Source organism: Peromyscus maniculatus, chromosome 2 (assembly GCF_049852395.1).
Source record: "Peromyscus maniculatus bairdii isolate BWxNUB_F1_BW_parent chromosome 2, HU_Pman_BW_mat_3.1, whole genome shotgun sequence".
Classification (NCBI taxonomy): Eukaryota; Metazoa; Chordata; class Mammalia; order Rodentia; family Cricetidae; genus Peromyscus; species Peromyscus maniculatus.
In genome coordinates, this window is record NC_134853.1 from 9,822,407 (window position 1) to 9,966,585 (window position 144,179).

At 41.5% G+C, this 144,179-nt stretch overlaps 2 protein-coding genes and 1 pseudogene across 10 annotated transcripts in view; 1 reads left to right on the forward strand and 2 right to left on the reverse strand.

Annotated features, from left to right (window-relative positions):
* Positions 1-40,236: 40,236 nt before the first annotated feature.
* On the reverse strand, positions 40,237-106,572 carry Ube2w (ubiquitin conjugating enzyme E2 W). 6 transcript variants are annotated; one of them, XM_076563768.1, is made up of 7 exons: positions 106,316-106,407; positions 88,738-88,798; positions 87,573-87,664; positions 83,540-83,642; positions 71,336-71,491; positions 68,532-68,607; positions 57,608-58,744 (listed from the first exon to the last, which is right to left on the reverse strand). In XM_076563768.1, the coding sequence occupies exons 2-7, from the start codon at positions 88,738-88,740 to the stop codon at positions 58,731-58,733; spliced, it is 444 nt and encodes a 147-aa protein (XP_076419883.1). In that variant the 5' UTR covers positions 88,741-88,798; positions 106,316-106,407; the 3' UTR covers positions 57,608-58,730. The 6 variants fall into 6 exon arrangements, with proteins under 6 accessions (XP_076419882.1, XP_076419883.1, XP_076419881.1 ...); XM_076563764.1 differs by lacking the exon at positions 57,608-58,744 and adding an exon at positions 67,083-67,467 and having other exon boundaries at positions 106,316-106,330; XM_076563765.1 differs by lacking the exons at positions 57,608-58,744; positions 106,316-106,407 and adding exons at positions 67,083-67,467; positions 105,546-105,608.
* A 22,208-nt stretch (positions 106,573-128,780) lies between these two features.
* On the forward strand, positions 128,781-129,340 carry LOC102917400 (guanine nucleotide-binding protein G(I)/G(S)/G(O) subunit gamma-10 pseudogene; annotated as a pseudogene).
* A 7,230-nt stretch (positions 129,341-136,570) lies between these two features.
* Eloc (elongin C) overlaps positions 136,571-144,179 on the reverse strand; it is a 15,198-nt gene continuing 7,589 nt past the window's right edge. For all 4 annotated transcript variants that reach the window (XM_006974718.4, XM_076563770.1, XM_006974717.4 and 1 more), the window contains exons 2-4: positions 142,129-142,181; positions 139,759-139,902; positions 136,571-136,984 (exon numbers count right to left, since the gene is read on the reverse strand). In XM_006974718.4, the coding sequence (XP_006974780.1) occupies positions 136,794-136,984; positions 139,759-139,902; positions 142,129-142,132 (339 nt within the window). In that variant the 5' untranslated portion in view covers positions 142,133-142,181 and the 3' untranslated portion in view covers positions 136,571-136,793. The remainder of the gene's footprint in view (positions 136,985-139,758; positions 139,903-142,128; positions 142,182-144,179) is intronic.

Here is a 144,179-nt window from a genome sequence, read left to right on the forward strand (position 1 = left end):
CAGTGACGAGGCAGTCATGTGTTTGGGTTTACAACCAATGTGAAGGCAGAGCAACATACTATAAAAAAAAAAAAAACGAACAGACAGGAAGTAGGTCTCTTTTCGCGAAGCTGGGACAGCAGGAGGAAGGGTGAGATTTTAGCTCTGAGCTCTGACCTCTCGGCTTTCTCTTTTACATTGTTTCTATGTTTCTTATTTAATAAGAAGGTTGGTTACATCGACAATGCTGGCCTCAAATTCACTGAGACCCGCCTACCTTTGCCTCCCAAGTGCGGGGATTAAAAGTGTATACTCACAACCAGCAAGTTACAGCTTTTGAGTCAGGACTCAGAAAGGTAGGCAAACCCACCAGAACCTCACAGTGGCCTCTAAGGACCGTGCTACAGGGCTGGGGTCCTGGGAAGGAAAAGCACATCCTAACATCATATTAAAGAGCTACTATCCTCCCTCTTTAGCACAGTGTAAAGTGGGCCCACCTTCCCGGGGAGTAGTCTCTTGGCCAAGTGATCGACCCATCCAACTGTGATTAACTCTTAAGGAAGGAGACAATGGCATGTCTCCACACAGACGTAGATCCCATTTTGGGCTAGAAGGTAAGAGTTTTCCCTTAAAGGGCCTTCAATACTACTCTAACATTAGGATCCCCAAAGACCAGAGCAGAAACAGAACTGATCCAGAACATGATGGAGTATATTTCCTAGATTACAATGGATATTTATCAGATCTTATCATGGTAAAAGATCCTTTGACAAAACACATCTGAGCTATGAATCAGACACAATTAAAGGGACTTCTTTTTCTGCAGACCTCCTCTGAGTCTTCCTCTGCCAATGTAAACAAATCTCCAAGAAATGCACAGGCATGCTGCTTCTCAAACTCAGATGGCCATAGGGAGCAGATCGGTGGAGTCCATGCTGGGGAACAGCAGAGTGTAACCATAGCCCAAGCAGAAGGCGCTGGCTGCAGGTGGTGCTGGCAGCTTCTTATTTTCATATAGGAATTAGGACATTTCTGGTTAGAAGAAGAAGGATGAGGAGGAGGAAAAACAATGAGAGAGAAAGAGGGAGGGAGGGAGGGAGGGAGAGGAGGAGGGAGGGAGGGAGAGAAGGAAGGAAGGAAGGAAGGAAGGAAGGAAGGAAGGAAGGAAGGAAGGAAGGAAGGAAGGAAGGAAGGAAGGAAGGAAGGAAGACAGTGTCAGTTCTCAACTTCAGGGCAAACGGCTAACTGAGGTGCCTGTTAACATAATAAAGTGGTCACTGGCTGCCAGTCTCCCCCAGCACCGCCAGTACCTGTTCCAGAGTCGTCCTGGCTGGCACACTCTGCCCCCAGCTTTCAACCTCTCCAACCCCTGGCTTCACTCCCCTTCTCCCGACTTCTCTTCCCTATCCAACCCAGCTATATGAGGTCTCCTGCTCTCTTGCCCTCTTGGTGTCCTGACTCACTCCTGGCCTGCCTCCTGGTTCCTCTCTCACCCTCCCAACCCCCACCTCCTCTCTTCCCATGGCCATGTTCAGTCCAGACCCTTCCAGATGCCTCTGGCTGTGCCCCCTCACATCTATGTAAATCTCCTCAACCAGGCCTTGAAGTGGTCATGTCCTTGTTTTTTTTAAGTTCATTCATTCAGAAAGAGGGGGAGGGTAGGGAGAAGAAAAACCTTTACATAGTCACTCTATCTTTATCTCTCTCCTGCCTCTCACCTCCCTCACCCTCACCCCAGAGATGAAGCCCAGGACTTTGACCATGACATGCAAGTGCTGTACCGAACAGGCACTTAAAAACCGGTTTGGCTAAAAAGCCTTGACTCCTCGTTGGGCCTACAAGGTAGGTAGACAGACACAGGATAAAAAGCTGGCATCTCTGCCTTCGTTTTGTTCCCGCTCTCTCTGTTTTACTTCTTAGTTACACACATGGCGTATTAATCACCCGTGGAGGGGCTATCTAACCTAGTTCAGCCCCTCCAAGGCTGAGGGTACAAAGACAGGCCATTGTCCTAAATGCACAGTCACCTCAATTCTAGGTGGTGCTCACAGGACGGAATTTTACTGCCCCCACTCCATGAAGACAAGAAGTTATGATGGTAAGGGTGCAAGCTGGAGCAGTAGTTATCTCCTGAGAACTGGACTGATGTCCTCAAATGACGACAGTGTGATATGAGCTTTCGGTGGGAGACATGGATGAACACATTCCGCAGACAGGGTCCCAATGGCAGTCCAAAGCACTAAATTCCTTCAAGTCCCACGGCAAACCAGGGGTTTATTCCTCGTATATACACAGCACAGGTCAAAGAAGGCACAAAAGACTCAGGCACAGCTGTGTCGCCCCAAATCCACGGTGGCACAGGGGGCAGCTCCCAAGAACTCATCCTGCCAGGTAAACAATCGCTTTCCCCCAACCACTGGCATTGCTTTGTAATCTCAGGGAGAGGTCTCGGGAATCTTGTCTGCTTCAGGAACTCCCTGAGACTTCTGAGTCAGTCTGCTTGTCTGTTTTCATTTATTGCATCTTAATGAGATATTCAACTAGAAGACATCACTGTACAACACAGTTGTAAGGACTTCTTCAGACCACCAAGCCGAACCAGAACAAAGTCAATGATTAACCAGACCACATCTTGACTAGGACCGCTTAGTTACGCATGCCTCGTACCACCTACCACAATCCATTCCTCTATTTAAGCTTAAAGCATGCGTCACTATTGCAAAGACAGAGTTTGGAGTCAATGAATCCTTTTATTTGTTCTTCTTCCCAATGGGACCACATTAAATAAATATTTTTTGTCTATTTTCATCATTGCTTGTCTATTTAATTGCCATTTTGGGGACAGACAGATGACTGAACCAGTTTGCTGAGGATTTCAGAATGTAAGTAAGCGTTTCTCCTAAAAAGCCACTCACTGTTAGTGATAATGATAGTGATAGCACCATTGAGCTGGACTCCTAGCCCTACAGTGCAAATCTCATCACTAGTTTTCCCCTCCATCTTCAGTCATCAACCAATCAAAATTTCACAAGTCTTTCTCTCCATTGGCCAGCAGGTCTACTTCCTTTGTTCTCAACGCCGGGATGTTACCATGAAAGTATCATTCATGGCTCATTCATGCTCTGGCGGTAGGTATCCACAGCCTTTCATTAGAAATCACATAGAGCTGGATAGATGCCTCAGTGTGCAAAAGCTCTTCCAGAGAACCCAAGTCTGCTTGGCAGCCCCCAGCCAGGCAGTACAAAATAACAGCTCCAGGACATCCCATCCTTCTTCTGGTGTCCATGGGAATGCAAAAACACACAGTACACACAAACACACACACACACACACACAAAACCAAATAAAAATAAAAATAAAAAAAATAAATCTTTTTTTTTAAAGGAAAGAAGGAAAGAAAAGAAGAAAACACAGTATTTATTTAAAACATAATTTTGTATTGATTCTTTGGAAATTCCATATCACGCACCCCAATCCCACTAGTTTCCCAGTCCCTCTGTATCTGCCCTTCACCCTTGAGGCATCCCCCACAAGGAAAACTATGGTGATATTTTATTTGTGCTGAAATGTGATTTTATTTGTATGTTAATAGAAAAAAGTTGCCTGGAGATCAGAGGTCATAGCCATTAAGCAGAAGTCTGACAGTGGTAGCACATGCCCTTAATCTGATCACATGGCAGACACAGTCTCTGTGTGTTCAAGGACATAGCCAGCTTGGGGACGCACGCCTTTAATCCCAGTACCAACCATAGAGACCTGGAGGTCTGTATAGAAAGGCAGTGACGAGGAAGTCATGTGGTTGGGTTTACAACCAATGAGAAGGCAGAACAGAAAGGCAATAAAAAGACAGGACACAGGAAGAAGGTCTCTCTCTCAGGGGAAGGATGGCAGCGAGTGGTAAGTCTTAGCTTTTGGCTACTGCTCCATCTCTGGGCTTTTAACTCTTTATTTGGCTCTGTGTTTTTCATTTAATAAGACCGTTTCATCTACAAAAAACTTTAAAAGAAATAATAAAAATAAAATTAAAAAATAGAAAATAAAAGATACAAATAAGAATATTAATTTGAAAACAAACAAAAACAGGCTGGAGAGATGGCTCAACAGTTAATAGTACTGACTGTTCTTCCAGAGGACCTGGGTTCAATTCCCAGCACCCACATGGCAGCTCACAATTGTCTGTAACTCCAAGATCTGACAATACCCTCACACAGACATACATGCAGGCAAAACACCAATGTACACAAAATAAGAATAAATAAATTATTAAAAAAACAAAAATAACAAAAAGCAAAACAAACACTTCGCTCCTCCATCTTTCCATTGCCTCTTCATTTGTCTTAGTGGCATTGGGAGCTGTGGTATATTATGCAGTATACACTTTTCTCCAGACAGCTTTACTTGCAAATGTTCATTGTGTAATGAGTTGTTGGTCAGGTTCAAGGTCTCTGGTTTCTGGTACACCATCAATACTGGACTCTCACCAAAACTCCTCTCAGATTTCCTGCTGTTGTCCTGAGTCATGGAGATCCTGGGGGTCTGGTTCTGCAGGGTCAGTCCCTTCACATACTCCAGCAGGTCATACATGGGATAGATGTTAGGGTGGACCGACTCAAAGCACTGGATGTCTGCCTGGGTGGTGGCTGAGTTGGTCAGTCTGGGCTGCTTGGACCACCCACCTCAGGTGAGGGTGGAGCCAGCTTCCCCAAATGTGGGGGCCAGCTCTCCTCTGAGGGACAGGGCCAGCAGGAGACAGGGACAGCTCTCTGGTGAGGGGGCAGCTCTCCTCTGGCCAGTGAGTGGTGAGGTCAGCTCAGCATGGCCCTTGTACTTCAACGCGATTCAACACATGATTTGCATGGGCCCCTATGGCAACATGGGCAATAGACCTCACCACAGAGCCCAGCTGCAGCAGGACCATAGATCCAGACAAGGCCATTAGCAGCAGCTTTGGTCCAGTTGTCACCATAGGCCTGGGTGGCAATACAGATCTCTCAGATAGGAATGGACCCAGCAGTAGTATGGTCCCAGGGCTCCAACATGGCCTCAGGTGGCAGCCCAACACTGGGCAGTCACATGACCTTTGACGGTAACAGGAACCATGGACATCAACACAGACCCTGGCTGCTGCAGGGCCGCAGACCCAGACATGGCCCATGCCCACAGCTTGGGTATTGATGTCACCATAGTCCTGGATGACAGTACATGGCACCCTGATCTATATGGGCCATAGAACAACCAGGTAGGCTAAAGGTAATAAGATTTCTCAAGAAATCAGCTTCTTGGTGAGGGCCAGTGTTATGATTTGCAAAGACGGTCTGTATTTAATGATGACACCTTGATGTATTCTGGAGCTTTGAATGCTTGGGACAGGGTTGAAGAATCAGGAAACAGGACTGAGTCATTTACTAAAATTATATAAGACTCAAAAGAAGCCTTCACTGATTTTTTTTTTTTTACAAAGATTGATTTCAGCTGTAAATACAATGATATCAGACTGAAGTTAGGCAAATATTAAATGAATCTTTGGCTTTTGAAAATGCTAATTCAAAGTACAAAAGGGTGATTAGGCCTTTAAAGGCAAGATCAGCACCCATAGATGAATGAATCTAAAATAAAGCTGATATTGGATCTTATATTTATAATACTTGGATAGGAGAGGTAATTTCTAAAAATTTTAAGGAACATCAAAAGGTCAGACATTTTAATTGTGGTAAACAAGGTCATCTGAAAAGGGATTGTAGGCAAGATGTTCCTAGAAACAATGTTTTTCTAGAGATAATCCAAACAGAAGACAAAAAGTGTGGCAAAGGCCCGCACTGGACTAATGAATGCAGATCAACAAGGGACAAGGTAACCCTTTGCCATCGGGAAATGCTTCACGGGGCCTCTTGCAAGCCCTAGTGTCAAATTTGGTTCAATCATTCCCTGTCAGCATTGGGGAAACCCATCCACAGAGCAATTAAAAGACTTAATGTCTGTTGTTAAAACTATACTGCTCTGGATGACAGAACAACATCAATAGATAAAAGAAAATTTTCAAGAGAGGCCATAAAACAAGTATTTTGGCAAACTTCTATAAATGGTCATAGACCAAAGCTAAAAATACAAATTAATGGCATTGAAATTGAATGTTTGGTAGACACGGGTACAGATATACCAATAATTTCACCACAATTTTCGCATTCAGATTGGCCTCTTCAGGAGGTAAATGTTCAGCTTCTAGGGATTAGCACTTTATCTCAGGTAAAACAAAGTGCAAGGTGGGCCGAGTGTATAGGGCCAGAAGGACAGATAGGAAGATTAAAGCCACATAGCAATGAATTTGTGGGGACAGGATGTGTGGCAGCAATGGAAAACACAGATTATCATTCCTCCAATCTCAGAAACAAACTGTAAACTACCATATGCTTCTGAGAAAAAATGTAAAAGGTATTGTCAAGAACACTCACCAAGTTATACATAAGCAGGGCATAACAGCTGCAGATCTTTCAAAGGTACCAACAGCTCTGCCTTTAAAATGGTTAACTGACAAACCTGTCTGGGTGGAACAATGGCCTTTGATATCAGAAAAATTACAGGCATTAGAACAGCTGGTACAGGAGCAACTAAATGCTCAACATGTTGAAGAATCAACCAGTCCTTAGAATTCTCTTATATTTGTTATTAAAACTAAATCTGGAAAAATGGAGAAGGTTAACAGATTTAAGAGCCATAAATAAGGTGATTTAGCCAATGGGCACTTTACAACTTGGGATTCCCTTGCCTTCTTTATTACTAAATGATAGTCTATTATAGTGATTGATTTAAAAGACTGCTTTTTTTTTTACTATACTTTTATAAGAACAGGATAGAGAAAAATTTGCCTTCACAGTGCCTACTTATAATAATTTCCAGCATATTAAAAGATGCCACTGGAAGATTCTTTCACAAGTGTGGGAGCCCGTTCTGGGGTTCCTCATGGCTTTACCCAGCAGGTCCGAATAGAGGATGATCAGGACCACGGGCCCGAGTGCAGGTGTCTGAGATGGTCTGCACTTGGCTGTGCTGGGGGAGGAGGTCTTTTGCTCCACCCCCTTGGCGTCTCTATAAAAACCCTGGACCAGAGACAGTCCGGGCCCGTTGGAATAGGTTCCAGGCCCTCTCGAGGCTATCCTTTATTTTCTATCTGTTTATCTCCACGAGATTCTCGGCTATAAATCCTTCTATCTAATATTTCCTGCTGCTCGCACTCAAGAAAACTCTGGGAAGCTGTGGGGGTGGTGGGTAAACGCCCCACAGAATGGCGCCATGAACAGGGACTAAAGAAAAAAAGGGACTAAAGAAAGGGGAAAAAAGGGACTAAAGAAAGGGGAAAAAAGGGACTAAAGAAAAAAAGGGACAAAAAAAGGGGGGACTAAAGACAAATGAACAGGGACTTAAGACAAAGTAATAGGGACTAAAGATAAAGGAAAATAATAGTTTTATTACAGAGTTTTTGGTGAAAGTGCTGAGTTAGCCCTGCCAGTGGAAAGGCATGCCGGTGTTATGGAATATATATATATTTTTATATATATTTTTTGGGAAGGCAGGCGTTTTATCCTCGAGAGAAAAGGAAAGCGGACTGGAAGGATGTCCGATGCTGCAGCGAAATTCTCTTCTGTCAAAATTTTCTATCTTCTATCCCTTTCTCAATTTCTATCTGTGATAAGTATAAGATATAGGGTAGTAATATAGTTTAGGAAAAACTTAGAAGTATAAGATTGTGTAGGAAAAAATAAGTAAGGCAACTAGACAGAAAAACTCAATTTTCTAACTTTGGGGGCTTTGAAAGCAAACTGGGGAAAAAAATCTTTCTTTGGGCTTTTCGGGTAGTAAAAAAGCTCTTCTTTGAGCTTACAGGGAAGAAAAAGTTTCCTTTGGAAGCTTTTGACCTGGGGACAGCTGAAATGCCAAATCCAAGCGGCAGGAGAAAGTAATTTCTCCCTGAGGCAAAAATGGGGGTGTAAGAAATCAAAGTTTAAAGTTGGAAAGTTTTGGGAAAAGTTGGTCTTTCTCCTGGAAAAAAAATCTTTCTCTTAAACTATAAAGCTTTTCTTGGAAAATTCGGGGGAAAAAATCTCTCTAAAAAGCCTTAATCTTTCTCTCTTAAGAAAAACTAAAGCCTCTAACCTCTCTCAGAAAGAGGAGAGTAGAATCACCTGAAGATATTAGTATGGGGACCACCTGTGATTAGCTCTCAGGGAAAACAACAAACTCAAGACAGCAAAACCTCTAAGTTCTGTTTCAAGCTTTAAAAATCCTCCCCGCAATGCAGGAGGCAAGGACAAGTTCCTAAAAACCTCTTCTAAGCTCTGTCTCTTCAAGCTAGTAAAAGAGTGGGTCAGAGTACCCTGAGGGAAACGCTTGGGGAGAGCAAGGGTGAACAGCTACAGAGAGCCCAAAAGGGCAGGAAACTTTGCCTGAGAAAAGCAAAAAAGCCAAGCTTCACAGTTACAGCGGAGCTGAGGCAGCAAAGGTTCTGAGTGAGCGTTTCAGAATGAAAAGGTGCTCCTAATCGTCCAATGCAAAGATTCCCTGAAACTGTTAGCATTGTATCCTCGCTTCTGAGCAAAAACCCAGAGGCGACTGGCCAGCGTCTCTGAGTTTGGAGTGCATTTCGGGGATACTAGGGTTCCTGCAGTTGTAAACTTCCTGGAGCACAGAGATGAGGCAGGAAGGTGCAGGACCAGGGGGAAGATTGCTAGTGAACAAACAAAGCTAAAGCTGATGGGAATGGCACAGTTATCTGCTTGCCTACAAGTCCTGGGGTTGATAGGTCCACAAATGCAAAAAGGAATCTGAGAAAAGCTTCCCTATCAGAGAAAGGACCTTTCTGGGAAAACAGTAAAGCTGAACTGTGTCTGAAGCAGTTGTGCTGCTGAGTCAGAACGCTGTCGGGGAAAGAGCCCAGCCAGGGCAGAACAGAACTATCCAGGAGTAAAGCTTTCTTTTCTGTCAGAGAAAGCATCTCTTTGAGAAAAGCTTTGTTTCAACTGACTCCCTGAGATGAGGGAGTGTAGCCTTGAGGGGTGATTGCCTCTGGCAAAAGCTCTGTCCTTGAGCACCCAGACAAACAAACACAACCCACTGGGGGACTGGGCCAGGTGAAGGCCTGATGAGGCAAAACACCTGTCCTATTGGGAGTTTAGAGATGGCGAAAACCTCCCTTGTTGGATTTTCAGTCTGTACGCAAACCGCACAGACCCCGAAAACAAACGGACAAAAAGCTCCTACCTTCAGTAGCAGGGAAAGCCGCCACTGTAGTGTCGGAAACTGTTTCTGGGGTAGAGGAGATAAATTGAGACCAAACTGGGAGCTGTCTGGGAGAAAGACTCTGAAGAAACAGAGAAGGGACATAATCCTCCCCAGAAAATATGTGACCTGAAAAAGCTGCTAGATTTTGAGGCAGATTCGGGGGGAGAAAAAAAGCCCCTACCTCCAAAGGCAGCTAACAGAGGTACAGAGCTGCAGACAGATAGCTGAAGCTCTGCATCTGGAGGGGAAGAAACAAGCGAAATGAGAATAAGATCAGTGGGAGAAAATCTCTCTGAAGGAGCTATGGAAAAGCTCTGTTGCAATGATCTTGTTTTTCACTGGCTAAGGCAAGCACAAGCCCTGAGGAAAGTTGCTATCAGAAATGCCAGCCTCAATGCGTGCTAACGAGGCAGGTGCGGTTCTGATTTGGGGGCCAGTGTCTGATGAAGTTGAAACACCTGTTAAAGCCAGCTGAGGAGAATTGAAACCTCCCAATGTGCCATAGCTGAAAATGTAAAATGCTTGTTCAAATCGCCCATTGCAAAAGCAAAAACCTTTGTTCAAACCTCCCGGGCAAGAATTTGTAAGCAAGTCTGGTAAAAGAGAACCAGTTGACTCTCGAACACGATAAGAAATATGGGAAATGATATAAGGGACTGATATAAGGGACTGATATAAGGGACTGATATAAGGGACTGATATAAGGGACTGATATTATTGACTGATATAAGGGAAATGCATTCTGGGAAAGGTAGTTTTTCTGCTAAAGATGGCGACATTGCCCTGAAACACTTTTGTCAGCTCTAAAATACATTCATTGTAAAATTAGAATACAGCTTTTAAAAGAAAAAGTGGGAAAGTCGTCTAAGTTTAAGTATCAGTTCCGATGAAAAATTGAAAGGATACGGAACTAGGTGCTTCGTGGTTTGGGGCGCCGTTGGTAAAATGCCTTATTTACCCTAATAGCTGTGAAAAGTTTTTACTGTAGTTGGATGACAAAAAAGCTACCTTTAAGAGCAAACAAGTCACTTTAAAATCCTTAAAACAAGGGAAAACAGTTTATACACTGAACGTTGTCTTAGATATGAAGAAACTTATGTTGAAATTAAAAAAGTTTTTGCCTTTTGAACAAACTACCTACAATGAGTAATTCCTTTACAAATCTAATAAGGAGACAAGGAAACAGGCATTCAAAAAAGAAATGACTGCTTTATAGATGGGAAACAAACTTCAGAAAATCTAGCTGTCTTACAAAAGAGTTGCTTCACCTGAAAGTTCCTTATAAGAAATCAATGCTAAATATCACCGCTGCTAATAACATCAGGAGTTAAAGCTAATGAAGTGAAAACACTAAATCCCAGTGCTTTATAACAAAACTGACTATGAACTCTAAACTTTAGAAATGATGTACGTACTTCCTGTCTAGTTAAGAGAATCTTTCTGATAGAGATGGTGATAATAATTAAGAGTAAGAAGTAGAAAGACGAAAATAAGATATGTGAGTTTGTAAAAATTCTGTCTTGTTAGATCTGTGTTAAGAAATCTTTAGGTGTTTGCTAAGTTAGATATATGCTAATGGTAGCCTATATAAGTTTGTAAAATAGATCTATAGAGTTCCTTTAAGAATATAAGCTTGTAAGAAGTATCTAAGGTAGTCTTAAGACAGGTAGTAATAAGCTTGTAAGATACTAGTTGTAAATGTAAGTTTAAATAAGAAATAAGTATATAAGAATTAATAAGAAATATATTTGCTAAAGTAGTTCTATAGTTTCCTTAAAGTATAAATAAGTAGATGTTAATATGTTATATGTGAGTTTGTAAAAATGTGTAATGTTGAGTGAGTTTATGCTTAAGCACATGTTATGTGGGTTTGTGAAAAAGTGTAAATGTTAAGTGTGAGTCTATTCTTAATGTATATGGTGAAAACACCTGAGACACAGGAGATAGTGTCCTAGTAGACTGCAAAGTAGGCAGTCTGAATGGTTTCAAAAGCTCCAGAAGCTGCTAAGAAGCTAAGAATGGCGGATGCCAGAACCAGCACAAGGCATCCACAGCTGAGATCCGTGGAATATCAATGCAGCACAGAAAAACCTGAGCTAACAGCAAAAACGGTGCGGTTTAAAATATTACTATAACTAAAAAGGTCTGTGAGAACAAAAGTTGGAGAGACGCTTGTTTGAACAAAGATTGTTAACGGCAAAAAGTTTTGGTTGTAAAACGTCTCTTCATATTTGGAAGTGAAAGCCTGATACCAGAATTTATTTCTTGTTTGAACTTTTTGAACTTAAAATGAGATAAAATTACAAAAACACTTTGGTTATGGATTTCTTCAAATTTGGAAGGCTAGTACCAATATTTATCATTTGAATTTTGGTATTTAAATGAAATGAACAATAGAGATTTCATTGCAATGGGACAATTTTGAGCTTACTTATAGTAATGACCTAGGAACGGTTTTCTGGAATTGAGTTAAAAATGGAACTGTTTAAATAAAGAAATGTATTTCTACTTAGAATCAAGACGCAATTTTGTGTATGCATATATGCTTTATTAACTGGAGATTTATGAATTGTTTTGTGAAACTGTTTATGTAAAAATGGAATTACTTATGGAACTGGTTTTGTTACAAATGGAACTGTTTAAACAGAAAAGTTTGGGTTTTCTAACTAGGCTTGAGATTTTGCTTAAAAATTATAAAGAAAAGGGAGGAGCTATGAGATTGAATTATGTTCGCAGAAACCTATTGATATTAATGCACCCTGGCTTTGTGGAATTGAGGAAATGTTTAAGTTTGTGAATACATCGAAGTTTTTCCTATGTTCTGTTAACAAGAAAATTCAAATGACTGAGTTAAAGTTGTAAGACAGAGAAAATTGTTAACTATATATAGCACCATATATGCTAATTCTAATGGTTTGTTTTGAGTTGTAAGATTGAGAGAATTGTGACTATGTATAGCAATATTTATGTTAACCTGTTAATGGTAATGATGAAGCTAAGGGATTCTTTAAGTTTGTAGTCGCCTTAAGAGTTTTGGTTTAGAAAGGGCTTGAGGCAGCTAAGACTGCTGCGGTCACCTTGGGCCTAATTCAAAAGAGAAATGCCATTTATATCATCCTCTACTCCCATACTGGGAGGTGTAACAGCTATGGAGATTGCTGTAAGCCATTAATAGTTATTTTTTTATATATTAAGAAGGGGGGACCTGTGGGAGCCCGTTCTGGGGTTCCTCATGGCTTTACCCAGCAGGTCCGAATAGAGGATGATCAGGACCACGGGCCCGAGTGCAGGTGTCTGAGATGGTCTGCACTTGGCTGTGCTGGGGGAGGAGGTCTTTTGCTCCACCCCCTTGGCGTCTCTATAAAAACCCTGGACCAGAGACAGTCCGGGCCCGTTGGAATAGGTTCCAGGCCCTCTCGAGGCTATCCTTTATTTTCTATCTGTTTATCTCCATGAGATTCTCGGCTATAAATCCTTCTATCTAATATTTCCTGCTGCTCGCACTCAAGAAAACTCTGGGAAGCTGTGGGGGTGGTGGGTAAACGCCCCACACACAAGGAATGTTAAACAGCCTCACTTATGTCAATATTTTGTACAGCAGCCATTAGAACTAATTCATAAGCAGTTCCAAACTAATTCATAAACAATTTCCTCAATCTATAATTTTCCATTGTATGGATGATATTTTATTGCCTGATTTAGATACAGATCCTTTAGAAAAAAAATGTTTGATGAGGTAAAGAGAATTTTGCCTTGTTGGGGATTACAAATTGCTCCTGAAAAAAACACAAAGAGGGGGTTGGGGATTTAGCTCAGTGGTAGAGCGCTTGCCTAGCAAGCACAAGGCCCTGGGTTCGGTCCTCAGGTCTGGGGGGAAAAAAAACCGCAAAGAGGAGATTCTATTAATTATTCAGGATATAAGACAGGCTTACAGAAAATTTAACCACAGAAAGTACAAATCAGGAGAGATCAATTACAAACTCTTAATGATTTTCAAAATTTGCTAGGATATATTAACTGGCTATAGCCCATAATTGGATTAATAACTCTAGAACTAAGTAATTTAATTTAAATTACTTTAAACCTTGTGAGTTGATAAGGACTTACATAGTCCAAGGAAACTATCAGCTCAGACTGAGAGAGAATTGGCTCTGGTAGAAAAGAAATTACAGGATGCACATATGGATTGTTTGGATCCAGAGCTTGACTGTATCCTGGTTATTTGACCTTCTACACATTCTCCTATAAAGATTCTTATGCAGAGAGAAGATAATATCTTAAGAATGGATGTTTTCACCACACAAACAGCAGAAAAAATTAAAGACTTATATAGAAGAAGTTTCTGAATTGATTGTGAAAGGAAAAGTGAGACTTCATTAATTAACAGGAATAGAGCCAGCAGAATTTGTGGTATCTTTTAGTAATGCTGAAATTGACTCATTATGGGCAGAAAATGAACATTGGCAAAGAGCTTGCGGTAATTTCTTGGGAGAGATTAGCAACAAATATCCCCAAAAGCAAGAAACTTCAGTTTATAAAAAGAACTAATTGGATACTCCTTCATAAAATAAAGGGAACACAAATTTCTGGAGCCTTTATAGTCTATACTGGTGTAAATAAATCAGGAAAGGCAGGTTATATGTCAGCAAAATTAAGTAAAGTGGCTCAAAGCCCTTATGATTCAGTTCAGAAATCAGAATTATATGCTATTTTCATGGTATTATTAGATTTTCCAGAACTTCTTAATATAGTTACTGACTCTCAACATGTAGAAAGGGTTGTTTTGCATATTTAAACTGCTGAATTTATTCCAGATGATTCAGAATTAACTTTGTTATTTATTCAATTACAACAAGTAATCAGAAAAATAAAAATCATCCTTTGTATATGACACATACCAGATCCCATACAGGTCTACTAGACCCTCTAGCACATGATGTAATTGATCAACTATTGGTAGGAAATATGCTAGAAGCCTTTGAATTTCATAAGAAACACCATGTTAACAGCAAAGGTTTGAAGAAAGATTTTTCTATCACTTGGCAATAAGCCAAAGAAAATATAAGGAAGTGTCCTATTGGTTCTTTGTATAATTAAACTCTGTTACTTGCAGAAAGTAACCCAAAAGATACTCAAAGAAATGAAATTTAGCAAATGGATATGTTTCATTTTGCAGAGTTTGGAAAATGATAACATGTGCACCATACCATAGATACATATTCAGGATTTCAATGGGCAACTGCTTTGAGTTATGAAAAGGCCGATTCTATAATTACATATTTATTAGAAGTCATGGCCGTTATGGGGATACCTGTAAAAATTAAGACTGACAATGCTCCAGCATATGTCTCTAGTAAAAAGAAAGATTTTTTTGCATATTATAACATAAAGTATATTACAGGTATACCACACAATCCTACAGGGCAAGCAGTTAGTTATAGAAAGATCTGATCCCACTTTAATAGATATGCTAAATAAACAGAAAGGGGTGATAAAGACTCCCAGAAATAGATTACATAATGCTTTATTGACTTTAAATTTTTTAAATGTTAATGAACAAGGAATAGTGGCTGTGGAGAGACATTGGATAATAGAAAAAAAACTGCTGAATTAAATCAGCCTATATATTTTAAAGATATGTTAACCTCAGAATGGAAACCAGGATATGTGTTATGTTGGGGAAGAGGTTTTGCTTTTTTTTTCCCCACAGGAGAAGAAATGCTATGGATACCTTCAAAACTGATAAAGATTAGATTCAAACAGGACAGATCTCTTGATTAGGAGAGGTGATAGTTCATCAAACAGCATGGCCATTCAATCCAAACTAACTTATAAGACTAACAAATCCCTTTCATTTGATCAAATATGGAAAATAATAATAATAGCAACAACAATATTAATTTTTATTATTAAAAGAGAATACTTTTTCTGTTGCCAAAAAACATTTTGTCTTAATAAAGGTATAACCTGACAAAAAAGGAACTCCCCAAAGTTAGGGTAGAGGAAGAGTTTTATTTTCATCTTTCCAGGAGAAAAAAGCATCCAACTAAGGAATCTGAAGACCACCGGACATATGAGCCATTGAAAGACTTATGAATCATCCAGAGAAGAATGTCCCAAGAAAGAGTAAAATTGACCTAAGGGTATACAACATTTCTAACAGGATAAAATTTCATAAATCTTCCCAAATATTTGTTTCTGCTGCTCTCTACAAACATAAAAGGCAAATGGTCTTCTTGTGTTCCCAATTCAATAAAAAAAATCAAAGCTAGCTTTGGATTTGGAATGTGGCTCTCTTCTCCTCTAAACTCAAGCATTCTTGCTAAAGGAAAATCCAAAATTCTGTTTCATGTCAGAAGAGACAGAAGAAAACTAAAATTAAGAGATTATTCTATTGTCACTAAGGTATAAATATTATCTCTAAATTTATAAGATTACTATATATATAAACTTTCTGTCATGATATTAATGGTTATATAAAGTAATAACTAATTCTAAAAATAGGCTTCATCTAGCTTCCTTATATGATTTTGGGCTTGAATCTTAAGGAGGTAACTTGAAATTAAGTTTGTGTACCCCAGATATACTTAATAGATTGTGGTCCTTTAATCTCTCTGAGATCTGCTGCATATGACATTTAAAATGTATAAGTTTTCTGCAGTGAACTGTGACCATCCTAGCAGCAACCTTTGAAGTCTCCAAAAGGATGACGGGACCCTACAATGACAATACCACCTGGATTGTGGTAATACCACAAAGCTGACAAACATCAAAAATCAGCTTTGAACTACAAACTGCTCAGGACAATTTCAAGGCTGTTAGCTGAGATGATCCAGCCTCACAGACTATCCAGCCAAGATGTCAGATAAGCCCTATACTTTCCCATCACACAGAGACTAAACAAAATAATAATAATAATTAATAATAATAATAATAATAATACAGCCAGCTCCCCCAGGAGTTGACCATTATCCCAATATTCTCAGGGTCCCCCAAAGATTCCATCACACCCAGACAACAGGAAGTAATTTTAAGAATATGACACTCACATTCCCAAGAGATGGGGTGGGTGGTTTTTGGTCATTCGGTGAGTTATGAATGTTTGTCATCATTTAGGGGGGTTGGTTGCAAATTGTCACTGGTCATGGTAAGGGAGGAAACTATGCAAGGGAGGTTGGATTCAAGGATCTCTTTCTGAAAAGAAAAGGGAAGGATATGGAAAGGATAGGACAAAAGGGTAGATTATTGAATCTACTTCAAACTAAAAAACAACTATCAATCTCAAATATTTTACATTGGTATGGATTTTGTATATTGATACAAATTTAAGGTTATTTTTGTTAGAACATACTCTATATATGTTTCTACACTTGTTTAAGATATTTTTGTATATTGATACAAATTTAAGGTTATTTTTGTTATACTTATATGTTTCTACTCTTGTTTAAGGTATTGTACCTATGCAGCTCATTTAAAATGTAATGTATAATTAAGAAATACAGGTTAGTAGTTAGTCATCAATAAAAATTAAACTTGTAGTTACATATTTTAGATAGATAGCTGGTCTTCAAACATTTCAGAGACCTATAGAATATGGCATTTAAGATGTTTCAATAACCTAAGGATTTTCATGACAGTGAGACATGTCTGCTCCTGGCAGCACCAATTTACTTCAAAAAAAGATGATGGGCATCAAAGAACCTCCACACTGAGTTTGCTTTTATTATAGAAAATTTAGCCACTGAGCAAGAAACTGCCCTTGACTCAACTGCTGACAGTGTGATGTCCAAATTGAATGAGCAGGACACCAAAGAAGGTGACTGTCGAACTTATTCAAGACAAGGTAGGACAGTCCTTCAAAATCCCTGCTTCACAGAAAGGTCTGTCAGATATTTTATGCCTGTAGGCTAAAGATGGATGCCCCGACATTGCAGAAGGAATTTGGGTGACTGTCCAGGTAGCCAGCTGCTTCTGTCATTTCAAAAGTTTTGGAAGTTGTTTGCTCTGCACTTCCCATTTACTCAAGTAGTGTTATATCCTTCTCGGGTCTCTGATGGAGTTGAAGATGAGATAGTTATAGTTACAGTTTTCCTTGTTACCAAATTCAGAAAAGAAACTCACAAAAGAAGTGTACAGTCTATAAGGTTGAGAGACATAAAAGCTTAAATTGTTTATCTAGGAAAATGTTTTGAGGTCTAAAAACATAGTTTTGGGTTGGTAATACATTAGGATAGAAAGTGAATTATGTACCAAACTTTGAACTCACCAAGATAGGATAAATAATAATTTCTCTGAATTTGCCAAATACCAATGGACTGAATATTGTGAATGTAATCCTCACTTGATAAATGTTCTTATTACATATAGTTGTACTGTGTCAGAGCTAAAGACCTTACTTTTGTATTTAGACAAAGGGGGGGAAATGTGAGGGGATATTTAATCACACTGTGAACCCTGAGTTTATATTTGCATTAATTAAATAAAATTAACCTTGGGTCAGGTGGCCGAGGTAGCAACTAGTTGACATAAAGTAACCATAGAGCGTCAGAGGGCACCTGGAAGAGGGGGAGACGCACTGGAAGTAGGGAGGGGTTTGGAATGGCGCAGCCTTTCCTGGTTTGGTGGAGCAGAAGCCCGGGTCTTTCTGAGAGAGCACGGAGAGCAGGTCAGCTAGTTGTGACAGCCTCCCTGAGCTAGCAAGTTTTCACCCCAGCTTTTGAATCCTGAGTCTTATTTATAAATAGAATGATAGAGATTTAGTTAAAGCTACCTTTAGAGGCAGCCACAGTTGCCTGTGGGAACAGATTTTCTGGCAGGCTGCAGCCTGTGTGGCCAGGCCGCTGCTAGAGAAGCAGGCTGGTGATTGTGGAGTTGCAATTGCTGGCGGAAACAGCAGTAGATTAAGGTGCAGCCGCTGTGGCGAAATTCAAACAACATGGATCCAATCCCCGCACTGGCCTCCACAGGCACTGCATACACATAGTGCACATACATGCATGCAGGCAAAACACTCATGCACATAAAATAAAAATCAATAAATCATTTATATAAAAAAGAATTGACTTAAAATCTGTACAAAGCTCCATTAACTACCCCCAGAGAAGGTAGTTCAGTAACTCTTTTCCTGTGTTCCTCTCCTCCTTGGGAAATTGACCCAGAGAGGCCAAAGGTTCTGAAATACCAATTGTAGTGTTGACGGTTAACTTGCCTGATGCATGCCCCAACCCCTTCCTGCTATTCCTACTACTCATCCGCCCAAAAATACCTGCCTTCTCCCATCAGGACTGAGTCATCACACGTGGAATTGCATCCAGGCAAATCACGAGTAAGTGCGACATTCTGCTGAGATTCTGACCAGAGAAACAAAAGCAGACACATTCACGAAACTAAATTGCTCTTTTCCTACCCCCTTCCCCTTTTTTTGATTTTTGTTTTTGTTTTTGTTTTTCAAGACAGGGTTTCTCTGTGTAGCCTGGATGTCTTAGAACTTACTTGGTAGCCTAGACTTGCCTCAGATTCACAGATCTGCCTGCCTCTGCTTCTGGAGTGCTGGTACTAAAGGAGTGCACCACCAAGCCTGCCTCCCCCTGCCCCCCCAGCCTTTCTGAGATAGTGCATGGGCTAGCCTGATTTTACCATGTGGCAGAGAATGCCACTGTGTGCATTTTTGTGCATGTTTTTAAATGGGGTCTACTATCCCAGGCTGTCCTCAAGCTCAGAGATTTTCCTGCCCATACCTCCCCAGTGATGGAATTAAGGGCGTGCATAACCATGAGTGGCTGCTGTGGTGTTTTGTTTGGGGTATTGTTCAGTTGGCTGCCTGGTTGGCTGTTCTTTTGAGACATAGTTTCTCTCTCTATAGCACAGTCTGAAACTCCTCCTTAGCACAAGCTGGGCTCAGAGTCATGAAATCCCCTTCTCTCAAGCTTCCCCACACTGGAAGTACTGGTGTGTGCCACCATACCCAGCTGAACCATGCTTCTTCACCCTTGACATGGTTCAAAATCACAGAAGACCTATGAAAATGCTAAGCCCTATCCCCGCATTCCCATTCAGTAAATCAGAGACAGGCCTGAATAATGGCATTATAACAATATTCTAGGTCAGTGGTTCTCAACCTTCCTAATGCTGCAATCTTTTAATACAGTTCCTCATGTACAGTTGCTTGTGGTGACCCCCAGCTGTAAAATTCTTCCTTTGCCACTTCATAACTGTAATTTTGCCACTGTGATAAATCATAATGTAAATGTATAATATGCAGGATATCTGATCTGTGACCCCTCAATGGGGTCACAGCCCACAGGTTGAGAACTACTGCTCTAGGTGATGCTTTGAGTATGCTGGTGTGGAAACCATTGCCCTCTGAGCCATTATTCCTGAGTATACCTAGGCTGAAGGAAAACATCATCCTGAATGACTGCTCAGAAACAATCAATCCATTTATCCATCCTGACAGTTACGCAAGAGAATGTCTTTGTTTTTCAAGCCATTGCCATTGTGAATCTCTTCAGCAGTATAGCTTTGTATCCTAATTAATAGTCATGCCCAGCTTCTTGAAATGTGGCAGACACTCGAACATCAGGCAGACACTGGAGGTTTCTTTAGAGAATCCAGCTGACTACACTGATGTTAGGAGTTACCCAGTGACAAAAGCCATGACAATTAGGCCATTGTCTCCTGCTGCGACAGTAACGCGTCCCTGTGAATCAGGGCCCATGTCAGGATGGATGCCTTTGTGTCAGCTTAGCACGGTCCATACACAGGGAAAATAAAAACAGCAACAACAAAAGTCCACAATTAACATGAATGATAAATAAGGAAAAGGGAAAGAGAAAGGGGGAGGGGCTAGTCTATTCAACCTGAAATAATGAAAATACCATGAGCTGGGTGATTTTTCTTTCTTCTTTTAAAGATTTATTTATTCACACAGTTTGTGTATATGGATGCTTTGTCTGTATGTACATTTGCACATCAGAAGAGGGCATCAGAACCCATGCGACTACAGCCATAGATGGTTGTGAGCCACCATGTGGGTGCTGGGAGTTGAACTCAGGGCCTCTGGCGGAGCAGCCAGTGCTCGGAACCACTGAACTATCCCCCCAGCCTCAAGCTGGGTGATTTCTAAGCAACATACACATGCTGCTCACAGTTCTGGAGGATACCAAGTCCAAGAACAACACAGTGGCATATTTGGGGTCTAAAAAGGGTTTGTGTCATGATAGTGCTTTATTGCTCCTTGCTCATATGTCAGGGGGGCTGACCCAAGAACCCTTCTACTTTGTCTGAGGATTTCTATGAAATCCTGTGAAGAGACACTATGACCACAGCAATTCTTATAAAGGAAAAACATTTAATTGGGCCTGGCTTACATTGTCAGAGGTTTAGTCCATTATCATCGTGGTGTGACATGGTGGCATGCAGGCAGACATGGTGCTGGAGAAGGAGCTGAGATTCCTACATCTTGACCCACAAGCAACAAGAAGTGGTCAGTGTCACTGGGCATGGCTTGAGCATAGGAGACCTCAAAGCCCACCTCCACAGTGACACACCTCCTCCAACAAGGCCACACCTACTCCAACAAAGTCACACCTCCTAATAGTGCCACTTCCTTTGGGCGCCATTTTCTTTCAAACCACCACAGGCTTCTTTGATGAAAACATTAATCCCACTAATGAAGCAGAGCCCTCATAATCTAATCACTTCATAAGATGCTTCCTCTTAATATTATTGCTTTGGGACTAAGTTTTCAACATATAGATTTGGAAGCAACATTAACAATCAAACCTGACAAAGGCTAAGAACAAAAAGATACAATGCAAATAATAAACGTTTATTAAATCATTAATGAGGGCTGACATGGGAGGATCGTGAATTTGGGACAGTCTGGGATGCATTGCGATGATGATGATGATGATGATGATGATGATGATGATGTGTCAAAATTCACCTCTCATGCCTGCTTCCTCATTGTGCTAGGAGAATGAAGACAATTGAAAGAGTAAACAGAGAGAAAGACTCAACAAACAGATCCAAGCTCTGTGATTCAGAGGGCTTTGCCTGAATGAAGGCAAGGAAAGCCCTACCACAAGAGCTATGTGGCTGACCCAGAGAGCCAATGTCCACAGAAAGGGAGGGAGGGATGAGGCTGGGGGGTTCCAGGAGAAATGGATGTGACAAGCTGGTTGTGGTAGACTGAATTATTTGTCTGCCAACCTCGAAGCTCCCCATTTTAGCACCCCTCCCTGCCCTGGTGATGTCAAGCTTAATGCTAGTTTGGTTCCTAAGGCTCTGATAAAACACCATGAGCAAAAGCAACTAAGGGAAGAGGGCATTTATATGGTTTACACATCCAGATCACCGTGCAGGGTTGAGGGAAGCCAGGGCAACTTGGAGGCAGGAGGAGCTGAAGCAGAGGACATGGAGGGGTGCTGCTTGCTGACTAGCTTCCCACGGTTTGCCCAGCCTGCTTTCTTATAGAACCCAGCACCATCTGCCCAGGGAGACAAAGACCACAATCAAAGAGGCATATTTTTTTTTCTTTTTTGGTTTTTTTGAGCAGGGTTTCTTTGTGTAGCCCTGGATGTCCTCTCTTTGTAGAACAGACTTGCCTTGAGCTCAGACAACTGCTTATCTCTGCCTCCCAAGTCCTGGGAGTAAAGTGTGTACCGCCCTGCCCAGCTTAGGTATAAATCTTTGTCAACCACTTCATAAGTTTGACCTCCAAAATTGAAGAAACAAAAGAGAAAAAAAAAAACAGGTAAATTTGACTTGATTTTTAAAAATTTCTTTTTTAATTTGTGCATTGAAGGATACTGTCAAAAAAGGATACTGTGCAGAAAGATGGTCCAGAGGTTAAGAGCGATTGTTGCTCTTACAAAAGACTGGGGTTTGGTTCCCAGCATCCACACAATGACTTACACCATCTCTATGTAACTCCAATTCCAGGGGATCGGATATCCTTTTCTGGCCTCTGCAGGCACGGCACATGTTATACACATACAGGTAAGCAAGTAAACATTCATACACATGAACACTTTTTTAAGTGAAGACAACCTGCAAAAAGGGAGAAAATATGTGCAAATCTTGTATCTAATGGAGCTCTAGGAGCTGGAATGCGTAAAGAGCTCAGGACTCAGCAGCAAAGCAACCACCAAGTGATTCCATTGTGGAGTGATGCAGAGGCTGCCCGTGGGTGTGAGGGAATTATGGAAGAGAAGAAAATGCTCCGGAATAGGTAGGGATGGTTGTACAACACACAAAATCCACTTTAAAGGGTGGGACATATGGTCCACGAACTATGTCAGTATCTCAATCTGGACATTTTTTAAATTACATTTATTTTGTGTGTTTGTATGCACACAAGAGTGCCCCAGCATGCACACGAAGGTCCAAGAACAGCTTTCAGGAACTGGTTGTCTTTCTTCACCATGTGGGTCCTGGAGTAGAACTCAGGTCACCAGGCTTGGAAGATGCACCCATTGACCCACCTTGACAGCTCAACACCCTCAACTTCAAAAAATGATTGATTGATCGATCACATGTGCAATTGGTCTGTCTGTGTGTATGTCTATGCACCACATGTGTGCAGTACCAGTGGAGGCCAGAAGAGGGCATCACATCCTCTGGAACTGGAGTTAGAGGCAGTTGTTAACCACCATGTGGGTGGTGGGAACTGAACCTGTGCCCTCTGCAAAAGCAACAGGTACTCATCACCATTGAGTCATCTGTCCAGGCCAGCAATTAAAAAAAAAAAAAAAAAAAAAAACTTGGAAAAAGAGACAGGCAGTGGTGGTGCACGCCTTTAATCCCAGCACTCAGGAGGCAGAGACAGGTGGATCTCTTAAGTTTGAGGCCAGCCTGGTCTACAGAGTGAGTTCCAGGGCAGCCAAGGCTACACAGAGAAATCCTGTCTCAAAACAAAACATATACAAAACAAAACAAAAAAACAAACAAGCCAGCAAAAACAAAAACACCAAACTTGGAAATAGCAATCAGTAGATACAGCTAAAAGGTGTGAGGCATGCCCTCTGCAAAGCTGAGGTGGATTGTGTTAGGGAATGGTAGCATTCAGACCCACCCCTTGGGGACCCACCCAGCATCCTGACCACATCATCTTACATAAAGTCCCCTTTAAGAAAAAAAAAAAAAAAAAAAAAAAACTCCCTCTTCCCTCTCTCTTCCTTTCTTCTTCCTCTCCTCCTCCTCCTGTCTCTGTCTCTCTGTCTCTTCCCCCACCAAGAGGTAATGCACATCTCGTCTCTTCCTTCCTTCCCTTTTCTCTTCTCTTCTTCCCTCGCTTCCCTTCTACCTTCCCCCCAATAAAACTTTGCACATGGGTGCTGTGTGTGTGTGGTGTGAGTGACTTTCCACTGTGCCCGCTTGGCCACTGCCCGCTGTATCTACACCGCACGTCTCCCTCACCTCCATGCCGCACCTTGGCTCCACGCGCGCCAAGGCCGCCGCCTCGCCATTTTTAAGATACAACAGGTTGTGGAAGGAAGAGTTAAGTTCAGCCTTTTCTATGGTCGCCATGTTCTGTGATACACACACATTGCTTTGGTAAAATAACACTTGCCTTTAAATATTTCTGTGAGTCGTCTATCCAAGCCTTGGTGGGGTTTAGGACTGGCAGTAAGGGTGTTCGTGAGTGCTGCAAGGCCTCTACAGATGACTCTTTACATTTGAATAGGAACGGGATCTGTTTTCTTGCCCACACTGCGTGTTAACGTTTTCCTTAGACCTAGGAGGGCCTTGGGAAGAAGTAGCACAAAATCTGAGGTGTCACTGGCTAAGTCAAAGCCAAAAAATCCAAACCTAGGAAAATAATTATGAGAGTCAAGAGCTTCCTTACTTAAACAGTGGTTTAAGCGATATACTGAAAACAAAGTTGAGAAAAGGAAGCTACTAAATGGTAAAATGTTCCCACTTCTCAAATGAAGACAGGGATGTTCCAACTAAATATGCAACCAGAAATAAACCAGGTATTTACTGAGCACCCCAGTGTTATTTTAACCTTGGCACAGTGGCTGCACAGTTAGCGACATGCTTCTCTAGAGCCTGGCCACTCAGGCTGCACCTGGCAGGAAATCTGTTCCCATAGACACCGGTCCTGCCCCTGCCAGTAAAGGTAGCTTTAACTAAATCTCTAGCATTCTATTTATGAATAAGACTCGAGATTCAAAGGCTGGGGTGAAAACCTGCGAGCTCAGAGAGGTTGAGTAGCAACCAGCTAACACTCTCTCTTTGCGGGCATCCATGGAAAACCCATGCTTCTGCCACTCCAAACCCACCCTACGACTTCCTGTGTCTCTCTATCTCTCCTTGGAGGCTCTATGATTACTTTCTGTCAACTAGTTACTAACACAATCTCCTGACCCAAAGTTAATTTTATTTCATTAACGCAAATGCAAATTTGGAGTTCACAGTGTGATGGAATATCCCCCAACACACCAGACTGCCTCAAACTGTGCTGAAGGTTTTTATGTTAAATATCATGGATGGAGCCAGGCGGTGGTGGCGCACACCTTTAATCCCAGCACTCAGGAGGCTCTGTGAGTTTGAGGCCAGCCTGGGCTACCAAGTGAGTTCCAGGAAAGGCGCAAAGCTACACAGAGAAACCCTGTCTCGAAAAACCAAAAAAAAAAAAATATATATATATATCTATATATATATATGTATCATGGATGGATCCTTATATAAAGTACAATGAAGATGACTTAGCAGAAGAATGACTTTGCAAACAATATGTTCTATAAGCCGGAAGTGTCATCATCAGATGAAATAGATACAATATTGTGCTCTCAAGTTTTGTGAAGGTTTCTAAATATGTATTTTCAGTTTCTATACTCTTCTCTTCATTGACTAGATAATCAATAAAAATAGCTCATATGAACCAGCCTGGACAAGCACAGATCTAGAAATTGTGTGGAAACTAGTCCCTGAAGAGTTCATTAAACGCTAAAATTATTTCAAAGGCAAGAAGCTAATTTGCAGTTTCAAAATAGCAATCATCCCTCAAAGTAAGATTATCTGTTAGGGCTGTTTAATTTGTTGTTTTGTTTTTATTATTTTATTAAGTTATTAAAATATATTTTATGTATGATGTTTTTCCTGTGTGGGCGCCATGGGCCCTGGCCCCCGACTGTGAGTGGCTGCGGCCTTGCTTGCTGACCTTGATCAGATGTCCTCCCTATTCAGATTCCCTGCTGGTATCCACCCTTCTGAATGCTTAAGGGAAGTTCCTTGTTTGTGTATCCTACATTTTGGGCGTTAACAACTTAGATACAAGAATGTAGAACATTGAGTCTGGAATGTAGACCATTGGTAGCGAACTTCTACCCTCCGGGGGTTCCTCCATTTGTACTGTAAGCCTGTATTTAAGGTTTCTTCCCTCTTTCAATAAACGGCATTTGGCATTCAGCCATGGCGAATGACTCGCTGTCTCTTGTCTCTGTTTTTAATCCGCAGCCCTTCGCTCAGACATGGTGAACAGGTATCGGTAATGCGGGCGTTACCGCTACATTCCTGCATAAATTTCTATGCACCATGTGACTACAACACACAGATCCCCTGGATTTGGAGTTACAGATGTTTGTGAGCTGCCATATGGAGGCTGGGACCTGAACCTGGGTCCTCTGCAAGAGCAGCCAACGTTATTCACTAATGAGACATCTTCTGTCCAGCCTCCATGTATATAATTTTAAATCTAGGTTTTGCATATAGGAGAAAGCATATGGTATTTGTTTTGTTTTGTTTTGTTTTTCTGAGTCTTGCTTATTTTACTAAATATAATGACCAGTTTCATCCATTTCCTGCAAGTAATTATCGTTTCATCTTTCTTTACAGCTACATTAAATTCCATTGAACATCACATTTTCTTCATCTATTCATCTCTCTTTTTTGTTTTGGTTTTTTGAGACAGGGTTTCTCTGTGTAACAGCCCTGGTTGTCCTAGACTCACTTTGTAGACCAGGCTGTCATCAAACTCAAAGAGATCCACCTGCCTCTGTCTCTCAAGTGCTGGGATTAAAGGTGTGCGCCACCACACCCTGTACCAGGCTTTTGCTTTGAGGGCCACCAATCAGCTCTCAAATCATGACAAGGAGACTTCTTATTAGTTATGAATGCTCAGCCTAGCTTAGACACATTTCTTGCTAGCTCTTAGAACTTAACCTGTTTCTCTTTATCTACATTTCACCTCAGGGCTTTTTAGCTTTTCTATATGTCCTATTCCATCTAGCTGGCTGGTTGGACAGTCACCTAAGGTTCCTCTGCAACACTGGAGAATCTAGTCTTTGGCCTACTGGCATAGAAGATCTGGCAGACTTTTCTGTGAAGCAGGAATTTTGAAGGACTGTCCTGCCTTGGCAGAGTTCGACAGTCTTTTTCCTTTGTGTCCTGCTTGTCCAGTTTGCTCAGCATACTGTCAGCAGTCGAGGAAAGAGCAGTTTCTTGCCCAGATGGCCAGCTTTGTTACAGTGAAAGCAAACTCCATATGGAGGTTCTTCAACTCCCATCATCCTTTTATGAAGTAGATTGGTGCTTCCGGGAACAGACGTGTCTCACTGTCATGAAAAGCCTTAGGTTATTAAACGTCTTAAATGCCATATTCTGTAGGTCTTTGAAGTGTTTGATGTGGTGATATTTTATTTGTACTGAAATGTGATTTTAATTTTATGTTAATAAATAAAGTTGCCCTGGGGTCAGAGCTATTAGAGCCATAGTAAGAGCGTGGTGGTTAGAAGAGCTAGGTAGATTTCTGTGTGTTCAGGGATACAGCCAGTATTGGAGACATACGCCTTTAATACCTGGAGGGCGGTACTTACAGGCAGTGATGAGGCAGTCATGTGGTTGGGTTTACAACCAATGAGAAGGCAGAACAGAAAGATTATTTAAACAGGGACACAGGAAGTACCTCCCTCTCTCAGGGAAGCTAGGAGCACTGCAGGAGGTAAGATTTTATCTCTGAGCTCTGACCTCTCGGCTTTTCTCTTTTACCTTGGCTCTGTGTTTCTTATTTTAATAATACGATTGGTTACATCTACAGTTTGAAGATCATCTATCTACATAAAATATATCTGCTTAACCTTGAAAGCATACCCAATATGACTATGAATTTGATTATTATAGATGACCAACTACTAACCTGCATTTCTTAATTATACATTACATTTGTAAATGAACCACATAAGCACAATACCCCAAACAAGAGTAGAAACATACATACAGTATAACAAAAATAACTTTAAATTTGTACTAATATACCAAAGTCCATACAAATGTAAAATATTTGAGGTTAATAGTTATCTTTTTATCCTCTATTGCTACAGCCCCCTTAAATGATGGCAAACATCCATAACCCACTGAATGAACAAAATCACCTGCCCCACCTCTTAGAAATGTGGACATTGTGTTCTCGAGACTGCTTCCTGTTGTCTGAGGATGACAGTATTTCTAGGGAACCTGAGAAAATTGAGATAATGGTCAAGCCCTGTGAAAACTAGTTATAACATTTGTTGTCCAGTCTCTGTACAGTGAGAAAGCACAAGGCTTATCTGAAGTCCTGGCTAGGATAGTCTGTGAGGCTGGACCATCTCAGCCAGTAGTCTTGAAGCAGTTCTGGATGCAGAACTCTGAGGAAACTCCAACAAAGGCACTCTGAGAGGCTGGATCACCTGGACCTTTGGTGTCTGATCTCTGGTCTCCTTGCTTTGAAAACATACAAACTTTCATACAAACGTAGCATACATATCTGCATTAACACAAATATGGACTATGTGTTGTTCATAAGACAGCCAAAGATGATTTTTTGTTTTATGTTTGAGCAGGTAAAATATACATCACCTGTCTTGTAGTTTTCTGGGTCTATTTCTTTATATCTGTAGCCAGGATTTTCAGGAGGTCTTCCTCGATCAAACCTGATCTCTGTTGACCTTGAAGGAATTGACAGCCTTTCTTTTCCTAAGGAAATAAAAGCTTAACCTCTTCCCCAAAGCAATACATTTTCTGAGTTCCATTTTAAAGCTAAGGCATCCCTAAAGTATCTAGGCTGGTTAATTCAGCAGTCCCTGTTACAATCCCACGTCTCTCAGCAGCTGTCATTTGCTCATCAGCATTCAACAGCTTCAAAATAAACATAACACCATACAGGATTCAAACTCCCTATATATTTTTCATTTTCACGTGACTTATTCTTTTTTTATATTACTTTACTCTTTCTTTAAAGACTTTACTTTATTACTTATAAACTACTTTTTTCTATGACTGTCTATATCCATTTTCTTTTCTTTCCTAAGCCCCCACACATTTTTAAACACACTAGCAGCTGGCTCCATTCCCTCCTCAGGTCTATAAGAGCCTGAGGGACTGAGGCATCGTTGACCAGAACCTGTATTCAACCACCCCAGCTCTAAGAAGTTGATGCCTGCCCTGCTGCCCTTTTGCGTTCTTAGTCTCTTCTCCTTCTCTCCTCCTGTTTACTCTCTCTGCCCGCCAGCCCTGCCTATCCCTCTCCTGCCTAACTATTGACCATACAGCTTTTTAGTAAACCAATCAGGTGCCTCAGACAGGCAAGGGGAACAGATGCAACACATCTTTACATCATTAAATGAATGGAGGATAAATAAAAGTAACACACTTTTACACGGGTAAAGTAATATTCTGCCACATAAACAAATGTGACACATCTTTGCCTAGTTAAAATAATAGTCCGCATCAACACCCAGCTCCGATCATCTCTTGATAGATGTCCCAGACGGCTCTATTTACTGCCTACTGTGAACAGTGCAGCTACAAGCAAGGATGTACAGTGTCTGCAGTATGCTCACTTACAGTTTTGGGGGTGTATATCCAGGAGTAAGACAGCTGGGTCATATGGGAGTTCTAGTTTAAGTTTTTTTGAGCAATCTCCATAGTGATTTCCACAGTCACTGCACAAGTTTACATCTTCACCAGTAGTTCAAAGGGGCTCCTCTTTCCTACATCCTCACCAGCATCTGTATCATTTGTGTGTCATTCTGATCAGGGTTTGATAGTGTCTCAAATCAGTTTTAGTTTGTATTTCCCTCATAGCTAAGCACATTCAGTACTTTAAAAAATATTTATTGGCTATTTGTACTTTTATTTTAAGAAATGTCCATTTGGTTCCTTAGACCATTTATTGACTGAATAATTTTGTGGTTTTGATGTTTAATCCTCATAGTCCTTTCTACATCCTAAATACTAACCCTGTCTGTCACAAAATTGGCAAGGATTCCCCTCATTCTGTAAGCTATCATTTCATCCCATTGATTGTTTTTTTTTTTCATTGAAAAAGTTTTTTTGTTGTTGTTTTTTAAATTTCATATATTCCACTTGTCAATTCTTGAGATTATTTCTTGAGCTTTTGGATTGCTTTTCAGAAAGTGCTTGCCCAGGCCTGCATCCTAAAATATTTAATCTGCTTTCCTCTGGTAATTTCAAACTTTTAGGTCTTACATCAAGATCCTTGATCCATTTTGAATTGACTTATGTGCATAAGAGATATGGATCTAGTTTCATTCTTCTACAAGTTGAAATCCAGTTTCCCCAACACTGTTTGTTTAAAAAGACTGCTGTGTTAATTTTTTTTTCTCTAGTTGTAGCTGCATGAGTTTATTTCTGGGTCTGCTCTTGCAGGAGAATTGTTGTACAGCCATTCCACTGTGCCAATAAAGCAACCTCGAATGTAGGATGGAGCCAGCGATTGGCTGACTAGGACTAGCTACAAACTTCTTAGAGGACTTTGCAGGGTGGCTAGAGAGGAGTTCAGGGGGATTTTCCGGTGCTGGAAGTTCCAGAAATAATTGGAGAGAGGATCAGCCAATCACTCAACTTTCCTGAGCTTTTTCAGATCTTTATCTCAATTCCTGACTCCTGAGTTTTTATTGTACTAGAACAAATTAGGTAATCATTTCATCTGGCAACTACAGACAGTATTCCATCCCATGTCTGGTCTTTGTGCCAGTGTCATGCTGCTTTGGTGACTATGGCTCTGTAATATTATTTGAGACCAGGTACTACAATACCTGTAGCATCATTCTTTCTGAGGCCATTTGTGGTAATTTGTGCATCCATATTAAAATCTGGATTGTTTTCTCTAGTTCTGTGAAAAATGTCATTGGGAACTAAACTGATTCTGTACATCTATTTTGGTACCATAGCCATGTTCATATTATAATTCTGCCTATCCATGAGCATGAATGACCAGTCCATTGATTGAAAAGATCAATTTCTTTTGCCTTTTAAAGTTTTCTATTGTAGAGGTCTTTTTGCCTCCTTGGTTAGGTTTGCGCCTAGATACTTTGTCTATATTTGTTTATTTTGAAGCTATTGTAAATGTGATGCCCCCTCCCCATGAAACAATTCTGGACAAGGTCATTACTGGTATGCATAGAAAAATTACATTTGTAAGTTAATTTTGTATCCTGCTATTTTGTTGAAAGTGTTTATCAGGTCTAAGAATTTTCTGATAGAAATGGATCATTTATGAATAGGGATGGTTTTATTGAATCAATAACGTCTCTCTTTTTTTGTCTCTAGATGTATTGAGTTAGGTATTTTGTTCCTTTTGACTAGGAATCTTAAACTTGTTCAGTTTTTCAAAGATTGATTCTATGTATATTTTGAGTCTTGGTTTTATTAATTACTTCCCTGATCTTTAACATTTCTTATCATCTACTGTACTTATGTTTGGATTAAACCTCCCCAGGATTCTGAGGTGCATCATTAGGTTATTTGTCATTCCCTGAATTTTTTAAAATGCCCACAATCATAGCTGAAAAATTCCCTCTTAGAAGTCCCTTGACTATATTCCAAAGGTTCTGGCAAGTTGTTATTTTATTTTCATTTGACTTAAGGAGTTTTTAAATTTCTTCTTGATTTCTTTAGTGACCCACTGGTTATTCAAGAGTAGTTTTCAGTCTTTGTGTGTTGTATAATTTTTCTTGTTACTGACTTTTAGGGATTTTTCCCTGTGTAATCTCATGAGATACAAGAAATTATTCATTTGTCATTTTATAATTGGTAGGAATGAATTTACTACCTAGAATTGGGGTTTGGGCTGCTAAGAGGAATGGATATTCTAGCTAGGTGTGATGGTGCACACCTTCACTCCCAGGACTTGGAAGGCAGAAGCAGGTTCTCTATAAGTTCCATGCTATCCAAGGCTACATATTGAGACCCTGTCTCAAAATAAAAACAAAATAAAGAATGGTATATAAGTGCTGAATGGAATATTCTGTACTTATGTGTTAAGTTCACTTGATCTATAATGTATTTTCACCCTGGGAGTTTTTGTGGTTGTTGATTTTTATTTTTGATGACATGACTAGAGACAAGAGCTAGAGTATTGGAATCATTATCCACCATTCATTGCAACAGGACTTTTCTGGCCTTTGATATTCATGTGTTCATTCTGTGAAATTGAGAGCTCCAAATCTTGGTGAATATAAATTCTCAACTGCTATCTTCTTTTAAAATATTTAATTATCTGTGTGTGTGTGTGTGTGGTTTGAACAAAAATGGCCCCGTAGGCTCATAGGAAGTGGCGCTATTAGGAGGTGTGGCCTTGTTGGAGTAGGTGTGGGGTTATTGGAAAAAGTATGTTACTGGGGGTGGGATTTGAGGTCTCAGAAGCTCAAGCCAGGCCTAGAATGTTTCAGTCTCTTCCTGCCGAATGATGCAGATGTAGAACTCTCAGCTCCTTCTCAGGCACCATGTCTGCCTGTGTCTCCAGCACCATGTCTGCCTGTGTCTCCAGCACCATGTCTGCCTGTGTCTCCAGCACCATGTCTGCCTGTGTCTCCAGCACCATGCCTCCTGCCATGATGACAATGGACTAAACCTCTGAACTGTAAGCCAGTCCCAAATAAATTTTTTTATTTATAAGAGTTGCTGTGGTCATGGTGTCACTTCACAGCAAGAGAAACCCTAACTAAAACAAGTTGGTACCAGGAACGGGGGTATTGCTGTGACAGGCCTGGCCATGTTTTTGTTTGGAGGAATGTGGACCTTGAGACTTTGGGTTAGAAAAGCAGTTGAACACTTTAAATGGAGCTTAATGGGCCATACTAGTAGGAACATGGATTACGGTGGTGCTGAGTGTGATTTGAACTGTGGCACAAGAGGTTTCAGAGGAGAAGAATATTAGTTTGTGGCCTAGAGACCATTCCTATATTTTGACAAAGAATGTGGCTGCTTTCTGCCCTAGCCCAAAGAGTCTGCTTGAGGCTAAATTGAAGGGTTTTGGAGTAATTGTATTAACAGAGGAGATTTCAAAATCAACCTAGTATTGACTCTGTCATGTGCTTATTGTTAGCATTCAGACCTGCCTCTTGGGGACCCAGCCAATAAGCGGGCAATACCTTGGCCTGCCCAGTGCCTGGACAGTGTCATCCTATGTAAAGTCCCCCTGAAAAGGAAACCCCTCCCCCCATCTTCCCATAAGGTTGAGTTTGCACCTCGGCTCTCCTCTCTCTTTTTCTCTCCTTCCTCTCCTTTCCTCTCTTCCCGTTCCCCCTTCTCTTTTCTCTTCTCCTTCTCTCCTCAGCCCCCACCCACTTTCTCTCTCCCCCCCCCTTCCCCTTCCCTTAACAAAACTCTCCATGTGAGTGCAGCCTGCATGGTGTGTCTTTCTCAGTGGCTCCCACCGCAGTGTCTGCCCCCCACTGGGTCTGCATGGCTGTCGCTTTCTCACCTGCTGCGGGGGGCCCCTCAGCTCCAACCCACCAAAGCCTCTCTCCTGCCATTTTACAGATGTTATCACTGTAGTTACTCTTGTGAAGATCTATAATGAAAAGGGGTAAGCTAAGTAAGGAAAAATACAAAATACACAGTTCAAGGAGAAAGGGGCCCTGAGAAAATGGAATGGAACTAAATCCTCTGCTCAAGGAGATAAGCAGATTAAAGAAAAGCCTGACATTAAGTGGAATGAAGGCAGTGGTGACCCCAGGGCAAGACACCACCTATTCAAGCTTCCAATTTTCGAAAATAAAATTTTTAAAAAGCTTAGCGTAGGGTGTGGTGGTGCTTGCCTTTAATCCCAGAACTCTCATAGCAGAGGCAGGTGCATCTCTAAATTTGAGGCCAGCCTAGTCTGCTGATCAAGTTCCCGGACAGCCAAGCTTAGGTAGTGAAGGAAATAATCAAAAACAGAAACCTGGTGAAGATGTCATTGAATGGGGTGGCCATGTTCCAGCCCAGCAAGCAGCAGAATTTGGCAGCTTTGGCCATGTGGTTCTGGCTTTAGAGTCAAGGGTAGAAGAAAGAGGTTATGGAATCTCCCTTCATGACTAAGGAAAGTCACCAAGGCCAGGAATGTGTCAGGGGTGTCCCTGCATGGAAGCCTCGAGAAGCCACTGTGTGAAGCTGTGAAGGTGAAGCCTGAATTGCCTTGGAGACTCCAAGTTGTTGGAGATGCCAAAGCTGTTGGGCATACTTGCCAAGGAGAGCTGCTAACAGGGAGTGGAACCAGCCTAAGAAGTGTGTTGCAGTCAACAAAGCTGAGAGGAGTTGGAGATCTGAAGAGAATTTTGACATCAGACATGGGGATGAGATACAGTTTGGAGTTTGCCCAGCTGGTTTTTAGTCTTGCTTTGGTCCAGTGTTTCCTCACTATGCTCCCTTTCCTCCACTTTGGAATGGTGATGTATATCCTGTGCCATTATATATTGGAAGTATGTAGTCTGCTTTTCTATTTTGATTTTATAGGGGATTACAGTTAAGAGATTATCATAGTCTTTGAAGAGATTTTGAACTTTTAACAATGTTGAGACTATTATAGACTATGGGGACTTCTGAAGTTGGACTAAATGCACTTTGCATTATTATATAGCTATAACCCTCTGGGAACCAGAGAGTGGAATGTGGTGATTTGTATGAAAATGGCCCCATAGGCTCATAGGGATGGACACTATTGGGAGGTGTAGCCCTGTTAGAGTAGATGTGTTGTTGGAAGAAGCATATCACTAGGGGGTGGGCTTTGAGGTTTCAGAAGTTCAAGCCAGGACTTGTGTGTCTCAGTCTCCTGCTGCCTGCAGATCCAGGTGTAAGAACTCTCAGCTCCTTCTCCAGCATCATGTCTGTCTGCAACCACACTTCCTGCTGAAAGGGAAAAATCAGTAGCCATCTTGAGAGATGCTCTCCCCTGCCTCCTCTAAAGGCATTTGCTGACCAGCAGTTTTAGAAATGACCAGAAGTTGAACTCATGAGAAGATAATGCTGGAACAATAAATCTATATATCCTGGACTTGGTAAAAACAGGATATGGGAGTAATAGACTCAACTGACCAGAAATTGAACTCATGGGAAAATAGGACTGGAACAATAAATCTGAATGTGTATATCCTGGGCTCAGCAAAAGCAGGACATAGGGAGTAAAAAAATGTATGTCTCTGTAGATACCCTGAATCCTATTAGCCATCAGTAACCTCATGCTTACAGTTCAGCCAGTAACTTTAAAGAACTACCTCACCCCAGCCCCCTCGTCCAATCCCAAGCTGCATGTAAACCTTTCCTATATAAACCCCTTAAAGTGAGTGCTCGGGCCGTCCTCCTCCATCCGTTGTGTCGGATGTTGGACATGCGGACCAAGCTTGCTTGTTTTGCTATCAAAAAACCTCTGTGTGCTTGCATCGGATATTGGCTCTGTGGTAGTCCTTGGAGGTCTTGAAACCTGGGCACAACAGTGCCATGATGATAATGGACTAACTCTCTGAACTGTAGGCAAGCTACCACAATGAAATGTTTTCCTTTACAGGAGTTGCTGCAGTCATGGTGTCTCTTTACAGCAATAGAACCCTAACTAAGACACACACTATCTTAGTTAGGGTTTCTATTACTACAATGAAACCCTACAACCAAAAAGCAAGTTGAGTTGAAAGGGTTTATTAGGCTTACACTTCCTTGTTGCTGTTCATCATTGAAGGAAGCCAGGACAGGAACTCAAACAGGGCAGAAACCTGGAGGCAGGAACTGATGCAGAGGCCATGGAGGGGAGCTGCTTACTGGCTTGCTCCTCATAGGTTGCTCAGCTTGTTTTGTTATAGAACCCAGGATCGCCAACCCAGGGATGGCACCACCCACAATAGGCTGGGCCCTCCCCCATCAATCACCAATTAAGAAAATGCCTTACATCTGATGGCAGCATTTTCTCTATTTAGGTCCCCTCCTTTGAGAAAACTAGTTTGTGTGTCAAGTTGACATGACTAGCCAGTATAATGTGTGTGTGTGTGTGTGTGTGTGTGTGTGTGTGTGTGTGTGTACGATCATGGGTTCATGCTGCTGCCCACAGAGACCAGCGGTGTCATATCTCTGAAGAGCTGGACATGCAATAGTGAGCCACCTGACATGGATGCTGGGAATTCAATTCTGGTCCTCTGCAAAGGCAGTAGTATGTTTCTTAACTACCTCTCTGGCCCCCCACGCCCCACCCCCATTATAACTTTCTGATAAATCCATCCCTGCATATTAAAATATGTAGTGGCCTTGTTTATCTCTTTTCGTTTTTATTTGAGCCTACTTTATTCGATACCAGAATAATTACACAAGCTTGTTTCTAGCTTCCATTCACATGACGTTTCTTGGAGATAATACCTAGTTGGATCTAGTTTCTTGGATCTATTCAGCTATTGTGCATCTCTTCATATATGAGTCAAGGCCATTTATGTTCAGTCATTACTGGGAGACATTACTAATTCTTGTGATTTCAGTTGCTTTTTTTTTCTCATTGGTTAGATTATTGTTAGCCCCTTCTTTTTCTCATATTGATATGAGCAGTTTTCTAGTTTACTGTATTAAGCATGATCGAGTCTATCCTAACTGTTCCATCTATTCCTCTTAAGAAATTATTTTTTTCCTGTGATCTCATGATTTCAATTATCTTCTTCCTTTGTGTGGTGTTCTTCTGTAGTGCTGGCTGGGAGGTCAGGAACTGCCTTAGTTTGTGCATCTTGAAGTTTATTTCTATGCCTAGTTTAAGAGATAGCTTGCTCAACCTTGAGGAGGAGTTTGATATACATGTCCTCTTTGTGGCTGAGCGCTCCTCAGTCTCTGATTCTGTACCATTTGACCAGCTGTGAGTTTCTACATTAACTAGAATTAACTAGTTAATGAAGTCTGGGGGCTCCACTAAATCTATGGGTACAGAGATAGGAATTTAGACAGAACTTTGATACTGTGTCCATTTAGCAAAATAACAGAAATAGTTCGTTCCTGTGAACTCCCCAAACATGAATTCTTGGTGAGACTTGCATGCCACTCTTGTAAAGGGCGGGAAAATCAAACCGGTAAGTGCCTGGTTACTCCAGAATATTTGTGCCAATACTGCACCCTTGGGCATTATTTTACTACAAAAGCCATTATGGCAGTTCATAGAATGTGGTTTTGTTGTTTATTTAATTTTGTTTTTCATTCAGAGAGATCACTCAGTATCACTCAGCATCAACTTGTTCTTCCAGAGTACTTGGGTTCAATTCCCAGCATCCTCACGGTGGCCCATAACTGTCAGTAACTCCAGTTCCAGGGGATCCAACAGCTTCCTCTGGCCTCTGCAGGCACCTACATGCAAAACACCTACACACATAAAATAAAAATAATTTTTGTTTGTTTGTTTTTTGTTTTTGAGACAGGGTTTCTCTGTGTAACCACCCTAGCTGTCCTGGAACTCACTCTGCAGATCAGGCTGGCCTCAAACTCACAGAGATCCACCTGCCTCTGCCTTTCAAGTGCTGATATTAAAGGTGTGCACCACCACCACCCGGTTTTAAAAATAAATAAGTTTTGTATGCCAGTGCCACATGTGTATACAGGCCCTGAAAAGGGTCAGAAGAGGGTAACTTGGGAATGAAGTATGGACAGTTGTGAGGCACCACGTGGGAACCAGGGTATGGTGATATTTTGTTTGTGATCTACTAAAGCTTGCCTGAGGATCAGCGGGCAGAGCCAGCCACTAGTTAGCCACAGAGGCTGTGCAGTGGTGGCACCCACCTTTAATCCCAGCACTTGGATCTCATGCCTTTGCTCTCAGTACTTGGGAGGCACACATGCACTGGGGAAGTGGACACAGGAAGTAATATGGCTGGGCAGAAAAAGGACTATAAGGCGGGAGGAGACAGGAGCTCAGGTTCTTTCAGGCTGAGGATTTCATAGAGGTAAGACCTAGTGGTTGGCTGCTCTGCTTCTCTGATCCTTTGGCATTTACCCCATACCTAGTTCCTGGTTTTTATTGAGATCAGTTAGGATTCGTGCTACACCAGGGTCCTTTGGGAGAGCAGCAAGTGTTCCCCATAGCTGAGCCATCTCTTGAGTCCCAGACTCTGTTTTTCCTTATTCTGACCTTTTTTCACTGGCTCACAGGGAGGAAGTGTCGAGTCTACTATCCATCCTGGAAGTAATCCCCGCCCCCTTAGCTTCTTTATACACTCAAGAGCTTTAGAGTTAATGGAATCTTTTTTATTGCCTTAATAAGTTCTAATTTTAAGGGTAATTTTAGGTTTACAAAAATTGACAGGAAGTAGAGTTCTTACACACGTTATCCTTTCCCCTACCAGACTAAACTCCTGTATCAATGTGGTATATAGATTTCAATTAGTTATCTTCTATTAATATCTTAGCATTATTTAAAACCCATAGTTACTTGGGGTGTTAGTGTTGCATGCCTTTTTTTTTCTGTTTTGTTTTATTATTTTTTATTTGTTTTGTCGTTTTGTTTTGAGGCAGAGTTTTGTCATGTAGCCCTGGATGGCCTTGAACTCACTATGTAGACCAGGCTGGCCTTAAACTTAGAGAGATCTCCTGCCTTTGCCTCCTATGTTCTGGAGTTTAAGGCATGTGTTACCATGCCTAGCTTATTGTTTTGTTTCTTTCTTTCTTTCTTTTTTAAATTTAATGCCAAATGCTGTTTATTGAAGGAGGGAAAAGGTCTTAAATACAGGCTTACAGCACAATGGGAGAACCCTGGAGAGCAGAAGTTTACTACCGATGTTTTACAATCTTGTGGCACACGCCTTTAATCCCAGCATTTAGGAGGCAGAGGCAGGTGAATCTGAGTTCGAGGCCAGCCTGGTCTACAGAACAAGTTCCAGGACATCCAGGGTTATACAGAGAAAATGTATCTTGAAAAACAAAAAATAAATAAATAAAATAAAACCCATAGTTTATGCTATGATTCATTGTTTTAAATTTAACTGATACATAAGAACATAAAAGTTCTATGCAGTAACTAGGCACAGTGGCTTGTAGTCTCATCTAGTCTGGAGGCAGGAGGGAATTTCTTCATCCCAGGAGTTTGAATACAGCCTGGGTGAAGGAGCAAGGGCAGGGGGAGGGGAGGCTGTACACATTCAACTAGACCATGTAGTGTTTTATACATGTTACGCATTGTGTGATACTTAGCTAAATGTATCTGCCTTCTCAAACATTTATTATTCCTACCTAGTCTTTTGTAGTTGATTTATACAAAAAAAATACAGTTCCGTTTTCATTGTGAACTATGCTTTTGTTGTTGTTGTTGTTTGAGACAGGGTTTCTCTGTGTAACAGCACTGGCTATTCTGGATCTCGCTCTGCAGACCAGGCTGGCCTCGAACTCACAGCGATCCACCTGCTCTGCCTCCCAAGTGCTGGGATTAAAGGCGTGCGCCGCCGCCACCGCCTGGCCTACTGCTTTGGTCTTTTGATCTTATTTGCCCAACCTTTTATCACTTATATCAGAAATGTTCAAGATTATTTCTTCTAGCTTTTCTTTCTTTTAAAAAATATTTTTTTAAAAAAAATTTTAGGGTGCCCCTGGAGACAAGAAGAGGGTGATGGACTCCCTTGAGCTAGAGTTAAAGGAGGTTGTAAGGCACTCAGTGTGCTGGGAACTAAACTCTGGTCGTCTGGAAGAGCAGCAAACACTCTTAACCAGCCCTCTTCTAGCTTTTCAACACACAAGAGTATTTTATCATTACCCAGAGTTCACTCTTGGTGGAATACATCGTACGGGTTGGTGTGGTGGTATTGTGTTCCCCAAAATATTGTGTACTCTAAAAATTTATCTGGGGTCAGAGAACAGAGAGCCACTAGATACAAAGGCTAGAAAATGGTGGCACTCACACCTTTAATCCTAGCATTCCAGAGATAGAAATCCCTCTGGATCTCTGTGAGTTCAAGGCCACATTGGAAATAGCCAAGCATGGTGACACACGCCTTTAATCCCAGAAAGCCAGCCTTTAATCCCAGAGAGTGGTGGTAGAAAGCAGAAAGATATATAAGGCGTGAGGACCAGAAACTAGGGGCATTTGGCTGGTTAAGCATGTGGCTGGTTAAGCTTCAGGCTTTCCAGCAGCAGTTCAGCTGAGAGCCATTGGGATGAGGACACAGAAGCTTCCAGTCAGAGGAAACAAGACCAGCTGAGGATCCGGCGAGGTGAGATAGCTGTGGCTTGTTCTGTCTCTCTGATCTACCAGCGTGGACCCCAATAACTCGCCTCGGGTTTGATTTTATTAATAAGAACTTTTAAGAATCCTGCTACAGGTTGGGACACGTGTATAGTGGTCCTCAGCTCTGGAAAAAAAAAAAAAAGAATAAACCCTGAACCAAACATGTCCTTCTTTAATTTTTGTGAGGTATTTTGTCATAGCAATGGGGAGGAAAGTAACTAAAACAGCTTAATAGCTTGTTTCTTTTAGTGCTCAGTAATATTCCTTTGTATTGATATACCACAGCTTATTTTTATTTTAAAAATTCATTTGTGTGTGTGTGTGTGTGAGTGTGTGTGAGTGTGTGTACGTGCATGTGCCATGGAGTAAGTGTGGGAGTCAGAGGACATACTTGCCAGTTCTCTTCTCCCACCATGTGCATCCTGGGATCAAACTCAGGTCATCAGGTTTGGTGGCAGATGCCTTTAGCTGCAGGGCCATCCATCATACCAGCCCATCACTGCTTTATTTATCTATTCGGTTACTAACATTAGCTACCTCTACAGTTTGGCAATTATGACTGAAGCCATTTATTTGGGTGAGGTTACTGCATGGACATAGAAGTTAACTCATTTGAACAAATTAACCAACAAAGGGAACGGTTAAGTCACATTGCAGGAATTTGCTTTAGTTTTATAAGAAACTGCCAGACTGACTTCCATAGTGGCTCCTAAGTTTTGTTCCACTCGTAATTAACAAAGAGTTTCTGCTGAACTCGGACCCTTCATCAGCACTCGGGTGTCACTGGTGCTTGAGACTTTAATTTTAGGAAATGTGGGTGTGGGATCCCATTGCTGCTTCAATCTAATCTCTAACGGCATACTAAAGCATGCATACCGCTTTATCTTTAACGTCAATCCAATATTGAGATCATTTGTTTAATCAAACATAAATGTCTCGGTAAGGTTACACCTGACAAGTAGAATTCTATAATGAGCCTTTGGTGGTGGTGAGGTGATACAAGCCTTTAATCCCAGCACTCAAGAGGCAGAGCCAGGTGGAGCTCTATGAGTTCAAGGCCAGCCTGGTCTACAACATGAGTTCTAGGACAGCCAGGGCTACACAGAGAAATCCTGTCTCAAAAAACCAAAAAAAAGGAGTAAAGAAAAAAAGAATTCTGTAATGGCTTTTACTGTTTTTACGCATTTTATGTTCCTGTAAATACAGCAGTTTACAAGGTGATTTATTATTTTTCTATACTCGGTAACTGGTTTATCCTTTCTTATACAATTAATACTTTATGTAGTCACTGTGTGTGACACATGGTTAAATATCCCAGTCTGAGGATTCTGAGCAGTCTGAGGCAGGAGAACAGTCAGTTTGAGTTTGCCTGGACTACATGTGAGACTATTTCAAACCAAAGAGAGAGAGGGGTGGCCATCACAGTAACACTAGCCTGGCTGACTTCTTAGATCATTTATCTTATGTTTTTAATTAATTACATATATCTTGATTTAAAATATTGATGCCAAGATAAAAGGTTTATAATGTCCAGTCATCCTTTTTTTTTTTTTTTTTTAAATAAAAAGCCAAGCACGTCTCAAGGTTGAATATTTGAGTCTTCTGGTTCTTGCCCCAAGTTCATGCCAATGAACTAACATTTTTGCACCTTTCTAAACGTGTACTGAAACACCTTACTGTAACACTATAAACAAACATGCGAATAGGAGTAATGATTCCTAGTGTAAGTAATCTCAATTGTGGGGGTTTGAATAGAAATGGTCCCAGAGACTCATGTGTTTGAATGTTTGGCCCATAGGGAGTGGCACTGTTAGGAGGTGAGGCCTTGTTGAAAGAAGTCAGCCACTGTGGAGGCAAGCTTTGAGGTCTCATATGCTCAAGCCAGGCCTAGGACAGCAGTCTCCTTCTGTTGCCTGATGGTCAAGATGCAGGACTCTCAGCTCCTTCTCCAGCACCATGTCTGCCTGCATGCTGCCATGCTTCTTGCCATGACGATATGAACTCAACCTATAAAAAAGCCCCAATTAAACATTTTCCTTTATAAGAGTTGCCATGGTCCTTGTATCTCTTCACAGCAAAAAATCCTAAGACACCAATTACCACAGAAAATACTTCAGTTTTTTTGTTAAAGATTTATGTTTGTTTTATGTGTATTAGTGCTTTGCCTTCGTGTATGTCTGTGCATCACAAGTGCACCACAGTACCCATGGAGGCCAGAAGAGGGCGCTGGATCACCTGAAACTGGAATTACAGAGTGTTACTAGCTGTCACAAAAGTGAAGGTGCTGGACATTAAACCTGGGTCCTCTGGAAGAACACACATTGCTCTTAACTGCTGAGCCATCTCTCCAGCACCTACAAGAAGTATTTAGAAAGTTGGGTCTAGTTACAAATTTTAGCACAAATCCTATCAGTTACTCAGTTTCTTATAAAACATTGGCTGATACAAATCATAGGCTTGTCATCCAGTTAATGCAAAAATCTACTACACAAATGGGCTGGAGACATGGCTCAGCATAAGGGCTGCCTGTGCTCTATTACGAGGATTGGAGTCTGGATTAGATCTTAGTATGTGTACTGGGCAGATCACAAACACCTGGAACCCTGCTCCAAGGGATTCGACACCTTCTTATGGCCACTGTGGACATCATACTCATGTACATAGACTCTCACAGACACATGTACCCATAAATACAAGTGAAAATATTTTTAAGAGTTTACTGTACAAAGTATAACTGCAGTTTCTTAAAGTTCTAGTGCTGTGTGCATTAATCATTTATAGGATTCAGTTGGTATCCCATGTTTCATGTTTTTTCAAGATTTATCATAGACTAGGAATGACTTGATAATGTGCTCAGTTATATTTGACCTCATCTTTGCAGGTTTTATTGAAGGGTTGAAATATCACCTCACATGCAGCCTCTGTCTTCCAGTTGTTAGACCCTGGGGATTGGGAACTTAGCTCAGTAGAGTGTGTGCCTATTATGAGCAAGGCCCTGGGTTAGGGAAACAAAAAACAGAAACACAATTCGAATATGCAATGTTTGACTACTGAGAGACTTCCCACTGGCCTGGGCAAGCGGTGCCACCAGACTGCATACTGGTGCACCTACCTGGTGATTTCAGCACTAAGAAGGCGAAGGCAGAAGGGCTGACAGGAAGAAGACAGCCAGAGCTCACAGGAAACACTGTCTCAGAACAAAACAAGTCACACAACAGTCAACACAAATTTCCATATTTATTATAAATAGGATATTTTCTCTTGTCCATTTAAAAACTTCTTATTTTTCTGCAAAACATAAAAACTCACTCTATCAAAGGAAGTAATAATGTATTCTTAAGGAGACAGACATAAAGCAACGGCTCTTCATCTTTGGCCTCTGAGGGGCACATTTGAGCTCATGAAAGCCTCTTTTCTTTTTTTTTTTTTTTTTTTTTTTTTGGGTTTTCGAGACAGGGTTTCTCTGTGTAGCTTTGCGCCTTTCCTGGAACTCACTTTGGAGACCAGGCTGGCCTCGAACTCACAGAGATCCGCCTGCCTCTGCCTCCCGAGTGCTGGGATTAAAGGCGTGCGCCACCACCACCCGGCGAAAGCCTCTTTTCAACCAACACTTTGTTCATGTAAAAATTTAACTACAGGTGCGATGTCAGAAACATCAGAAGGGGAGCAGGTGGGAAACTCTATGGTTGAACTTAAGGGTTAGACCTCTTGCTTGTTTAATCATTCACTTAACAAACACGTTGAACTCATTTGTAGCAGTCAATCGTGTAAGCAAATGGGATTTTTAAAAAGACATTATTTATGATCAATTCAAGTAAGTAAACTGCCAGGACTGAAGTCAAATTCCCGAAGATGTTCACTTGTTCCTGTTCAGTTGTATGTAAACTCTTACTACTAGAAGGTACGTTCTGGTCTCATCCCTACCTGGTGGTGCAGGCTTGGGATCCCTGCTACTCAGCAGCAGGAGGATGACAAGGGCCTGCATCGGCTGCACAGTAAGTTCAAGGCCATGATGGACAACTTGGTGAGACTATCATAATAAAAACATGTTTTGTTTGTGTTAATGTAAGGGTTGGAATGGGGGCTGGCTGCAGCTTGGGAGGAGGGGCATACCTGGCCTGCATGAGTCCTTAGGTTCAATGACGTTACTGAAAAAGAAATTTATTTTCTGATCTAGAAACTGCATTCACAATGGGGAACTATCATTTAAGAACCCTTGTTACTTTTTGAGGAACACATATGCTCATGCAAAATTACAGGCATTCCTCCAGAAATCACTTCAGCGTCCTCATTGACATTCCCAGGCTGGAAAATGGCCAAGTATCCCCATGATGTGGCCTTCTTGCAAGTGCCTTTGAATAAAAGCTGTCTATAAAGTGCAAAGATAACATTTCTAAAGGCCTTGTGGGGCCCGTATAACGCCCATACAAGCTGTTAGACTGTGCCAAGATCCATGCATTCTTCCGGGTATAGACAATGTCTCTGAGAGAGGTCAAGCACATATTTCAAGCACATACACAGCATTCCGGAAGATGCACTCATCTTCCCAAAGACAGCTACCAGTGAACTTAATGATTCCAGTGGCCATCTCACTGACATCTTATTGATGGCCTTCCTGCTTGTGGTAGGTAAGAAATGCCCCCATCACCTCAGGTATGTGAATACTTGATCCCCAGTAGATGGCACTGTTTGAGGAGGTTTAGGTGGTAGGTGTGGCCTTGATGCAGGAAGTACACCACTAGGGGCAGGCTTTGAGATGAAAAGACCAGGGCCACTTTTAATTACTCTGCTTCTTTGCTTGCAATTCAAGGTGTGCAGCTTTCTGCTTCTAGTGCTATGCCTAGTGCATGCTGCCATGTTGTCCTAGCCATTGTGGACTCTGACCCTTTAGGACTGTAATCCTAGCAATCTTTCTTCTACAAGATGCAGTAGTCATGGTGAATTTATCAGAGCAACAGAAATTGATTCAATGTGCCATCTTACAGAACAAAATACTTTGATTCTCTGACTTCTTATACTTTCACTCCAGCAAGCTCTTAAAATCCTTTTTTCTAATCCCCCCCCCCCCCCCCCCCCGGAGCTGAGGACAGAACCTGGGGCCTTGCGCATGCTAGGCAAGAGCTCTACCCCTGAGCTAAACCCCAACTCCTTTCTAATACCTTCTATGACAACTCAGGTATTGAAGTTGGCTTGGTGTGGGCACATTTTTCTTCTGACTTCTAGGATCTGCTTCAGGGAGTTGGTGCCAGCCCTGAGCACTTGCATGTGATAACCTCTCCTGGGCCATTCTTACATCCTAGACACTGTTCAAGCATCTACAAAACCCAGCTCCACAGATAAGCCCTTAGGTCCTAGGAACATCATCTCAGTGTGTCCTGGATGCATTATGATGTGACTTAAACCTATGTATAGACCTGGCCAGTAGAAAAGGAGGGGCACTAATAGATCTCAGAGGGAAAGACAGGGATGTACTTTCAGTAGGGAGGCATGAGGCACCTCCACAAGCTGTAGAACTTCAGAGGAGTCAAGAAAACCAAAATCTTTGGAGCCATGCATCCAAACAACACAGTCCTATATGCCAGGGTCTCAAGTTTGTAAACAGAAGGTTCTCTCCCACCCACTAGTTCCCAAATAACCACCCAGAGACTTAACATTACTTAGAAATGCTTGGGCAGTAGCTCAGACTTATTATTAACTAGGTCTTATACTTAAATTAATCCATAATTCTTATATTTGTTAGCCACATGGCTTGGTACCTTTTTCTCAGTACACCATTCTCATTTTGCTTCCTCTGTCTGGCTGGTGACTCCTGACTCCACCCTTCCTCTTCCCAGAATTCTTAGTTTGGTCACCTCGCCTATACATCCTCCCTGGATACTGGCCAATCAGTGTTATATTAAACCAATTCGAGTGACAAATCTTTAAAGTGTATAAGAGGATTATTCCACAGCACAAGTTTTCCCAACTCAGGCCTTGACCTTTACATAACAGATTTGCTTCATCTGGCAGCATCCAAGCATTGATGAAGCTGGGTATCTTTTTTTGTTGTTGTTGTTGTTTTGTTTTGTTTTTTCAAGACAGGGTTTCTCTGCATAGCTTTGCGCCTTTCCTGGAGCTCACTTGGTAGCCCAGGCTGGCCTTGAACTCACAGAGATCCTCCTGGCTCTGCCTCCCGAGTGCTGGGATTAAAGGCGTGCGCCACCACCGCCCGGCATTTTAAATTTTTTTTGTTTTGTTTTGTTTTTTGAAGCTGGGTATCTTGAACCCTGAGACTTCAGCCTTTTGCTTTGCTGGTAGGGACTGAACCCAGGGCCTTCTACATGCTGAGCATACTCTGTTGAGCTATCTGTCAGCTCTAGGACTTTGGTTTTTCTTATGCTTCTGTGAAAGGTGACTTTGGCAGCTACCCAGAAAACCTTGTTGTTCACACTTGATAGTTTAACTGCTCTCAACTTTTCATTATCCCTCCATAGGGGATGCTATAGATTAAATTCCATCTCTCTCACCATTATTATGTTGAAGTCCAAATTTCCAATGTGGTCTCTATCTTCTATCAACACAGAGGTCATATGGGCATACAGCAAGATAGTGGTCACCTAGAGTCCTTGTATTCATTGTCAGCCATGCTTTTCAAACTTTATACTGTTAAAATTAGTCCCTGCCTCTTAACCCTCCCCCCACTATAAGTTTTCTTCCAAGTTACCACTGATAAGTTACTTATTCTTGTGACAGCATCTCACTATGTAGCTAGCCCAGATGGGCCTTGAATTTGTGATCTTCCTGTCTCTGCCTCCTGAGTATACAGATTATAGGTATTAACCACCATACTTGGCTGTCATTTGTGAAAGTTTTAACAAGTCACAAGATACCAGTAGCAGGGACTTTTCAAACTCCGTATGTAATATGTGATGGAGTCCTCGTTAAGCATATAATGAGTGTGTCTCCAAGCCCCAGCTTACTTTTTCCTTGCACCCACCCAGTGCCAACTGTAGTGGTCTGGCACCTCCAGGAAGCAGACACTGCAGTTAGGAGGGCGAGAGGACTGTTAGCAGGTTAGTTTGTGAATGATCCAGAAGTCTGAGCTGGAGAAACCAAGCCACAATGTGGATTTAAGCATGAAGGGAAGTACAGGAAAGCCAATGTGGGTCGTGTATTAGCTACGTTTTTGTTGCTGGGATAAAACACTATGACTCAGAGAAAGCTTTGAAGAATTTCTTCTGGCTTATAGTTTTAGAAGGCTAGAGTCCATAAGGTTTCCCCGAGAAGCTTGCTCACTGCCCATGGGCAACTTATTCTAGAACAAAGGTGGATCCTGAAGGATATGAGCTCTTGTCCTGCTCAGGGGCCGGGGGCCAGGGCCAGCCGAGAAACATGTGTCCTAATAATGCAGCCACTGTTCCCACTTCACATCCCTCTGTGACACCTAACTCTTCTACTGGAGTGTCTTTCAACATATAAAAATGAAATGTGGAATTCAATCATTCAAACAGAACTGAAATAATCATTGAGACCTATAAACCGTTGCGCTGGAAAAATCAACATCTTTTTTTTTTTTTTTTTTTTTTTTTGGTTTTTCGAGACAGGGTTTCTCTATGTAGCTTTGCGCCTTTCCTGGGACTCACTTGGTAGCCCAGGCTGGCCTCGAACTCACAGAGATCCACCTGGCTCTGCCTCCCGAGTGCTGGGATTAAAGGCGTGCGCCACCACCGCCCGGCTCTTTTTTTTTTTTTAAAGATTTATTTATTATGTATACAGAAGAGGGTGCCAGATCTCATTACAGATGGTTGTGAGCCACCATGTGGGTGCTGGGAATTGAATTCAGGACCTCTGGAAGAACAGTCAGTGCTCTTCACCTCTGAGCCATCTCTCAAGCCCCAAATTAACATCTCTTTAAAACAATTTTTAAAAACTTATTTATGTATATGAGTGTTTTGTCTGCATATATTTATGTGTACCACATGCATGCCTGGTGCCCAAAGAGGTCATAAAAAGACATCAGATCCACTGGAACTCAAGTTATAGATGGTTGTGAGCCATCATGTGAGGGCTAGGAATTGAATCCAGGTCTTCTGCAAAAGCAAACAAGTGCTCTTAACCCCTGGGCCATCACTCCAGCCCCCAAATATATTTTTTTTTTTTAAATAAAGCAGCTAGTATTGGGAGATGGCTTGAGTGATATTACCTTGTTTTTTTGACAGATACTAGTATAATAGTATATATATATAAAATCATGCTAAGCTGCAAATTGTAAAGGCATGCTGTAAACACGGGCTTAGCTAAAATGCTGTAAAACAATGATTTTGGGCATGTTCTTGCTAGGATGAAGAGCTAATAATTGGTGGCCTAGGAAACAAAGAAGCCACACAATGGATGGAAGCATGCTTTAACAACACACACACACACACACACACACACACACACACACACACACACACACACACAAAACCAATTACACAAATTATGACATGCAACAAAAATCATGTGCGCTGATGTTTCCAAGCTTGTTTAAAATGGCAAAACCTCTCTAAAACCGACATATGTGGAATGTCAACATGAAATGTCGTTAAGTGTGCCTTTGAGGTACCTGCAAGGAAGTGCTGAACCCAAGCAACAACCTGAAAACCCTCACACCCACAGAGAAGTTCTGTCTCCTTCACACATTATTTCAACTAGTAACATCAATTCTTGTTACTGCAGGAAGCATCTCTGAAAATCTTCAAACTATAAACTATGATCGAAGTATCTGAACATGACTGTAGGAATCTGGGGAGGCAGCCTCGCCAGTTGGGTCCCAGGGACTCAAGGCCAGTCTGGTAACTGGGGGACACCCTGCCTCAAAACAGCGACACTAAACAAGCACCCAATCAAAGCTAGGGATGCTCTCCTCTCTCTGCCATAAAACGTTTTTGAAACATCGGAGTATGAGTGTAGAACAGAGGACAACCTTGGTAGCATCTTTAGATGACACCACCTCTTTTGAGACAGGGTCTCTCAACTGGCCCGAAACTCACTAAGCTAGGTTCCCTGGCTAGGCATGAGCCCCAAAGGCTCTCCTGTCTCTGCTTTCCCAATGCTGAGATTACAAGTGTGTCACAACACCCAGAATTTTTACATGGGTTTCAGGGTTGAACACAGGTCCTCACTCTTGCACCTAGTTTTGGACCAGTATATGAGTGCTTGTCCGATCAGGCCTTGAACTTGTGGAGCTGGCAGCAGGCTGGGTGAGTGGAGCCCTCTTTCCGTGAGAGTGTTTTTCACTCCATTACCATTTCCAAAGACCGAAGTCTGAGTGTACTGTTTCTTCAATTAGCTGGCAAGGCAGGCAAGTGGCCTCTGTGGGCACCAGGCAGGCTCACATGGTTCACAAGACAGACAGACACACAGAGCCAGAAGCCAGTAGAAAGTGGCTGGGGACAAGGCAGAGTTGGGGGATGGGGATTTGAGGGAGTATCTAGCTCAAAAGATAGTAAAAGTCAATAACCAACTAGGAACATTTAAAAAGTACCCCCACTCCAACATGACGTCAGGTAAATTGCATCTTCAACCACCTCTCCCCTTGAGCAGAGCCAGAGCTTAACTTCCACCTAGCTGTTGGAGGGCACAAGTCAGTCTGTGGCAGATGCTAGTCAGGTTTCAGTTTGGAAGAACCGACTTTGTGGTGATCAGATTGACTGTTGTTTCCAGAACACACTGCAGTCAGTGCCCATGTTCTAGTCTAATTTCAGACATGAGTTTCCTTGAATCCCGCTGGTACAAGGAGTCTGACTCGGTGCTGGCAGACTCAGTGATGGAGCCCTACTGTAGTGGATCTTAACCTGTTGGCTACGACCACAGGGGTCACCTAACACCACTGGAAAAGTTATTTACATCACAATTCATAACAGTACCAAAACTGGTTATGAAGTAGCAATGCAAATAATTTTACGGTTGGGGTCACCACAACATGAGAAACTATATTAAAGGGTCACAGCACTAGGCAGGTTGAGAACCACTGCTCTACAGAATCAACACTTTTCAAATGTTTCTATTTGGGTGGCATGTCGTGCCAGTGGCCTGAAGTCACTTGGGACATATTCTGGGCTTTACTTTCTGTCACTGCTTTACGGTGGCTCTACTTCAGAGAGATCTCCTCCCAAACTGAAAAATGTCCTGAGCACACAAGCAGCTTGAGTTGGCCTCAACTCAGCCAGTGCAAATAAAGACTACGTCTCCACTACAGACCTGAATTGATCACCTAAGCCTGCTTCCATCCCCTATTTCTCCACTCCCCTGCAGTAACCTGCCACACCACTGCACTTACCTTCTTCACCTTGCTGCTGTCCACCAGCCTCTGTACTTCTGACCTTGGCCACTGCCTGGAACTCACCTACAACACTTAGAGTTTGCAAACAATTCATTCCCGTGCGTCTCAGATGCTGGCGTTTACCTACAGCTTGTGTGTGTATGTGGGGGGGGGGGGGATCAGACTTTTCCACAATGTAGTTTACTTACTTCCCTTATGACGTAAGCCTTGTCAAGATCTGTGTCCTCTCCTACATACTACCCTACCTGGCCAATGAGATCATCAGCTGAGCAAGAATCGGTTTAATGTGGATCAGTTTTATGATTTACTGTTCCCTGAATGTGTTCAATTTAAAACACCTATATATGAATAACTCAAGGCAAGCAACTTGCCTCTGGGATAAGGTAATGATATGATAAACACTTATTCAAACAGGCAAAAATCAATAAATTAATGATTAAAGAGCAAATGTCTCAAGCTCTCTGGGACGAGAAGGGAACGGTTTGGCTGCCTTGACTTTACATGGTGGTCTGGGTATTTATTTAAAACAGGTAGCACCTGAATATTTCTCTCAAAAAGACGAGACTAAAGCTACAAGTATAGGGCAAGAGATGGCTCAGTGCTTAGGAGCATTGGCTGTTCTTCCAGAGGTCTTGAGTTCAACTCCCAGCATGCATATGGAGTACAACTGTCTACAAGTGTAGTCCCATGGGTTCAGACATCCTCTTCTGGTGTACAAGCATGCAGACAAAAATACCCATGTACATAACCCAATAAATCTTTTTTAAAAAGACACAAGTATAATCAATTCAATACACATTAAAAACCAATATGCTAAGTACTGTCTCTTACGGGCTGGGATCACCAATCCAACTGCAGTGGTCTACCTATGACCAGAGGACACAGGATACATGATGGGTAGGAGGGAGGGAAGACAGGACAGGACGACTCAGCTTTACTAGTTGAACGTTAAGTACCACAACCTCCAGGTAGAAAAGCAGATGCTGGGGCTGGAGATGGCTCGGGTGTTAAGAGCCCGTGCTGCTCTTCCAAAGGACTTAGCTTCAGTTCCTAGTACCCATATAGCAGCTCACAATGATTCAGAAATTCAGAACGCTCATCTGCAGGTGCTACCCAAACATGATGCACATACGTATATAAACATGTATGAGGGCGGGTGCGGTGCTGGCGCGCGCGCGCGCGCGCGCGCACACACACACACACACAAAACTCTCATACATAGTAAAAATAAACCTTTTTTTTTTTTTTTTTTTTTTTAAGAAAAGCAGACGCTGGGCCTTGAGCCAGGAACATTAGCACTATCTATATAGTAAGTCTTACGTTACTACGACTTTGGCATGAAGCTTGGTGGTAACCAAGAACAGCCTGGGAACTCTAGGCAGGTGCTGAACACCCATAACGGCCAGGGAGCTGGAGAGAGGGCAATGTTTTAAGGCTAGATCCACTATGATTTGATAAGAAACGTGAGAAAGGATTGGGTGAAATGTCAGATTTGTTCAGTATTCAGAACAGAAAACGCTGCCATTAAGTTACAACAGGAAAGATAGAAACTTGCTTTTATTGGAGTAAGAGTAGAGATTCAAAGTTTTTTCATGTCGAGTTAAATATATGCAGGACATAGGTATCCATACTCAGGTTTCCTGCCCAATGATACATGGTCACCTACAGTGTCCTCAAAGGTGAGGTAGACATGAAAAAATACTTTCTATCCTGGATTTTTCCTCTCCTTTTCCTAAGGAGAATTACTGGTGTCCCTTCCTGAATAGAACACAGATTGTACCATGTATGTGCCTTGCACTAATCCAACCATACTTTTTAAAATAATATAACCAGTCAAAAGACTCTTCTAGGGATTTGCACCAGGGCAGAAACAGAATACTGCAGGCAGAAGTAGAAAACTATGGTTCTGGCCTTCGCTAGTGAAGCGCACAACACTATCACCTGACCTTTCAATTCAGTTGTTTTAATTGGACTGCACGCTGCCTCTGTCTGAATCACTAAGCGTTGGGGAGGGACTCCAACAGACGCACACAGATTCACAGCAGTCTAAACTAGTGGAGGAAGTCAGACCTCCTATGAGAAACAGAATCTACTTTAAGGGTTGTGGAGAACGGCAAAGGAAGAGCAAGCTGCTGCATCTCTCCAACCACCTGCTTATCTGGTAAGGGCTGCAACAGCAGCATGCTGATAGAAGACGACTAAGGTGTTCTGCAGACAAGCAGGTCCCTTGAGGAAAAGAACAGTTAAAGCACACTCGCTGCCTAGAGTCAGATGCAGCAACAAACCTGCTCAATTCCTTCTCTCTTCTTGTAGCTTCAAGAATCATCTTAGTTAGCTGACCAGTTGGTACACTCAGAAAAGCATCCAGAATTCTTTATGCTGTGCCCTTGACCATAACACTTCTAAGTTAAGCAACGTCAGAGTCACAGTAACTCAAAGTGTCCAGGTCTCAGTTTCTAATCCGGCCCCCCTCCCCAAGACAGAGTCTCACCATGTAGCCCTGGCTGTCCTGGAACTACGTAGACCAGGCTAACCTCAAACTCACAGAGATCCACCTGCCTCTGCTTATAAGTGCTGGAATTAAAGGCGTGCAACACCACACCTAGTTTGCCTGCCACTCTTTAGTAAGATTTATGTTTTGTTCAGATTCAGGATTAGGGACTGAGGCTAGGCAGCAGACGGTGCTGAGCTACATCTCCAGTCCTGTTAAATGTTGGGGAGGTCTTATTAAATTCAGGCTGTCCTGAATTATAGATGACAATCTTGAAGTGTTTGCAGAGTAGCCGAGGTCACAGGCACGGGCATTATACCTGGCCAAGATTTGCTTCACTGAAACATAAAGTACCCCCTACTGAATATTGACCATCTATGGACAAGCAACTTTAGTGATACCCTTCATGCTGTGCACTCATTTTGGAAATAGATGCTATTTGTTTCCATCATATTTTAAATAGTAGGCTTTTATATACAAGAACCACTATACAAATTAAATTGTACATTATTATAAACTATAGAACTCTTAGTACTTATCCAATTTAGTATTCAAGTATACAGGGATGGGGAGAGCAAATGACAGCTGCTTTATTATTAAAAGTTACTCAGTTCCATAAAGCACACAAAGTAACCTATGTTCAACTAACAAAAAGTTTGTACATGTATTGAAAAATAGATAACAAATTTGTCTGTCTTAACATTTACATTCTATTTAAAAAGTAGTTACTTTACATACTTTTGCAATTTGTATTTATAAAATATATATACCCACCCTATTCAAATCCTCAAGCATGAGCTTCCATTTCTAATCAAATGCACAATATATATTGTGAACCAAATGAATTACGGCAGCAATAAAATGAAAAAATTCAATGTGACCTGAACACGTACTTAATTCTTGACTACTACATAATTAATTCCACTCAAATAAATCTTTACTATGTGCCTGACTATTTGCATTTATGTGAACGTGCTGTTATTGTGAAAACATTTGCACCTTCGTGGCATCTTGATAAAAATCTCAGTCCTCTTTCAGGCTTTAAGACAGTGGAGTTTTCAGTCTTTCCATAGACCAGAGACTATGACAAGTTATGTGTCACACAAAGTCCAGAAAAAGTTTTCAGTGTGGTTTGTCTTTGAGAAAACAACTTACATGATTGCATCACCTAGTCTTGAAAACCCAGGCTGTGTGCCCAAAGGGCGCCAGAGCTGACTCTCCTTCCCCGACAGCTCCTCACACGTGCAGTGGAGATCCGAGGGCTGGAGAGACTCTCGCCACTCGGGCCTTCCGTTCACAAATCAAAGCATCGAAACACAACTTTATTGACAGAAGTTTTTAAGACAATCCTATCATCACTCAGAGAGGAACAGCCAAATGTAAGTATCAATAAGAAGTCTGAGAACTGAAATTACAACTATTACCTCACTTAGCAGATCACAGCACTAGCAGAGAGCCAAGTCTGACAGACAGACTTGATGGCTACGCCTCTAAAGAGAAGGACGCCTAAACCCTGTCTTGAGTTAATCAACAATTTATGTTGAGAAAATCACCCACAAATGATTTCAGTAAAATAACACCATATTTAAATGTAAAGACAACTTAGCTAACGTGAGAAATAGACTCTGGAAGCGTCTCTATCTACAAGGAAACAAGTAGAAACCCTCCATGCCACTACTGAGAAATTCAACCACAGCTCACCGCTTCTTTCTGTCAATTACTCAACACATTTAGCAACCTGCTGATGAAATCAAGTTAGGTACAAAAAACGGCGCGTGTTTTATTTATAGAAAGTATTTCTTAATTTCTTAAAATTTTTCAGTGTAATTTTAACTATCTTCCTTCTCTAGTTCCCTAACTTTAAAAAAAAAAAAAAAAAAACAAAAACAAAAAAAAAAACAAAAAACAACAACCTAACTTCTGAGTCAGTAAAGGAAACTGTGGAAGACATGGAGTATCTGTGAGAAGAAGGGTGAGGAGCTGACAGACAGGGAGGCTAAGACGGAAGGTCAACAACAAGGTCGGGAGAGCTGCTGCAACAGACACCTTCCAAGATGCCAACTATGCCAAAGCATTAGAGGTCCTGGCACAATACCAAGCTGGGAGGTGGCTGACTGTTGGGCCCTGTGGCTGGCTGACTGTTGGGCCCTGTGGCTGGCTGACTGGTGGGCTCTGTGGCTGGCTGACTGGTGGGCTCTGTGGCTGACTGGTGGGCTCTGTGGCTGACTGACTGGTGGGCTTTGTGGCTGACTGGTGGGTTCTGTGACTGGCTGACTGGTGGGCCCTGTGGCTGACTGACTGGTGGGCTCTGTGGCTGACTGGTGGGCTCTGTGGCTGACTGCTGGGCTCTGTGGCTGGCTGACTGCTGGGCTCTGTGGCTGACTGACTGGTGGGTTCTGTGGCTGGCTGACTGCTGGGCTCTGTGGCTGACTGACTGGTGGGTTCTGTGGCTGGCTGACTGGTGGGCTCTGTGGCTGACTGACTGGTGGGCTCTGTGGCTGACTGACTGCTGGGCTCTGTGGCTGGCTGCTGGGCTCTGTGGCTGACTGCTGGGCCCTGTGGCTGACTGGTGGACCCTGTGGCTGGCCGACTGCTGGGCCCTGTGGTGGTGCAAATGAGGCTCGGGGCCTCTCCAGGGCGGCTGCCACTGAGTGACCCCCTTAGACCTGCAGATTGGTAATGAATCTGCAGAAAGGTACTTTTTGAAAATCAATTTACAGGCATATACAATTAAACATAATTATAAACTTTTAGGTTTTCAACAAAGATATATTAAAAAAAAAAACTAATAAAAATGAGAAATATAAGCAGCAGTAACCATGAAAGCTGAGACCTAGTGACACTGAATTTTTTTATTAAAAAAAAAAAAACAACCAAAAAACCTTTGAAAACACAGTACCTCCTCTTCTCCTCTACTTCTAAGAAGTTTTAACAAGTTTTAAATATCGCAATTTTCAAAAACAATAGGTTTTTTAAAAAAGGATTTCATTACTAGAAATAACATATTTACACACTATTTTCATATCACTAATCATTTTCATTACTGTCAATTTATCTTTGCTTGAACAAACCAGTCACTAGATATGTTTTAGAAACTCAAGAAGTTATTAACCATTGTAGGTAATTAATGATATATATGTGTGTATTTGCATATATTTAAAATCAGAAAGAGAAAATAGTAAACCACCCTAGTTACTTCCTAACAAATACCTATATATCAACTCAAAGCAACATAATTACCGTGTTTCTCCAGTTGGACTGTGGACTACATATAAGCTATCATCCCTTTCTCCTAGGGCTTAAAAATGCTTTATTTCCCTGCTGGCTAAAGAGATAATTACACATTATATGTTCTATAGATAGAAGTAAATATTAACTCCTGAAGAGAACAGCCACAAAATCTGTCTTTACAAAAATTTCCCACAAAACTGAAAATAACCTTTCTCCATAACCTATAGCATTTGTCTATACTCATACGGGTGCCAAGTTCTTAACTGCAAAAAGAAGGGACTGCAAGTATCACATCTTTAAAACAAACTGGCAACGCAGGAGAATGGCCTGAAATAAATGTGTGAAAGAGAGAGAGACAGATACACATAGCTTCTAAGTATAAAATATAATGTTGCAAGCTAGTACTCAGTGTCGGGGATGCAGGAGGAGGGAATGAACTCAGCAAATTTCACATAAATTTCTTGTAATTCCGGTTCTCTTTCAATAATATGTTACAGCAAAATATTTGTTTTACTGACAGCCACAACCTGCCTTCAACTGAACAATGAACCACATACACATCTTACGTCTTTCAATACTGTAAAATAGTTATATGCAAGTGTAAAAGAATTTTCAGTGACTCCTAAATTCAAGGGAGTAAAGTTAATCTGATTATGAATTATTAATAGTTCTTATTTTCTTCACTTGGAATAAAAAATGAACTAAAATTGTTTGGTTCCCCCCCCATTTCATTTCAATCTAGTTTATAGTATCTGTATATACAGAGGTATATTAAAACAGTTATAAAAACGCAACTGAAGCTATTACTCTACACTATAGCACTGAATGCTTGACCTGGTGTATTAATTCCTTTGGTGAATAAACGTCACAGGTCACTTCTTATGAAAGGATTTTAGTTAGGACTATGAACACAGAGAAGAATTCCCCTGTACTGCCCCACCCCACCCTGAAAAAGATCACATTAATTAGCATTTTAGAGCAGTAACAGAAAACATGGGAACACCTCATTTACAGCTGTAATTTTCATATTAAAAGCAGTGAAAACTAAGAAGTTATAGATTTTTTTGTGTTAAATAGGCCAACTAATAAAACTAATAATGATCACTGTGAGAACTTATGTATACCCAGTCAAGAGAGAAGAAAAATGTTTATCATCTTTAAAAAATGACCACTGCTACCTAGCAGTATAAACAGCTCCACAATTTGGTGGCTGGCCATGGTTTTAATTGTTTTTTCAAGTTATTTCTACAGCAGACATATTTTTGAAGTCTACCCACCCCTGAGTTCAGCAGTTATACTTTTAGAGTGTAAAATTATATGCCCTTAATTAACAACATGTACAAAGCTACAAAATGTCATCTACACAGAGATTAAAAACAAGTTTTAAAATATTCTTTACCAATTATCAATTGGATGATTTTATGGGGGTACACATGTCAGACCTTTCAGCCAATTGGCTTTCATTTTTAAGCCCAAATCAATTAATATAGTCACGGAAGGATATTCAAAAAGAGTGCAACAGTAAGGCATTAGTAAAAATAACATTGTCATAGAAACAGATCTTGCATATGTGAAAAGGTAATTTATAAAATACATTAATTGCTTCTTAAAAAGACCTAGTTGTAGCATCATTAACTTACATGGTACATGGTACTTAGAATGGAACCTTTCCAACAACTGTATTATAGATTAGATAGAGATAGATAGACAGACAGACAGACAGACAGGTACAGAGAGACAGATAGAAAAACTTCATCTAGCTGTAAGCAAAATCTTTTCAACAAACAAACAAATTCTTCCAAGAAAACCTGTATGGTTGTGTGAAACAAATAAGCAAACCTATCATTTTATAGTGTTCTTTTGCCAAAATCTTAAAATAAAAATGTCCACACTCTTTTGTTAAAACATTAAGCCTCTGTCAAAAATGTATTTCTCATTTTAGGGTACAGGATTGAAGGACAAGATGATACAAGTAAAGAAAATTTACAAGAAAAAAACTTGACAAAAGTCTTTCAATTAAAGTACTATAACATTCAAACAACTTAAAATGTAACAAAAGAAACAAGATTACAAACAAAAATGTTCATGGATTCCAAACATAAATAAAGAAATAGTGTTTAGGCATAGGGCTCATGCTGATGGCTAGCAGGAAGTAACAGAGTGTAACATACTGGGGAAAAATAACAGGCCCAAATAATGGATGGCGGTAACTGCCATTTTTTTTTTTACTTCCAAAATAAAGCCTTGGTTAAACCATTCACACCCTATATTATTCACACCTTTACTTCAGAGATTGAGGACTATGTACAACAAATGAGTTTATTTTCACCATAGGGATAACATATTGTACCTCTCTGCCAATGTTCCTTGAAAACTTTCCATGTCAAAACAATTTGACAGCAGATATAAACGATTAAATAAATACGCAATGATCTTTCTTACGGTCCTTTAAAGATGCATGTTATTTCATGCTGTTAGCCTTAGGATCACAGTGCATAGAATCCAAATATAAACGGTTGGGGTGACTTTCAATGTAATGTTGGATCCCTCACTTTCCTTATAATCCCACGATAACCGATAAATTCATTTCATAGGCCCTATCATGCATTAATCACCAAGTGGCAGGAGTTAAGAAAACTCTTCCTGTATCAACGTCCATTGCCGGCAATGAACGTCCCCAAACCACCGAGGAAGTCACTGTTATTGCACAATACATGAGGACCTGGAACTTTTCCAAAAGCTTAAAAAAATAAAAATAAAAAATGGAATTATATTTGACATTTCCTGACACCTGCATTAATACTGTATGACTAATATAAAAGCATGTCAGTTGCCTGGACTGAGCCAGCGATCAACATGCGCCCAGAATGCACACGAGTAAAAATGCAGTAAAAGGAAGTAGTCTTCATTGCCTATAGGTCACTTCCAGTCAAAGGTTAAAGTTCAAAGACTGAATGATCAAAGTGCTCATTTTCTCAGTAGGACTATCTTCTGCTACGAGGATGATAACAGTGGCATCAACAAGTATCATCTTTAAGAAAAGGAGAAAAAAGAGAATTAAAAAGTTAAGCATGTGTAAGTCATCTACAAGTTAATCTCATGTAGAAATAACATCAAGTAGCAAGAACATGGCTGATCTGACTTGCCTCTCTCAATCGTTACAGATAAAAATTTGTGTTCGATTATATAGTGACAATCAAACCAACCTTTATTCTTTCAAGGAAGTAAGTTTACAAAAAACTTTAAAATATATGGTTAGTATATTAGTTCAATATAAAACAAGAAATTGATATGATAAGGTAGCACATATTTAGGATACATCTTAAGAGAGTTTATCCAAAAGCAGTACTTAGACAGTCATGCTACTTTACACAAAATAATACATCACATGATTTTAGTCTACGCAACAACTCTCCAACAATGAGATACAACTTTCAAGTCAATCAACAGACACTTAATGCTGCTAATGTTCCTTCAGAAAACGAATTTTCAGAAAGTATATATACATGTGCAAGGTCATTTAAAACCCAAAGAATTATTCTGTAATCCCTTCTGGTCCCTCAGCATATTATATTTAGATAGTATATAACTATAGGGTCCATGACTTATTTTACAAAACTGATTTCACAAAAATGTATCCGAGGAATTTGAGGACTAGTTACTTTCAAAAAGAAGCTTCAGACTAGTGACAACTCCTAAGAGCTGTGAAAGTTTGTAAAGAAAAAACTCAGAAAACACTGGCCAAATGTTCCATAAATAATTCACGTTAAGGCTGATGTAGTGCTAATTAAATTTCCACCAATAAAGACCAAATGAAGCCCATTATGCGAGGAGAATTCATAGATTAATAAACTAGATTTTAAAAATAAATCATGGGTTGGTGATATAGGTAAAAGGCACAGTATTTTCCTAATCCTGGGCATGGTTTAATAATTTAAAGGAAGGGGAGGGGGAAGCATGTATACAGGCCTAGGCTCAATTCCCAGCAACAATAGGCAAAGAGCCTGGCAGATTTTGAGTATGCAGCCAGCCTGGGCTACATGGCAAGACCCTCTTATCAAAACAAGACCTTTTTCAGGGGCTGAAAAATGGCTCAGAGATGAAGTGTTCTTGCAGAAGATCATAGTTCTAGCCACCGCACCCATGTTGGGTAGTTCACAACTTATGTAATTCGAGCTCCAGGGGACCAGGTGCCCTTTTCTGACCCCTGAGAGCATAAACAACACACACACACACACACACACACACACACACACACACACACACCAAACTATGACAATTTTTGGAGACAGGGTTCATGCAGCCCAACCTGGTCTCAACCTTGCTGAGTAGCTGGCTTTGAAATCATCTTCCTGCCTCCAGATCCTAAGTGCTAAGATTAAAGACATATGCTAGCTGGCATGACTATACCCTTCAATGAAAAAGAACTTATTGAAGACAAAAGCAAATGAAAAATTTGTAACTTTTATGTTTCATATCAAAGTACCTATTTCTGTAGATTTAGAAGGAGATATATTTGCTGTGAATGTAAACAAAATAGAAATAGGAAAAAGTTTCTCAAATAATGTTTTAGTTTTGTGTGTGTATTTCAATTTTGGGTTGTTTTGTTTTTTCTTAGTGTGTGTAGGGGGATGGGGGTATGGTTTTTTTGTGTATGTGTGCATGTTTGGGATGTGTGTGTGTGTGTGTGTGTGTGTGTGTGTGTGTGTGTGTGTGTTTCAGACGGGTTCTTACTGAACTGTCTAGATTAGCCTTAAGTTTATAATCTGCCCATACTGGCCTCTGAAGTAGATGGGATTATAGGAATGCCAGCTCAATAAATTATTTTATTGAGAAAAACACCACAACTCATCAGACTTAAATCTGTACACTACAGTGCGGCACTCACTGCCTTCTACCTAATGTGTCCAGTACTGAGACAAACTTTAGAATGAGGCAGACAACGATACATACAGTAAGGAGAGACTTCAAGCATGCTATTTAGTGAAGTACAAACAAGCTGTATCTCTACAGACATACCGTATGTTTTAGATGGCAGCACAAATTTACCTTTGTTAATGGTTGTTTGTTCTGGAAGGTTCTCAGCATAGTAGGCTTCTGTAGAATGTGCTACTAAAATGATTATAAAATCTCTAAAGCTATTCTCTATATCCCAATCTCCATCTTGGATCAAATGTTAAAATAATTTAGGTCTGATATAGTTCCACCTGCCTCGAACATCTTAGCTTTGTGGAAACAAATTAAGTTCTTAAGTTGGAATTGAATGATCTCTACTAGCAGGACTCCCAGGGACTTAAAAGGTTATAATTCCTCAATAAATACGCGCAACCAAGTTTGCAAATAAACTGGTATGAACATGGATATGAGTCAAAACTGTAACCCTGCTTAAGAGGCAAACAAAACAACAAAACAAAAAACCTTCAAGGGATATAGTCTTCTAATTGTGTGCAAAGATTATGTATCAGGACGGACACACACACAGCAACAATATAGTAAAGCTCATTTTGGGTCAAGACAAATATATGGCTACAGAAGGTTATGAAAGACCAGTAACAGTCTTTAATCTCTCTGCTAAAATACCTGTGGCAAGAGATTACCTTGAAAAAAAATCTCATAATGACGATTTCATTATTCTCTGGAACTACCAAAGCCTCTACTAAAATCACCTTCTCCAGTGTAACATACAAACTGCTGGTTCCAGAGCTCACACCCACTATAGCTAACTTCACCTGGCTTGTGGAAACGTGAGAACTAGAGAAGGGTCATTACATCCCCCCAAGTATAAGAGTCACATTACACTGGAAACCATCTCCCCGAATATCACTAAGGACACAGGCCAATGATACTAAGTGGGAGAGTAACAGCAAAACAAACTATTTACACTTAAGTTTTATCTCTTAAGAGTTTAGGGAATTAGTTTTCCTTTGACAAATGGATTCAAGAAAGATTTTAGAGCAGGTAACGGAAGTGTCACCCGTGAGGAGGAAAGGGGGATTGCTAAACCATTCAAGTTCTAGATTTAGGATTTAGTTATTTTGTAGCCTTAAAAGGAGTCCAATGGAGCAGTCATGAACATAAAGCAGTTGTGGCTGTCTGCACAGATCTGCACAGAATCAAGCCGGTTACCATTCTGCTCAAAGCTCCCAACCCTGACTGAGGAACTACTGACAACTGATAGCTTCTATGGGATATAATCTGTTTAACTAATAGTGTGGCCCTGGTAGGTCTACCATGCTCCAGCAGCTAGCCTCATCCATCCCAAACTGGACTCAGTAGGGTCTGTTAAAAAGGGGGAGGAGACTGAGAGGAGGTCGACAGAGAGGGGGAGATGAGTCTGGGAGGAGTTAGGGGAAGAGGGCGATGTGTGATCAAAATACACTGTATGAAATTCCAAAGACAAATTTTATTATAAAAAAAGAAGAAACAAAAAACTTTGGGTTCTAAATGATTTATTCATCTGTGCAAAGAAATGAATCTATATAAGGAAGACTCCAGGTCTGAATCACGGCAAATTCCCAAACACATTTGTATGTCTATTTCACAAACCTATTTTGATTAGGCTTTCAGCTTCTAACCCTAATTGTCTCAGCTCAATTTATTTTCCAGAGCAGATGAACTCCTGTGTTAACTGGCAACATGGTATGCTTATATCCAATGCAGATATGACCTAATTAGAAACTAAAGAGCTCTGGAAAATGGTCCTAATTTCAAGTAACAATAAGGAATGTATATTCATATACCAATATAACTTCTTATATTCCAAAACTCTACCTAATTACCTTTTATATTTGAATAAACCATTGTGTACTAAAGAACTGTGAAAGCAATCAATAGGAGGTATGAGGTATACAAATGGAATAGCGGTAAGCTATGAAGGACTGGCCTAATTTTTAAGATATTCTAAATATTAATGTAAACAAGCAAAGACCTAACTCTGTTGTCTGGTAGCTCAACTTTGTCCTGCCTGCTGAGCCCCCCTTTTATAAAACCTGGAGACTGAATGATTTCAGACTTGTAATTTTCCACTATTAGTGTCTCCATCCTGCCTATAAGAAGCCCCTCTTAGAGCACACATCATTATCTCAACTAAACCTCTCCGGGCTCTCTGCTTACATCACATCTATACTATACACTCTGACACACGCATGCTGCTGGTGCCACACAGGATGACTGTGGATCTGGACATCTGAAACATAATTCCATTCAGTCTCTCAAAATTATGCTAAGTGCTATGTAGTGTGTGTGTGTGTGTGTGTGTGTGTGTGTGTGTGTGTGTGTGTGTGTAGAGGGTATCTATAGATTAGACAGATTAAAAAAAATAATACAGGCCAGGCGGTGGTGGCGGTGGTGGTGCACACCTTTAATCCCAGCACTCAGGAGGCAGAGCCAGGCAGATCTCTGTGAGTTTGAGGCCAGCCTGCTCTACAGAGTGAGATCCAGGAAAGGCACCAAAACTATACAGAGAAACCCTGTCTCCAAAACAAAACAAATAACACCAAAAAAAAAAAAAAAAAAAAAAAAGAGAGAGAGAGAGAGAGAGAGAGAGAGAGAGAGAGAGAGAGAGAGAATGAATGGGGGGAGAAAGAGCTTATCCAATTCCTGATTGTGAGTGTGCACACATGTGCACAAGCATGCATGCATGTATGTGTTGAACCCAGCCCTCACACATATTAAACAAATAGCTGATCACTGAAGTACATCCCACTCTTGGTCCTCAATCTTTTGGACATGTCACATATAAAAAATGGTCTGTCCTTGCAATCCTTTGAGAATTAGAAACACTAATGTCCTGACTATTTTGTCAGCTTGACACAGCTAGTTATCTGAGAAAAGGGAACCTCAATTGGGAAAGTGCATCCTTAAGATTGACTTGTGGAGATTTCCTTGATTAATGACTGATGAAGGAGGGCTCAGTCCACTGTGGGCTGTGTCACCATGGAGCAGGTGATCCTGGATGTGTTAAAAAAAAAAAAAAAAAAAAGCAGGCTAAGTAAGCCATGAGGAGCAAGCCAGTAAGCAGCATTCCTCCGTGGCTTCTGCTTCAGTTCCTACCTTGAGGTCCTAGCCTGACTTCCCTTTCCTCCCCAAACTGTCTTTAGTCATGGTATTTTATCACAGCAATAGAAACCTAGGCAGCTAAGAAATAACACGAGTCTGTAGGGCATGACAGTACACCCCTACAGTTGCAGCTAAGGCGAGGAGGGGCGATTTCTTGAGCACAGGAGTGCAAGATTAGCCTGGGAAACACAGGAAGTCTTCATCTCAAAGATAAGGAGAAAAATCAAAGCCATCAGCAGAAATATGTATTTCTTGAACCTGATGTGGTTGCACAAACCTGTAATCCTAGCATCAGGGACAAGAGGACTACCACAAGTTCACGGACACCCTGGCCTTCACAATGAAGTCCAGGCCAGCTAGGACCATAGTGAGAAGAAAGAGAGAGTGGGAGGGAGGAAAGAGCAGAACACTGATGGCACACTTCCTGAGAGGATGCTCAGTGACGACCCCCTGGAACTGAACCTACTAAGTAGGCAAAAGATAAACTGAAAAGTTCTAAGTTAGCTAATGGGGTATGCTCTTTGGGAATGAATGATTATCTCTCTGGTAAGACAATGCAAATTCAATTATGAGCAAATTCAAATTTATACTGCCTGTCACTGCACAAAGGAAAAGACAATATTGTGGTCCAACTGTAGAAAGGTTTTAGCTTCTTATAAATGATGAAAAATTCAAACGAGATGCTCGCAGCTTCCTAGCTGGACGACAACACCTGGTCTACTATCTTAATGGACAGCAAACACTGACCCTCTCTTGAGTACATATAAAACGTATATGCGATAAATTCATCTCAAAGGGGAATGGTACATGAACATGATCCAGGCATTCAGGGTTCATTTAGGGAAAGGAAAAGCATTAAAAAAATAAAAAGAGCCACTGTAAATCAACAAATCAAGGCTACTCTAAACAGAACTACATGTAAGTGAAAACAACAGACCAGTGGGGAAAGTGCTTGTTGTGCAAACCTGACCTCCACATACAAGCCACGACATGCACACACAATAGTCATAAAGTGCTGCTGTGTTGCACACATGAACTCATAGTATGTGTGACTGTATGAGACCTGTACAAGTTCAAGACAGCCAAAACCCACCCCTACCTGATGAGGAAGCATCAGTTTTTTAAGAGATGTGGCCCCTGGAAGCTACCTATGCTCTATTACAGCGATTCTCGACCTGTGGTCAGCAACCCCTTTGACGGTCAGGAGACCCTTTCACAGGGGTTACCTAAGACCATCAGGAAGCACAGATACTTACATTATGATTCCTAACAGGAACACAATCACAGTTATGAAGTAGCAACAAAATAATTGTATGGTTGGGGGTCACCACAACAGAAGGAACTGTGTCAAAGGGTCACAGCGTCAGCAAGGTGGAGAAGCACTGCTCTAGTAGGTGGCCCTACCCTCTGCACATCCTGCAGCACTATGTGGACACACTGGATTAAAAGAACAAAGCGAGCACATGAGGTTGGGAAGAGAAAGTGGGGAGCAGGGGAATAGATGGAGGGAGGGGTGGGAGTGGATATGGACAAAGCACATTATGTGCATGGATGACAAAGACAGAAAACTGTAATAACGTGCCGTGTGTCGTCAGCAGTATGGACAGCTGTCCTCTCTTTACTGTCTGGCACTCATCATCTGGCACTCATTCCTGTTGTAACTTGTTAGTTCAGAATTAAGAGTCCCGAAAACCTTCAATTTGTAATACTGTGCTGTGCATCTTTACCTGTGCTATATTTGTCATTTAGTCTTCTGAGGCAGAGTTGGGGCTCAGAATCAAACTCAGGATACACATAGCCAGCTAGGCACTCTACCACTGAACTACACTCCCGTCTGTAACTTATTCTGAAGTAATTTCATAAATTGCCTTTGCTTTTAACGTTTTGAATTTTCACATAGATAGGTGTTTCATTTCTTTCTAATTTTTTCTTCTTTTCTATTTTGAGACAGAATCTCATTCTACAGCCCAGGATTGCCTCAAACTCAGCACATCCTCCTGCCTTAGCCTTGTGAATGTGGGGATTACAGGCATGTGCCACACCTGGCTCTACTATGCCTTCTAAATTAAGAAACTCCTCCTTCCTTACTTAACAGTCAGTGGTTTTGAAAAGTATTTTAAAATACTTAATCCACAGGAAATATTTTATCAAATAAAAGTGTAAATTTATTTTCTAAAATATTTACCAGTTTTCTAAGGTGACCAGTTAATAATCTTTCACCTCCTGATGTATGATGATATATTTCTAAAATCTTATGTACGAGGGCCTAAATAATTACAATCATACTTTAATGATCTATTCTTATATTAACATCAGATTATTTTCCTCTACTACCCTTTATAGTTCTAAATTCATTTTTGCTCTTCTTAACTCTAAGTTGTGTATGCTTCTGAGACAGGATCTGAGCACTCAGCATAAGCTAGCCTGGCATTCCCTACCTTCTGCCTCAGCCTCCTGAGTGTGGGAACTGCAGTCATGTACCACACCTGCCTCACCAACAATGTAAACAAAGATTATGTATCTACCCCATTCCTCTACTAGACTTTTACTGAATTACATAAACCCATAATTTACTGTCTGTCTTTTACAGGGGATTTTTTGCACAGGGTCTCATGTAGCTCAAGCTGCTTCACATCTGTTATGTAGCCAAGGATGATCTTGACCTCCTGATTACAAGTATGAACCACAAGACATTAATATGCCTGTCATTTGTAATAAATAAAATCCCCCTAGAATGAAACCTGCTTTCTCCTGAAGGACTGTCCACACCCCTCCCCCCTTGTCAGGGCCCCTCCTCTACTGTGAACTGTTTCCCTCCCTCTTACACTGAGCGCTCCACTTCTATGGCCCCCAGGGATGGCCTCCTTTCACTGGGAGGAAAGATGTGCCATTAAGTCTACTCTGGTCATCTTAGCTGAGCTCTTGGAAATTTTAAGTTTTAAATTTACAGTTTAGGTGAAAACACAGAAGACTTCACACTGAATAAAAAGGAGAAAGGCCATATTCTCATTAAGTTTTGCCAAACTTGATTTCTTTAGGTTCATAAAATAAAAAAATTTAACAAGCCAAACCAGGAAAATACTTTTATGGCTGTAACTATCCCGGGGAGTGCCCGGTATTCACCTGCTTCAAGACATACAGAAGGGGCTGTGGCTCAGTGGTAGAGCTCTCTGGGAGGAGTGCGACCAGTGGATCCATTCCCAGCCAAAGGAAAAAGTCCACAGGGAACATAAGAATTTGCTTTTCATTTAAACTACAGCCTTAGGAGAGCAGTAAGACTGGTTTAGAAATGATGCCAGCAAGTCAGGCAGTGGTGGTGCACACCTTTAATCTCAGCACTTAGGAGGCAGAGGCAGGTGGATCAGGTGAGTTTGAGGCCAGCCTGGGCTACAGAGCAAGTTCCAGGGCAACCAAGAGAGTTACACAGAGAAACTATGTCTCAAAAAAAAAGAAAGAGAGAGAGAGAGAGAGAGAGAGAGAGAGAGAGAGAGAGAGAGAGAGAAAGAAAGAAAGAAAGAAAGAAAGAAAGAAAGAAAGAAAGAAAGAAAGAATGAATACCAGCAATTCTGCATTTTAAAACTATGTATTGCAGGTGGTGGTGCCGTATTCCTTGAGTCCCAGCACTCCAGAGGTAGAGGCTTGATCTCAGTGAGTTCAGTTTGAGTTCCAGGACAGACAGGGCTACACAGAGAAATCCTATTTTGAAAAAACAAAAGAAAAAGAAAAAACAAACAAACAAAACCCCTACACATTACCCCCTGAACAAGAAAAACAGAAATTTAACATTATCAAGAATATTTTCTTCATAACTCTAAAATGGACAGAATTTCAAATATTTAAATAGCAGCTGTGTGGTGGTTTGAATGAGAACGGCCCCCATAGGCTCACAGATTTGGTCATGAGGGAGTGGTGCTATTTGAAAGTACTAGGAGGTGTGGCCTTGTTGGGGGAAGTGTGTCACTGGGGCTGGTCTTTGGCTCTGAGGGTTGAAAAGCCAAGCCAAACCCAGAGTCTTTCTCTCTCTGATCAGCCTGCCTGCCGCCCTGCTATGCTGCAGCTCCTGCTTCCCTTCCACCGTGATGACAATGGACTAAACCTCTGAAGCCGTACGCGAGCTTTCTTTACAGAATTGCCATGGTCACTGTGTCTCTTCACAGCAACAGAATCCTAAGACAGGCTGCTGGGACCAGAGAAGTTGTCTCTAATGGGGCACTAACCTTACTGTGATTGCCTCCAATTATGAAAAGTAGCAGAACTGAGTGTCCAAGGCATCAGAACATCTACTTCATAGAAAGGGTGCCCCACAGCTAGCTCTATTTTAAGATAAAGATTATTCTGGACTCTAGTCCTTCACAGCTGCATACACCTTGATCCCAGCACTTGGGAGGCAGTGGCAAGGAGGACAGCTGCAAGTTCAAGGTCAGCCTGGTCTACATAGCTAGTTTCAGGACTTAGAGAAGCAAAATCATCTCAACCCTCAAAAGTGCAACAAAACAAAAACCACAAGACACTACAGTTTTGTTCCAAAATGGTATTGCTGGAATTATTAAAGTAATGTTAATTTTATTTCTTATATGATGAATATGATTATGTTTTAAAATTTTAGTCTAAAATCCACATTTTCCCAGATGTTCTAAAATGTAATGTTGTTACAAAAAGTTATCTCAATTACATCCTCCACTATTTATCCCAAGGCTTATAAACATTATTTTCCAAATAAAAATACCAAAAATTTGTCATTACAAATAAAAACTACTCACCATGATACCACCATTTTGTTTTCTTTGGATTCTTGTTACATGTTCGCACATAAAAGGAATTATCTGGCGGTCGTCTCTGAAACAAATAGAGTTTAAATATTAAATAGGTAATTTCTGAAAGAAAATGACAGAGAGAAGTGAGTTTAGCAAAATTATTATAGAACACATAAAAAACAATAGAAATACTAAAAGCCTGACTCAAGAAGGGATGCCTCGATTGTTTAGGAAGGGGTGTGGGAAAGGTTAGTTCCACTAAACGATGTCCAAACCCTTCATACTTATCTCTCCCATCAAGTCATTAATGACTACTTACATGAACTAACTGAACAAAAAGCTACCTACCTAAGGGTATCTGAAGAACGACAGCAACTTTCAAGAACCTGCACAGGCTTGCTGTTTTATTGTAATGCATTAAGGACAGAGAGATGGCATCTAAGAGGAAAGATGTCTTAGTCTTGTGTGGACCAGAGGCCTTCCTCATCTGCCCTGACAGGATGGAGAGTCTTGCAGGACACCTTGGCCAAGAGTGATGCTAACCACACAGAAGGAAGACTGGAGAGACCCTGAATGAAAACTACTGCGTATCAGGTGTGACTTCTCGTCAAGAGTTCAAATGTCAAGTTTATACTAATGCTCTATTGATAGGCGGCTATATTCTAATATAGCATTAGTATAAACTTGACGTTGGGATTATAATTAAGTTCCTTATTTCCTTTTCTCGTTACATAGCACTTAATAGGGTAAAACCAGCAAGTATCTAATAAATGTTAAATTTTATCAAACTCACAGAAATTCTGACTCTTAAATTATCATCATAGTTAGACCTATCAAACAATTCTACTAAGAACAGTTTATCAAAAATTTAAATGAAAGGATTAGTATGCAAAAAAATCCTAGCAGCAAACCATCAGGTGAGTAGAACGATGGTGGTTAGGAAAAGGGTGAGAGACATACCGAGCAAGAGTCAGTCTCTGGCCCTGGTGTAAAACATTCTATGGAGATGCACACAGAAGCTAGCGATCAATCATCAGGCCATGCAGAGCAATGGGCAGAGAATCACCAGTGACCAACTCAATGGCGGTGCACATCCAACCCTATGGTTATCACCTCACTGTGAAGCATCAGAGGAACACAGGAGAACAACCTGCTCTGTCCCACGGATGAAAAGCTTGGAGTGTGTGCACTCGTGCCTGTGTGCATGCACACATGCTAGGGCTGAGTAAGGAAAAGTATTGAAGCAATACATGAGCCTCATTTCTAGACTCCTATTGGTTAAATAAAGCTTCATTACAACCTGAAAATACAGAAGAAACTAGAGTTAAAGTGATACTAAGGGGGCTGGAGAGCCGGCTCAGCAGTCAAGAGCACTGGCTGCTCTTCCAGAGGACCTGGGTTCAATTCTCAGCACCCACATGGTGCCTCACAATCACCTGTACGTCCAGGTAAAACACATATAAAAAATAATAATTTCTAAAAATGTTCTTAAAACACATGTATCATATTTCATCTAAAATAGCTGTTTTGCACATTTTAGTATTTCAGAATGGGGCTATATCTTTTAATAACATCATAATTTAATGACAGGATTTTTTCTTATATTGTACATAAAAACTGGATAAAGGGATCTTCATCTTACAATTGAAAGAAAAAAAAATGAACACAATTTAGCCTATTATTCCCTGTACTTATTTAAACAACAACAAAAATAAACCCAAAGCCAAAACAAAACCCCCCAAAAATCTCATTTTTGAAAAAGACCACCAGGAAAATTCTTTTTAAAATAGTTTACTGATGTGTTTGTAGGCACATGTGTGTGCCACACTATAAGTGGTGATCACAGCAGAACTTCTCTGTTCCCAAGTTCCAGTGTAGGCTCCAGGGATCAACTGTCAGGCTTACACAGTCAGCACACTGAGCCGCTGAACCATCTCAAAGCACACACACCCCAAAAACAAAACTCTTTTGAATTAACATTTCAAGGAACTTACTTGGTGAAACCGTGACTCTAGGTACTTCCGATTCTAAACCACCCACTGTTAAAAACTGAGATATTATTAAGGAGTCTCTGAATTCTTATTAATTAAAATAGCAGTGGATTTAATCTGGAGAACAGAGAAGCAATCTGCTAAAGATACCCATACACCCTCAGAGCTCCCTATTTTAAAGCTATCTGAAATTTAACTCCTATCATTTTTTGTCTGGTCTTTTCCCCGACTTCCATTAGAGACAGAATCTGTGTGTAAATAACGGAGAATAAAAAGGAAGGCTCCAATTCTCCTGGTGAATGGCATCCTTCTCTAACCACTGAGACAGGAAAGCTCCAGATTCTGGGAGACTCTGAAAAAGGCTTCCTTGGATGGGGAGCAGCAAAGGGAGCGAAGGAGCTGGGGGCGGGGGATGTTCATTTCTAACTTCCCCACTGTGGAATCTAAAAACAGGAATGTACACTTTTACTCTGTGACTGCTCATGGAAATAAAATTCAGATTAATAAACATGTGCACAAATGTTCTGTTTGAAAATGGTCAAATGACAGCTATGGTCTAGTTACTGTCCACACTGCTAGCATGTTACATACTCCATAAACCATACTTTAGAAATATGTATAAAACATGAGTTTGACTTCTAGTCTATTTAGAATGAAAGAACAAAATAACTTTCCAACTTATTACTAAAAATGTCATTCACTGTAATTGAAAAACAAAAACCTTGAGTCCTCCTCCTTCAAATACAAAAGTGATATCCTGACCCTGTTAACCTACCTATGCTGAAAGAGAGACGTTACTGGAGTAAGTGCAAGTCCTACCTTTTCTTTGCAGCTGGAAAGCATGCTAATAATGCTAAGACACACTGACTGGACTGAGAGCGCTGGGGACCAGTCTTCTGTTAGAATGGATAAACAGATATGACCATTGCTATACACATGAGGATGGACAGGAATATTTTCACCAGTAAACATGACCTGAGAAGAAATAAAATGTTATTATCGCTCAATATTCTCTATTAAAAACTAAAGTATTGTCCACATTTAAGTATTAATTTTTAAGACATGAAATAAAAACAAATAGATTTCAGTAGCAAATGCTCACTCATCACCAACAATAACCTCACTGTATAAATAACCATGTAGTAGTAGGAAACCCTAGATTGTTTTCCTAAATTCACTGTAATTTTCTAAATTTGTATTCTTTGTTCAAACCAGTGAATGGTAAAGTACATCCATTAGAATGTTTTTGTTTTTTCAAATTCTACTCATTCCTCACTGAATACTCATTATTCACACCTTTAATCCCAGCACTTGGGAGGCAGAGCCAGGTGGATCTCGGTGAATGTGAGGCCAGTTTGGACTTCGACAAAGTAAGTTCCAGGCTAGCCAGGGCTACATACTGAAAACAAAAAACAAAATACAACAAAACAAAAAACCCAATGCACTAAAATTCCAAAAGTATGTAATTTTGAAACTATAACAAAAATCAAACAAAAACAAAAGCCTGTTTATGTGAAAAAGAAAAGAAAACGGATCTGAGTCTTACCTGGCTGTTCTCTCCACTTTGCCTTTTACTCACTGAAGGTGTTCCTTTAATTAGCTCAGCACAATTGGAAATGGTCCTCCCCTGCCCTAACCCTAAGTAAACCATGGAAGCATCCAAACAGAGCAGAGACCAAAGCCACGCGTCCTGAAATAACCATTATGAATATCCCAACCCAATTCCAAGGCAGCAGAGAGACTTAAGATCAGTCATGCATGTGTTCCTCCAGTTTGCAATGCTGGGCAAAGAACTCGGGTCCTTGAATGTGCTACACAAGTGCTCGACTCTGAGCTACAGCTCTAAGGGAAATTATTCGGTTTTATATAAAATTCAAATTAAATTAACTCTCCAACCTTAAAGTAAATTTTACAACATACCATGTTAATTCTGTAGTCTAGCAGCCATTCCTAATTAGTGGTCTCACCACAAAGAGAAAAACACTAGTATCACTTGAATAAAGATTTCATTTAAAATTCACAATCAAGGGGCTGGAGAGATAGCTCAATGGTAAAGAGCACTGACTGCCCTTCCAGAAGACCTGAGTTCAGTTCCCAGCGCCCACATGACACCTCACAACTGTCTCTAACTCCAGGATCCAACCCCCTCACACAGACATATGTGCAGGGAAAACACCAATGCACACAAAATAAAAATAAATTAAAAAAAAAAATTCACAATCAGGCCGGGTGTACGGTGCACACTGCAGGAGCAACGTCTGGAAAGCTGACATTAAGGATTTGACTTGAGCCTAAAGGTCCCAAGGCAGCCTTGGGAAAAAGGCAGCAACAACCACAATATAATCTCAAAGATGCCAATCCAGACCCATGAGTCCCCACATACATCCAACAGTTCTCGGCCCAGGCTTACAGAATCTCTCAATCCTTGCAAAAATACCAGCTATGGCAAAATACCAAGAAGGAAACACCAATGAAGAAGACGGTCAATGAAACCAGTTTGGCTAGAGTGTGGTATGCCCATATTTAATATAGAATAGATAATGAGAAATTAAAAATCAGCTAAGGTTTTTATAGATATTTTAAATACCTAGCAACAAATCTGACTTTATTAAGATTCTTACAAATATTCACATTAATAAACCAATCGTCCTAAACAAGCAGGACTCCGTCTATTAGTTGAAGTTAACAAAACAGCATTTTCCAACTTTCAAAGTGTGCTTTCCTTAGGCTTTAGGATCTGGCCGCCCACCTCTAGTCTCCCCACGGAAGAAGACTGGAAGCATAAAAGCCAAGTCTGATACTGCAAGAGGTCAATGCTTGTCCTCCCACTGCAGAAGGCTCATCCTTGACTGAGAGGCTCAGGAAGAAATGATACTTATTCAGCCCATGTCACTGCTCGTGCCCTAAAAACACCCTGCTGTGAGCAGTCTTAACTTTCACACTTTCTGAGTCTACTCACAACTGCTTTCTAGTGGAATTTTAGAACATATTTATTTGTAGACTGTGTTACACATGTCTAGAACAGGAATTTACAAATGTCACAGAATACAGATCTGTTCTGATTATCCATTTATCCTAAAAAGCCATTTGACCAGCAGAGTGTTTTCATTGAGAACACAGGCAGTACCTTGAGAATTTACTCCCTGGTCACAATTGTTTTTAAAGTATCCCCCTTGCCCTTTAAGGTCCCTTAATTAAGTCTATGAGAATACTGACAGTGGACCCCCGCCCCCCCCCCCCAAAGCCAAGTTTTTAACATGACTATTAGAAAAGACATAGGCAGCCAGAAACAAAGGTCATCATGACACGCTGACTAGTCATCCACAGAGCAAAGAAGAAAGCAGTGTTCTCCTTGGAGAGAAATTGTTACCATTGTCTGTGAGTCAGGAACTGTGCATGTACCAAAAGGAAATCCAGACATCCAGACATAAGGCAAAGTGGTGAGTGGCAAGGGATGGCCCCTAAGGCAAAAGCAGTGGACTGTCTACAAGCAGAGCAAAGGGCATTTTCACAGAGTTTCAGTATAATCTCTGTCCCTCTGGTTCTCTGCCCATTATGAAGGGAAGCGTAACCAAGGCTAACAACTTTAAGCACATATTGTTTTGTATCTTGTTTAAACCCTGTATAAGTCAAAGGAGAAAAATGGGCATTTCTGCTGTTTTAATGCCCGTGATCAAGTACTGAAAACTCAAAATGATGTTATTTCTGGATTTAAAAAAAAAAAAAATGGGGCAGTTCCACACAGCTTATAAAACTATCTAGGACTGATATAATCAGACCACTGAGTACAAGTGATTTGAAACTATAACTCAATTTACTTGGCCTTGGGTGAAAATTAGTTATACAATCACACTGTTAAAAGTTAACTGAAAACTATCCACGTTTCTTGCTGCAGAAACCCAACCAAAGAAAATGGGATTTCAGAGGAAAGTAAAGGATTTACTTTACTCTAGGATTTAGAATTAGAACTTAGAATCCCAAGGCTGCCTAAGAAGCCATCTTCAAATATCCCTACATTTTAAACGCCTCCTTTTATTACTGTAGCTCATTTTCAAAAGTAGGTAAGAAGGGCTGGAGAGTTGACTGCTGTTCCAGAGCCTGAACCCACATGGCAGCTCACAACTGTCTGCAATTAGAGTTCCAGGGGACCCTCACACAGACACACATGCAGACAAAACACCAATGCACATAAAATAAAAATAATAAATAAGTAAACAAACCAACAAACTAAATAAATAAAAAAAAGAGTAACTAAGGGCTGTGCATCTTGAATAAGCCATGGTTTAGAGTTGTGACTTTCCCTTTAGGGATCTCATTAAAGAATTTTAAAAAAAAGTAGATAAGAGTTAAAATGTAATTATATGCAGAATAATTTTGGAAGACCACATCCAGTCTAAAAATTTAATCATACCAATCTTAGAATAACTTGAGTACCATGAATGTATTATCTATTAAAATCCAACCCAAAAAGCACCAAGAGTGATGAACACCTACCTAGACGATGAACAACCACAACTCAAGTTCGGGGAGAGAAGAACCATGGAGTCTCCCTGTTGCCTAGGCTGGTCCACCCCCCTCCCAGCCCCCACGCCCCCAGGCTTAAGCATTTCTCCTATAGCGGCTTTAAAAGTACCTGGGACAACAGGCATGAGTAGTGAGTCATGCTTGATATATTCTAACAATAGTTCAATCTGATAGCTGCCAATGTCTACAATCATCTAATACAAAGCAGTAAGTACTCTACACATTTAACTACATATTTCAGGATGTTTACACAGTTTACTAAACTCCTGCCATTATTCCTAAGAAGAAAATAAGGAATGGAGTTCAGGTAACTTACACATACAAAATTGAAGATTTTCTCAACATCAAGTCCAATAATGAAAGACCTTATAATACCTATTCACAAAGAAGATACAGTACATGTTTCAGGAGCAGTCTGGAGACAGTTACCTAGTATGTGTCAAGCTAGGTCCAAACAGTATACACACAGTGAACTAAACAAAACAGGATCTATACAGGGAGGGAGTGCACAGTGGTAGTTCACCTGTGATGCATGAATCCCAGGCTATCAATCTATTTCTAGCATTGGGAGAGGGAAGCCAGAAAGACAACCAAACACCAGGCTGTAATTATAAAACCAAGTCCATCTGTCATATCATACAGATACCAAGGCTTCCTGTCACAGACAGCAGGAGACAAGGTTTTCTCTTGTTACTAGTCAGGCTGGTGGCCCACACCTGTAATTAGCAGTTGGGATGTGAAAACAGGAAGACCAGATGTTCCAGATCATCCTTGGCTACAGAGCAAGTTTAAGGCCCGCTCAGGATACATGACAGCATGTCTCAAGCAACAAAATAAGTAAATAAAATTTAGAAGTGTAATAAAAGCTATAGATAAGTTAGGATTAATAATAACGGACAAAAATGGCTAGGGAGATCATATACAGACAGGTAAAATTGTACAGGCAGATTAGGTTGTATTCAGGAATGAAAGAGAAAGAGTGTGGGGGGGAGGGATAGAGGGAGGGGGAGAGAGGGGGAGGGGGAGAGAGAGAGAGAGAGAGAGAGACAGAGAGAGAGAGAGAGAGAGAGAGAGAGAGAGAGAGAGAGAGAGAAGGAGAGAGAGAGAGAGAGAAGAAAAAGAGGCAAAGAATTTGAGAGAGAAAACGGAGGGTGGGGGCTGGAGAGATGGCTTCGGGGTTAAGAGCACTGCCTGCTCTTCCAGAGGTCCTGAGTTCAATTCCCAGCACCCACATGGTGGCTCACAACCACCTATAATGGTGCCCTCTTCTGGCCTGCAGGGACACATGCAGGCAGAACACTGTATACATATAAATAAGTAAGAAAAATTAAAAAAAAAAAAAAAAAAAGGAAGGGGTACACGGGAAGGGGTGAAGAGAGGAAATGGAAGGGGACATGTGATGTAATTATAATTTCAAAAAACTTATAGAAATGACTAGAGATTGAATTTTTATGAATTTTCAAAGTAGATTTCTCCTTTTAGTACACAAACACACATCATTAACATCTATAGTAATAGTTTTCTTTTCCATGATTATCATCACCATGTTGCTTTAAGAGTACTTCAAAGACCAAGTTTTTTTAAATTTCGTCTTTATTTTGTATAGCTTCAGAACTGAAGAGACAGTGACCCTTCCATGAAAATAATCATTGCCCCCTACTATTTCTAAAAGAAATCATGTTTTTTTTTTTAAGATTTATTTATTTATTATGTATACAGAAGAGGGTGCAGATCTCATTACAGATGGTTGTGAGCCACCATGTGGGTGCTGGGAATTGAACTCAGGACCTCTGGAAGAGCATTCAGTGCTCTTAACCTCTGAGCCATCTCTCCAGCCCAAGAAATCATATGTTAAAACAACCTTTCAGCAAAAATTAAATTGGAAAAGCTTAAAGCCCATATACAGAGACATCTACAAAGTCCTGTAAGCATCTCAGATGTTTCCTTACAATAGAATGTTTTGACGAAGGGGTGTACAGGGAGTGGGTATTAGAAGAACAGAGAGATCTGCCATCAGAGAGGAGGCAGGAGTAAAAGCACCCAGAGCTAAGGCACCAAGCTTGGGGAACTCTAGTTTCTACAGTCTGACACATCTCCGAGAGCCTGTGAAATAGTCAATTCCTCCATACTGGGGATCCTTCTTTGATCAGACCCCAAACACTCCCACACACACATCTACAGCCCTTCAGTGTATCTGAACACAGACATATGAGCACATACGCTGCCAGATCTAAGAGGCCGAGTCTTTTCATGCCCTGTCCTGTACTTTTCATAGAAACCCTTCATGTCCTACCAGTTCAAGTAGGCTCTTCTCTGCCTCCCTGGTCTACTCTAAATTAGCTACTGCTTTCCATTTTGTTTCAAAGCAACTCACTGTCCTTCATGGAGCTTTGACTCCTTTATTCAAACACCTATCAATCTACCAGTCCCTCCAGTGTTGATCTAACCTCTACAGCAGGTGTGAACCGTGTTCACCTCCAATTACCTCCACCAGAGCCTGGGGCTGCAAGTCACCCCCTCCCCGGCCTGATGCACTGAACAGCCACTGGTCTCCCCACTTGCTACCTGCTACACTGTTCCTTTTAATTTTAGATGGGATTCTATAACTCTGCTCCAAACCTTCCATTTCATCAGAGCAAAAGTCTGAAGCCTTACACTGGGCTGCAAACACACCTCTACAGGGTCTCTCCTGTCCACGTCCTCAAAGCACTTATTATCTGTTTTCTTGGTGAATGACAACTGACTTGGGCTGAGACAGAATATCAATGTAGTTTTGATTTGTATTGTTTGAGTCCTTTCTATATCTCCATTATATTCTGTCAAGGGTGCAGTGTACAGGCATTTTCTCCCAGCCTGGTAAGCTATTTCTTCATGAACTCTTTGCTTTGCTGTAAAGAAACTTTAGTTTCCCAAGGTCCCCTCTGCCAATTGTTAGCCTTACTTCTTAAGCAACTGGAGTTCTAGTGAGCATACCCTCACCCCTCTCTTCTCCTGACTATTTTATTTATTGTTTATGTGTCTTTTCGCAAATGAATGCAAACTCTACCTGAAATTCTTGTGTTAAATTTAAAAAATTGTGTATGTATTCACATGTTTATATATGTGTGTAGACATGTGGAGAACATCAGGTGTTTTCATCATTCTCCACTTGTATTTCTTTATTCATTTTGAGAAATCTCACTGAACTTGGCACTTCCTGATTCAGCTAACCTGTGTGGTCAGCAGTCCCAGGGACCGTCCTGCCTCTGCCTCCCCAGTGCTAGGATCGGAGGTAGGCACCGACACTCCCGGCTTTCACCTGGCGCTGGGACTAAAACCAGGTCCTCATGTCTGCACAGCAACACTCTACTTCTAAAACCATTCTCCCAGCTTTTTGTCTCGTTTTTTTGGTTTTGTTTTTTCTTGATACAGGGTCTTGTTTTGTTGCCCAGGTGAGTCTAGATCTCTTTGCTCGAGTAATATTCAACCTCCTGAGAGCTGGTGCTACAGGTATACACCACCCCATGGAAACTGCGATCTGTGCCAAACAGGTCTGGTTTCATGTTACATATTCAGTCCCTAACAGGTAAGTAAATGCTGACCTACCCAAATAATGAACAGACTGAAGGCCTTTAAAGGCTACCAATTTCGCCTTTAATCCCAGCACTCGGGAGGCAGAGCCAAGTGGATCTCTGTGAGTTCAAGGCCAGCCTGGGCTACCAAGTGAGTTCCAGGAAAGGCACAAAGCTACACAGAGAAACCCTGTCTCGGAAAACCAAAAAAAAAAAAAAAAAAAAAAAGGCTACCAATTGACTTCTTAGTCTCTATATTCTCTTCTATTATATTTATATCTCAATGTAAAGACAAGTGTTGGAATAGCATAAATGCCAAGACAGCGGGCGGCGGCGGCGGTGGTGGTGGCGCACGCCTTTAATCCCAGCACTTGAGAGGCAGAGGCAGGCGAATCTCTGTGAGTTCGAGGCCAGCCTGGGCTGCAGAGTGAGTTCCAGGACAGGCGCAAAGCTACACAGAGAAACCCTGTCTCGAAAAACAAAACAAAACAAAAAGATGTAAAGATATTCTCGGGGTGTTGGGGATTTAGCTCAGTGGTAGAGCGCTTGCCTAGAAAGCGCAAGGCCCTGGGTTCGGTCCTCAGCTTCGGGGGAAAAAAAAAAGATATTCTGCCGGGCGCTGGTGGCGCACACCTTTAATCCCAGCACTCGGGAGGCAGAGCCAGGCGCATCTCTGTGAGTTCGAGGCCAGCCTGGGATACCAAGTGAGTTCCAGGAAAGGCACAAAGCTACGCAGAGAAACGCTGTCTCGAAAAACCAAAAAAAAAAAAAAAAAGCTCAAGACAGACTGAATTAAGCAGCCATTTACCTGGAACTTAGCAGAGACAAATACAGTGTAAACACAGAAAGGCATCTCCTGTGTGGCTGACATTAACTGCACATTAGTAGAAAACGATGATGAAATGGTACCTCATCTCTGCTCCTATATTAACTGAAAAATACTGCTTCTTTAAAACAAATGATCAAGTCAAACGTCACTATTTAGGCAAATAGCCTTTTCTCAGTTAAATGGCAATGTAATTGAGAAACTAATCATGAATAAGAGGAGGAACACACAGCAAACTGCACAGGTATGGAATGAGCTGTATGTATCACAGATTCAATAGTGCTCATTTCAAAATGAGATTGGTCTACGCCAGGGACACTCATGAAATTCCGTTTTTCTTAGAAGTCAGACATTCATATTGCTTATTCTGTAGGAAGATTAAGTTGTTTCTAACAACTGTCAATGTTGCTGTTTCCTCAAATTACCTGGTAATTGAAGAGCTGAATTCAAAGAAATGTTTCTACCACTTTCCCAGAGCAATGGGATATCTAGAAAGGTTCAGTTATTGAAAAAATCCTGTAATTTATATGTACACAAACATTGGACCCATTACATTTACTTCAGAACCATTAAGATAATATGATTAATAAAATTATTTTAATAGTTAAGGAAATCCCAGCCCTTGGAGTAGTTGTCATTTTCTTAACCAATATAAATTAGAATATACAACTTCTACAACATGGATGCTTTATAAAACAAGTTGTCAAAAAGGAACACTAGCATTCCAATGGGAATAACTGTCCTAGGGCTTTTCAGATGCTACATATACTCTTCACTTTCCTAGGTTGTTGTAAGGAGAAGCAGACACTTTTCCCATAGTAAGGTATCTACTTGGCAGCATGGCAGACGGGAGAGAAATGACTTGGTTTTCACTCCTGACTGTTCTAACCAGTAATCAAACCATTAATAAGATCTTTCTAAAAGCTTTGATTTCTTCATTTAAAAACAATGAAACTGAATCTATATCTCATAGGAACAAAATCAGAGTGAAAGTTAAATTATGAAATATGATACACAAACATTACTGTCAGTAGAACGCAGGGAGGTGACCTGCAAAAATGGTTAAGTTTGAACATGTCCATAAAGGGACTTACTTGACAGCCAAGGTAAGCTTGATTCCATAGGAAATATTCATTCAGATTTTACTACGGAAGGCAAAAATAGGGTAGGGGTACAGGAGGGGGTGGTGCGTGCGTGCGTGTGTGTACATGTCTGTGTGTATACAGATATATGTATATGTGTGTATATATATGTATATATATGTGTGTGTGTGTGTGTGTGTGTGTGTGTGTGTGTGTGTGTATATGGAGTGGGGGATAGGAATGTGGCAAGTGCAAGATTTGATCCCTAGCACTGCAGAAGAGAATTTTTAAAGATGCAGTGAGATCATGACTATGCTACAGAAAACTCTAATAGTGTTGGGAAAAAGTATTCAGTACAAGAAGTAGAAACAAATAAGCCACTGAAAGAACCCAGCTGGAAGCTGACACCTTGTTCTACAGCAGAGAGTAAGATAAGAAAGGAATGTGCTGACTCAAAGACTGCGAAAGGATGTGAAAACTATACAGGAATTAGTGAAAGGGCAGAATATAAAACAAGAAGAAGGTGAATAGAAACCCATCATAAAGAAAAGAATATTTTTCTATTTCATTACTGGAAAGGGTTAAGTTTAGACATATTAAATCTGAAATGTCAGCCAGGTGTGGTGGCACAAGCCTTTAATCCTAGTACTCAGAAGGCTATCTCTGTGAGTTTGAGGCCAGCCTGTTCTACATAGCGAGTTCCAGAACATTCAGGGTTACATAGAGAAACCCTGTCTCAAAGAAGAAAATGGTGTCCAAAAGACTTAGGAAATTTTAGAAAGGTGTGTACCCACAGTAGTTATCTGAGTTGGCTGTTTGATGTGTCTTAACATCAAAGACTAAGACAGCACTGAGTAATGAATCAGAAGTTATTAAAATCAGAGGAACAGGAAGAAGAGGAATAAGGGAATAAAAGAAATCTGAAGATGACAATTTATTATCAATATTGAGCCATGCATGCCTTTAATTCAACATTTGGGAGGCAGAGGCAGGCGGATCTATGTGAGTTCAAGGCCAGCCTGATCTAATAAGTGAATTCAAAGACAGCCAGGACTACACAGAGAAACGCTGTCTACAAACAAACAAACAAACAAACGAATGAATGGATGGAAATATTTAAATACGGTTTTCCTATTATTAAAATGTATTTTAATCATATTATATATAATGTATATGTTATATATATATATATCAAAAACAAAATCAACTTTGGGGGAGGGAGTTATGTGTATTAGTGTTTTGCCTGTATGTGTGTCTGATGCCCTCGAAGGTCAGAAGAGGGTGTTGGATCCCTAGAACTGGAGTTAGAGGTGGTTGTGAGCAGCCATGTGGGGGCTAGGATGTGTATGTGTGTGTGTGTGTATATATATATATATATATATATATATATATATATAGAGAGAGAGAGAGAGAGAGAGAGAGAGAGAGAGAGAGAGCGAGAGAGAGAGCCTTTTAGAGTCTCCCCAAAGTTAAATGCATCTGAGTGACAGATTATACATTTGCTGAAGTAAGGCACAAACAGCTAAAGGCACCAAGGCAAAGAATACCAAAAGTTAAAAATAGAAAGTGAAGACAAATCCTTGTTGAGAAGGGAGATGTCTGTGCTGTGGATTAGTCAACGATGCTTGTTATAATGCCTAGAGGTCACAACAGCAGAATCCCTTCACATTCAAGTTCTATGAAAATGGTAAAAGGAGCCTGAAGTCTTAACTCCCTGCTCACATGCCAGCTTTATAATTCAAGGAGTCAATATCTGGGTAACCCTACTTCTTTAAACAACTCTCTTTATAGCACAATGTGATAACTAATTCTCTATTGTCTCTTATGGCCAGGAAAGAATGTAAGCTATATTCAGAATATTATGCTGAAAGTGACAATAAAATATGACTTCTCTCAAAATAGCGCATTTTTAATCACATACTGGTTGAATTTTAGGTACTGGGTTCCTTTTCCAGAAGACCTCATTAGCACTAACACAGAGGGCTGTAGTGCTACATTTTAGCAAAACATCTCATAAACTTCAAGCTTCAAAAGTGAAATGCTTTGTTTTAATTTTGTGAAGAATAAGTAATTCAAGTAACTCATCATCTTACAAGTCAGAACCCTGGATATCATCCCAGAATTTCTTCGCTCTAACCTCCAACTAATTATTTACTAGTTAAATACCTCTTAAAAACAGTCCATGGGGTTGGAGAGAGCTGAGCTGTTAGTACTTGCCCTTGCAGAGGAACCAAGTTTAATTCCTAGTCCCCACATGGCTGCTCACAAGCACCTATAACTCCAGTTCTAGGGATCCAACACCCTCTTCTGACCTTCGAGGGCATCAGACACACATACAGGCAAAACACTAATACACATAACTCCCTCCCCCAAAGTTGATTTTGTTTTTGATTTTTTTAGATACCATTACCACCATTATTCCTTGTCTAAGTATTTTTCTCTGTGTAATCCTGGCTGTTCTGGAACTCTCACTGTAGACCAGGCTGGCCTCAAACACAGAGATCTGCCTGCCTCTACCTCCCAATGCTAGGATTAAAGAAGTGCACAACAGCCCAGCCCTTGTCTAAATATTAAGTTATTAACTAAACTGTGTTTGCCTCCAACTATAAGATCAGCTTTCAGGTTGACTTCACACATTTAACATCTGTAAATGCACTTGTTTCTGAAGGCTGCAAAGAGAACACATTAATGGAAAACCAAAGACACAGTCCTTCTAAAATAGCCTTTGCATCTTTACCAATGTGATCGCCTGATCGAGCAAGAGTATTTGCAGTTATTAAAAATGCTAACTTGTCCCCACTGCTCTTGAAACCCAGGGATGACAAATGACCTGACATTCCCAAAAGCATGACAGCAGCAAAGCCTGCCCCAATAAATGTCACAAAGTCTTGACTTCAAAGAAAGCAATGTGAAAACAAATCTGTCTACATATTTACACTGGATTTCTCATATAGGTTTTAAGGAGGCAAAAATAAACAATTTAGCGTTTTGCTATAATATAAAAATACAGTAAAATGTTACATGCAAGGCAGTTAGTTACCTGAGGAGAGTCAAAAGGATATCGACTACTAAACTTAAACAGAAGTTGAAATTTTTCCCCTTCATATAAGGTACCTGGTGCACCTTCCATGTCTACGATCCACCTAGGACAGGAAAAAGAAAAACAAAAAGGGAACAAATTTAAAACGTAAGATAAAAGGGACTGGGGTAAAGGAAAAAAAGAGGTCATTGAGCTGCCAGGCACTGGGCCAGAGTAACCCATGTGTACTGGTGCACTTCACCCAGCAACTCTCACACTGAGTTTCTACCCGATTAGTGCTATGTACACTACTGATTATTGGAGTAAACGGATTATTACTACAGGGGGACACGCACAGCCACAGCACACACGTGGAAGGCAGAGGACAACTTTGGGCAACTGGTCCTTTCCTCCCGTCTCTCCGCAGGTGGCCTCCAGGGATGGAACTGGGCAGTAACTAATTACTACCTGTGCTTTACTTTCTAGGCTATCTTTCTGGGCCTCAGAGCAGGGTAGTCTGTCTGTCTGCTGTGTGCTAGTGCCCATGGAGGCCAGGGCAACAGATGCCTTTGTGAGTCACCAGTGACATGGATGCTAGGACCTAAACTAGGGTACTCTGGAAGAGCAACAAGCCCTCCTAACTGCTGAGCTCTTCCTCCAATGCCAACAGAGGTTTTTAACACTCTTCCCTATCCTTCTGTGAGTGACACCTGGGATTAAAGAAATCAGGTCAAGGCCAGAGTCAGGCTTGTAACCCAGGTCTGAAACAAACTGCAAACAAATAAAACTCCCACTGACATATGCTAATACCAGAGTCTATATGGTACTCGTCCTTTTAGATCACGCCATCTTACTTCTTTTCAAAAGACTATTTCCTATAATAACTAAAATCATTTTAGAAAACATCAAGCCCATTAACTGCCTTCCTGATCAGTATCAGAAGCAATGGGAGAAATTGCTGTCAGCAAATACTACAGAGAATTGTAGCTGACAACCGACTTCCTGATCAGTAGTCAACAGAAGGCTAAGCGGAAGCTGAAGGGATCCCTATCCATCAACTCGGGGGTTACGAGCGGTGCTCTCAGCCGCCTTTCCTTGCTAGCTCACTTTCAAGGCTTTATAAAGCACACACAGATTTCTATGACATCTATTATAAGCTTGTTTTGTTTTCATGGGTAACAATCAAGAACATAAATGTTTGCACTGATATTCTGTAACTATCTCTAGTCTTTAGAAGAGAAGATAAAAGATAAAAACAGCAAAGATGCTAGGCAGCGTTTAGACTTGAATCAAAGTCAGAAAGAATGAGTCTTTAATTATAGCTGTCGCATGTAATTGTTATAATTGGCCAAATCCTTTAACCTCATGCTTCTCAGGTACAAAAATGTTATTTTAAATACTGGAAACTGGGGTTGAGGATGTATCTCAGCAGCAGAGCCCTTGTGTACCATGATCAAGGCCCTGGGTTTGGTACCCAGTACTGCCAACCAATATTATCCACCCACCCACCCACCCTCCCATCCATCTGTCCTTCCGTCTGTCTGTCCGCCCATCCAGGAAATAAGGAAATACTATCAGAGGAAAATAGGGAATACTATGGTCACGTTCTACTCATCTCTCATGTAACATGGAACTAGGAATACATAAAATAATAACACAGACTGGGCTTAGTCTGTGGAAGAAATCAATTTACAGAAACCCTCAAAATATGACAATTCATATTCAGAATGCATGCTGAGTATCCTAGATGTGGGATACTATACTATACTATCCTAGATGTGGGATACCTATACTGCTGGGAGAGTGAAATACTACATATGTAAAAAAACTAGTGCATTTCTACCATCAGAGCTAGTATACAGTAAATCCAATAAAACACAAAGCTATACGGAAAGCAAAAAACCTGTGGAGGTACAGAGTTCAATGACAGAGTCCTTGCATAACATGCTAAAGAGGCCTGGGTTCAATACCCAACTACACACACACACACACACACACACACACACACACACACACACACTCTCTCTCTCTCTCTCTCTCTCTCTCTCTCTCTCTCTCTCTCTCTCTCTCTCTCTTCTCTTTTTCTCTCTCATTAAAGAAAAAAAACAAAACAAAAAAACTAGGTCTTTCTCAGCTTCAAAATTCATTTTTCTCCTACCCACCCACCTCTATACTCCCCAGAGTGATAATCCAAGGAAACCATTTCCTGGTGCTCCTTCATTTTGTTTATGTAACAAATTTTAGGACCGATAAACACAACCAATTTACGCATGACATATAAAGCAGAGTTTTAAATAACAGCAAAGCAAACATATCATTAATCATGTAGTATCTGCATGAAATAGGTCAATGACATGATTTCAAATACTGTGTGTGATAAAATTTTAATCTTTGCTAATTAAAAAAGTAATATATGCTTATTGAATTTAAAAAATATTAAATAAAAATTCAGGAATAAACTACTGTTACATTTTTGGGGTGTATTTTATTATCATTTTGCAGTTTACTACATCACTGATGATAAGAAATAGAAATATAGTGTTTTTATGATATGCACACTTAAATTACACAAATTTTCAGCTTTATTAGTAATTACTGTGCATGTGCACTGTGTGTGGGTATGGGTATGCATGCCATGGTGTGGGGCGATGATGGTCAGGGGACAACTTTGTGGACTTGGTTCTCACCTGCCACCCTCACACGCGTTCTGAAGATCAAACTCAGGTCCCCAGGCTTGTTCAGCAAACACCTTTAGTGGCTGAGCCATCTCACCAGCCCCAGCCTACATACTGAACGGTCAGGGCTTAATTCTGATCGTGAGCATACGCCTTGGAGTAAGGATGTAATGGGAGAAGTGAACCTTTCTCCAGTGAGTCTCAGCTCTTGAACTTCTGTAACTTTTACTCTTTTTGAAAACTAATGGTTTGAATTTGATATTTTACACACATTCTGGCTTCTGATAAAAGAAATAGCTCTTCCAGAGGAAGAGCTGGCTTTTGTGGACTAAGACAAGCAGAATACAAATGTTGTCTTTATTTGGGGCATGGCTTGTTCTTTAGGCAGAGATCTCACCAGGCTATCCAGAGTGGTCCTGAACTGGCAAGCTGATCTTCCTACCTCAGTCTCCTGAGTAGCTAGGAATATAGGTATGTACCACTGCACCCAGCCAATAAGGCCTTTCTACAGAATTTTCCAAGATAATTATGAATTGACTACACAAAATTTCTATCTTACAAACGGAACTACAAATAATAGTGATAGCATTTTAATGTGTCACCCTTCTCTATTGTTGACATTTGCAGTTTTCAACTCATTCTTCCAACTAGAGATGCTTTAAAAAAAAAAAAAAAAAAAGAGTACAATTTGTTCCAAGTGTTTGGGGTGTTTTTTTGTTTCTCAAGACAGGGTTTCTCTGTGTAGCTTTCCTGGATCTCCCTCTGTAGCCCAGGCTGGCCTCGAACTCAAAGATCCACCTGGCTCTGCCTCCCGAGTGCTGGGATTAAAGGCGTGCGCCCACTGCCCAGCTTCTTTGTTCTTTCTTTAGTACTACAATATGGGGTGTTTTATTTCCTATGTCTAAAGTATGGTATTCACAGTTCTTAATTCTTAGTGTCCTGTGCTGCAGTCTGAATGTAGAGCTCACGCTCGGCACAGAAAAGGCAGCACACACCCACCTGCAATACCAGTATTCCCGAGACTAAGGCTAGCCTGAGTTACACCAAAAACAATAAATAAATGAATGAATAAATAAATAAATAAATAAATAAATAAATGAATAAATGAATAAATGAATAAATGAATAAATAAATAAATAGGAACGTGAAAAACACAAGGATTGTTTTAAGGAAAAAGAAAGCTTTACAAATTATACAACAGTAAGTCTGTGATGACACACTAAGGTTAAAAAATGATTAAGCAAATGTACAGAATAAGATCTTTTTACTATATTTACCTAATGCTATAAAAGAATACAATAAAATATGAAAACAATTTTTTAAATGAGTACATCCTCCTACACTATAAGAAAGACGACCTTTAAAAATCCAGTACTTACTGTGTGATTGAATTCTGCACGCTCTTCTCATTTAAAGTCATTCCAGGAGGTGGGTCATTTTGCAAAGCCAACAGTTCTTTTTGTAGTCGTTTCTAGAAAATATCAATAGTAATTTGTACTTTCCTCATCTTTCCTCTATACAATTCAAATCAGTGATTAAATTTCCTCCCAATGCTTGCACCTCTTTCTTCACAGGGCCCTTGAATCACTACAGACAGCTGTATTTAACCCTTTAACTACGGTCTGCCCTACAAGTCACAAGCAGCTTCGGAGGGTTCAATCTCCCAAGGCTGCTGTAAGCAGCTCTGCAGGGCAGCCAGGTTCCGACAATACAGCCTTTCTTTACAGCCCGTCACTGGGGAGGAGGGGATGCAGAGCGTAGGCATGGCTGAAGACCCACTCACTACTCAGAAAGCTTCCTTTACTACATTGTAACAACCACAGTGCTCTGGACCTATGGAGACAGAGAGGCTCTCCGGAGGGGAATCATGAGAATAACACAGTACACAAAAGCCTTCTGAAAAACATTTTCAATTCAGCTCATAACCTAATTCTGCACTACAGGATTACCTGACCATGATTCACTCTCTTAATGGCTGTTTTCATTGTACACTGGAATAAGGTTTTTCTCCCACACTGGATTTTTAACTGACACTCTGTTTTGCACTTCTGGCTTACACCTCCACCTCTTCCCCTTGTGGTCACCAGTAGAGTGTCAGGGTATGGAGAGAGTACTCGACTGGCATGGTCAAGGCTCTGTGCTTAATCCTCAACACTACAAAAAAAAAAAAAAAAAAAAAACCCTAAATAATGTCATTCAAGTTGTAGGCAAGATTCTAAAGATCCCTTTAAATCACATTTTATTATTTTATTTGAGCTGGAAGATCAGCAAGTGTTCTTAAACTACTGGCCCCTCTCTCCAGCCCCACATACTTATTTACATGTATGTGTGAGTGCACATATGTGGCAGTCAGAGGACAACTTGGGGAGTCATTTCTCCATCAACCATGTGGGGTCATGGAGACAGAACTCAAGTTGTCAGCGCTTGGTGACTGAGCATCTTTATTCACTGAGCCATCTCACTGACTTTTAATTTCTAATTCTTTGATTTTTGTTTCTATTGTTTTATGTGTATGAATTCTTGCCTACATATATGTATGCATACCATAGCATCATGCACGCCCAGTGCTCTCAAAAGTCAGAAGAAGGCATCCAAAACCCTGAAACTGTAATTAGAGATGATTGTGAGCCACCATGTTAGTGCTTGGAACTGAATCAGTTAAGAGCAACCAGTACTCTTAACTGTTGAGCCACCCCTCCAGCCCCTAAGTGCTAATTCTTTGAGGAAAAAAAAATGAGTACTTATTTATAACTTAAATGGGTTTTCTGCTTTAAAAATGGTCTTTCAGTCAAGTGTGGTGATACACTCCATTCCAGAACGCAGGAACCTGAGGTAGGATTTACAAATTCGCAGTTAGCCTAGGCTATATAGTGAAATATTACCTTGGATGGAGGGTGGGGGGCACCAGAGAGGGACGGAGGGAGGGCTGGAGGAAGGAACAGAGTGGGAGAGGGAGAGAAAGAGAGAGCTCCAAATGGTTCCCCTCCCTGGAGTATCTAGAGAAGCCTTATTTCAGTGACCATGTTTTGAGGGACAGTACCATGGAAGTCCCCCACATCTGGAGGACTTTACTAAAACAGAAAAGATGCTACAACCTGATTTTGATTAGTCCTGTTCCGTGCCCATTCAAACATAAACTCATAGTGATGAGACAAATTTGAATGCACCAAATGCAGCCCTATCGTAATCAAGAAAGGAGACTAGCTGATAAATATAAAGACTAAGGTTTTCAAGTCTTGGTTGTCAAAAATAAATGCAGAACTCTTCCTGAAGCCTAACACTGTGCCCCCTCAGCATGCCCACGGGGTGTAAGTGGATCCATCAACAAGGACTCCTGTGGTATTGGTGAGGTTCGTAAACTCATCTGCCTCACTCTTGACGGCTTGACATTCTTGTTTTTCTTTGTTTTTTAAGTTGCCATATGCTTACTGTTAGTAATCTGTGAAGTCTAGAAGTCACAAACACTCCATTTTCATCAAAGGGGAAGCACAGGCAGGTCTATGACCACATTTTGTGCAAGGGAGTTAGCAGACTACATTGTTATTACAGTAACGCAGTCTTTGCCTCTTTAGTTCTGATCACTTCTTCCAGTGTATGCGCTTGGATACTAACTAGCTTGAGATTTTTACTCTTTCATTCAGCAGGATGACAGGTTCTTCAACTACCTAGAGCTCTTAACATGCACATTACTCTTTAGAAGACTGAAAACTACACCAAGAAAAATACTCTCAGTTTTAAACTATCAGTTTATATCACGATCTAAAGATTCATTTGCTATTTATGTTTCAACCTGTCTGCTGTGTGTGCACCCATGTGCATGCCAGTGACCACAGAGGCCAGAAGATGTTGGATTTCCTGGAGCTGGAGTTACAAGCACTTGTCAGTTACCAAAAGTGGATGCTAGGATCCAAACTTTAGTCCTCTGAAAGATCAGCTAGTGCTCTTAACTACCGAACCATGTCTCCAGCCCCACATTGATTCATTTTTAAATGTCCTAACGTGTTAAATCTAAGGCATAAAATCAGAACAGAGTAAGTCCTTAATTGACACTAGTTACAATATATCAGTTGTCAAAATTGACAAAACCCTTTGCTTACTTTCAAAAATGGAAATTGACAAATATGTACAACAAAACAAAAATAAATAAAATAACAAATTTCTATATGGGATATAAAAATGGAATGAACTAAAGGAATAGGGAGGCTTTACATCTTACAAAGTTTTATCTCAAACTGAAACCTTGAAAAGGTGTTTTTTGTTGTTACCATTGTTTTTGTTGGTAAACTATTTTAAAGAGTAGAAATTCTCACTGAGAGTAAAGAGAAATACAAACAAGAGAAAGGAAGACATTCAAAAATGAAGAATTAGCTGTATATGGTGACCTGTGCCTTTAGTCTCAGCAACTGTAAAGCAGATCTGTGAGTCTGAAACCAGCCTGGTCTATACTGCTAGTTCCAATCCAGCCAAGGTTACATAGCAAGGCCCTATCTTTTTAAAAAAAGGAAAAGGAAAAAAAAAAAGAGTATGTGAGGCTAGAGAGATGACTCAATGGTTAAGAGCACTGGCTGCTCTTCCAGAGGTCCTGAGTTCATTTCCCAGCAACCACATGGTGGCTCACAACCATCTATAGTGGGATCTGATGTCCTCTTCTGGTATAAAGTTGTACAGGCAGTCAGAATACTCAGATACATAAAATAAAGAAATCTGTAAAACAAAAAAGTGCATGTAATACTGGTTGCTGACGTAACTGCAGATTAAAAGACTGTAGTGACTGTGGCTCAGTGAGGCCCTGAGTTCAACCCCAGCACTGTGAAAATATTACCAAGATGACCAACACTGCTTTCTCCAACTTCATCCAGCTGACAAGTGATGGCAGAAAGCAAACCCCAGGAGAGCATGGTATGAGAAGAAAAGAACCCTGACACAATGACAGCATCACACTCACTGCCAGATTCATAGCCCCAGCCATCTCATTTTTTGTTTTTTGGTTTGTTTGTTTTTTCTTTGAGACAGGGCTTCATGTAGTCCAGGCTGACCTGGAGCTTGTTATGGAGCCAAGGATGACCTTGAACAGTGGACTGCCTTCATGTGCTAGCCTTTACACAAGGAGGAGGATGCTACCATGTCCAGTTGTTACCCTGGGCATGGTATTAAGAAATGATTTTAAATACTAAGAAATGATTTTTAACAATAGCCTAGAAATGAAATAATTTTACCTTATTTTAGCATAAAGCAAAACTTAACACAAATGAAACAGTTTCCACTGAATTCTGAGTACAACTTCCACAGACCTTAATTTCTAACAGTTCTTGTTATGTTTTCCTCTCTAAGAAAAGGGAAAGCCTGCATCAAAGATCTCCATTCTTTAAACTAACACTTTCTACATTCTGAAAAGGATCCAGAAAGTAAGGAGTCTGACAATTGTGGTTCTCCAAGAGCCCACAGCATAGTGGGGACCTGTAAGTCCAACACACACTGATTGAGGCAAGACGACGGACTGTACGTCCGAGGCCAGCCTGTGCTACCAACTCTACTGAAACCAAGGGTGAGGTTAAGTAACTCTCCATGCCCAAAAAGGACAGCAGAAAACTGCTACCCACTGAAAGCCAAAGGCAGAAACGTGTCAAAGGCGAAGCTGGCTTCCACTTCCAGCACTCCAGCAGGGTGGATACCCTGGGTAACTCTAGATAACAAGACAACGTGAATACAGTAACTCTGAAATCCAAGAAGCCAGACTACACTAACAGGGCTGCCTTCAACAAAGCTGAACATGTCGTTTTGACAACAACACATCCAACAACAGGAGGAAGGGGAGAGAATACAGCACTAAGTAAAGCCTATCTATTTATCTATTGATATTTACTTCACTCCAAGTTGAAACTGAAATGGTAAAAAAAAAAATAGTAATAATAATAATAATAATAATAATAATAATAATAATAAAATTCACTTAAACATAAAAACATAAAGGATACAATGGTGCACACTTTTGTTCACAGCACTCAAAAAGGCACAGGCAGGTGGATCTTCATGGGTTTGAGGTAGCCTGGTCTACGTAGAGAATTCCAGTATAGGTAGGGCTACATAGTATGACCCTCAATCACAAATAAAATCAACAGAGGCTGGAGAAGTGGCTTAGCAATTATAAGCACTTTTCTCTTGCAGAGGACCTGGGTTCAGTTCCCAGCACTCACCTGACAGCTCACAACCATCTCTAACTCCAGCTCCCTCAGTGGGCACCAGGCAGGCACATGGTACACAAACACACACAGAAGCAAAATCTCATACACACAAAAATGAATTAACTCTAAGAAATAAATAAAACTATTAGGAAACATGAAAATGTTTCGAAAATAAAATTATGAGCAGAGTGGAGTTATTTTCCATTTTAAAGTGTCTTTAATGTCTAGCTCAAAAGACACCTAGATCCACAAAGATGTTCTGCCAGGGAGATATACAAACTGCCTCACAAAGTTGTAATGACTAAATAACACAGGATCAAGGGATTATTTTGCTCATATTCGGTGTTAAAGATTAACAATGTAAAAAAATAAACCAAGAATTGCAAAGGAGGCTGCAGAGGAGTACAGGTGTCTAAGAGAACCATCACCCAAGAAAGAACTTAGAGCGTTCCCTTCCCCCAGCCCAAACCCCAGCAACACTGAGGCCTGCAGAGACCAACGACTCCCTTCCCACTCCCCAAGAGAAGCACCACAGGGACCCGTTAGACACAGGGACCTCAGAACTTCACCTTCCAACTCAGCGTAGCTGCGCCAGCAATTCGCTCAGTAACTGTGACACTCTCAACCCTGGCCAGAGAAACTTCTCTTTGCAGTGGGCAACAACAATCAATACAGAGACCCATAACTGGGCAAAGTGTTGAGAATAAGAGATTCTAAGTGCTCAGCTCGAAATGGGATATGTCCATCACTTCCTTTCCCTCAAGGCTCATGGACCATCACAGCAGAGGGGATAGAGAGAGGGCAGGAGCCGAAGCCTGAGGAACAATGTTCTGAGAGGCCGTCTTCCAGACATGACATGGCCATTGCACTCATGACCCCACAGCAGCTGGGCTGCTCAAGAGCTGCCCAAGAACGAGCCAGTCAACATTCCAGAATGGACCCCACTCCCTAGCAGAGGACTCACTGGCAGCTGATGGCTACTGGAGAGAGGGAAAACCACTTCACTCTGGGGACCTGGCTACTGGCAGACTGCCCATAATCAAATGCACGGCCTCACAGACCTATGTGCATCCAAGTGGGTGGGGCTATAGCATAAATAAAGAACACATTTAAAAATGGTGTATTTTAAAAAATAACTTATGGCCAAGCATGGTAGTACACACTTATGGTCCCAACACTTGGGAGTTAAGAGAAAAAAGGATCAGGGGTTCAACCATATATTGAGTTCTAGGCCAACTGAACCCAAAACTTGGGAGCTGGAGACGCAGCTCAGCAGTTACTATTTGCTGCTTTTCCAGAGGACAGAGTATGTATGGTCCCTTGTGTTCCAGTCGGGCAGCTCACAACTGCCTGGAACTCCAGTTCCATGGGATCTGAAGTTTCTTCTGGCCTCCCTAGGCAGACACAAACATATACACATGAATAAAAAAATTAATACTCAAATTAAAATAAATACCTTCTATAGGTGATGGAACAGATCTTTAATCCAGCACTCAGGAGGTAGAGGCAGGTAGATCTCTGAGTCTGAGGCCAGCCTGGTCTACAGAGCAAGTTTCAGGACAGCCAGGGCTACACAGAAAGACCCTGTCTCAAACAAATGGGCTGGAGAGATGGCGCAGAGGTTAACAGCACTGGCTGCTCCTCCAGAGGACCTGGGTTCCACTCCCAGCACCCACATGGCAGCTCACACTGTCTCTAACTCCTGTTCCCCCTCACACAGACACACATGCAGGCAGAACACCAACACACATGAAATAAATAATAATAAACGTATGTAAAGAGAAGAGAAAGAACTACCTAAGGAGTTAAGAGCAGCTCCACATGAATGCCAGGGCAACCAAGTCACAATCTGGGAACTTGTCAGTTTCCCAGCTGACTTCAAAGTGAGAGTAATGCTGCAAACAACTGGTTTGAATTGTGTGGGCTAACTTGAAAAACAGAACCAAACTCCAAACAGAGACAGTCACTGAACTGCAGGAGAAAACAGAAACAAGGACTTGGATGTAGTAGCACAAATTTCACCAGTTAGAATCTGGCTTACACTGCCAACTCAAAGATGGACTGAAACCTAAAACACAGTCAGTTTACAGTGTTCACGTGGTCTGTAGCTTAGCAAAGACTGAAGCAGTCAATAGAGAACTCAGGGCTCCAGAGGAAACAGAGCGGTCTATATGATCCTCATCACCTTTGCATCAGTCAGCCACCAGTAAACCTTCACTTTTTGTGTTTCTCTTTAAAGATCCCTTATTGGACTAAACACACAGTTCATCAGCAGGGCACTTGCCTAGCCTGTAGGAAGCCCTATACACAATCCCCAGCACCACACACAGTAAACAAACATCTACATAAATGTCACTTCTTTACACTGAACTCATGCTTGAGTGAACCTTCTCTGACACAAGCACTTCTCTAAGGCACATGACAGCATTCATGAACTCGGGACCCCTAAAAAGCACCTTAGTACCGTGCTTGTGGCTGATTAAACAGAGAAATCATCAACAAAAAGCACAAAAATGCCAAACACAGGGCACCAAATGGACCCCAGAAAGGATACTCACTTGCAGTCAGCAGAACCTTGCCTCGTCTGACCTTCAGTGTGTGCTCAGGGGAACACACCCTCACTGTTTTGCAAATGTGACCCAGAAACATTTCAGAATTGACTTAGGGTTTCAGATATATAATATATATTTTATATATAAATGTAAACAAGCAGGTGAATTCAAATACAGAGTCTGTAATTGTGAAGATCCAACACCATGCTCCTTCCAAAGTCCAGTACCTAATTTCCTATTAATCCTTCCTGTATGTAATACAAAGTAAGCTTAACTTCTACATCTTATTTCCACAACTTAAAAAAGTATCTTATGGAAGAGCCCTTCATAAAATGTAGCTACAGTTTAAAGAAAAGGTCAATTTATAGCGGGACAGTCAACCTGTAAGATGTCTGTCTTACAGCATTTTAAGTCTAATTCCAGTATACCTCTTAATCATAATGAAGATTGACAGAGAAACACATCAAGTCTCAGTCATAGTTTGTTAAGACTAAATGTTTTAGTAGGGCTACGATATAAATTCTCATCTGCAGACTGCCCACTTACTAGCTTGATAATATTAAACTGATGGACTTTCAAGTCTGCACATACTCCAAAAGGAAAACAAGCTACCATGTAAACACTAAATGCATCATACTCCATAGTCAAAAGGAACTTGAAATTAATCAAAGACCTAAATGTGTGAGCTACAATTCTAGTACTTAGAAAATACACATGTAGCGGCGGGTGGTGGCACTCGCCTCTAATCCCAGTACTTGTGAGGCAGAGGTAGGCTGATCTGTGAGTTTAAGGCCAGCCTGGTGTATACATGTTGAACATACACAAACTCTTACAGGGCTGGAGAGATAGCTCAGAGGCAAGAATGCCTGTTGAAGATTCTAGTTTGGGTCTTAAGTACCATATCAAGTGACTCATATGGCCTGTAACTCCAGCTCCAATGGATCTAACATGTCCTGTTCAGGCTTCCAGTCAACTGCACTCACATGCACACACTCACACACAGATACCCACACGCAGACACCTACACACATATATAACTGAAAATAAAGTCCAGGGTGGTGGCCCATGCCTTTTATCCTAGCAAGGTTTGTTGTTGTTGTTTTGAGATAGGGTTTCTCTGTGTATCCTTGACTATCCTGAACTCACTCTGTAGACCAGACTAGCTTCAAACTGCCTGGGCTTTAATCCCAGCATTTAACATCAGAAAGGCAGATCTCTGTGAGTTCTAGGCAAGCCTGGTCTACACAGCAAGCTCCAGGCCAGCCAGGGAGGGCTACAGAATAAGAACCTGTCTCAAACAAATAAGTAAATAAATTATTTAATAAAACCTCTTACGACTTGACAATAGAGACAATTTCTTAAATGGAAAATGAATTTGAACAGATACTTCTTCAAAGAAATCATACAAATGGCCAATAAATATAAGATGTTCAACATCATTAATCATTGATAAATATAAATTTAAAAATCACAATGAAAGCCAGGTGGTGGTAGCACACACCTTTAAATTCCAGCACTCAGGAGGCAGAGGCATACAGTATATGAAAATGTTATGCAATTTGCTTAAGGATTTAATCAAGAATTTTGGTACCCTGAATTGAGGACTATCCCCACATGGATACCGAGGGACAGCTGTATTAGGTCATCTTACAATTGTGTAGCACACAGTTCCTAAAACCCTTGGGATCTCTGAAGTATCTTCTTATATGTTAGTGACATGCTGGGGGCTCCAAGCTATCCTGAGAAGAAAGACTATTTAACAAAGAATCCAATCAAGGAAATGATAGGGTTAGAATTTTGAGGGCCACCCTCCCAATCTATAGCAAGAGGCTAAAATGGAGGTGATCACCACTGACCAATGACTACATCCATCACGCCCCTTAACAAAACCTCAAAACTCCACAAGATAGGTATGTCGCCCAGTTGCTAAACTGCTTGCCCAGCATGCATGAACACCTGCATTCAAACCCCAGCAGTGTATAAACTGGCCCTAAAGGAGCATCCCTGTAAATGCAGCTATACTCAGGAGACAGAGGGAGAAAAGTCTATAAGAGCTGAGTTTGGAGAGCTTCTAGACTGAGGAAGAACTCACCTGCATTCCAACTCCAAGGAACAGACTACAAAACCCAGGACACTTAGGAATCTCACTATGTATCAAGTCATCTGGTTCTTCATTGAATCCTTTTAAAATACCTTCATTGCTGACAGTGATGGCCAACAAACACCTTTACTCCCAGGACTCTGGAGACAGAGGCTGTGAGTTCTGGGAGTTCAAGGCCAGCCTGGTCTATGTAGAGTACCAGGACAGCCAGGGCTACATACACAGACCATGTCTCAAAAAGAAAAAAGAGAGAAAAAAAAAAAACCCTCATAGTCAGGTATAATGGCTCATGTCTGTAATATTAGTACTTAAGAGGCTAAGAGAACTGTCAACAATAAAGTCAAACGTGCCTTCACAATACACAACCAATTGTGTCCACTATCTTGGAGTACTGTGAGCCAATGCAGGAGTATCACTGAAAGGGGGAGGGGAGCAAGTTAGCTGAGAATCTCCAATTTGGAGGCAAGTCAGACAGAATTTGGGAGTAGCCTGGGACACTCTGCTTGCAACTCGTATCTAAGCAGGGAGCAGTCTTGAAGGACCTGTACTAACTCTGGTCAGAATAGGAACTGGATTAAACTGTAGAGCATCCAGCTGGTATCAGATAAATGCTTTATGAAGGAAATAAAATCAGAAATAATGTATCAAGTGTTATGAGTACAGAGTATTAAGAAGTTTTCATGCCAGGCGGTGGCGGCGCACACCTTTAATCCCAGCACTCAGGAGGCAGAGGCAGGTGGATCTCTGTGAGTTCGAGGCCAGCCTGAGCTAAAGAGTGAGTTCCAGGAAAGGCGCCAAAGCTACACAGGAAAACCCTGTCTCGAAAAAAAAAGAAAAGTTTTCTCTATACACTAGAAAGTTAAAATATAACTCCACTCCTCAATGCACATCTAAAACAAATTAAAATATGCATGTATACAAAAACTGTGTACAGAATGATCATAGCAGCATTGTTTATCACAATACAGGAATAATCAGAATTATCAATTGATGAATAGAAACAGGGAACAAAATCAACTTGACGAATGGATAAATAAACCCCTTACAAGAACACTGGTAAGATCTTCACCACAGAGAATCTCAAAGCATGCAAAGCTTCCAAACCCAACCAGAATAGCCAAATCCCTAAAAACTGAAAAGAGAATAGGGATTTCTTGAGGCCAGGGAGAGAGAAACATGGGAGTAACTGCAAATAGCAGTTACTTCTTTTGGAGTCGATGAAAATATGAGAAACGGTATTCATGGTGGTGGATATATCAGAAGCCTTACAATATACACTTTATAACAAATGAGTTCTTTGATTAATTAATTTTGGAGAGGGCAGTGCTACATATAGAACAAGCTTCTTGTGCTAGGCAGAACTTTACCACTGAGCTAGAACCCAGCCCATATACTTCAATCTAAAGGAAAAAATAGGCCTTTACGACTGGCATAGAAGGCTGGTAATCTTATGTGGCCAAACCTCAAATATGAAGACAACTGGCTAAGGATGCACGCTAACTGGATTCCATACTTCTGCCCTTCTTCCTGTGATGTGGAAATAAAGAGTCCTCATATGACACAATCATAAAAGAAATCTGTTTTTTTCCTACTGATAGTCAACACAAAGACCAGAAATCAAAAGGACAAACAAAACAAAATCCTTGCAGGAAGAGTTTAAATCCGGAGGCCTACAACATCATAGTTAGAACTCACAAGCAACTCAAAAACTTCATGACATGAGATAATCTCCTATTTTATCAAATATGACTGTTTATCATCCCTATTTTATGCTTAGTGGAAAAATATTATACAGTTATTCAAATGCAAAACTAGAATCAAATCCAGTTGACTGGATTCTAGATGCTATGCTCATTTGTTCATTCAACATTTACAGAGGGCCTCCTCTATACCAGCCATCCAACTGCATGAGGAGGAAATGATGAGCTAATTGATTTCCAATAAAATCATAATCCGGAGGGACTTAGCAATGTGAGAATTACTAGTGTGGGGTTGGAATGCCACTTGTACTGGGCAGTCAGAGAAAGTCTCACTGAAGAAGTGTGTTAAAGGTCTGACGGGGGAAGGGAGCAAAGGGCTGAGGTGGGAACAGCAAGGAACCACCACCACATGACATGAACCTGAGTATCTGGGAGAGGTCACGGCATGGTTCTCAACCTTCCTAATGCTGCAACCTGTTAATATAGTAGTGGTGACTACAACTACAACATTATTTTGTTGCTATTACACAACTTTAATTTCACAACTGTTATCAATCGTAATGTAAACATCTGATATGCAAATCCCCCTCAAAGGGGTCACATCTCACAGGTTGAGAACCACTGCCTCATCAGTCCTATCAGTCTGAATAAAATAAGGAAGACTGAAGTGGCCATCTGCCTTTTGCTGAGTCTAATGGGTTGGCAAGAAGACTGTAAGGGTCCAAGAACGAGGCAGGAAACCATCAGTGAAACTGCTCATATGAAATCCAGAAAGGGATGATGATGATGTAATGTAGAAGAGGAGACAGTTCCAGTTCTGGATCTCTTCTGTAGGTAGAAATGACAAAATTCATAGAGGATCTAATGGTGGGGTGGGATCAATCTAAAGTCCCTAGTTCACAAATAAAGAAGTTGTCAAGTATCAACAAGGAAGAAACATGTTTGGGGAAGAGAATTCAAAAAAGCAATTTTACAGCTGGGTGTAATGGTACATGCCTGTAATCCCAGCACTTGGGAGAATTACAAATTTGCAGCCACTCTGGGCTACATGATTAAGAGATCCCATCTCCAGGTAAAATCAAAGCACTTTTATATATACAGGTTTACCTCTTCTACTCTGTGTCTTAACCACTATACTGCCTACAGCTGTTTGTGCAGTAGGGTTCTCCGGTGGTAAGAGAGCACTCCATTCTGGAGCCTCTGATTCCAGAGCCCATGGTCTTTACTCCTAGTATCTCAGAGGCATGCAGTATTTTTTTGTCATCAAAAACCTATACTCAAAACTATCAAGTGAGGAAACTTTTAAAACACCCAAAAAACACAAACAAGTCTTTTGCTGCTATTAACCATTAGCAGATACCAATTACAGAGTGATGTAACCGACGCCATCAAGCAAGTGTTCAGTTTAGGTAAATACTAAACAAAAGTGCATCATCTGAAAGATGCCAGATCACACTTTTAATTCTCCTTGATAAAGAAGTGTCTTTAAACAGTAAAACCATCATAATTTTCTCAGTACACAGATAATGTACATTTAATTTGATCCTTAAATTAATTTTATTAAGAATGTTAAGGAATATTTCCCCACCACTACCACCACCCCTTTTTGAGACAGGGTCTCACTATGTAGCCCTAGCTGTCCCGGAATTGGCTATGTAGACCAGAACCCACAGAGATCTGCCTGTCTCTATCTCGTGGGTGCTGGGGATTAAAAATGTATACTACCACACCAGCTACCTCTCAATTTCTTAGCAACAGAGGTTATAAAACAATGCACTGAGATAAGTACTTGTTTCTTATCTTGAACACTGAGGATAGAACAGGGACCATCAAGTACACTAGGCAAATGTGCTACCACTGAGTAGTGAATTCCTAGCTCATTTGCTTAATTCTTGACTGAAAAGCTAACGAATCATCCCAATAACTTCCCAACAATTCCAAACTTCAAAAAAATCTTCATTACCTACTAATGTACAGCACTGTGGTGATATACTGTGTACCCCCAATAAACTTGCCTGAGGATCTGAGGACAGAGCCAGCCACTAAATTAGACATAGAGGTCAGGCAGTGGTCACACACACCTTTAATCCCAGCACTTGAGATCTCATGTCTTTGCTTGGGAAGCACACACACCTTTAATCTCAGGAATACAGCAGGGCAGAGAAAGGTATGTAAGGTGTGAGGAAACAGGAACTCACTCTCTTTAGGCTGAGGATTTCGTAGAGATAAGAACTAGTGGCTGGCTTGTTCTGCTTCTCTGATCTTCCAGCTTTCATCCTGTTATCTGGCTCTGGGTTTTTTATTAAAAGATCATCTAAGATTCGAACAACACAGCATCACTACATTTCAGAACTTGGCTTCCAATCTGTTTCACTAATTACTTAGTTACTATATAATTTCCCAAATTTCCTACTTCCCCAAATAAGTAGCTTACAGAAACTGCCAAGTCATAATGAAGTTACCTGACTTTTACAAAACTGCAGTTAAGAATCCAGATGAAAAAATAAAGGTACTTAGAAAAAGTTTTTACAAACACACACACACGACAATGAACAACCTTCTGGACTATATAACGTGAATCTAAATTTTAAAGTGTTCCTGTGTGCTAGTCAACCAACTTGCCACTAAGAAACTGATTAACAGATTTTCTTCAAGTAGAATTAACCAAAGCAGAATTTGCTATTCATGAATGCTTCTTGAAGTGGCAAGTGATAGACCAATCTTTATTGTACTCACAAGCTTTGTCCATATTTAAAAGATAAAAGTACTTTTTTGCTTTCATGGAATCATTGGGGAAGGAGGCTTGAAGCGTTAAAAATCTAGATACTTCCAAGACAAATAAAGATGAGATTCCATAAAAGCTATGTGATAGAATGCAAAAATAAAAAGGACACGCCATCACTTATGCTTTTGACCACTTATGTCTGTCATTTACACAGAACACTCTCAGTTCCACACTATGCAGATCCCCTAGTCCCTCGGCACTTACTCTACACCTCTGGCTGCCCTATTACTAAAGAATCCAGCAAACCGCAGACTCAGAATTCAAGTTCCCCGATAGTCAATAAGCTTCAGGATCCAAGATGACAATTTTCCAATTTCTGATTATGCTAAAACCTTAATTATGACAATCGACAAATAAGAAGGTAGCATCTAACTGTCAAGGCAACCGGACTAGTAGGACAAGAGCCTACCTCTCTGAATCACTATAGCCAATAACTTGAACAAAGTGCTGGACACAATCCAAGACAAGATCCACCTCAGCGAGAGAGGATGAAAACGCAGGGCTGCCGGTGCTGGTGCACACCCTTCATTCCAGCACGAGGTAAGTAGAGGCAGAAAGATCTGTGAGCTCTGCTCTACATAACCAGTTCCAAGACAGCCATGGCTGCATGGTAAGACCCTGTCACAAAAAGAAAAAAAGGGGAGTGGGCACAGACAGAGAGAGAAAAGAAGGGTGTCCACAAAGAATAACCATTCCTTGCAATTACATTATTTAGAGTTGACAAACATCAGCTATTATGTGCTAAATTCCTAAGACTATACACATAAAAGGGGTCAAATCAGGAAAACATACAGATTTTAGTAGTTCATTGCCCTACCCACTCAGCCACTTTGTCCCAATCAGGTTTAAAAAAAAAATATTATTGTTGTTGTTGAGACACGGTCTCACACTATGTAGCCCTGGCTTTCCTGTAACTCACTATGTAGACCAGACTGGCCTAGTACTCACAGAGATCTGCCTACCCTACCTCCCAAGTGCTGGGATTAAAGGTTTGTTCCACCATGGCCAGCATCAAATGAAGTAAAATGTAAAACTTCTATTTTAAAAGGAATCTGAACAAAATGGCTAAATACTAAATTTGGAAAATATGTATGAAAGCCAAATTAAGTATCTCACCTGACAGGGCTGGTGCACGCCTTTAATCCCAGCACTCAGGAGGCAGAGGCAGGCGGATCTCTGTGAGTTCAAGGCCAGCCTGGTCTACAGAGCGAGTTCCAGGGAAGCAAGGGCTCCTATACAGAAAAACTGTCTCCAAAACCCTTAAAAAAGAGCTCTTAGGTCTGGAGAGAAGGCTCAGACTCCGCAGTTACTCTTCCAGAGGACCCAGGATCCAGTCCCAGTACTCACATGGTGGCTCACAATTTATAACTCCAGTTTCAGGGGATCTAATACCCTCTTCTGGCCTCTTTAGGCATCGGGCATGCATGTGGTATACAGATATACATGCCAGGCAAAACACCCACACACATAAAAATATATCTAAAAAAAATTTTTTTTTTAAAGAAAGAGTTCTCTTAAAACATTATCTTATAATCTTACTTGGTGATTTCTGACTTTATTTTCAAAGGAACTAGTAGGAAGAGAAGAAGCAAAATAGGAAAGAATGCATCCAAATATGAAATGCACCACACGGAGCTGTATACTGATGAACCCTAGCAACAGCAGCTTCCCCACAACATGGGCACCTCCTGATGGGTGGCACAGCTCCCTGGCTAGGTGCTTCCAGATTCCAACAACATCATCTACCTTAGTGTACTATCAAAGACTACTTTTGTGTATGAAAGTTGAGAAGCACTGACAGAGTACATGTCAGCCAAGCCAGGCATAGTGGAACACACCTGTAATCCTAGCACTCAGGAGACCCAGGCAGGAAGATCACAAATTAGATGTCAGCCTGGGCTACACAGCTGAAATGAAGATAAAACACAAAAGCAAGCTGGGCAACGGTGGCACACATCTTTAATCCCCATACATGTGAGGCAGAGGCAGGCAGATCCCTGAATCCAGCCTTGTCTACAGAAAGAGTTCCAGGACAGCCAAAACAAAACAAAAAACAAACAAAAATAAAAAATAGCTGGGTGTCGGTGGCACACGCCTTTAATCCCAGCACTGGGAGGCAGAGCCAGGACGATCTCTGTGAGTTCAAGGCCAGCCTGGGCTACCAAGTGAGTTCCAGGAAAGGCGCAAAGCCACACAGGGAAACCCTGTCTCGAAAAACCAAAATAAATAAATAAATAAATAAATAAATAAAAATAAAAAATAAAAGCAATTACAACCTCAGCTTTAAATTTATATCCTCTAGTAAGAAACTAAAGGGCTGACCTTACTTGATTTTATTGTATATAAAAATTATTTCACTGCTATCAAGTGATTAAATCCCACATTACATGTGCACAGTGTGGCATGTTTTTAAAATATAGCTTTGATTGCAGCTTAAGTAATATCTTCTTCAGCAATAATAATACCCCTGTAGCAAGATATGGAAATCTAATCTTATCTAAAAATACTTGCTGAGTTAATGAATACATTTGATCATTTAGTTATAGTGTTATGTTTAATTAAGTTACTTTGAAAAGAGCTAACTTTTGCTGTCAAATGGTCAGGAAATAAACTTTTCGCAAAGATACAGAAATAGAAACCACACCAAAGTGTCCTTCAAAGAGTCTGCTATGGAGCTGGTTAGACGGCTCAGTGGTTAAGAGCAAGAACTACCCTTGCAGAGGACCCCGGTTTGGTTCCCAGCACCCACGTCAGGAAGCTCACAAGCACCTATTAACTCCAGCTCTAGCAGATCAGAAATGGCCTACACAGGCACCTGCATTCACATGCACACACACACAGAGAGACACACAACACACACACACAATAAAAATAAATCTTCATCAAAATGTTAGTTCCCTAAAACATTATCAGATACTTTGAAATACATACAAAGGTCAAGCTTTGCCTTTAATTAAAACAGAAAGGGTCAGTTCCCCAGGTTAACCAGAAGACAAAGGAATAAAAAAAAGCCTGGTGCGCTGGAGTCTAAGGTTGTGGTTGAAGCACAGAACAGGCATAAAAAGCATTTTCCCCCCTGTTGAAGGCACAGAGTAAACACCAAAAATATCAATCTCTCTTGGAAACAAACCTGCTTTTTCCAAACACTTGAAGTGTAAAAGCTAAACAGCTCTCCTGCCAAAGCCAAATACAACCACAAGTGCGGTGGATTTTAATCTTTATTTTTAGTCTTAAATAATGCTTCTATCTTAAGATAGATCATCTTCGAGAGGTCCTAACAAACAATGTCTTAATACAGATAGAAATGTTAGAGCAATCATATAGCCCATCTGCTGTCCAACTGGTGCTCCACAGTTCCTTTTTTGGCCTCAAATGACGAAACTTCTCTAACGTCTCTGGGGAGAGTGCAAAGTATAACGTTTCCTGAAATTGTTCTTGTTTTTGCTGCACCATTTCGTGACATCTCTTCAACCAGAAACACTCCTTGCAGTTTTATTGTTCTGCAGGCGAGGCCAAAGGGACACGCAAATGCAAACAGTGTTGCAGGGAAAGCAGGTTGAAAGACACAGTCAAAGATGGAAAAAATGCGCAAGAATGAAAAACATTTCCAGCACAGAGAAGCGCCAACAATGAGATCTTGCTTATTCTTCTAGAAACAAAAGCCAAATATTCTTCTAAGGAAAATGTGGTTTCTCTCTTTACTCAAGAGGATGTTAAAACTCCAAAAGGCATTCCGCTGACACTCTACAAGAGTTCTGCCCTCTCTTCTATGTGCTTTAACACCGCTAGCCCTATCTGTAAATTAAACGCCAGCTATAGATAATGCAATCTCTAGAAACTACAATTGTGGTTGCCATCTTTGCCTGAAAAAAAAAAAATTTTTTTTTTCCCCCTTGGATTTGGAAGGGGGGAAAAAAGGAGTACATTAAGTTGGAAGGCAAGGAAAACCACCGTCACGGGTTAACAGGCGCCTTCTACCAAACTAAGGTTTTAAAGGTCTGGGGAAGAAGGGCAAAGGAGCCACGGCCTTACCGAGTCCGCAAGGGTGGGGCATCCTAAGGAAAAAATATATATACATATATTAAGAGAGCGAGTTTCTCCCGAGGCCGAGGAGCGGGCCCACAAGCTCGCACCCTGGGTGGCACAGGACGCTGGGGACACAGGCGAAGGGCGGCTTCGGAGGAGCCGTGGGCTGCCGGGGAATGCCCCGGAGTGCGGGCTGACAGGAGGAGGCACCCACGGGGCACGGAATGAAGATCGAAGAAGAGCAAGCCGGGGCCGGGCGATGCGAGGCTGCGCGTGGGAGGCCGGGCAGAGACCGCGGACCGCCGTGGGCAAGCGGCCGTCCTCGGCGAGGCGCTCCCCGGCTCACCCCCACGCTCTGCCCCTATCCGGCCGCCGGGACCGCGGGCGACGGCGGCGGGCACAGCTGTTTCCACCCTGCCGGGGACCGCAGGGGGAGGGGGAGGAGGCGAGCATCTCCCCGGTGGCCGGGGAGCCAAGCCGCGGCCGTCCTCGCGCGGGGGCGCGGAGCGGAGCCCCCGCCGCGGAGCGCACGCCGAACTTCGCCCTTTCTTCCCCTCGGCCGCCTTTTATGCCACAACTTCGCGGCCGCCACCGTCCGCGGCCACCGGCCGCCACCCCCCCGCGGCTCCGCTCGCCGGACCTGGGTCCCCCGACGCCCCGAGGTCGGGGAAGGCCGCCCGGAGCCGGGCCCCGCGGCCCCGGACGCCGCCCCCGCGCCGACGCTCGCCCCGTCTCGGCGGCCCCCACGCCCGCCCCGCTGCAGCAGCTCCGCTCACCTGCATTGACGCCATGATGAAACCATCCCCCCAAGGCCAGCGAGGCCAGAGACGCAGGGGGCGGAGCCGCCGTGCTCGCGTCACGCCGCGGGGGCCCAACATCCCGGGCACGGGGGTGGAGTCGCCGATGGGAAGGGGCCCGCGCGTCCCATTGGCTGGCGCGCGGGCGCCCGGGGGCGGGGCGGGGCGGGGCGCCCTGCGGGGCGGGGCGGGGCGGGGCGCCCTGGGTACCTCGCCTCCCAGCCAGTTTACACGCTGGCCCAGCCTAGGTGCTGGCGGAGCCGCTGCTTGGGTTCGACCCGCGGCAGTACGCCCAGGTCACGAAGCTGTCTGGATCCGCGGGTTTGGGGTTCTTTTTTTGTTTGGTTTTTTTTTTTTTTGGTCTCAAATCCCAGCTACAGGTGTAAGGTTTATAGTTTGTTTTTTGTTTTGTTTCGGGTTTGTTTGTTTTTTTTTTTAATCTCCCTTCGCATGTCTTTTCTACACGCCTTCCTAGCCAGATAAAACTTCGCCTGGGGATGCTTTCTCGTCTTCGCAGTCCCGGGAGGCATTTCCTAATTTGGGGGTGGGGTGGGGTGGAGGGCAGAGAGTCACACGTTTCCTTATAGGATAGAATGAAAACTGAGAGCAGGGCAACATTGTCATCTTAAAGGCAAGAGCAACTGGATTTTTAGTGTTGAAACGTGCTGGGAAGGGAAGGGGAAGGAATAATGTTTTCTTTTGTGTGCGATTTTCTAGCTCCCTTAGCCAAGCCTCTCAATCATAACTCCATGTGTATCATAGTAGTTGTTAACTTTGATTAGCGATTGACTAGTCACGAATTCTCAGGGTAGTGGCTCACGTCCTAATACTCTTAAACCTTGTGCCATGCCTGCATTTCTCTTCATCCTATTCTGTGGTGGGCAGTTTCATGATCAGCCGACCTATGAATGAGTTGGGGCAGGAAACGCTGAGCATACAGAATTTATTCTAGGAATGCGCCAGTTCTGCCAACGTTTATCAGAAGTCACATTTTTAAAGCTCTTCCGGAACCGAAGATGTCATTTGGTTTATAAGAAGAAAATGGAAGGCAAAAGCTTGCACCTCGTGTCCTATCTCTAAAAGGAGGCTGACATGTTAAGTAGAAGGGTTTTGCTTTACCCGAATAAAAGTTTAAATCTTTATTTTTATTGACTTGCCTTCTTTTTTAGACATTTCTCTACGATATAAATATAATGGCAATGTAGAATATCACTCTTCACACTTAAGATAGATCACGATGTTCTCTGGGAACATCCGTAAGGAAATGTGTTCAAAAAAGGAAAAGATCTTTAAAATATGCCAGTTATTCTATGGCATAATATTCAACACAGTTTATCTTCACCACAGAGGAAACCTTTTTTTGGTATTCTTCCCTCTCTAAGACTTCACTTTATTGCCAGAAATGGGTTTTTTCCCTTCCTATGTAAAATGTGATCTTGGAGTTTGTATGACTTGGAAATCAAGAATCGGCCAAGTACCTTGGGCGTCAGTTCAGTTGTGTTGCCGCCATTACAACTTGGAATAAAGCCCAGAGAGCCCAGGGAAAGAGGTAAGTTGAAAGGTTGTCAACTGTTCCTTCCAGAGATCTTTGTCCCTATGGTTGCAGGTCGTAATTTACCAGCAAACGTTCATTTGGTTTAAAAGCTGATTCTTCCTAAAGGTGTAGATAAGAGATGACTCCACACCTAGGTGGTGGTGGCACACGCCTATAATCCCAGCACTCAGAAGGCAGATGCAGGCAGGTCTAGAAGTTCAAAGCCAGCCTGGTCTACTGAGCCAGTTCCAGGACAGCCAGGGCTACATAGAGAAACCCTGTATTTGGGGGAGGGGGGTACTCCACAAACAAAGCATTGTGATCTCATCAGAGCAAATAGCCTGCCAGGCAAGGTACTCAGAAGGGGCAAAAGTGGTTATAGGAATTTTAGTGTTGCCTACAGTAGAACTAGCATCTGCTCTCAGCCTCACATGTGTTCAAAGGATCTTCACAGGAGGAAAAAAAAAAATCAGTATTAGTGACATCCCAGGAAATTCTAAGCAGCTCATAATTACCTATGGTCTGTCTGTATTCTTTCATTAATACATACTAGAGGGCTGGGATGTATAGTTCATTGGGAAAGCCTGTGGCTAACATGCAGGAGACCCCGATTGGATTTACTAGCACTAAAAGCAAAACAAAAGCCAAAAGTATGTAATAGGATGTTCCTGACATACTTGGGAGCCAAAAATGTGACTTTCAGGAAGCGCAGAGGCATATTATCTTCAGTGAGTATAAAGTGTTTTCTAAAACTCTTGACTGCCCATTATTTAATGGAGATGCTCATATTTCTTTTCAGAATGTGGCTTGTGAGTAGATAGGCAACAAAATGTCTGGTAATACCAAAGGGGGAAAAGGAAGTGAATCTCTAACTACAGGATTGGAATTGATGGAACCACATTGGAAAATGGCTCAGAAATAATAAAGTCAGTTACAGATCTTTTGAAAAGCAATATTTGCAATAAAACATTAAGTAGTACTAAATGCAGTATGTTAATTCCACTTGGATAGTGATTCAAACACATTGTAAAAGACGTCTTTGAGACAATTGAAGCAAAGTAAAAATAGAGTGGATATTAAGGAATTGTTATTTAGCCCAGCAGGAGGTGGCATGAGCCTTTAATCCCAGCACTCAGGAGGCAGAGGCAGGCGGATCTTGATGAGCTTGAGGCCAGCCTCGTCTACAGAGCAAGTTCCAGGACAGCCAGGGCTCTACAAAGAGAGAAACCCTGTCTTGGAAAACCAAAATCAAAACAACAAAAAAGGGCCAGGCGTTGGTGGCGCACGCCTTTAATCCCAGCACTCGGGAGGCAGAGGCAGGTGGATCTCTGTGAGTTCGAGGCCAGCCTGGGCTACCAAGTGAGCTCCAGGAAAGGCGCAAAGCTACACAGAGAAACCCTGTCTCGAAAAACCAAAAAAAAAAAAAAAAAAAAAAAAAGGGAATTGTTATTTATATAAGATTTAATAATGGTATTCAGTTTTTAATTTCCACATCAAGTAGAAATGACTGTCAGCTGGCAAGCAGGGCAGTCTGGCAGTTCTTCCGCATCTCCTGAACTCTCCCACTCTCAACTCTTGTCAGAAAACAGGAGATTCTAACAGGTGGCCGGGTGTCTGAAGTCTCCCCTCCCAAGAGCACGGGAAACCTGAGATAATGGGACTGAGCTCGCCGGTGCACCTTAATTGTCAGGAGGAAATATGAAACCCTCTAGTAATATTGAGGAGCCACAGAAGACCACTGGGTCATTGCTGCCATTTTTATAATGCAATGGAGTTTATGGATGTTCTTGGTCTAGTGATTCACTGGACTGGAATGCCAGAAGCAGTCTGCTGAGGCATTGCTTACTGGAGTATGAGGAGGCAGAGCGGTGGCCAGGGTCTTCTAGTTGGAGTCTGTCTCCACGGAGCCATTTATGGCTGGTCTCACACCAGAGGAGGGGAGGCATTCAACAGCAAACAGCTCACTTATTAGAGCTTAGAAAAGGCATTAAATGAGAATTCGAGGTTTGCATTCTTTTCTCTTTCTTTTTTTTACCCCTTTCTTTCTTTTTTTTCTTGGTTTTTCGAGACAGGGTTTCTCTGTGTAACAGCTCTAGCTGTCCTGGATCTTGCTCTATAGACCAGGCTGGCCTTGAACTCACTGAGATCCGCCTACCTCTGCCTCCCGAGTGCTGGGATTAAAGGCATGTGCCACCACTGCCTGGCTTTTACCAAATGAATTTTTTTTTTTTAACCAAATGAAATTTTAAATGATTTTAAATACCATTCTAAGGGGCAAGGAGCATAGTTCAGTGATGGGGTAGTCTTGCCTGGCATCCTCAAGACGTTGGGTTCTAGCCTCAGCACTGCAAAAAACAAATAACCAAACACACTAAGACAAAATTGGAACACTGTCATTTTGAGCTTTAAATCACATTTGTAAATACATTAAGGAATTAACTTGGTTTCCTTGTTATTTATGCAGAAATTACATACCTGGAGTTTTAATGGCTCCCTGCACCTCCCGGCACCATCATAGGTAAGTATATTAACAGCCAGCACTAGTTCAAGGGAATGGCCAGAATTCAAACTTCAGTTTCCACTGCATATGCATTACTTTACAGTATCATAAAATACAAAAATTAGTAGTTGATACAAAATAGGGACTATCTGGACTTCATTCTTTTCCCTTAGCCCTCATGCATAATCCTTGCTTATTTCTCTCCTAGATTTCTTCAGGTATGCTCTCAGTGATTATTTGAAAAGGATGTGGTTCCTATTTTTTTTTCTACTAAGCTCTTTAAACAATCAAATGTGGAACTCCCAATAGAATGCCGCCATCATGGACACAGGTCTCATGCAGCCCATCAAGCTAGCTAGGGGAGCGAAAGGGCCATTCACAGGGGCAGTGCCTGCAGGTATACGTGGACTTTATGAATGACACCAGTCCCCTATAATCAGCAATATGAAAGGCCACGTGGGAGAGGGTGATGTGCTTGGTAGCTGTGTGGCCCTTACTTCTAGGTCCTGGAGATCCACCACTTGGCCCACGGGATGACCTGCAGCTGTTAAATAAAGCATTTATATTGTGTGTTTAAAGGAATCAAATGAGGTAAATATTTATCCTCATACCCACAGATAAGTGAACTCCTCACCCATCATCAAGGAAACTAATAATCTTTGCAACAGACAAAGACTATTACAGAAAAGCACAACCAATCAAAATGCAGAGTTGTACAGCCCAGCCTGAACTGAAACATCTACAACAGCACTCCCTCACCTAAGAGCCAGGGATCTTTGCTGGAGAGAGGGTGGAAAGATTGCAAGAGCAGACGGTCAGGAAATTTGCCACGAGACTGTGTCTCCATGTCAGAGAAGCTGCGACCACGAAGTCTCATCGATACGGCTTCCTAAACATGACCTGCATAAGTACAACACCAACAGACATGCTCACGAGCGGGGAAGGGGAACAGGCCTCAACCCTGGACAAAGAACTGCGGCAATCAGGAATGATGAGAGCTGGAGAAATAGTCTTCCTTATCCAATACCAAATGGTCAGCCCTGAAAACATACATACAAGTAACGCCATACAGACGGAGCAGGTTGTTTTTATGTATTTAGGAATACACACACAGACACCACCAACAAAGAAAAACAAGCCATGAGTTTAAATGATGGCAAAAAGGGTACATAGGGGGGATTGTAGGGAGGAAATAGAAGAGGGGAAATAATGTAATTACAATCTAAATAATATTAAATACTAGAGAAATTTTTTAAAAGTCTTGCCGGGCTGTGGTGCGCACGCCTTCAATCCCAGCACTCGGGAGCCAGAGGCAGGTGGATCTCTGTGAGTTCGAGGCCAGCCTGGTCTCCAAAGTGAGTTCCAGGGAAGGCGCAAAGCTACACAGAGAAACCCTGTCTAGGAAAAAGAAAAAAAGAAAAGTCTCATGAGGGCAAGTGAAGTGGCTGGTGGGGGCACTCGCTGCCAATCCCGATGACCTGTGTTAGATCCTCAGGACACACATGGTGGAAGGGAAAAACTGGCTTCTGGAAGTTATCCTCTGACTTCTACACTGGTGCCCACACACATACATACATCACACACACACACACACACACACACACACCACACACACACATACATACATTACACACACACACACACACACACACACACCACACACACACATCATGCACATGCATCACACATGCACCAAATATTTGACACTTTTAAAAATAATAATCAGCCAGGTAGTGGTGGCACATGCCTTTAATTCCAGCATTCAGGAGGAAGGGACAAGTGGATCTCTGAGTTCAAGACCAGCCTTGTCTACACAATGAGTTCCAGGAACTCACTGAAACCATGTCTCAAAAAAAAAAAAAAAAAAACAAGTAAACAAACAACAAACAAACAAAAAACTATAGATAAATAAGTAAGTAAGTAAGTAAATAGTACAATGGAAACCATTTAATAATAATAATAATGATAATTAATAAAATGGAAAGCAAAGACCTACTACCCTTCAAAGGCACTGCCCAGGGGACCTAATTAATGTCTTTCCAGTAGATTGTCCTATAGGTTCTACAACACCCAAGAGTGTTGCAAGCTGGAAACTGGGCTTCTGTGGGGCGTTTACCCACCACCCCCACAGCTTCCCAGAGTTTTCTTGAGTGCGAGCAGCAGGAAATAGAAGTATTTATAGCGGAGAATCTTGCGGAGATAAACAGATAGAAAATAAAGGATAGCCTCGAGAGGGCCTGGAACCTATTCCAACGGGCCCCGACTGTCTCTGGTCCAGGGTTTTTATAGAGACGCCAAGGGGTGGAGCAAAAGACCTCCTCCCCCAGCACAGCCAAGTGCAGACCATCTCAGACACCTGCACTCAGGCCCGTGGTCCTGATCATCCTCTATTCGGACCTGCTGGGTAAAGCCACGAGGAACCCCGGAACGGGCTCCCACAGGTCCCCCCTTCTTAATATATAAAAAAATAACTATTAATGGCTTACAGCAATCTCCATAGCTGTTACACCTCCCAGTATGGGAGTAGAGGATGATATAGATGGCATTTCTCTTTTGAATTAGGTCCAAGGTGACCACAGCAGTCTTAGCTGCCTCAAGCCCTTTCTAAACCAAAAACTCTTAAGGCAACTACAAACTTAAAGAATCCCTTAGCTTCATCATCACCATTAACAGGTTAACATAAATATTGCTATACATAGTTACAATTCTTTCAATCTTACAACTCAAAGCAAACTCTTAACAGAACCATTAGAATTAGCATATATGGTGCTATATATAGTTAACAATTTTCTCCGTCTTACAACTTTAACTCAGTCATTTGAATTTTCATGTTAACAGAACATAGGAAAAACTTCGATGTATTCACATCAAACTTAAACATTTCCTTAAATCCACAAAGCCAGGGTGCATTAATATCAATAGGTTTCTGCGAACATAATTCAATCTCATAGCTCCTCCTTTTCTTTATAATTTTTAAGCAAAATCTCAAGCCTAGTTAGAAAACCCAAACTTTTCTGTTTAAACAGTTCCATTTGTAACACAAAACCTGTTCAATAAGTAATTCCATTTTTACATAAACAGTTCCACAAAACAATTCATAAATCTCCAGTTAATAAAGCATATATGCATACACAAAATTGCATCTTGATTCTAAGTAGAAATACATTTCTTCGTTTAAACAGTTCCATTTTTAACCCAATTCCAGAAAACCGTTCCTAGGTCATTACTCAAAACTGTCCCATTGCAATGAAATCTCTATGGTTTGTTTCATTTAAGTCTTAAAATTCAAATGATAAATTCTGGTACTAGCCTTCCAAATATGAGAAATCCATAACCAAAATCTTTTTGTAATTTTATCTCATTTTAAGTTCAAAAAGTTCAAACAGGAAATAAATTCTGGTATCAGGCTTTCACTTCCAAATATGAAGAGACATTTTTCAACCAAAACTTTTTGCAGTTAATTTTTGTTCAAACAAGCGTCTCTGCAACTTTTGTTCTCACAGACCTTTTTAGTTATAGTAATATTTTAAACCGCACCGTTTTTGCTGTTAGCTCAGGTTTTTCTGTGCTGCGTTGATATTTCACAGATCTCAGCTGCGGATGCCTTGTGCTGGTTCTGGCGTCCGCCATTCTTAGCTTCTTAGCGGCTTCTGGAGCTTTTGAAACCATTCAGACCGCCTACTTTGCAGTCTACTAGGACACTATTCTCCTGTGTCTCAGGTGTTTACCATATACATTAAGAATAGACTCACACTTAACATTTACACTTTACAAACCCACATAACATGTGCTTAAGCATGAACTCACTCAACATTACACATTTTTACAAACTCACATATTAACATCTACTTATTTATACTTTATAGAACTACTTTAGCAAATATATTTCCTATTAATTCTTATATACTTATATTCATTCCATCTTATTTCTTATTTAAACTTACATTTACAACTAGCATCTTACAAACTTATTACTACATGTCTTAAGACTACCTTAGATACTTCTTACAAGCTTATATTCTTAAAGGAACTCTATAGATCTATATTACAAACTTATATAGGCTACCATTAGCATATATCTAACTTAGCAAAAACACCTAAGATTTCTTAACACAGATCTAACAAGACAATTTTTCTACAAACTCACATCTTATTTTCATTTTTCTACTTCTTACTTTTAATTATTATCACTATCTCTATTAGAAAGATTCTCTTAACTAGACAGGAAGTACGTACATCATTTCTAAAGTTTACAGTTTATAGTTAGCTTTGTTATAAAGCACTGGGATTTAGTGAGTGTTATTATAGAGTTGTGATACTTGTTGTTAGGGGATTGTAACATTCTCGGGACGAAGCCACACTCTAAAGTTGCCATTTCTGTCAGCCGTTCCAGACCGGCAGAGATGCACTGTCAGCGGTAAACGGTTTTTTAACTAGAGGCTGTCCCTTCACCCAAATTCATAATGGCTCCCCTAAGAACTTCAACTCAAACGTTTCTATCACAGCAGTACTTTTGGTTTGCTCTACTGAAAAACTTCACTTCACACTGAGGGTGAAATTACCATATTTAGCTGCTGTAAAGCTCTTCACCAAAAACTGCACAGCTATTAGGTGGTATTTTAAGGATTTTAAAGTGACTTGTTTGCTCTTATAGGTAGCTTTTTGTCATCCAACTGCCGTAAAAACTTTGCACAGCTATTAGGGTAAATAAGGCATTTTACCAACGGCGCCCCAAACCACGAAGCACCTAGTTCCGTATCCTTTCAATTTTTCTTCGGAACTGACACTTAAACTCTTAGACGATTTTCCTCCTTATTCTTAAAAAAGCTGTATTTTAAGTTTACCATGAACGTATTTTCGAGCTGACAAAAGTGTTTCAGGGCAATGTCGCCATCTTTAGCGGAAAAACTACCTTTCCCAGAATGCATTTCCCTTATATCAGTCCCTTATATCAGTCCCTTATATCATTTCCCATAGTTCTTTTTGGGTCTGAGAGTCAACTGGTTCTCTTTTACCAGACTTGCTTACAAATTCTTGCCCGGGAGGTTTGAACAAAGTTTTTTGTTTTTGTAACGGGAGATTTGAACAAGCATTTTACATTTTTAGCTATGGCACATTGGGAGGTTTCTATTCTCCTCTGCTGGCTTCAACAGGTGTCTCTCCTTCATTGGACACTGGCCCCCGGATCAGATCCACACCTGCCTCTAGCGCGCATTGAGGCCAGGCCGGCATTTCTGATAGCCACTTTCCTCGGGGCTTGTGTTTGTTTTAGCCAGTCAGTGAAAAACAAGATCATTTACAACAGCTTTTCCATAGCTCCTTCAGAGATTTTCTCCCACTGATCTTATTCTCATTTTGCTTGTTCCTTCCCCCCCAGATGCAGAGCTTCAGGTATCTGTCTGCGGCTCTGTACCTCTGCTAGCTGCCTTTGGAGGTAGGGGCTTTTTTTTCTCCCCCTGAATCTGCCTCAAATTCTGGCAGCTTTGTCAGGTCATGCATTTTCTGGGGAGGCATCTGTCTGGTCTGTTTCTTCAGAGTCTTTCTCCCAGACAGTTCCCAGTTTGGTCTCAGTTTATCCCCTCTACCCCAGAAACAGTTTCTGACACTAGAGCAGCGGCTTTCCCTGCTACTGAAGGTAGGGGCTTTAGTCCGTTTGTCTTCGGGGTCTGTGTTGTTTGCGTACAGACTGAAAATCTAATAAGGGAGGTTTTCGCCATTTCTAAACTCCCATTAGACAGGTGTTTTGCCTCATCAGGCCTTCACCTGGCCCAGTTCCCCAGTGGGTTGCATTTGCTTGTCTGGGTGCTCAGGACAGAGCTTATGCCAAAGGCAATCACCCCTTAGGGCTACACTTAGGGCCCTCATCTCATGGGAGTCAGTTGAAACAAAGCTTTTCTCAAAGAGATGCTTTCTCTGACAGAAAAGAAAGCTTTACTCCTGGATAGTTCTGTTCTGCCCTGGCTGGGCTCTTTCCCCAGACAGCGTTCTGACTCAGCAGCACGACTGCTTCAGACCCAGTTCAGCTTTACTGTTTTCCCAGAAAGGTCCTTTTTCTAATAGGAAAGCTTTTCAGATTTCTTTTTGCAGTCGTGGACCTATCAACCCGGGACTTGTAGGAAAGTGGACAACTGTGCCGTTCCCACAGGCTTTAGCTTTGTTTGTTCATTAGCAATCTTCCCCTGGGTCCTGCACCTTCCTGCCTCAGCTCTGTGCTCCAGGAAGTTTACAACGCAGGAACCCTAGTATCCCTGAAATGCACTCCAACTCAGACGTTGGCCAGTCGCCTCTGGGTTTTTGCTCAGAAGCGAGGATACAATGCTAACAGTTTTAGGGAATCTTTGCATAGGACGATTAGGAGCACCTTTTCATTCTGAAATGCTCACTCAAAACCTTTGCTGCCTCAGCTCAGCTGTAACTGTGAAGCTTGACTATTTTGCTTTTCTCAGGTAAAGTTTCCTGCCCTTTTTGGGCTCTCTGTAGCTCTTCACCCTTACTCTCCCCAAGCGTTTCCCTCAGGGTACTCTGACCCACTGTCTTTTACTAGCTTGAAGAGACAGAGCTTAGAAGGGTTTTTAGAAACTTGTCCTTGCCTCCTGCATTGCAGGGATGATTTTTAAAGCTCGAAAGAGAACTTAGAGGTTTTGCTGTCTTAAGTTTGTTGTTTTCCCTTAGAGCTAATCACAGGTGGTCCCTATACTAAAATCTTCAGGTGATTCTAATTTTTGTCCTTCTGAGAAAGTTAAAGGCTTTAGTTTCTAAGTTTCTTAAGAGAGAAAGATTAAGGCTTTTTAGAGAGATTTTTCCCCCCAAAATTTTTCAAGAAAAGCTTTAGAGTTTAGGAGAAAGATTTTTTTCCCCAGGAGAAAGACCAACTTTTCCCAAAACTTCCCAACTTTAAACTTTGACTTCTTACACCCCCATTTTTGCCTCAGGGAGAAATTACTTTCTCCTGCCGCTTGGACTTGGCATTTCAGCTGTCCCCAGGTCAAAAGCTTCCATAGGAAACTTTTTCTTCCCCATAAGCTCAAAGAAGAGCTTTTTTACTACCCGTAAAGCCCAAAGAAAGATTTTTTCCCCAGTTTGCTTTCAAAGCCCCCCAAGTTAGAAAATTGAGTTTTTCTGTCTAGTTGCCTTACTTATTTTTTCCTACACAATCTTATACTTCTAAGTTTTTCCTAAACTATATTACTACCCTATATCTTATACTTATCACAGATAGAAATTGAGAAAGGGATAGAAGATAGAAAATTTTGACAGAAGAGAATTTCGCTGCAGCATCGGACATCCTTCCAGTCCGCTTTCCTTTTCTCTCGAGGATAAAACCCCTGCCTCACCAAAAATATATATATATAAAAATATATATATTCCATAACACCGGCATGCCTTTCCACTGGCAGGGCTGACTCAGCACTTTCACCAAAAACTCTGTAATAAAACTATTATTTTCCTTTATCTTTAGTCCCTATTACTTTGTCTTAAGTCCCTGTTCATTTGTCTTTAGTCCCCCCTTTTTTTGTCCCTTTTTTCTTTAGTCCCTTTTTTCCCCTTTTTTTAGTTCCTTTTTTCCCCTTTCTTTAGTCCCTTTTTTCCCCCTTTCTTTAGTCCCTTTTTTTTCCCCTTTCTTTAGTCCTTTTTCTTTAGTCTCTTTTTTTCTTTAGTCCCTTTTTTTTCTTTAGTCCCTGTTCACGGCGCCATTCTGTGGGGCGTTTACCCACCACCCCCACAGCTTCCCAGAGTTTTCTTGAGTGCGAGCAGCAGGAAATAGAAGTATTTATAGCGGAGAATCTTGCGGAGATAAACAGATAGAAAATAAAGGATAGCCTCGAGAGGGCCTGGAACCTATTCCAACGGGCCCCGACTGTCTCTGGTCCAGGGTTTTTATAGAGACGCCAAGGGGTGGAGCAAAAGACCTCCTCCCCCAGCACAGCCAAGTGCAGACCATCTCAGACACCTGCACTCAGGCCCGTGGTCCTGATCATCCTCTATTCGGACCTGCTGGGTAAAGCCACGAGGAACCCCGGAACGGGCTCCCACAGGCTTCCAATGCATAGACTGGTGAGGACCACACAGGATGTGTGAAGAAAAGCTACGGGTGGGTACCCAAGAAATGAGTGCTTGCCTGGATCCTTCCCAAGAGTACCCTAAACTGATGGTGCTAACCATTCATGGCAGATACTGCTCACTGCTGGTATGCTCTGGGTGGACCAGATGCTTTAGTTGGATTGCAGGGGAGGCTAGGAGTGTTCAGAGATGGGGGAGCAAGGGTCTTTAGCGATTGTAGAACAATGGCTACTTACTAATCATTTTAGAAATATTTTGATTTTTTTCTTTCGTGTGTGTGTGTGTGTGTGTGTGTGTGTGTGTGTTATGCATGTGTATATATGCATATTTGCTTGACTGTAGGCACATGTTGGGATGTGTATGTGTACATGTGCATGTGAACACCTGAGGTTGCTGTCAGGAGTCACCCTTGATCACTACTGTATTCATTGAGACAGAGTCTCTCCTCAATCAAATCCAGAGCTAGCTAGTTTAGCTAGGCAGCCTGCTCTGGGATCTCTCTTCTCTGCCTTCCAAGGCTGGAATTATACCACACATTTATGTGAGTTCTGGGGATCCGAACACCAGTCCCCAGGCTTGTGTGGTAAGTGCTCTAACCACTGAGCAATCTCAGTTAATTTTGGTGTTCGATGTTTATTCTATTTGTGATTTTTTTAAATTTTGTTATTTTATTGTATAATATTGTGCTTGCACAAATGCACATGCTATATCTGAACTATACACACATGGTGAGTGTTTATGTTATATAAATTACTGCTCAGTAAATTGGTTATAAAACGAGAGAAGGTGGAGTGGTAGTGTATTCCTATGATCTCAGCATTCAAATTCACTAACCACTTCAGAGGCTGAGGTCAGCCCGCACTACACAGCAAAACCTGGGAGAGAGAAGAGAAAAAAGAAGGAAGGAGAGGAGAGTGACGAGGGGAGGGGAGGGAGGGAAGAGAAGCCACAGAGGTGTGCAGCTGTAGTACAAGCCACTTGGGAGGCTGAAGCAGGAGAATGACCTGAGCCAGGAATTCAGGGACCGCCGCTGCCTCCTTCAAAATTATTTTAAAGGGACTATTAACCGTTTTTTTTTTTTCATTTTGTGTTTGTTGTTATTTGTGTGTTGGTGTTGTTTTGGTTTGTATACTTGTTTGTTTTCTGAGCCCAGGTTGACCTGTTTGACTGTGAAGAGGAAACTGGCCTTGAGTTCCTGAACCCCCCACCTCTACCTCCTAAGTGCCAGAATTACAGGTGTGTTTTCACACCCAGCTAAGGGACAGCTTAGTTATTTTACTGAGCCTAGCTACTGACTCTCAGCCTGCATCCCCCAGTAATGGTAGCAGATGTACAGCTTGTCAGACTGTTCTCCAGGTTCAGATTTCTTCACTGTAAAATGGAGTGTTGCATGTTTCTTCATAGCTATCCAGATGAATGCCTTTCCTTATCTAAGTATTCCATTTGCCACATTTGGTGGCTTACACCTATAATCGCAGATGTGAGGCAGGAGGCTGAGGCAGGACAATTGCCTCCAATTCAAGGTCAGGCTGCTCTACAAAGCAAACTCGAGGTGAGTCGGAGCTGCATAATGAGACCCCATCTCAAACAAAACAAAAACTTCAAAATTGTTCCCTAGTTCACTTCCTTCTCTTTGCGCTGCCATACCCACCGTTCGAGCACAACTCATTCCTGTACTGTGTCATCAGGCCTATAACGGTTGTGTCCAAACCCGTAGGGATGTGTGACAACCGTTTACACAGCATTTACATGACGTTACATAATGTGGAGCTGTTCTATAGTATGTGGGAAGATATGTATAGGTCCTATGTAAATAATAAGTCATTGTATGTAGGGGTCTAGAGCATCTGCAGGTTCTATTATTTGCAAGATAGTCCTGGAAGCATGCTGCACCTTCTGCAGATACTGAGGGCCAACTGTGATGAGTGAATCATGCGGATACACACGAACATATTGATCAGTGTTACATCAGTTAAAGCAAGACAGCCGGATATTATGTGCCTTCTGAAGACAGTACAAGAGAAGGTTAAACAGGATGTGCTACAGCTAAAAGAATCTAATCAAGATTTTATGTCTCATGATCAGTGTTTACGGGAAATACAGGATGAGAAAGGTGCATAATAGAGGAACTTATTAAATCATAGCATGAGGCTGTGAACGGCCAAAGTCAGATTATAGGAAATTCATCAAGACAAATTAGTCAGTTTCTTCCATGAATGTCATAAAGGAGGAGGATGGGGGAAAAAAAAACACATACATTAAAGGATACTTAAGAGGCATAGTAAACAGATACAAAATGTTAACCTTACTTGGACCCTAATTCAAGCAAAAAAAAGGCAAAGGTATTTTTGGAGCAATAGAGATTTCAACACAGACTGGATAGTGTTCTAAAAAAAAACAGATTAAAAAGCCATTAGAAAGGAAATGTTGGAGACTGGGGTCGTAAGTGTGCCATTAAATATATAAGCATAGCTGGTAGTTTTTGAAGAAAAATAGTGAACAAAGAAATTTCAACAACATGTGGCCAAGTGAGAAATCCAGCTGCTGTATGGCTTGTGATAGGATCACGTCTCAATAATCCCAGTGTAAGCTGAATATAGCTTTTTCTTGTTGTTGTGACCAAATACCTGAGAAAAAAACAACTTAAGACAGGAAAAGTTCATAGTCGAGCTAGAGTCCACTGTTAAAGGGAGTTATAGTGACTCTGTAGTGTGGAAGCATATGACATATGACCTTCTAGGCCATGCCCCCAACACTCACTTTCTCCAGCTAAGCCCCACCTCCTCAATGATCCAGTCTCTGAAAACAATGCCACCAACTGTGATCCAGGGCTTAAACACATGAGCCTGGGTACATTTCACAAGCAAACCATGCCGTTGACGACATAATTTCCAACAGAACACATAATCTTGACTTGGGGACAATCCCCAAGGAGTGGTCTTATAGAGGTAGAGAGAATGATCAGAATCTCTGGTTAGTGGTCACAGCTGTAACCAGGCACATCTTTTTTTTTCAAGGTATATTTGAACCAGAACTAATTAGGTTGTTGACAGTTCTATAGAAACATTTTTGGCCTTATTGTGTATTTGGGCCCAGTTCAGACAGATATTCCATGTCTGCACCACTATTGGTAAAGGAAATAAATTAGAATCAGGACTGTGTGGCGAATGCCAAGTCAGAGGTGGAACACCTGGGAGGTAGACTGTAAGAAGATCAAAAGTTCAAGATCATCCTTGGCTACAGAGTGACTTCAGGGTTTGCCTGGAATATGTGAGACACTGTCTCAAAAACAACAACAGAATAAAATCAGACCAATCAAGAATGGAATCCGAAGCTGGGCGGTGGTGTCGCACACCTTTAATCCCAGTACTGGGGATGCAGAGCCAGGCAGATCTCCCTGAGTTTGAGGCCAGCCTGGTCTACAGATCGAGATCCAGGACAGGACCAAAACTACACAGAGAAACCTATCTCGAACCCCTCCCCCAACAGGAAGACTTGGGATTTAGTTGAGTCATACATAACTTGCCCAAAATGTGCCAAACCTTCAATCTGATCCCCAGAATGCATAAATAAATGAATGAATATGAATGAACATGAATAAACAGCATGAAATCAGGAATGGAAGAAGCTGTAATTTTATATATATATCCTAGACCCTCAGGTTGAGAGTAACATTCAACAGATAATAATGGGTCTGAGGCCGGGCGGTGGTGGCGCACTCCTTTAATCCCAGCACTCGGGAGGCAGAGGTAGGCGGATCTCTGTGAGTTCGAGGCCAGCCTGGGCTACCAAGTGAGTTCCAGGAAAGGCGCAAAGCTACACAAGAGAAACCCTGTCTTGGAAAGCCCCCACCCCCCCAAAAAAAATAATGGGTCTGAGATTCCTAAAATTCATGATTCAACTAGACCTGGACCAGGACTGAACTTAGGGGCTAGAGTATGCTGCCACAGCTGCACTGCGGTATTAGAGATAGCGGGTGTGACCTGGAGACTCAGTGGGAGCGCACTCGCACAGACGAACAGAGCCCTAGAATCCATGGTTCTAAAAGAAGTGGACTGAGGAGGTACTCCACCAAACAAGAACTCTACATGTACTACACGCATGTATGCATGCATGCATGCATGCACGCACGCACGCACGCACGCACGCACACACACACACGCACAAAACCTGCCAACGCATGTTTGATTTTATCAGTACCCCATGCTGTTGCTTAGAAATTATCTGAGGGTCAGCCAAGGTCCACCAGAATAGGAGACTTGTTCTATAGTATGGTTTTATTAGGAAGTGATCAAATCTTTGAGAGGTAGGGCCTTGGGGAAGGTCTTTTGGTCATCAGGAGCATGTCCTCCAAGGGTACTACTGTGTGACTACAGTCTTCTCCATTCAGTTTATCTGCTCTGGCTCACATGACTGTTTAAACTTTTATTTTTAAATTTTATTTAATGTTTTTTTCTCCCCCAACTGAGTCTCAATTATGTAGTTCATCGGTGCTGGCACCTGCTGTTCAATTCAGTGTAGGGTAAAGGGGCCAGCCAAAGAAACCCACCCTGGCCCTGAAACCAGAGCCAGTGAAAGAAACCCACCCTGGCCCCAAGACCAGAGCCAGTGAAAGAAACCCACCCTGGTCCTGAAAGAAACCCACCCTGGTCCTGAAACCAGAGCCAGTGAAAGAAACACACCCTGACCCCAAGACCAGAGCCAGTGAAAGAAATACACCCTGACCCTGAAACCAGTGCCAAAGAAACACACTTTGGCCCTAGAATCAGAGCCAGCGGTAGAAATATGCCCTGGCCCATGATATTAGAGCCAAAAGGATAAAAGGGCCAGTGAAAGAAACACACTTTGGCCCTGAAACCAGAACCAAATCTGCCCTTGACCAACTAAGCAGAAAACCAACCAATCCCTGAGCAGAAAACCAACTAATCCCTGCACGAGATCTAGCCAATCTGAGCTCAAGGCCTGAAATCTGACCAATTCCCACCCTGAAAATCTTCTCCCTGGAAAAAAAAAAAAAGACTCCACCCTTAAGAAGCCCTATATAAACCCTGCGCTGCTGTCCTTTTTCCACCATGGCAGAGGCAGCTAGCCTCCTGGACTCTTCCTTCCCAATACATTCCTTGAATAAGGTTTAGATGAGACCTGCTTTTGCCTTGCAGGGGCAGAGACGGAGGCTGGGCAGAGCTGAGTGGAGCGGAACAGTAACACTTTCACTGGCGAAAGCTTCTCCTAGCAGAGAGGAGTTGTTACACTGGGAGAGACCTGAGCAGAACTGTAACAGCTTCGCAGGGGAAACCCTCCCCTGCCAGAGCAAAGCTGTTACATCGGGGAAACCTTTCCCTGGAGGTCTGGAAGCTGCTGCCCCTGCTGTGACCTATGGTATTCCTTGCCTCCCAATTTCCAGATTACACTCAGGATACCTCAAAACTTCTCGAAATCCTCCTCCCCTAGCCTCCCAAATACTGAGATTGCAAATGTGTGCAACTATTCCCAGTTTAAAAAGTGACTATTTGAATAGCAAGTTCCAGGCTATCCTGGACTCTATCTCAAAAACAAACAAAACTAGTAGGTCGTTCACCATGAAAATTCCCAAATAAAATTTGGAGATACAAATCAAAGGATGTGCAAATCACAACCCAGAAACACAAAAGGGCCAGGGAAATGGTTCGGAGGGTAAAGGCTGAATGAAGGACTCTAGGAGATATGAGCATGGAAAACACGGTGCTGTCAGGCCCTTCCGTCAGTTCCTTTAGGATTCAGCTTTGCAACCACCCTCCCCATGAATCCAAAGACCTTGTTTCCACGGAAGCCGCCTGGTGGGTCATGGGAATAACACAGCCTCATTGCTAGTCCTTATTGTTTATGGTAGGAGCTGATCGTCTTCGAACTTGTGAACACAGGACACACCAAGATGTAGTTTGCAGTACAAAGGGGATTTATTTGCCCCAGAAGCAGAGACAGGATGGTGATGGGGGGGGGGCAAGAAAGAGGGGGAAGGCATATTTATCCCAGAGGGACAAAGGACTGCCTCTGGATAGAGAGGAGACAGAATTGGCCCTTAGGCAAGTGGCAGTTTATAAAGGAACAAAGGAAAAGCTGGTGTTAGGATGAGTCGGTTTGTTTTGACTAGGTGTTTACAGGATAGCCAAAAGGGGGCTTTTGAAATCTGGACTTCAGTATTTTGATAGCTGGACCTTGGTAGTCAGCCTTAGGAGGAGGAAGTGGCCAAATAAGGGAATGGACCTTGGTGGCTAGTTTTAGGGATGTAATCTATGGTTTAGCAAGGCAGAGGGAAGGGGAGGGGCAAGGTGTGCCAGTGCCGTGTTTGCCACGCTTGGGCCTGCGTGAGACTTTCAAAGGCACTAGCCTCCCAAGCCTGATAAGAGCCCTGAAGAAGGAGACTGGAAAGACACTTCAGTTGTCAAAAGCAGAGGATCTGGCTTCGATTCCCAACACCTACATGGAAGCTCACAAGATCTCAATCTCCTGCTCTAGGGGATCTGATGCCCTCTGCTGGCTTTTGTGAGCAGTGCAGACACACAGTGAACAGACACTCATGCAGGTAAGACACTGGTTCACATCAAATACAAATAAATAAGTTTTTTAAAAGCCCCAAAGAACTCAGACTAGGAGGAACATATCTCAACATAAGAAAAGCTATATAGGTTTGGAGAGATGGCTCAGCGGTTGAGAGCACTGTCTGCTCTTCCAAAGGTACTGGGTTCAAATCCTAGCAACCACATGTCATCTCACAACTGTATATAACGCCAATATCTGACACCCTCATACAGATATACATGCAGGCAAAATACCAATGCAAATAAAATAAAAATGAATCATTTTTAAAAATAAATGTTTGAAAGAAAGAAAGAAAGAAAGAAAGAAAGAAAGAAAGAAAAAGAGAAAGAAAGAGAGAAAGAAAGGCTACATATGGGCTGTGGTGCACACCTTTAATCCAAGTACTTAGGAGGCAGAGGCAGGAAGATTTCTGTGAGTTCAAGGCCAGCCTGGTCCACATAGTGAGTTCCAGGGCAGCCAAGACTACATAGAGAGACCTTGTCTCAAACAAAACAAAACAAAAACAAAAGAAAGAAAAAATAAATAAACAGAAGAGGAAGAAAGACTATATACAACAAATGAATAGCCATCATTATATTAAATAAGGAAAAACTCAAAATTAGAAATAGACACAACTGTCCACTTTCCCCATTCTCATCCAATACAGTACTAGAAGTCTTAGCTAGAGCAATGGACAAGAGAAGCAAATAAAATGGATACAAGTAGTAAAGGAAGAAGCTAAACGATTGTATGTAGATGGTTTGAGTCTATACGTAAGAGATTCTAAATATGCACCAGAAGATCCTCGGAACTGACAACCACGTCCAGCACAGCGGCAGTTAATTGCAGCAAACTCATCACACAAAATCATATACAGTCTTCCCATATACGAATGACAAACAGGGAAAGAATTCAGGGAAACAATCTCAGTCACAGAAGCCTCAAGAACAAACAATAAACTTTGGACTACTCCTAAAAAGGATGTGAAAAGTCTCTAGAAGGAAAAGTTTAAGACGCAAAAGAAATTAAGACAGACCTCCTATGGTCATGGGTTAGAAAAATAAATATTGCAAGATGACTGTCTTACTGAAAGCAATCTACAATTCAGTGCAATTCAAAACAAAAATTCTAGTGATGTTCTTCACAAAAACCAGGAAAAAAAATTAATTCATATTGAAGCATAACCCCAGATGACCAAAGCAATCCTGAGCAAAACGACTGGAGGATCACCGTACTGGATTGAAAGTTATTCTGCAGATATTACTCTGTAATAAAAACAGCACGGCGCTGGCACAAAACACACACAGATAAAATGGAATAGAAAAGAGGACCCATGCTGGGCGGTGGTGGCGCACACCTTTAATCCCAACACTCGGGAGGCAGAAGCAGGCAGATATCTGTGAGTTCGAGGCCAACCTGGTCTACAGAGTGAGTTCCAGGACAGCTAAAAAATACACATCAAAGAAAAGACATCTTCAACAAATGGTGCTGGTAAGCCTGGCTACCTGTATGAGGAAGAACAAAACAAAATCGAATCTCTCACCCTGCACGAACATCAGTTTGTACAGTTCCTAACACACACACACACACACACACACACACACACACACACACACACACACATACACACACACGGCAGCTCATGGCCGTCTAGAACTTTGGTTCCAGGGCACCCAGCACTTTCTTCTGTTGCCAGAGGGCAGCATGCATGCCTGTGGTGCACAAACATATATGCAGGCGAAACTCAGACACATAAAACCAAATAAATCTAATTTTAAAGAATGGACCACGGACCTATCCAGAGAGCTCTCAAGAAAACACAAATGACGAATAAGTATTGTGAAGGTACTCAATAGGCTAAGCCTTCAGGGAAGTACAAAGTCAAACTGCTTTGAGATTCCATTCCACCCGTCAGAAGAGCTATCATCAAGTGAATACATGACAGTGCATGCTGGGGAGGGTGTGTGGAGATGGGAAAGCGTAGCCAAGGTTGGCGGGGGTGTAGATTGGTGCAGTCACTATGGAAATCAGTGTGGAGAGTCTTCAAACACTAAAAATAGATCTACCATATGATCCAGCTATACCACTCCTGGGCATATGCCCAAAGGATGCTATATACACCTACAGAGACACTTGCTCATCTCATCCATGGTCATTGCTGCTTTAATCATGAGAGCTGGGAAACAGGATCAGCCTAATGTCCACCAACTGATAAGTGGATAAGGAAAATGTGATACACACACACACACACACACACACACACACACACATACACACGCACACACGCACACACGCACGCACGCACGCACGCACGCACGCACACAATGGGATTGTTTTCCAGCAGTAAAGAAAAAGAAAATGATTTGCAGGAAAATAGATAAAAATGGAAAATACTAAGTGAGACAACTTGGGCCCAGCAAGGCTAAGTCTCATGTTCTCACCCATATGCAGATCCTAACTTGGAATCTTACAGTTTGTATGTTTAATCTGGAGTGTCTACAGAGGTCAGGAAGCTACAAAGAGGTCATGTGAGGGGGAGGAGATGAGGCATTACTGGGGTGAGGAGGGGTTAGAACATACAATATGAAAGCAGATGGGGAAGAGACTGAGAATCAAAGCTTTAAATGGATAAAGGAGATGAAGTTGGGACGGAATAGAGGAGGTGGGACTGGGCTAGCCAAAAATCAAGGATGTAAGAAAAACCCTTCTGGAAAGTCACCCATTTGTAAACTAATTTAAAACTATAATTTTTTTTTTTTAAAGGAGTTTGAACACAGGTATTCAGCATGGATGGACACTATTTCCCATAGAAAGCACGGATTGCTAAGTGAAAATCTCAGTGCCGTGCTTAGGTCAAGGAGGCCCCAAAGGCTGCCAAACAATACTGGCACTGTATGTTTACCGTCATAACCAGATGGCAAAACTATTGCTGAAGACAGCACATTTTGGTTATGGAACATAGAGAAATCAAGTTAGAACTGACCTGAAAACTTCCTCCCGGGTGGCTGGCTTTCGTGGTGCTTGGAAGGCACTCTGCAGGCAGCTGGAGGAGATGGCTCAGTAGTTACCAGTGGGTAACACTCTTGCCAAGGATGTTGGTCCAGGTTCCAGCACCCACTTCCTGCATCTCACAAACACCTGTAACTCTGGTTCCGAGGATTCTGACTGACATCTTCATCTGGCCTCTGGAGGGCCCCGAATTTATATGCACATACTCTCTCTTCAAATATACTTTAAAAACTAAACACAGGCCAGGTGGGGTGGTGCATGCCTTTTAATCTCAGCACTCAGGGGGCAGAGGCAGGAGGATCTCTGTGAGTTTGAGGCCAGCCTGGTAAACAGAGCTAGCTCAGAACAATCAGGGCTACACAGAGAAACCCTGTCTCAAACAACAACAGCAAAAACAACAAACAAACAACCTTAAAACAAATTAAAAAGAGGAAGAGCTCACTAGCCCAGGCTGGCCTGGAACTCTCTGTAGCCCCAGTTGGCCTGGAATGCAAGGCCACGCTCCTCCCTTAGCCCCAAAATGTTGGGATTATAGGCATTAGCTACCACACCAGCCACCAACAATTTTAAAGATTTCAGTTTTTACCTATCCTGAACATGATTACCATAGTTAGCCCAGTAGCTATAAAGTGGAAACTCTTTGTATTTTTTATTAGCATTTCCATATGACTAATGACATGAGCATGGTTTCACGTATCATTGGAGTAATTTGTGTATCTTCTTTGAAGAAATGTCTACTAAATTGTGGTGGAGTAACATCAAGAATCTAGATGGGGCCCAGCCGGGCCCGGCGCGCCAGCCTCAGCCGCCATGTCTTCCGGGGCCAGCGTGAACGCCATGCAGCGCCTGGTGGAGCAGCTCAAGCTGGAGGCCGGTGTGGAGAGAGGATCAAGGTCTCTCAGGCAGCCGCAGAGCTTCAGCAGTACTGCATGCAGAATGCCTGCAAGACGCTCTGCTGCTTGGTGTCCCAGCTGGAAGCAACCCCTTCCGGGAGCCCCGATCCTGCGCTTTACTGTGAAGACTGGGCAGAAGGTCGCTGGGAAAGCACATGGTGATGGATGACTGTGGCCGTGGCCCAAGAAAACAGTTTCAACAGCCAAATCACCTTCTCTGTTGCCTGCTCCTAGAGCCAAATTCTACAGAAGTCAGTTTTTTTTTAACCTCACCACCAAATTTACTAAGATGCTCCTCTTCCCACATAGAACCTGTGTTGCCCTGCCTGAGATATAGGATGTTTTACTTACTGGCTGTTTGCCTTTTAGGAGGGAAATGTTTTATTTTCAAAAACAGTATTTGTAATTTTCCTAACATTTTTATACTCTAATAAAATTTGTTTGTAAGGCCGGGCGTTGGTGGCGCACGCCTTTAATCCCAGCACTCGGGAGGCAGAGGCAGGCGGATCTCTGTGAGTTCGAGGCCAGCCTGGGCTACCAAGTGAGCTCCAGGAAAGGCGCAAAGCTACACAGAGAAACCCTGTCTCGAAAAACCAAAAAAAAAAAAAAAAAAAAAAAAAAAAAAAAAAAAAAAAAAAAAAATTTGTTTGTAAGAAAAAAAAAAAAGAATCTAGATGTGTAACCAACAATCTAGAACATTGCTTTCATTCCCTCCAGTATTTTCTGCTGGAAAGTGGGGGGGAGGGGCAGGGCTAGTCGATGTATAGACAACCCCAGTGAGAACAAGAGATACATATTTACAGAGGTGGATACTTAAATGCATCAAAATCAAGGAAAATAAACAAGACCTAAAATAACAAAAACAACAACAACAACAAAAAACAAAACAAAAGCACACAACAAAAAAAAACCCTCAAGGACCCATTAGGTGATAATTAAGATACTGCCTTTGCACATCAATAAATTCAATTCAGTGAACACATTGAATGCTTACTACTATGCTAAATACTAGGGAAGAAGAAATAAATACTACCTCGAAAACCAAACATACCTATTTCCAATTCTTTTTTTTTTAAAGATTTATTTATTTATTTATTTATTTATTTATTTATTTATTTATTTATTTATTTATTATGTATACAGCATGTATGACTGCAGGCCGGAAGAGGGCATCAGATCTCATTACAGATGGTTTTGAGCCACCATGTGGTTGCTGGGAATTGAACTCGGGACCTCTGGAAGAACAGTCATTGCTCTTAACCTCTGAGCCATCTCTCCAGCCCCTATTTCCAATTCTTAAGATATACACAGGACCAAAATCACCATTATGATAACTGTGCTCAAGAACAAAAATTTGAATTGTAGTGTTTCATTAGTTTTAAGCCTTTTGACTCTAGTACAGCCATTCCTTAAGCATGTGACTAAACAAGTTTAGAAATGGATCCTCATGGGGGTGTCTTAACTGTTAAAAGCAGTAATTTTATGCCCAGAATAGGAAGTCTTTTGATGTGATATTAAAAACAAGCAAACAGTTCAATATACTTTAAGCACAGAATTTAATTAAACTCTATCATACTGTGGGCAAAATAACAGAACTTAAATTCTGCATTGTAAGGCAAGTTTCAAAAGCATTTGAGCTGGGTGTTATGGCTTACACCTGTAATCCCTTTACTTGGGAGGCCATAAAACAAGATGATCAAACCACATTCAAAGTCAGTCTGGGATGCAGAATGAGCCCCTCTATTCCCTTCTTCTGAAGGCAAACAATTTAAGGCCCACCAGTCAATGTTTTCACAAAACCAGACAGGTATATTGAAGTCATATTAAATCTGATTATTTTTATTTCCAAGGTTGGGCCTGCAATTCTAAACTTGGTTCTGTGTTACATGTTCTTGCACTAGGTTTGTGGCTACATTAATGTTATGTAGAAATATCTACTGAGATGAAAATCATCCATTTTGGAAGGATGCTCATAGGTTATCTATAAGAAGATGAAACAAGGTATCCTTTTTTGTTTTTGTTTTTATTTGTTTGTTTTTAAAAGCAGTGTTTCTTTGTGAAACAGTCCTGGTTGTCCAGGTGAAACATTCTTCTATAGGAAGCTTCAAAAGTAAACAACTCAAAAGCTTCAGGAAGTCCCTAAAACTGACCAGATTCACCAGTGCCTTCCATTCCCAAGCACAAGGGGTAAGGACTGCTGAGACATGCTGGGCAAGCCTCTTAGGTGCAGCTGAAATCAGCTGGGCTGAACTGTGCATGACACATAACAGCCTCTTGAGCTTCCTGTAGGTTGTGCAGTGTGCTCAGTATTTCCAGCTTTCATCAACTGTCACTCATGCTGGACAGGCTTCTGGTGATGGAGGCATCTTTGAGTCATTTCTGCTCCTGTAACCCCTCACTCATGTTCCTATAATGTCAGTAAAACTCAGTAGTTCACCATATTCGATACTGGTGGTAACTGCACCCTGTCATTGCTTCCTTATCTGGGATGAGTAGATGTTTGCTCACATCGCCCCAGAAATGTCACACAACTAGAAAGCTATGCCAGTTTCACTAGCTCCATACTGTACTGATGCAGGTCACCTTTGTTTGCTAAGTTTGGACAAAAAACATCTTACTACTGCAAAATTTAAGGAAAGGCACTTAGCACCACTTTCAGCTATTTAAAAAAAAATACATTAATGGGAGTTGGAGAGATGGCTTATCAAGCGTGCTTACTGCTCTTCCAGATGACTATCCAAGTTCACTTCCCAGTACCCACATGGGCAGTTTACAACCTCCTGTAGTTCCAGCCCCAGGGAATCTGACATCCTCCTTTGTTCTTTGATGGCACTGTACATACATGGCACACATATACACACAAATAAGAAAATAAGTCTAGCTGGGTGGTGGTGGCGCATGCCTTTAATCCCAGCACTCTGGAGGCAGAGCCAGGCAGATCGTTGTGAGTTCGAGGCCAGCCTGGTCTACAGAGCGAGATCCAGGACAGGCACCAAAACTACACAGAGAAACGCTGTCTCAAAAAAACAAAAAACAAACAAAAAAAAAAAACAAAAACAAAAACAAAAAAAACGAAATAAGACATAACAATACAACAACAACAACAAAAAGTCTAAAATGAAACAAAACATAAAAAAACTTTGGCAATCAATAAGATGGCTCAACAAATAAAGGCATTTGCCCTGCAAGCCTTCCATAACCCATGAAATGGGAGGAGAGAACCAACTCTACAAAGCTGTCCTCTAGCCTCCATACACTTTTGTTTTTCGAGACAAGGTTCTCTGTGACACAGTCCTGGCTATTCTAGAACTGACTCTGCAGACCAGGCTGGCCTTAAACTCACAGAGATCCACCTGCCTCTGCCTCCCGAGTGCTAGGATTAAAGGCGTGTGCCGCCACCACCCAGCCTCTATACGTTCTTACACACCATAACAATATACTACTTGAAAGCATTGGGGGTGCAACACAGTGGTAGAGTACTTGCCTATGAAGCACAAAGCACTGGGCATGGTCCAAGCATCACAGGAGGAGGTACAGGAAGGAACTCAAAGCAGAGAATGCAAACAAAGTCAACTGACATTGTCACAGGGCATTTAAAGTTGGGTCAAGGTTTCAATTCCCAGCACTCACATGGTAGCCCACAATTGTCTGTAACTCTAGCTCCAGGGGATATGACACTATTTTCTGGCCACTTTTGGACTCTGAGTTTACCTGTGAGCATTCACAGACACATACACACATAAACCTCTATTAAAAATTGTGTCTTCAAATACCATAGAATTCTATTACATGAAATATATAGAATATACAAATTCAGAGACAGAAGGACTAGACGTTATCTCAAGATGGAGAAGATAGGAATACAGAGCAATGACTCCCTAAGTACAGAATCTGTTTTGTGTGATGGAAAAGCCCCACAAATGGACAGTAACAGGACATAACATGAATATAATAATCAATACAATTAATGTAATCAATGAATTAGTTATTGAATAAATACTGTGAATGTAATCAATGAATACAAATGTCATTAATATTATGAGTGTAAATAATGAATGAGTGTAATTAATAGCTTGAATGTAATTCATGCCACTGAATTGTGAACTTAAAAATGGTTACAATTGCAAACATTACGTTCATTTAAAAAAATAAGGTGGAAAGTAATCACCATACATTGTGTGTGTGTGTGTGTGTGTGTGTGAAATTGAGGACAGCGATGTTCTAAAATAAAAAATAAAACTGGCTGTGTTCGTGTGTGTGTGTGTGTGGGGGGGGGGGTTGTATCTTTTAGGGACAAGGAATGTAGCTGGGGCATAAACTGCTTGCTAGAATGTGTGAAGCCCTGAGCTTAATTCCCAGCATCTTGGGGGGGGAAAAAAAAACCCAAAAACTTGGCTAGACATACATGAAGAAGTCATATACGTTAACTCAGGAAAATTAGTACATGTATTAAAAATAAACTCCAGATTGACCTCATTTTAAACATACTGGTATAAAATCGCAACATAAATTTCCTTTTGCATTAACAGTTATTGAGAACCAGAGCTAGAACTGGACAATATCTCTGTAGCAGGCGATAATAAAAGCTACCACAAAGACCTTGCTCTAAGTCCTGAGTTCAATCTCCACCACTACAAAACAAAAAACTACAGCACTGTACAGTTATCAGTATGTAACATTTAATACCTAACTAAGGGAAAGTAACAACAAAGTCCCACCAATATCAACAGTAATATTTCCTGTCTAGTTCACAATTCTTGTTACCTATTATGTTACAACCTTGGGGTACTAACTGTAGTCTCCCTCACTAGAGACAGCGTTGCAGGGCTGGGCACAGTGCTGCCCACCTACAGTCTCAGCTACTTAGAAGGCTTGAGGCAGAGCTAATGAGTTAGTGTCAAGATAGCCTGGAGAACCTAGAGCCTGCTTCCTGTAAGAAAAAAACGAGGCTGGTGGTATAGATACCTTAGTCATACAACACACATTTGGGCTGGAAAGACAGCTCAGTGATAAGGAGCATGGGATGCTCCTGAAGAGGATCCCGCTTCCATTCCCAGCACCCACACTGTGGTTCCAACTCCAGTTCCAGGGGCTCTGATATCCTCTTCAGAACTTAGGCACCAGGCACACACATAGTGCACAAACATACAAGCAAGCAAAACACTCAAATTAATTATATTCTAAAAAGAACACACACTGGCCTGGAGAGATGGCTCAGAGGTTAAGAGCACTGGTTGCTCCTTCCCAAGTCCTAAGTCCAATTCCCAGCAACCACATGATGACCCACAACCATCTAAAATTAGACCTTGTACCCTTTTCTGGCATGCAGATGTACATGCAGGCAGAACACTGTATACATCATTAAAAAAAAAAAAAGCAAACACACACATACTCAAGCCTGTGTTTGACATGCCCCTCCAACACCCCCCCCCCCAACAAAGTTGTAAAATAATAGTGGAAAACCATGGATTTGTCCAAGGTTGCATGCATCAACACAAGATAGACTTCTAAACTCTCAGGTAGGTGCTATATCAAAATAGTTTTAGACTAATAGGAAGACACAATCTTAACACAAATATGATCAAATAAAACCAACAGGACAACTTCAATGTTTTTTGCGTGCCTCCTTGTACCACGTGTGTGCAGGTGACACAGAGGACAGCTGAGGATGTCGGAATCCTGATGCGGCAGGCAGTTGTGACCTGCATGGTATAGGTCCTCTACAAGACCAAGTGCTCCTACCTGCTGAGCCCTCTCCAGCCCCGTAATGTTCACATTAGCACTGCTAAATGCGGATATACTCAAACCTTGTTCACCTATTTAATCTCACTCAACATGTCCACTAATTGTAAGAAATAACTATCTACCACTAATCCACCTATGAGCTCTTCATGAAACTGAGTGAGCTGAATGCATATTAATCCCATATAATGTCAATAAGAACCTATAAAGTAAATTGGTAACTACAAAAAAAAAAAATGGAACTTAAAAACCATAACCCAACTGATGCAAAAAAAAATTTTTCAGTGCTGGGGACAAACTGAGGGGCCTTGATTGTCAGGCAAGTGTTGGCTCACTAACCTACACCTCCAAGCTCCAGGATAAATATGTAAATCAAAATATAACTTTACAGTATTATTTTCTACACAGAAAAAATATGGGAAAGTTTACATCTTGACGCTATATAAAACTACCTTAAATTGAACCAAACAATTGAATCACACAGCAGTAAAGTCCTAAAAGAGTTTAGTCTTCTGTGTCTAGGAGACAAAGCTAAAAGAGTAAACAAGTGTTCATCATTCCTTTTCAATCAACACAGTCTTTATTAACACAAAGAACCATTTGCTGCACCATATACAAATTGGCCTAGTGTGTTGCAATTTTGATGACCTGAAGTTAAGGTTATTTCTGGACCTAACAGACAGAGTAACCCACAAATACTGCCCCAGGCTAAATTTTATTTCTAGCTATTGCCCCCTGAAATCCATCTTTTGGCCTTTGATTACAGCGACCTGATACAAAGAGCAAACCCATGTTAGCTAGAGATTGATTGATTGGAGAGCCTTTTCATGGCAGCCCTACCACTGAGTTCTAAATACCCCAGCCCAGAAAACAACCCTGTGCTTTCGGTTTACATCTGTAACTACGTGCCAGTATGCCTTGAAACATTACTAAAAATAACCAATTTACATGTAACCTATTGACAATATGCTAGAGAGCACAATGTGCAGGTTTTTAAGAGCAAAGGTTGCTTTTATGATTTCCGAAGCTTCCAGGAAAACTGACCGATAATATAGCAGTCCTAGGAAGAAAGTGAAGGCTTGCAATGACAAACCTCAGTGACAGCTTGTCCATCACACTCACTTCAGTGACTTCTCGGTTTCCTGGTGTTTCGTCAGCTCAGTATAAAGGCTGAGTGACTGCGTCATGAGGTGACTTCAGAAGACCTACAGCTTTACTATATCGAATGGAACATATACTAGCAGAGGGGAGCTGTCTAACACACTACAGGATTCCCACCACCTCCCTCATTTCTATTTTACAGCATTCCAATAATGCAGGAAGACTAGAAGAGCTCAGAACACCTAGATTCTAAGTTTAGATCAGTTCAGGAAGTGTTGCAGGACACATTTCAACACATACAAGTGGAATCCCGAGAGACCACGAAGAATGAGAATGCAAAGGGAGCCTGGGAGGGCAGCAGAAATCATGCTTTGGACTGTTCAAAAACGCACAATGCACAGGGACTCGAAATCATCATTTACTTGACTAGATGGCTAAAGTTCAAACAGCTACTATTTTGGAATAAAGTTGTACCTGATAATCTTCCAAAATTGCTTTTAAATAAAGTTCTTAAATTGTAGCAATAAACAAAACACAAGATGCAATTAAACAATATTGCAGTTTATCAAAAAACACATAAGAAATTTCAACTCTTATTCTGAGTTACAAAAATCAAGGTTTGGCTAAGTTATAAACATGTTTTTTCATGTAATTATTTGCATAACTCTAGTAATGCTCAGTGGCTGTAAGATCAGAACTGGTTCTTAAAAAAACACTAAAAACATAAAAATACTTAAAATACTTAGCCCCTGTATTTACCTGTAGAATATGTTCATTTATGCTTACATTCCAAGATTTGCTATATTACTTATAAAGGAGAAAGCAAACCACCTACAAACTGGCATCATTTGTTTATTTCTTGGCTTGTGAACGTCCTCAATTTGTTGATGTAGCAAACACATTTCAACTCTGCTATGCAAATGACAGAAGGAATCTGCTCAGCAATTAACTTTAGAGTTCAATTTCATACAGGCAACATGCTATATGTGGAAAAACGACTAACTGAACTACAGGTATTAAATACTGAAAAAATGAACAGTTTATTATAATTTATTCTATTTAACAATCTAGGAAGTTCGCAGCCATCAGCAGCTCCAGTGCAATTTCAGGTGCAATCGGGAATTCAGGAATCTCGGTGGAGCTGTTAGTGTAGCGGACCTTGTAGGTAAAGTACATGCATACTTTCGACAGCACATGCGAAGGGATCTCTCTGAAATTGACCTCATTGGTTTCATTCTCAGCAAACTGCCCTGCAAAACAAAAGTTATGTATGTTAGGGGCTGCACAGTGCCTCTTCTCAGGAGAATCTTAGCCCCAACTACACCTCAGGATGTGATTGCACTTAAAGGTAGGGTCTTTCAGCTAAATTCTGTTAAACAAGGTCTCTAGGACAGGAATGCAGGGTGACTGGCATTCTCATCAGAAGAGACACATAGATAGAACTCTAAGACAGAGCCCATTATTCAAAGGCAAGTTCAGAAAATAGTCAATACTGCCAATTCTTTAAAGTTTAACACTTCAGAACTGTAGGAAAAATAAAGTTCTGTACCTAAGCCATGTGGTACAAGGCACTTGGTTAGGCAGTAAATTAATAAAAGATCGACTGTGATTAGCACCAGATTATCTACCTGATTCCTTAGTAGATATAACACTTTAAAAATCTTTAACACAAGCCAGGTGATGTTTAATCCCAGCCCTCGGAAGGTGGATTGAGTTCCAGCCTCCTCTACAGAGTTCCAGGGACAGGTTCCAAAGCTACACAGAGAAACCATCTCTCAAAAAACAGACACAAAAACACAGCAGCATCTGAAGGCTTGATGTAGTGGCACAGAGCGCAACTTCAACACTTAAGAGGCTTGGGGCAGGAGGGTTGATCTGAGGCTGGCTGTTTGAATTGGTGTTCAAAAGCAGCAGTTGCTAAGTAAATACAAATAAAATCTATACTGAAGTATTGCTTTGTAGTCAGAAGAGCTAATAATGGGCCGGAGACGGATGGCTCAGCAGTTAGGAGCTCACTGCTCTCGCAGAAATCTGGGCTTGGTTCCCAGCACCCGCTTGGCACAAGCACCTGTGACTGGTTCTAAGGCATTCCATGCTCTCTTCTGGCTCCACAAGTTCACGCATGCAATACACATAAACTCATACAGCTACATACCCACATATATACATAAATATAGTAAGGAAAAAAAGATAAACCCAGTCAGCGTGTTTCATAAATTGGAAGACTAATGTGTTGTCAATAAAAATAAGTAAAACGAGCTGGGCGGTGGTGGTGCATGTTTTTAATCCCAGGACACGGGAGGCTGAGGTGCATCTCTGTGAATACAAAGCCAGCCTGGTCTACAGAGTGAATTCCAGGATAGGCTCCAAAGCTACAGAGAAACCCTGTCTCGAAGAACAAACAAACAAAAATACAAAACAACAAAAAAATGTAAATTGATTCTACCCCAACAGAGACAGAAAACATAATAAACAATCATATGACCAAACAGTCCCACAAAGCAAAAGCTGGTGTTTTAAACAGCCACTTATATATATGGTAGCTAAAAGGTAGACAGAAAAGTTGAAACCCAATGTAGCATATCCTGACAGAACAGTACTAGGTGGCTCCCCTACCACTTGATTGTACTTTGAATTATGCTATGTAGAAAGACACAGAAGGTCAAATACTGCATGGATTCCAGAACAGGGAGAACAGAAAGCAGACTGGGCACAGATAAAGCTCAAAGAGCATAGGGTTTCCTTTTGGGGGGATTTTTTGGAACGATATATTTGTGATGGTTGTTCATACTGTAGAAGTAATAATTGGGGCTGGAGTGATGGCTCAGAGGTTAAGAGCACTGGCTGCTCTTCCAGAGTTCAATTCCCAGCAACCACATGGTGGCTCACAACCATCTGCAATGAGATCTGGTGCCCTCTTTGGTAGTGGCACTTTCTGTAGTGTGCAGACGGAAACTGTGTACATAATAAATAAATAAATCTTAAAAAAAAAAAAGTAATAATTGTATTATTTGAACTGTTTTAGAAGCTGGAGAATATCTACTCAAAGGAAAAAAGAATGCTAATGGTCAGAGACAGGAGTGGTGGTTAGGCCTACAATCCCAGCACAGGGAAGGTGAGGGGAAGGGCAGCCCTTGATTCTGAAGCCAGCTTGGCAACGTGGGCTATAGAATTAAGATCTTGACTCCAAACAAAACTGGAGGTGCATGGGGGGCGGCTAAATTCTCAGAATAAACTTTTTATTACAACGGTATATGACAACCACAAACTAATGTAGAAAAACACACAGGTTTCCTATTGCAAAAGAATAATTAGGATCTTACTCAAACTTGTACAGAAATAACTGATTTTTCTCAATATAATGTAATCATGCAATGGTGGGAGCTTCCTCCTTCTTCTCGCCCCACCCCTGCGTGTGTGTGTGTGTGTGTGTGTGTGTGTGTGTGTGTGTGTATTTAGAGGCCAGAGTTGGCTGTCTGCGTTCTTCCTCTTTTACAGGTACCTGGCTTTTTATGTGAATTACATGGAGATCCTAACTCACGTCGATATTCTTACGGCTACTTTATTTATTTATTTATTTATTTATTTATTTATTTATTTATTTATTTATTTATTTATTTATTTATTTATTTTTGGTTTTTTCAAGACAGGGTTTCTCTGTGTAGCTTTGCGCCTTTCCTGGAACTCACTTGGTAGCCCAGGCTGGCCTCGAACTCACAGAGATCCACCTGCCTCTGCCTCTCAAGTGCTGGGATTAAAGGCGTGCACCGCCACCGCCACCGGCAGCTACTTTATATCCACAGTCCTTTGGTTTTAAGACAGTGTCTCAACTATGGTGTCCAGGCTGGCCTAAAACTCCTAGATTAGAAGCTATCTTCCCAAACCTCAACCTCTCAAGAAGCTGGGACAGAGGCATCTACCACTGCAACTGCTTTCTCCTCCTTCAAATGCTGTGTGCATCTAACAGGAAAAACATTTATTAAACATTAAAAGGACATATGAAGGAAAAAACACTATTACCTACCTGGTCCACTCAACATGGCCTTTATTGTTCCTGATGTTAACGCATGTTCTCTTTTTACAATAAATTCATGCCCATCAGAAGATATTAATTTGACATACATGGCATCAGGGCCTTCACAGCCACCATAGGATTTCTCCTCTCCATCTGAAATAAAGCAGTACAATAAATTTTAATTATACAATGCACTAAAAATAAATAGGTTGAGCTGGGCGGTAATGGCGCATGCCTTTAATCACAGCACTTGGGAGACAGAGGCAAGGAGATCTGAGTTTGAGGTCAGCCTGGTCTATGGAGCGAGCTCCAGGACAGCCAGGACACTACAGAGAAACTGTTTCCATTTTAATAAAATGGCCCTCCTAGGCCCATAGGTAGTGGCACTATTAGGAGGTGTGGCCTTTTTGGAGGAAGTGTGTCACTGGAGGGTGGGGAAGGTAGCTTTGAAGCCTCAGAAGCTCAAGCCAAGCTTAGTGGCTCAGTCTCTTCCTGTTGCCTGCAGATCAGGATGTAGAACTCAACACCTTCTCCAGCACCATGTCTGCCTGCATGCTGCCATGCTTCCTGCCATGATGACAATGGACTAAACTTCTGAATCCTAAGCCAGTCCCAACTAGATGCTTTCCTTTTTAAGAGTTGCCATGGTCATTGTGTCTCTTCACAGCAACAGAACCCAAAAACAGCATCTTAAATCTTATTCTAAGAATTTAGGAAACCCTGTGGAGTAGAAGAGTGAAGATGATTGTTCTGTTCAGCTGCACACATCCACACTGTTAACTAAAAGAAATCCCTAAAATGAAGATTAGTTTTAAAACCACCACTGCTGTCCAAGATGTTTCATGTGAATCTAAACCCATAGAAACAATACAAATTTTAAGTCTTTAAAACAAGTAGCCTTTCATTTCTGTTGTTCATCACTGCACTCTTCATGGTAGCTGGTCTGCAAGCTTCTTAAGATTCTGTCTCTGCCTCCCTTCTTGCTGCAGGAGCACTGTATGCTACTGTGCCTGGAATTCAAATTCGGGTCCTGATGCTGGCAAACCTAGCCCTTTACCCACTTATCTCCAGCCCCCGGCGAAGCTACGACACTGTATAACTCTTGTAATTTTTACAGTAACTCAAGGATGTAAGTTCAATTTCTAAACTAGACTATTTGAGGCCAGCCTGGTCTACAGAGTGAGTTCCAGGACAGCTAAGGCTACACAGAGAAACCCTATCTCAGGGGAAGAAAAAAAAAAAAAAAACCCACCACATTCTCAAAAGCTAGCATTATTTCAAATTGAAGCTAGGCAGGATGGCTCATGCTTCTAATCCCAATACTCAAAAGACAGATGCACAGGCTAGAAAGACACTCAGTAGTTAAGAGCATTAGCTGCTCTTTCAGAAGACTTGAATTTGATTCCCAGCACCCACAATCGTAACTCCTGTTCCAGGGAATTCCAGATTTAAAAAAAAAATGCTGACACAGGACTGATGAGGACTTTGAGGCTAGCCTGGGCTACCCAGTGAACACACTAAGAAGTTCATTTACATTTCTAATATTTTGCACGCTGTGATGCCTGCTTCTGATCAACTTGACTGGACTGAGTATTGCCTGCCTGGTGAGACCTCCCTTTTAGTGTGTCTGCAGAGTGCTAACTGGCTGGCTCAAGGGCTCTGCTCTAAGGAACCCGTGGAGTACTGGAGGTGCAGCACTGTGGGAGGCAGGCTCTAACAGGCGAGGGCACTTGGGAGCTCCACTGGTCCTTCCACTTCCTGCGGACCAGCTGAGCAGCTCTGTCTTAGCACACACTCCTTGTTAAGAATCCAACACCGGAAATGGAAAATGGGAGTAATACCACCTTTCTCTTCCAAGTTTTTTTTACAGGTATTATGTGGTCATAGGGCCAGGAAATAAACACACAACTTAACATTCTGCATATCTGTTGTTAAAAGTCTCATTTTACATGATTGCTCTGTGTAGCCCTGGCTGTCCCAGAATTCACTCTGTAGACCAGGCTGGGCTGGAACTCGATCTGCCTGCCTCTGCCTCCCGGGAGTGCTGGGATTAAAGGTATGCGCCACCGCTGCCCAATGTAAAAGTCTTATTATTAAGTACTTACAAAACACTACAAATTTTAGTTGACACAGTATTGATTTTGTATATTGCTACCTTTCAGACAGACAGAGTAACAAACTGTTCATGTAAACATTAATTTCACTTTAGCCATTTTCTGATTTTCATTCCTTCAATGACTTTAAAGGCCACCCTGCTTGGTGTATATAGTGTATGGGTGCTCATTTGTGCAACAGGCCACGTGTAGGTGCAGTGCCTTTAGTTGAGAGGAAAAATCAGCTCTCACAAATGGATACACAAAATTACCTCTGTTAACTTACCCATTATGTTCTTATAAAATTCTACTTGATCCCACAGGAACTTTAGTAGTTTCCTGAAAGTGTAACAAAAACACACAAAGATTAATGTTGCATATGTATTTTCCACACATTACTATTCACTGTGTTCTTGGTGCTAATAATTTCAGGATTCTCCCTCCTTATGGAATAAGTTATGATTCCAACAAACTATCATTCAATAGGAGGCACCAAGACGCTTTGTGAACTTGGGCAGCTGGAGCCTCTGAACTTCAGAAAGATGACTTTAAAATAACCACTATAAACTGGCTGTCAAGGCAAGCACTACGGCTAGTGGTAGTGTAAACGTACAAAGCTGTACTAGGAGGTGGCAGGAGAGCCCATGGAATCAGCTTCAAATATATATATAAAAGCAGCTGACAGCCAGGCACAGTAGCAGGAGGCCTGCTAGTTTATAGGCAAGGCTGGTCTAGAGGGGAAACTTTCAAATCAAGAAAACCAAACAACCCCAGCATGTGTAGAGATTTAGGTGTGGCAGAGGCCTGCATCAGTCTTGTATGTGCAAGCAAGGTCCTGCCTTCCACCCCAGCACAGCACAATGTGACTGCAGGTGCTGCTGCGGGGGCCGTGGTGGTGGCGCACGCCTTTAATCCCAGCACTCGGGAGGCAGAGCCAGGTGAATCTCTGTGAGTTCGAGGCCAGCCTGGACTACCAAGTGAATCCCAGGAAAGGCGCAAAGCTACACAGAGAAACCCTGTCTCGGAAAAAAAAAACCCAAAAGAACAAAGACACAACGCACACATAAACCACAAACACAAACAACCCAAACCAAAGGATCAAAAACTGTACTGAAATATTCTAAATCACTTCTTTCCCTGCCACGTATCTGAAGAAAACTGTGGATCCTGTTGTCATCAGAAAACCAACTGTTTTCCCTTGGTTTCTAGAAGGTGGCCTCCAAATTCTTTTATTCATGCTATACCTACAGTTACATTAAACAGCTGACAGGGAGCCTCTAGCCACTTTCAGCTTACTGACCTTGACAACAGAATGAACTTGACACAGAATCAGGCACAAGACTGACTTCCGCCTTAACATTTCAATCATGCTTAATAATGGACACTGAAGTCATGTCAACTTCTGACACTAGTATTCCATGTGCCTTCCTTTAAGTCAATGAAGGGGGAGTGCAGAAAACTATCCTGTGTAGACACCAAGCAAATGCTTGTTTAGACGAAAGATTACATAACATAGCCAATGACATGAAGTACCTTCCATGACAGGAAGGTAAGGCTTGTTTGCTAATTACACAACTGTGCACATCTGCATTTTACTCCTCCATCCCTTCTAAACACAGGGTATAAAGTTCTGAATTAACAATGAAAGGTTAAATATTAAAAACTTGGGCCAGACCTCCCTGGACTGAGTCTACCAAGTCGATCACAGTCCTCGGGGGAGGACTTGTCCTGGAGGAGATGGGAATGGAGGGTGGGCTGGGGGTAAGGGGAGGGCGTGGGAGGGGGGAGAATAGGGGAACCCATGGCTGATATGTAGAACTGAATGGTATTGTAAAATAAAAAATATATATCACAAAAAAAAAAAAAAAAACCTTGGGCCAGGCAGTGGTGGCACACACCTTTGATCTCAGCACTTGGGAGGCAGAGGCAGGCAGATCTAAAGAGCCCAATCTACAGAGCCAGTTCCAGGACAGCCAAGGCTACACAGAGAAACCCTGTCTCAAACAAAAAACCAAACCAAACAAAAAAGCCTGGGGGTGGGGTGCTGGAGATATGGTTCAACAGTGAGGAGCACTTGCTGCTCTTCCAAGAGTCAGGGTGATTCTCAACACCCACATGGTGCCTCACAACTGTACCTCTAGTAACAGGGGATCCAACACCCACTTTTGACCTCCACAAACAAAACACCTGCACACATAAAGGATATTATTTATTTTTACTTTTTGTGTACAGGTGTTTTGCCTGTATCTACGGGTGTCCTTGGAGACCAGAGAGGGTATTAGATCCCCTGGAACTGAACTTACTTGTGAGCTGCCATAGGGGTACTGGGAATCTAAC

Coding starts and splice junctions, on each gene's coding strand:
- Ube2w (XM_076563769.1), bottom strand. CDS start 106,417: ATGTTGGGCCCCCGCGGCGTGACGCGAGCACGGCGGCTCCGCCCCCTG. Junction 83,643..87,572: donor GTGCAGAATTCAATCACACA/GTAAGTACTGGA, acceptor TTCCTGTCCTAG/GTGGATCGTAGACATGGAAG. Junction 67,468..68,531: donor AACAAAATGGTGGTATCATG/GTGAGTAGTTTT, acceptor TTTTCAAAATAG/GATTTCTCTGTGTAGCCCTG.